The sequence below is a fragment of the Euleptes europaea genome, chromosome 5 (assembly GCF_029931775.1).
Source record: "Euleptes europaea isolate rEulEur1 chromosome 5, rEulEur1.hap1, whole genome shotgun sequence".
In the NCBI taxonomy this organism is placed as follows: domain Eukaryota; kingdom Metazoa; phylum Chordata; class Lepidosauria; order Squamata; family Sphaerodactylidae; genus Euleptes; species Euleptes europaea.
Genome location: NC_079316.1, coordinates 113,400,678 through 113,528,454, shown reverse-complemented (window position 1 = coordinate 113,528,454; position 127,777 = coordinate 113,400,678). Strand labels below are relative to the sequence as shown.

General features: G+C 47.6%; 4 protein-coding genes across 4 annotated transcripts in view; 1 reads left to right on the top strand and 3 right to left on the bottom strand.

Annotated features, from left to right (window-relative positions):
- Nucleotides 1-9,848: 9,848 nt before the first annotated feature.
- COG3 (component of oligomeric golgi complex 3) lies at nucleotides 9,849-49,808 on the bottom strand. The gene is made up of 23 exons (XM_056850550.1): nucleotides 49,299-49,808; nucleotides 46,697-46,843; nucleotides 46,198-46,259; nucleotides 44,854-45,019; nucleotides 43,031-43,105; nucleotides 36,028-36,120; nucleotides 34,996-35,121; nucleotides 33,131-33,211; nucleotides 32,346-32,389; nucleotides 31,743-31,869; nucleotides 31,160-31,251; nucleotides 29,861-30,000; nucleotides 29,320-29,480; nucleotides 27,198-27,303; nucleotides 24,726-24,850; nucleotides 23,685-23,774; nucleotides 22,078-22,198; nucleotides 16,899-16,987; nucleotides 16,668-16,802; nucleotides 13,857-13,932; nucleotides 12,418-12,545; nucleotides 11,116-11,214; nucleotides 9,849-9,908 (listed from the first exon to the last, which is right to left on the bottom strand). Exons 1-23 carry the CDS (start codon nucleotides 49,806-49,808, stop codon nucleotides 9,879-9,881), a joined length of 2,823 nt encoding a protein of 940 aa, XP_056706528.1. The 3' UTR covers nucleotides 9,849-9,878.
- Nucleotides 49,809-65,419: 15,611 nt separating this feature from the next.
- Nucleotides 65,420-66,400, bottom strand: CBY2 (chibby family member 2). Its single transcript, XM_056850549.1, has one exon. The coding sequence runs from the start codon at nucleotides 66,398-66,400 to the stop codon at nucleotides 65,420-65,422; it is 981 nt and encodes a 326-aa protein (XP_056706527.1).
- Nucleotides 66,401-72,241: 5,841 nt separating this feature from the next.
- ERICH6B (glutamate rich 6B) lies at nucleotides 72,242-111,009 on the top strand. The gene is made up of 12 exons (XM_056850548.1): nucleotides 72,242-72,605; nucleotides 73,917-73,959; nucleotides 78,072-78,148; nucleotides 83,876-83,934; nucleotides 86,097-86,204; nucleotides 87,387-87,541; nucleotides 90,355-90,419; nucleotides 91,637-91,761; nucleotides 101,521-101,609; nucleotides 103,676-103,828; nucleotides 106,699-106,927; nucleotides 110,776-111,009. The coding sequence occupies exons 1-12, from the start codon at nucleotides 72,242-72,244 to the stop codon at nucleotides 111,007-111,009; spliced, it is 1,701 nt and encodes a 566-aa protein (XP_056706526.1).
- Nucleotides 111,010-115,786: 4,777 nt separating this feature from the next.
- Nucleotides 115,787-127,777, bottom strand: part of CHUK (component of inhibitor of nuclear factor kappa B kinase complex) — a 34,870-nt gene continuing 22,879 nt past the window's right edge. Inside the window, exons 15-21 of the mRNA XM_056849372.1 lie at nucleotides 125,664-125,773; nucleotides 125,289-125,338; nucleotides 122,913-123,009; nucleotides 121,384-121,531; nucleotides 119,059-119,183; nucleotides 117,620-117,719; nucleotides 115,787-115,845 (exon numbers count right to left, since the gene is read on the bottom strand). Coding sequence (XP_056705350.1) covers nucleotides 115,819-115,845; nucleotides 117,620-117,719; nucleotides 119,059-119,183; nucleotides 121,384-121,531; nucleotides 122,913-123,009; nucleotides 125,289-125,338; nucleotides 125,664-125,773 — 657 coding nt within the window. The 3' untranslated portion in view covers nucleotides 115,787-115,818. The remainder of the gene's footprint in view (nucleotides 115,846-117,619; nucleotides 117,720-119,058; nucleotides 119,184-121,383; nucleotides 121,532-122,912; nucleotides 123,010-125,288; nucleotides 125,339-125,663; nucleotides 125,774-127,777) is intronic.

The window sequence follows — 127,777 nt, the reverse complement described above, 5'->3', positions numbered from 1 at the left end:
CAGTGAAGATATTGTGGCCGTATGGACGGGGAGTGCGGGGAACTTGGCCTCTTAAAATGTCCGGCTGCTCTCGATTCCTTAGTTTGGGTCCCGACAGCCAAACCAGGGCGCTGCAATTGCCGTGGCAACCACAGGTGGCTGCACCAGGCGGCGGGGTGTGTGTGAGCTTGGTTCCAGCGTAGGTGGCCGGGACCACGAGCGCATGTGTCCCTAAGGGTGCAGGTCATTCGCCCCTGCTTTGGGGGTATGCACCTTAACGTAGGTGAGAAGCAAAGAGGTTAGGAAGAGCAGTTCTATACAAAAGGGCATGCTGCTCATTCTCACGTGCATTATCCCTCCCTTTTTCACTCCCTGCACAATTGGCAGTTTGTAGAAGAAGAAGAAAAGTTGATTTTTATACCATGATTTTCTCTACCTTTTAAGGAGAATCAAACCGGCTTACAGTCTCCTTCTCTTCCTCTCCCCACAACAGACACCCGGTGAGGTAGGTGGGGCTGAGAGAGTTTGGAGAGAACTTTGACTGTGTATTCTCTCTCCCCCCCCCCCCAATTCAGTGGAATAGTTACACAGATGTGAGATGTGGTGACTCTTTCCGAGTCTGGCCATCCTTCCTTTTTTAAAGCCAATTTCTAATAAAAAATGTTCAGGTGCCTGGTGAAACCTGCAGCAGCAGCCTTCCGGCAGCGAGCCCCCCCCCTCCTTTTCCTTCAGCCTCCCGTCCTTCTCTCTTCCCCTTTCCCCGCCTCTCCTCCCTGGCCCCTCCCACTCTTCTCTCTCCGTTTCCTTGTTCCCGCTTTCCTTCCCTTCCGATCAGATTAACAATCCAAAAATAAGAGAATACCAGATCTGCGCATTTTATCTAACAGAATCCAATTTTGGCATATGGTCCAGAGCATTCCCAAGATCCACAAAACCAAATTAATGGTCTTAAGATACCCTGTTTCATCTTTGACCAGCAGCAGAATCCCAGTCCGGCTCTCCAGCCTTGCTTTGGCAAAAACAAATGGTTAAAAACGAATATTTCTTTATGGGGGGCGGGAAGGATGGTGTTTCCTTGTGTTTTGACTAGTCCAGAAGACACAGTTGTGACCCTGAGAGCATGCCTTGGGACAGAGGAGCATGGATGAAAACGGGAGTCATGCGTGGGTACTTGTCAACGAGCAAATCTTTGGTGGTATTCGGCTTGATAGTATCCAAGCAGCCCACAGAATATTTGGGTCATACGTGTTGCCAGCGTTTCCTGACTTCTAGCATTGGGTCGTGTTCTGAATAAATACATTTCCACATCTATCTGTGGACATGCTAGGCATTCAGGGCGAAATCCACCCAGCATAACACGTGTGTGGCACACTGCTAAAAGGGATCGCGTGCTTGTGCCCCTTTCTGTGCCGGCTCTCGGCTTTTGTGCCAGCGCTCTTTTCGGCAGGGTTGTGCTTTCTCTTTGTGGGCTCCTGAGTGCAGTGCCGTAGAAAACACCCACCTGCATTTTGAAGGGGAATAGTGGATAGGAGTGCTTCCTTCCCCTCTCATCTGTAACTCTCGCTGGTGGAGCACCTTTTTGCAGGTGTCAAGGACGTCGACGCCATGCCTGGGGCATCCACTGGGCTGCCAAGCTCCAGGTGGGGCCTGGAGATCTCCTGAAATTACAGTTGATCTCCAGACTACAGAGATCAGTTCTCCTGGAGGAAATGACTACTTTAGAGGGTGGGCTGTATGGCATTGGAGTCCTTCCCCTCCCCAAACGCTGCCCTCCTCAGGTTCCATCCTCTAAATCGGCAGGAATTTCCCAACCCGGAGCGGGCAACCCTAGTGACAGGGCTCTGTTTCTTCTGCCCCTCTTTTTCGTGGCACTAATTCCCGCACTTTTGGCTGAGTCTCTGATTGTGCAGCCTGGGCTACACAAAGCCTGCCTCGTCATCCAGTTCTTTGTCGATTTGGATATATACCAGCAAAATATTGCTGAATGACCATTGGGGAAAGGGGGTGGATTTAGTAGTGGCAGTTCTTGATATGTGGTTTGGGGGCTGCCTCCTCAGGTACAACGAACCTGGGTTTCTTGGGCGTGTGTTTTATGCTTTTCCAAAGTGAACTTTCTTTTAAAGTTAGAACCAAGTTCTGTTTTTCCATAATCTCTTTCTGCAAATTTAAGAAACTCCACCTCCTGACACCGCAAAAGTTTAGATTGCAATTTTATCATAAGCTGTATTTAATAATAAGTATAAAATGCCTATTTTTCTGCAGACGCTTTTATACAGTCTATTCACGGTAACGGCGATTAACTCTGTCAGCATGACCGCAATATTTTTTGATATCTCCGCCATGCTCCTGGGTTCCTCGGAAATAGCAGGATTTCTCTTTTGCTGACTCTCTAGCTGGAGATCAGCCAAAGGAACCAATTGTGCTTCAGAAGTATGACTGTAAATATGTATAATTGCCTTTGTACAGACTTACCCATGTACTTAACTTGTAAAAAATAATAATTTAAATTAATTGGAAAGGCAGTAAAGGAGGACTGTTCGCTGTTTATTTAAATGAAGTAATTATACCATGTAGGTTCACATGAAACAAGGGGTTCAGCCCCAGAATATTTATACCATTGCAACTATGCCATAAAGGACTCTTTTGTCAGGGAGGAGAGTTAACGTTTAAAATCATTTCCGGCACCTTCCCGCAGAGAATTGGTTCCACTCCAGCCCCGTTGAAATGATTAACCCTCGGCCATAACTGTCTTTTGATTTTGATGGATATGTGCAGACGGAGTTTTTTTGTGGGATGACATCACAATTTTTTTAATGCTTTTAATTTTGCATTCTTCTTATCTGCAGCAATGTTTAAACCTGGCACTAAAAAGACAGTATTGGCGAATACTACTAACCCTGGGCAGAAATGATTCACGATACTGTGTATAACCAGTTCACATGGATGCCATTTTTAGTTAATGCTTAGGCGTGTTCAAACACACACACACACACACACACACACACACACACACACACACATTTTACAAACAAGAAGTCACTCTTGTGTTTGTTTCTTCATTGCAGTGGATTATTATTTGGCAGTTAATAAATGGAATTAAATGAATTGAAAGGTGTGTTTCTTGTACAAATAAATGTTAGTCCGAGCGGGTGTAGTAGTGTGACAGCTGTACCATTATTGGGTCTGGTTTGTGGAGACTCAACCCTACAGATGAGGGAGGAGAAATCTCACATTTCCTGCTCACTTCCAAGTAGGGTTGCCAGATCCGGGTTGGGAAATACCTGGGGATTTTGGGGGTGCAGCCTGAGGAGGGGTGGGGTTTGGGGAGGGGACTTCAGTGGGGTATAATGCCATAGAGTCCACCTTCCAAAGCGGCCGTTTTCTCCAGGGGAACTGATCTATTGTCGCCTGGAGATCCATTGGAATAGCAAGGGATCTCCAGCCACCACCTGGAGGTTGGCAACCCTACTTCTGAGGCAGATTCCCGGCAGATCACTTTCCCTTATTCTTTCAGCTTCAGTTCTGTGTGCTGGGCAGGAGCGCAGTTCTTTGGGGGGGGGGGAGATGATGTTTACAGCTGTATCATTGTTGGATAAGAATTTGGCTATGTGCCACAGTTAATGATATGGAATGGTTGCCGGAATGAATTGACGGAACCCTCAGCTTGTAACGGGATAATTATCCCACATCCCATTAAAGGTCTGAACCACTTATTTTGTGAGAATTACTCAACAGCCAAGTCGTTTTCAGCTGCTTTGAAAGGATCTACACAGATAAGGGGCAGCTTTATCTGCAGTAGTTCAACTCTAAGTGAGTTCTGTGTTTAACCTTGTGCTAGCAAGCCAAGCAGAAACTCCCAGCGAGTAAATTATATTTGTTGGAAAAAGAAATAACTTTCTATTAGAAGAGATAATTTAAAAAAACAGAGACAAGACCAAGTTAACTTAAGAATAAGGGAAGATTGCGGGCAAGGAAAATAAAGTCTCTTAACATTTCTTGAAAATCAACATTTCTCAAACTGTCAGGTTCTCCAGCCAACCTGGGCAATTCCCTAAAAGCCACTCGCTCAGACAGCCAAGTCAGAAGCAGGTAAACTTTATTGTAGAAGCAACAGGCCAAGCTAAGGCAACTTGCAGGTTCAAGCTGCTAATGACGAACCAGGCTACGAGGCATAACTTAAAAGCATGATTACATCACAGGTGCAGTTTCAAACGGCCTGGGAAATGACTACATAACGGTGCTTGGCGGAAGACGGAGCCTAAACCCGGTGCTGCTCGTTAGCCGCTCAAGGCCAAGGCAAGGGAGGGGGGACGGAACAGGGAGTGTGGAAAGAACAGAGCAAACGTACATCAAAGCACAATGCAAACACTGGCCGAACTCATGTCAACAGCCTGGCCGCTTATACGGGCCAGCCCAAGACAACCAAAAGACAGCCTCTGACCTGACCACCTCAGACACTCTGACACAAACGTAATTGAATAAATGCGCTTTAAAGCTAATCCAGTTTCAAATAACTAGACTGCTTTAGAAAGCTTAGACGTCCCAATGCACACACAAATCTCACCTTCATCTTTTCACTGAAAACCTGAGTAATTTTTCTATGCGACACTTTTTAATAGACAAAGTAACATCTACCTTGGGGGAAAAAAATCATTATAACTTTATTATGTAGATAAGTGACTGGTTCTCAAAATGATTTTATAGGATCATATGCAGGTATGCTAAGATTCTTATAAAGCTTGTTAACTGATTGAGAAAGATTTAAAAGGCTATACTTAGCACTATACTCAAAACTATACTTAAAAAGCAATATATTTTTTAAATCCTGTACTTTTCCTGATCTGCTGGTGAACCTTCTACAACAGCTGAGAAATGCATGAGAACATACATGTTTCGCTTGTATATCATGACAATACCACACCATATAAGATTGCAGACTTCCAGGTGAGGACGAAGGGGGTGTCCGTGGGGAAGAATCTGGACTTCCCAAGGAGAGAGATCCCTACTGAAAGAAATGTAGCTGTCAGGTGCAATTAAGGTGGGTCAGCGCTACAACTTCATTTCCAAATTGCACATGATCCTGGGTGAACAACCGATGCGTAGAAACAGACGAGGGAATCATAGAGAATGGTTCACCCATTCTGTATTACGATACTTCTGCCCCACATGTGGTGGTGGTCAAATAGGAACATGAAATTAGGGTTTTTTATTTAAAGATTTTTATCTTTGCTACGTCTAGGTATTTTTAATTGTCTGGGATCTCCCCCGCCATCCTCTATGCATTTCCTTGCTGGGACTCAGAGCTTTATTGATTTAACCCTTAAAAGTAATTACTTCTTTTTCTTGGAAAGAATAAGAGCGTGCGTGAAGTTACAGGACTTATGCCAAATTTTCACGTAGGAAAACCTTTGTACCTGGTAAAAAATGGCATCAGGGGCAGAAATTCAACAGGTGTGATTTTTTCCCCTCTGCCCATATTTGTCTGATTTCTTCTCATCTAGAGGCAAGACTGCCCTGACCTGGATGGCCCAGGCTACCCTGATCTTGTCAGATCTCAGAAGCTAAGCAGAGTCAGCCCTGGTTAGTATTTGGATGGGAGACCACCAAGGAATACCAGGGTTGCTGTGCAGAGGAAGGCACTGGAAAACCACCTCTGTTAGACTCTTGCCATGAAAACCCCAAAAAGGGGTCGCCAGAAGTCAGCTGCGACTTGAAGGCACTTTACACACACACACACACACACACACACACACACACACACACACACACACAGAGGCAAGACTGCAGACCCCCCCCCCAATACAGTTTCTTGCTCACTGGGCAGCAGTTTAAATGAAGAGGTTTCTGTCCTTTACTCCATCATTAGGGCTCTTCTTCCCCCAGGTTCCTTTGCTCAGCTGAGCACCTGCCTCAAAAGGAATAGGGAGCCTAAGGAGAGTAATAATCCCAGGTCGTGTTACCACACTCCTAGGATCCTTTTTACCTTTTATCCCTTAGAAGCTCCTTGATCCATTGATCTTGAGCATCATATATCTAATGTTTGAGGGATATAAGGACTGAAACAAATCTTGCCACTGACAATGTAGCCTTGGGATCCCTGTCACTTAGTAAAAAAGGCATTATGTCAGACACAGAGGCATTCGATTTATATGTTAAAAGGGGAGAGATATAACATGATCGAAGTTCCTCATAAAAGTGGCATTCCAAGAGGGAATGAGCTAATAAATCGATAGAGCCAGAAGAGCAAGGACAGGTCCTGTCTGGATATGGTATATTCAAAATTCTGCCCTGCATAACCATAGAGGGGTTAGCATTCAGTCTAGCTAAACAGAAGGCTCTAGAAAGATGAGTTCTCAAATAATAAGTATAAGCAGGCAAACCAAGTGGTGGTGGTATTCCGAAGAAATAGGATGAACAAATGCGGCGAGCACGAAAAGGATCAGCCCAGATTAGTACTTGGATGGGAGACCGCCAAGGAAGTCCAGGGTCATTACACAGAGGCAGGCAATGGCAAACCATCTCTGTTACTCTCTTGCCTGGACCTGGATGGCCTTGACTAGCCTAATCTCATCAGAACTCGGATGCTAAGCAGGGTTGGCCCAGGTTAGTACTTGGATGGGAGACCACCAAGGAAGTCCAGGGTCGCTATGCAGAGGCAGAATGGTAAACCACCTCTGTATGTCTCTTGCCTTGACCTGGATGGCCCAGGATAGCCCGATGGTCAGTTCTCAGAAGATAAGCAGGGTTGGCTGTAGTTAGTACTTGGATGGGAGACCACCAAAGGAGGATGGGATTGCTATGTAGAGGCAATGATAAACCACCTCTGTATGTCTCTTGTCTTGACCTGGATCGCCTAGGCCAACCTCATCAGATCTCATCAGATGCTAAGCAGGGTTGGCCCTGGTTAGTACTTGGATGGGAGACCACCAAGGAAGTCCAGGGTCACTACACAGAGACAGGCAATGGCAAACCACCTCTGTTTGCCTTTTGCCTTCAAAACCCCATGAGGTGTTGCCGTAAGTTGGCTGCGACTTGACAGCACTTTTTGCCACCAGGATGAAGCGCACAGAAAGACCTGCACAAAGTGTCGAGAATTCCCAGCGTTGTTTTCAATTGTTGATGGAAGGCTCGTTTCTTAGCCTTCATAGGTTTGGGTTTTCCCTCATTTAGAGCATCCTGGACTTTTTCAAGATTGCAAATGGAGTCAGGATGTGAAATATTAGAACTTTTCCTATTGCAGCTGAAAAGAGTTGAGCTCCATCTGACACTACTAGAAGAAGAGTTGGGTTTTTATATCCCACTTTTCTCTACCTTTAAGGAGTCTCAAAGTGGCTTACAATCGCCTTCCCCTCCCCATAAGAGACACCTTGTGAGGTAGGTGAGGCTGAAAGAGTTCAGAGAGAACTGTGACTAGCCCAAGGTCACCCAGCAGGCTGTGTGTGGAAAAATGGGGAAACCAACCTGGTTCTCCAGATTAGAGTCCACAGCTCTCAACCACCCCCCATGCTGGCTCTCATTTATGCCTCTGCCCTTATCTGAGGATGTACCACCACAAAATATCAGGCCCTCCTGTAGACTCCCTCTCTTGGCAATAGATTACTAGTCCAACAAGCATTAAAAGACAGCCAGGCCAGAGTAAGAAACCAAAGCTTTTATTTGAAAAAGAAAAAAAACCACATTAAAAACAGGACTCTAGTCAATAATATAAAGATCTTAAATTAATCTGTTTTAAATTATGTACACTGTTTGTATAGGTAAATATCTGAAACTGTACAATCTTAAATAAGCCAGCCTTTAAGCAAGGGCGCTGTACAAAGATCACCCAGGTAATCTTTTCTTTTTAGCAATTCTAATTTTGAACCGAAAGGATTCAGTCACCAGATTTCCAACCCTCACATAACGTCTGATTAAAACACATCGTAACTTCATACAAGAATCATGTATGTAAACCCTATAAAATTGCCCAATGTACATACATATATACTACAGGACATTTTACAACTTAAACCGGTTTGTTTCGCAGTTGCAGCTCCTCTGTTCACTTGAAAAGTTATTCACGGCTCTGTAGGCACCAGACAGTCACGCCCCAGGTCAGGCTGTGTGTGCGTGGGGGGGGGGGGGCAGGATTTGGAAGTGGCTTATTAAGCCATAAAAGCAAAATCCAAAGGACGCTTCCAACACGCCCAGCATCTTGCTAACTGCAGCTTCCCCTGTTAAATTTTCATTCCATTGAAGGGAACTTTGCTCTCAAAAGCCCTGGCTGTATCCACGCATCAGCAGGAGATCGCTTTTACTGCTGTCATTTCATTGGGCACCCAGACTCCTGCCCATCCTACTTTATTGGTGCATTGTTGAGCTTTAAAAGCTTGCTAAATTAGCATCCTATCAGGTGAGCTTCAGAGCACAAGTGTTTAAGTAACCCCAAAAGTGGATTCCCACAATCAAGGAAGCTCAGTCAAGCTGAGAAAAGATCACCCCCCTGCCCAAAGCAACCCATTCCAACCCACGACAGAATGCAACGCACCATTCCGACAATTTCTGGACAGTAACGATTCTGATTCTTGGCTACTGGCATAATGTTCCAATCATTCACCCCATCAGAAAGACATCCACCACACTCTGCCGATCACCCTGGGTGCCCCTGGAACAACAGGAAAGGTTTCTTTTTTCTAACCAAAAGAAGTTTAGAAGAGCTTCATGTCCTCAAGAACTCCATACCTCGTCATAGCACTTCCACGCAGGAACGTGCAAGGATTCCAATCTGTTGGCTGCAGTGTGAAATAGTCTCACTCTTGTGTAAGCCACTATGGGTGTTCGCGAATAGGGAAGTTACCGCTCCCCAGGCCACACGGCTGTACCAATGCGCAGGCTTGTGCTGTGATTTACAGGTGGGTAACAGACAAATTCCTGCATGAGAAACTCAGGCCGTTTCACTCCCTTAATGGCGGCCTGCCCTCCCACGCTGGATTTCCCCACTGGCTTGGCTCTGCCACCAAGCCCTGCAGACCGGCAGTCTGACTGTCCTACTCGGTCGAACCCTGGAAACCCCCCTTCCCCTTTTTAGGACCTGCACTTTCCCCATTCAGCCATGCCCGGCTGCTGTAATTCAAGTGTGCTCGCGTGGCCTTTTCTTTCCTCGTCAAATGGCACCATTTCCTCCGCACATCTTTGCACACACCAAACCAGAGAGAGAATCTCTGCAGTTATAAAGAACTGGCAAGTGGCAGCATTCACCAGGACAGGACACGGTGTGAAACACTGTGGAAGACTTGCAGATACCCGAAGAAAACAGTGCACTTTCACCAGCAACTGTGCTAGGTGTTGATTCACACATGCATCTCAACACTGCTGGTGCATTTTCATCCAGTGAAATGCAGAGAGGGGGGGGGGGAGCAGCCTCTGTTATAAAGTATTGTGTCGGAGAAAAAGCTTCCCCTTGTGATGTCCGATGTGGGGGCACACATGCAGATGCCACCCCCTTCAGCGCTCGCATGTGTAAGCTTACTCTTACGCAAATTACTAACACACAGGTTTGTGCTTCGGAGCGCCGGATCAGACATTCACTAATGACACACTCTTTTCATAAGGCCCCTGCCTGTTCAATTTAGGGTCTCTAATTTATTTTCAACACAACTCCCTGAAAAAAAAAAAGCCAGTATGCGACAGATGCAGAATAAATGCGAGGGGGGGGGGGTAGCAAGAACCTTTAAGACACCTAACGCTTTAGAGGGCAGGTGACGGCCTGAGAGGTTGAAGCCCACGGAGGGTCTTCAGCAGCGGCTCACACCCCAGCAACCCAGATCCTCTTCCTGTGCAAATGGATGGAAGCCCAGAGGGCCCAGTGCGTCTTCCCTCCTCGCTGCTTGACGCGGAAGCCGGACAGGTTCTGCAGAGCACGCCTACTTGGCCATGGACAGAAGGAGGTTCACCTGCAAGAGAGAGGAAGAGCTTTACTGCTGAGGAGACCGGCAGGCAGCTCTGCTCTTCAGCTCCTGGAGGTTCAGAGAAAACAGATCAACCGGGTTCCACAGGCTGAACAATCCCGAAGCTTGTTGGCTGCTCCATGCCAAATTGGGAGGAGCAGCAAACACACCGGAAGAGACAGAATTCGATGACAGCTGGACAAACTGGAAAAGTGGGCGGGCATGAACAGGACTGCAATTCAACAAGGGTAAGTGCCAAGTTCTACATCTGGGTAACAGAAATGAGGGACATGCATACTGGATGGGGGATACACTTCTGGGCAGCAGTGTGTATGAACAAGAGCTTGGGGTATGGGTGGACCGTAAGCTAAACATGAGCAATAAGTGTGAGGCAGCCGCAAAAAGGCTAATGAGGTCTTGGGGTGTATTAACAGAGACAGAACATCCAAGCTGCAAGATGTCAAGAGTTCCGCTGTACACAGCATTGGTCAGGCTGCACCCAGAGTACTGTGTGCAATTCTGGAGGCCTCTCTTCAAAAAGGATGTGGACAGAATGGAGCGGGTGCAGAGGAGAGCGATGAGGATGTTCAGGGGCCTGGAGACCAAGCCCTGCGAGGAAAGGCTGAGGGACCTGGGAATGTTTAGTCTGGAGAAGAGGAGGTTGAGGGGGGGATTGCTCTGTTTAAGAATTTGAAAGGCTGTCACTTAGAGGAAGGCAAGGAGCAGTTCCTGTTGGCAGCATAGAACAGGACTCTCAATAATGGGTTTAAATTGTGGGAGGAAAGGTACCGGCTGGATATTAGGGGGGGGGGGAATTTACAGGAAGAGTAGTTCAGCAGTGGAATGGGCTTCCTAGGGAGGTGGTGAGCTCCCCCTCTCTGGCATTCTTCAAGCAGAGGCTGGATGAACACTGGTCAAGGATGCTCTTGGATGATCCTGCATTGAGCAGGTGGTTGGCCTGAGTGGCCTCTATGATTCTATATTAACGTTAGCTGTTCCTGTGCCGGAACAAGTACCTGCTTCTGGCCTTATCCTGAAACACACACAGGCAGTTGAAGAGAGAGACGGGGGTGGGGAGACCATTTCTTGGGTCTAGCAGTTTGAGCTCTCCTCACATCTCTTTCCACACTGATAACACTTCTGTGCCTTTCTTTTTGGCACATGTGAAGGCCCATTGGATTTTAAAAACAAAGTTAAGACTTTTATTACATACCTGCTCCATTGAAGGGCATGCGACAATCTGGAGGTCTTCGTTACTAAATTCTTCTTTCAGCAGGCTCTGCAGCTTCTGAAACACTTGCTGAATATTGTTCTTATAAAGAAAAAGAAATTTGAATTTCTGTCATCATAAAATCAACATGAACACAAGCTAAGCACCGCTCTTACGTGTGGGGGGCCATGAAGGAGCTTCGCTGGCACCTCTGGAACTCGGGACAGGGGCACGGGGATTCCCTGGGACTTGGGAGCTTCCAAGGCATGCTGAGATGCAACGCAGGGCAGATCTCCAACCGTGTAGAGCTCTTGGGCAGGTCAAGGCAGTGGCCAGAAAGGAATCCTTGGCCTTACCTGAACTACCGTTACCCCTCGTTCTCTCTTAAGTTATAAGGCGCCTCGAGTTTCTCTCAATTAAAACCATAAAACCCCAAATGAAATGCAGCCACGCACTGCCCACAAGAGAGCCACAGCAAAAATCAGAACTGCACAAGTACTAATAGGGTTAAGAGCAAAACAACAACAACAACAACAAAAACACTCCGTAAGATCAGAGCAATAAGCAAGCAAGCAGCAATCAGACCCAGCCCCCCCCCCCCGTACAAATCCCTGGGGAAAGAAACAAATTGGCCCCCATGCTAACAAACCATCCTAGATTCTAACCACAACACTATAATGGACCCAGCAGAGGGATTCCATCAATGAGAGAGGGAGAGAGTTTTGTCAATTTCTCTCCTGCAACTGGCCCCCACAAAGTATCCCTGCACGCAAAGAGGAGCATTCAGGGAGGGGGGGTTGAATTGCAAGGAAGGAAGGGGATGGGAAAGTCTTGCTCCACTGATAGTAATCCAGAAATTACCACTGGATCCAAGACCAAGTAGCCAATAAAAGAGAGAGTTAGCAGAAGAGGAAGAAGAGAGTTCGTTTTTATATGCCGACTTTCTCTATCACTTAAGGAAGAATCAAACCGGCTTACAATCACCTTCCCTTCCCCTCCTCACAACAGACACCCTGTGAGGTGGGTGAGGCTGAGAGAGCTCTGAAAGCTGTGACTAGCCAAGGTCACCCAGCAGGCTTCATGTGCAGGAGTGGGGAAACCAACCCAGTTCTCCAGATTAGCCTCCGCCGCTCAAGTGGAGGAATGGGGAATCAAACCTGGTTCTCCAGATCAGAGTCCACCGCTCCAAACCACTGCTCTTAACCACTACACCACACTGGCTCTCACCAGAAATCCTAAACATTCCCTGAATTCAGATTCCCAAATATATTGGGGGGGGAGTCATAGTACCACTGACTCACTCACCCTAACTGGCTTGAACAAAATGAATTCCGTGTCCTTATTGGACAGATACAGCGACATACTCCGTAACGTCGACGGCAGCTTCGTTTTTATCGTCCGGTAGGTTGCAGACACCAAGTCGCCGACCTTTGCTGGAAATGAAATTCAGAGAAACAAAAGTTGACGAGATTGCCTTCCCTGCCTCTTTGTCCAGCAGTACTTCTGCAGAGGGGAGAGATTTTGCCCACTACCCCCTTCTTTATTTCAACACCCATACTGCAGGGATCCACCCACATCACCCTTTCAGGGGCTGCCACATGACGGGGAAGATGGGGAAGATTCACTCCACCTTCATTTTCCCTCGTAGGGGCCCAGGATCCAACCCAAGATTTCTAATGACTCTTCCCTTTCTGCTAAGCTCTTGGCATGAAGCCACCACGGTCTCCTCAACATTAATTTCCTCTCCTCCAAAAGATTGCGGAGCATAGGTTGCGTCCCACCTCTTATCCGCTCGTTCTGGATAAGCATCAAAGACGTTCTAACATAAAGCTGAATAGCACAAAACCCTTTTGATTTGGATGCTATGGAGTTAAAGCAAGGGTTCACAAATGGAAGACTCCATTCAAACCCCAAGACACAGCCTTCCATGTAGTGCACCAACCCCATGTATTTTGTCTCTAGTATCAGAGGAGCATGCCTATTATTTTGGGTGGGGTGGAACACAGGCAGGATGGTGCTGCTGCACTTGTCTTGTTTGTGGCTTCCTAGAGGCACCTGGTTGGCCACTGTGTGAACAGACTGCTGGACGTAATGCGCCTTGGTCTGATCCAGCAGGGCCTTTCTTATGTCTCCCCAAAACCAGGGTGATCTAGGATGAACATCAGAAAAGCCCGGCTGGATCAGACCAAGGCTCATCAAGTCCAGCCCATCTGTTCCCACAGGGGCCAACCAGGGGCTTCTAGGAAGCCCACAAGCAAGGCGACTACAGCAGCATTCTCCTGCCTGTGTTCCAAAGCACCTAATATAATAGGCATGTTCCTCTGAGACTGGAGAGAATAGGGATGCATCATGACTAGCATCCATTTTTACTACTAGCCATGGATAGCCCTCTCCTCCCTGAACATGTCCACTCCCTTCTTCAAGCCTTCCAAGTTGGCAGCCATCACCACATCCTGGGGCAAGGAGTTCCACAATTTAACTCTTTGTTGTGTGAAGAAATACTTCCTTTTGTCTGTTTAGAGTCTCTCACCCTCCCGCTTCAACAGATGTTCTAGTATTATGAGAGAGGGAGAAAAGCTTCTCCCTGTCCACTCTCTCCACACCATGCATAATTTAATAGACCTCTATCATGTCTCCCCTTCACTGCCTTTCTTTCCAAGCTAAATAGCCCTAAGCGTTTCAACCGCTCCTCGCAGGGCCGTTGCTCTAGTGACAGGATCTCGGTGGCAAGCAAAGAAGGTCACCTGGCTGTGCCCACGGCTGCTGCAAGAGGTTGTACGTCGGGCCCCCTTCTTTAGCCATCGTCTTCAGAGCAGAAACCTAAAACAGGGGAAGATAATTTCTTATTTATTTGAGTTATTTACAGTCTGCCTTCCTCACGGGCACTCAAGGCAGATTACACAGAATAAATCAATAGGTTGGGACATCCAATAGGCAACGCAGCAGGATTTGACTTGTAGAGATCTGCAAACCAATCAGAGGTGAAGCACACCGTAAATATCAAGATGGCATGTTAAGAACATAAGAACATCAGAAAAGCCCTGCTGGATCAAACCCAGGCCCCTCAAGTCCAGCAGTCTGCTCACACAGTGGCCAACCAGGTGCCTCCAGGAAGCCCACAAGCAAGACGGCTGCAGCAGCATCGTCCTGCCTGTGTTCCACAGCACCTAATAGCTCCTCTGATCCTGGGTCCATGTTACATGAAAGCCAAAATTGCACAGTGGGAATGCTGGGTGCAGAGTGATGTACAGCGAACAAAGCACTTCACAGACACACGGAGACCCCTACACCCACCCTGTTTGGTAGGTCGCTATGATCTCCATACTGCAGATGGTGACACAGAGGTCAGAGAGAATGGCATCATGCCCAAAGACAAGTTCTGTGAAAGAGGCAAGATTTAAGCCAGAGACCTCCTAGCTCACGCGGGGCTGTTACAAAATGGTCCCTTGTTGCGGCAAAATTAGTGCCAAGATGACCTTCACTGTTTAATACCAATTAATAATTATATTATACAATTTACTTGTGCCTTTGATTACATACAACTTTATTTGGCTATTAATGGTGAATGAAATAAGAAATAGCACATAACTGGCCATACTCCTGGACACATGAGATCATATTTACTCGAAAGGAAGAGAACGCCCTTAAAAAAAGGTTATACACAAAAAAGAAATTATGCAAATGTAAACACAATCCCCCCTTTTAGACAACATATCTGGAAAAAAATTCCAGTCTGGCCTTTGAACAAATACTGTAATTACAATCATAAAGCTGGAAGGCAGGGTCATCTAGTTCAACCCCCTGCACAATGCAGGAAATTCACAACTATCTCCCCCCCCACCCCCCCACACACACCCAGTGACCCCCACTCCATGCCCAGAAGATAGCAAAAAAAAAAAAAAGCCTTCAGATCCCTGGCCAATCTGGCGTGGAGGAAAATTGCTTCCTGACCCCAAAGTGGCAATCGGCATTTCCACACTCTGGGACATGTAATAATTAGCCATATTCCGGGGCATGTAATTCCACATGTAAAGTTTAGAAGTATGCTAGTGGAAGGCATCAAGAGTAAGTTTCTATCATTAGCATAATGCAAATGCTGGACCCCACCTTACATGCTGAAAAAAATTCCTATAGAATTAGGATTCCAGATCATCTCCCTAAAATTAAACATAAGAGTTTGAGATATCTCATTCATTCATCTGATGGACTCAGCTGACTCTCAGAAGTTTATGCTGTAGGAGATTTTGTTTGTCTCCTAAGAGACACGGGGGATTCCTGTTTTATTCAGGAGGTCCACTGGTTGGTAATCCATTGCATAGAAAAGGAACAGAAGATCCCCAACTTAAAGGCTTTTTTACTGGGACTCTTTTGCTACACCCATATAAATGAATGATTTTAAGAACTTTGCTGCTACCAAAGGTACTTGAATGGATCTTTAGACTCTTAGGGGGACCCAAGTTCAAATCCAGATGTGGGTGGGTTTTCTTTAAAGTACATATGAACACATGAAGCTGGCTTATACTGAATCAGACCCTTGGTCCATCCAAGTGAGTATTGCCTACTCAGACTGGCAGCGGCTCTCCAGGGTCTCAGTCAGAAGTCTTTCCCATCACCTACCTAACTACTCCCTTTAACTGGAGATGCCAGGGATTGAACCTGGGACCTTCTGAATGCTTTGCCATTGAGCCACAGCCCCATAGCAGAATCTTTATGAGGCTTAAATGCAAGTCGGTTATGGTGCTTTGTATCAGGTAGTATTTTTTGTTTTAGTAAAGATGACATTTTTATGAACTGGGGCTTAGCTCTGCTCCATGCCCACTCCTTGGGTGCATGCTCAGTTCACCACCACCCTAGCTGCCACCGCAACACTGCAGACCAAACGCAAGCACCGAAGAAAGACTTTCAGGCGCAGATAGTTAGGACATGGGCAGAATGAAGAGCGACAGCCCAGTTTCCCAGCATAACTAATGTGAACAGAAAGAAATCACACCATTTCAAGTAAGCCTAGCTTGCTGGCAGAGGACAACAGCAGCATGATGTGAAGAGGAGTTGGTTTTTTTACCCCACTTCCAAAAGGAGTCTCAAACTAGTTTACAATCTCCTTCCCTTCCTCTTTCCACAACAGACACCTTGGGAGGTAGGTGAGGCTGAGAGAGTTCTCAGAGAACTGTGACTGGCCCAAGGTCACCCAGCAGGCTTCATGTGGAGGAACGGGGAATCGAACCTGGTTCTTCAGATTAGAGTCCGTCGCTCTTAACCACAACCCCACGCTGGCTCTCTCAGATGCAGAAGGTTCTGGGTCATTCCCTAGCACGTCCAGTAAAAAGATCTCAGTCCCTTCTCTGCCAGAGATCCTGGACCACTGCTACCAGTCACAGTACAAGGTGCTGGGTGAGATGAACTAAATGGTCAGACTCAATTTCAGGCAGTTTCATGCCTCCCGATTGGCTTCATTTAAGGTGTCTCTCTTGTTCTCATTATACGCCACTTCTGTCTGAGGACAAACTACCCTGCAGTTTAAGAAACCCACAGTGAATCTACAAATGTCCCAGTACCTTTGCCAGGAATTCCTCCAGTGGATCTACAAACTGCTTTGTCTGTTGCTGAATGAACTGCTCACAGGCGGACTTCAGGTGCCGATCCACGTCCTTCTTAGAGTCAATATAATGTTCCCTGATCTCCGGCGTGCCCTTGAACAAAGAGACAAAGAGTTCTCCCCCTTTCTGACACCCGTGGAAATTGCCACGTTTCGAACACAAGTCTTCCCGGCCCGCAGCTCATATTACCTCCAACAAGAACTGTATCAGCGCGTTGCTGCTACTTAGTCTAAAGAAGTGTGGCACCGTCAGGGGATTCAGGATTTTAAATGCCGCATCTGTGAAAACAAAGCCACCTATTTAAAGATCAGACCACGTTATTATTTCCACATGTGTTTCTCTTCCCCCCCCCTCCAACAAATAGTCATCTGAGAAGAGAGTAAGGCACAAAAGAGGTACTCCCTTGAAGCAGGTTCTGTTTTGAGTCTTTTGCCAGGCAAAAGAGAGAACAGAGCAACGTCTAATACTGTCTCAGACAGCGCCAATCTTTTAGGCCTTTTCCCATGACTGGTAGTAGCTTTTCAAGCAGAGAGGGCCCTACTATCAGAGATCCTTTCCACTAGAAATGCAAGGGCCTGAACCCGGGATCTTCGGTATGAACCATGACCCCTCCCTCCAAGAAAAAGAAAGCCAAAGGCGATTATCCCTCAGAAAAATTCCCAACAGATGTATACCTCCTCAGTTCTGGTCTTCACCATCTAAGCGCTCACATGCCATTAATTTGGCCAGACAAATGAACATTAACTATATTTGATTTTCTTAGAGAAGGGCCTGGATCAAATGTTTTAGCATGTCCAAAGCCAGTAATGTCCCAGCTGTTGACTTCTGAAGAACCCAGAGTTTAGATTCTCTGCCTAGATAAGGTATCGCAGAAGCCAGGTGGCCATGAAGAGAGCCAAAGTGTCAACTGACACCCCGTAAGAACTTCGGAAAAGCCCTGCTGGATCAGACCCAGGCCCATCAAGTCCAGTAGTCTGTTCACACAGTGGCCAACCAGGGGCCTCTAGGAAGCCCACAAGCAAGATGTCTGCAGCAGCATTCTCCTGCCTGTGTTCCACAGCACCCAGTATAATAGACCTGCTCCTCTGGTACTGGAGAGAATAGGTATGCATCATGACTAGTATCCATTTTTACTAGTAGCCACAAATAGCCCTCTCCTCCATGAACATGTCCACTCCCCTCTTTAAGCCTTCCAAGTTGGCAGCCATCACCACATTCTAGGGCAGGGAGTTCCACAATTTAACTATGCAATTTAGCCCCAGAAGTACTTCAAACTGTTTTAACAGCTTGCATAGGAACTGGGGTAATCCTTACCATCATCCTGCCAGGGAGACGAGTCTTCCAAAGGGAGAAAGGAGAGGGAGCAGCTACTCTTGGGTCCCTGAATTCGGGGTTTCCTGGTTCATCGTTCCTATCAACTGCCGAAAGAACTCTAGTCCCTTGGGAGAAACACAACGGCCACCCTGCCCCAACCATGGCACCCAACAATTCACAGCCCATAAGACTCCTAGTAATGATGAACAGGGCTCATCTGTCCTTCAGGTGCTGCACTGGGGCCATCACCTAGCAGCCCTGTTACTTCCACCATGTATGATCAGTACACTAGGAGTTCTGGATCCTACACAATGTACTATATTCTCTACAGCAGGGGTGGGGAACGTCAGGCCCGGGGGCCGTTTAAGGCCTGCAAAATCATTTGTTTTGGCCCTTTGTGGATCCTGGCAGATCTCTAGCTCAGAAGGATCTAAGACTGGTGATCCGCCCCCTCCCACGGACAGGAATAGCCTCTATTCAAGGCAGATGTGAGTTTGTTTTGCCAAGAAAAGGAACCTTTTTCTCCCCTTGCAGAAGAGTTGTTAGCTATGGAGCTGCTAGGATTACCCAAGAAATTGTGTTAACCCTTTTCCACCCGGGCCATGGAGAAACGTATTCCCTCTGTACTACAAGAGGGCTGGGGGCAGAAGTGGTGACAATGGAGGGGTTAAAGGAGGCAGGACCAGAATGAGTGGGAGGGGGGAGTTCTTAGCCAGTGTGTCCTCATTTCACCCCTGCAGGCAGAGGTAGCAGGAGCCAGCTGTAGAATCTGCCCCAACCTTGCAGAGCAGGAGGAACTCCGGCGTGCGGCTGGACGGCTACGCCTGGCTGGTGCAACAGACCATCCTGTGCCACCAGGTGGGTGAGTGCGCCATCGGTTGGATGCCTGCCTGCTTGCCTGTGCTGGGGGGGGGGTCATCTGGGGCAGCTGCCTGCTTGAGACTTGGTCGGCTAAGTTGATAATTTTTAAGTTGATAATTTTTAATGGCCTGCTAATGATGTGATAAATATCCAAATGGCCCTTGGTGGAAAAAAGGTTCCCCACCCCTGCTCTACAGATTGATTTTCACCCATAAGCGATGGTGAATTCACTGGATCTGGGGCTCTCAGAATTCCCTTCTTTCTTCTGCCAGAGTTACTTTTGACCTTCTCCTTAAGAACTTTCTTTTTAGCCACTATGAGAAAGCAAGCAAAAAAATTCTGGAGAGCATCTACCTAATTCTCAACGTGGCCAGATGTGTGGAAATCCAGAAATTGAAGCCATGAACAGACAAGACAGATCTTTCTACAAATCTGAAAAATACCCAAGGTTTGCAGAAAAACCTAAAATTGAAAAAATACAAAGACGAGGGTACCCCTCCCCCAAAGTAATAGAGCAGCATATGCAACCTTTGTTTATTTATATTATTTATAGCCCACCTTTCTCACTGAGGCTCAAGGCAGATTACACAGCCTTAAGAAATGAAAGCACACAGTGGCCACCGCTAGGCAACCACAACAGTATTGCCAGCCTTCAAGCCTTGGCTTGTCACCAAAAAAACTGGGGGGAGGTGGTAGGATTGAGTTTTGAATCCCCACTTTGCCATGGAAGCTCGCAGGGTGACCTTGGGCCAGTCACATGATTTCGGCCGAACCTTCCCACAGGGTGGTCGTGAGGGTGAAATGGTGGAGAGGAGAAGGATGTAAGGTGCTTTGGGTCCCCACTGCAGAGAAAGGTGGGGTATAAATGAAGTAAATAAATAATAAATATAGCTAAAGATGGAGGGGCAGATAGAAGGTAGGCTGGGTAGTGGGTGGGGATGAAAGAAGCAATGAAATAAAAGTGATGGTAAGGAGGCCACCAGGAGGGGAAAGAAGAAATGGTTTGAGGAAGGGGATACAGGGGAAAATGAGGTCACCCCAACAAACACTTGCAGGTTCCTTCTCAGGCAGACATTGCCTAGCAGAGGGAAGGAGGAAAGATGGGGGGCAGGGGAGAGAGATAAAAGTAGGTTGGCTGGTAGGTGAGAAGGAAGCAGGAAAAGGGGAGAGGCTGTGGGGGCTTTCAGGGAAGGGAAAGAGGAAATAGTGAGGGAGGGAAAAAAGATTCCCTCTGCAAGTCCCTCACTTGTTTTTATAATTAGGATGTAAAAAAATCTGCAAAAAGAGTCCCTTGCAAGATTTTTTGGAGTGTGGCATGGTGCCTTGTGCAGCTGTCAATTTACACATTTACTCTGAAGTTTCAGTGAAAATTGTGCCACAATCTTTTTCCTGCGGTCAGGCAAGCCTTCCTATAAATCTCTCTTATACTCCTGGAGACCTAAGCTTTGAGAACTGAGTATACATCTCTTTACATTTTGGTTACTTACCTTTTCACTGAATAACTGGCTGCCGTAAACATTTATTCATTTGGAAAAAGAGCAGAACAAAGTTTTACGTCAGCCAGAACTGGACACCAGTAGGACATATTTACCCTTCAACCTCTTGCTAACTAGAAACTGTTTAACACGGATCGAGTCTCATCCATGTTCAGCTGCATCCAGCGCAAGTATTAGTAAGAGATGTGAGGTTGCTCAGAGTAAAAATGTTAGCATACGAGGCGGCAGGCACAGCAGAATACAGAGACAGAAGAGAGATCACTGCTAACCTGCAGTCACTGACCTTGGCAAATAAAGTTCTCATGCGCCCCCCACCCCGACATCACGTGTATTTTGAAACCCACGTCAAGATGAACGGATGGATGCCTCTGGGCCGCCACCTCCAATTACAGGCAAATCACACAACTTAATTTAGATTTTGACTGAGTGTGCGACAGAAGCAGTTTTGCAAAGTCAAAGTTTGTACTCTGCTTTAGGAAAGCTCTCCGTGTGAGTGCTCAGATTCAGTTATTAAGCAGAAGAAACCGATGCTCTGTTAGGCAGGCAGGCAGGCATTTGAGAGAAGCAGCTCACTGCCCTAGATCCTAACCACATCTTCCCCAGGAGAGGACTTCCAGCAATCCCGCTGCTCTCACAGCAAACCTTCCCCGCATTGCTCCCCAGGATGTTTCCAGTGGTCTCTGGACCCTCAGGAACATGATTCCAGGCAGCACAACTGGCTGCGGCAGGAGGCGGAGCCCAGAAAAGTTGTCGCTGTAATTCACACTACGTACAACCCATGCCATTCATTTTTGTTGTTGTTACCTTCAAGAAGAGATGGTTTTTATATGCCGACTTTCTCTACCTTTTAAGGAGAATCAAACCGGCCTCCAATCTCCTTCCCTTCCTCTCCCCTCGACAGGCAACTAGTGAGGTAGGTGGGGCTGAGAGAGTTCTAAGAGAGCTGTGACTAGCCCAAGGTCACCCAGCTGGCTTCATGTGGAGGAGTGCGGATCAAACCCGGTTCTCCTGACTAGAGTCCGCCACTCATGTGGAGGAGTGGGGAATCAAATACAACTAGATACAGATACAGCTAGCTGTATCTGAAGAAGTGAGCTATGACTGAGGAAAGCTCCTACCCTGCCAGAAATTTTGTTAGACTTTCAAGGTGCTACTGGACTCTGGCTCTTTTGTACAGTTACTGTTGGAGTTATGCACAACCTCTCTCTGTGATATTCTGCAGTTGGCTCCACCTCCTGCGGCAGAATTCCAAAGGTGCCCACAGGCTCGAAAGGACAGGGGACCCCTGGCTTAGGTAAAGTGGTGCTAGCTCCAAAGAACAGCCCCTTCCCCTTTCTGCCCCAACGGGCTTCTCGCTCTCCCTAATTTGCCACCCAGCTCCTAGAGACCAATGCTCACATGAGATACATTGTCAGGACAGAGGGTAAGGGCATCCAGTTATATTTCTTTATAGAAACTTAGAAGTTAAGCAGTTTTTAGCAGGAAAACCAGTGCCGATGAAAGGAAAGCAAGATTAATGTCTGCTGAAAACACTGGTCAAGCCCCGTCCAGCGATACAAAACTGGATTCCAAAGAATGAGTTTGTGTACGGAAGCATGCAAGGGACTGCAGGTGAACATAAACTCAACCCAGTGGCTGACTTGTCAAGAGGAGGGGGCGAACTCCCCTACCCCCAGTGACCAGTCAGCAGACAGTACCTCTAGTTCTCTTAAGGTCCAGGGAAATTTCCTTAATGGTGAATTCCGTGTGGAAAGGAGCAATTTGCTCACGAAGGATCAAAAGATGTTTTATTAAGAAAAGCTGCCCATCCACCTGGCCCTAAATTACAACAGAAACAAAAAGTATTAATGCCAGAAGAAATATCACCAGGAGGAAGGAGGGAGAAGAATGTTCACATAAAACATATCATTTCATTTGCTTGGTACTCATAAGAACCTAAGAAAAGCCCTGCTGGATCAGACCCAGGCTCATCAAGCCCAGCAGTCTGTTCACACAGGGGCCAACCAGGGGCCTCCAGGAAGGCCACAAACAAGATGACTGCAGCAGCAGCATCCTGCCTGTGTACCACAGCACCGAATACAATAGGCATGCTCGTCTGATCCTGGAGAGCATGGGTATTCATCATGACTAGTATTCATAGTGACTAGTAGCCATGGATAGCCCTCTCTTCCATGAACATGTCCACTCTCCTTCTTAAAGCCTTCCAAGTTGGCAGCCATCATCACCATATGCTGGGGCAGGGAGTTCCATGATTTAACTATGCATTGTGTGAAGAAATACTCCCTTTTATCTGTTTTGAATCTCTCACCCTCCAGGCCTGGAATGGCCTGGCTGGATGTTCCCCTTCCTGTTCAGGCACTTTGCTTCTCTGAAGTATCTGCACGCCTCTTGCCCAGGTGCTCACAGCCAGCCAGCAAACAAATAAGCACAGCTGACACAGCTGTACAAGAGAAGATGTTCATGCCGGCAGCCCCCCCCCCCGATACTCACCTGTCAGACATTTAGAGCTCTTTGCCATTAGAGCATCTTGTTTTTGAAGTGTTAACGTCAAGTGTCAACACATGCTCTAGTTGCACATTTTCCCCCAGTGCAATCCCATGAACTGTTTCCTGGGAGTAAGTCCCACGGAGCAGGCTTCCGGAAGATTCTGAGTAGCACTTGCTGGAACTGTGCTGCCAAAAATCAGCAGAGCTTACTCTCTAGAAGAGCTCTGCATGGAAGCACACAGCGTCACCCTGCACGGAAACAACTTTTGCTCTCTGACATCCCGTTCTTGATGCTGCATTTTCCCACAGTGTCTCTTGCCAGACTTCCTGCACACGCCCCCACTCCCCCCGAGAGATAGCGGGGTCAGTCTCTTTAGAGTCTTTACTGCCCTGGCCCCTTCAGGATAAACAGGGGCTAGGGCCAGGAACCCTTTCCTACTGATGCAGAACAGAAAAGAGGGGTGCATCCTTCAGACACCACCATTAGAAGAGGAGTTGGTTTTTATATGCCGACTTTCTCTACCACGTAAGGAGAATCAAACCGGTTTACAATCGCCTTCCCTTCCTCTCCCCACAACAGACACCTTGTGAGGTAGGTGGGGCTGAGAGAGTTTGGAGAAAAGTGTGACTAACCCAAGGTCACCCAGCAGGCTTCATGTGGAGGAGTGGGGAAACCATATTAGAGTCCAACGCTCCTAACCACTACACCATGCTGGCTCTATTGGGGAAATGTTCCAGCTCCTTTGCCCTACTAACCTTTTGTAAAAAGTTGTAAACAACTGTGCCCCATCCCTTCCGTACCAGGAAATATTACTGACCTTGTTTTTAGCGATGGAATCTGAAGCCCCCAGCAGTGACTGTATGCAGGCGGATAAGGCTTCCTGGGACAGCCCCTGGAAGACGGCCCTCTAAAGCAGGGGAAAGAGAACCCTCCATAAAACAATGGCCCTAATCTGGATAGTTCTCCTCCCACAGAGAAGTCCCATAGATTACAGCTGTCAGCTCTCAATTTGCAAGCTTAAGTGCAAGTCAATAAAACCTTACGCCTGCCATCCCCCCCCCCAAAAAAAAATTTCTCAGTTTTGGAAGAGGATACGTACATTAGCAGTAATTTACAGAAAACAACACTGTCCCTGAAATGGATGCCTGAACACACAACTGTTGTATCTGTGGGATCGTCTCTCCCAGTACGCCCTCAAGAGAGCATTGTGCCCTGCCCACACCAACTTGCTAAAGGTCCCCAGCCCGAAAAGTGTCCGGTTGTCCTCAACTAGGGGCAGGGCTTTTTCGGCCCTGGCCTGGTGGGACTCCCTCTCTAATGAGGCAGTTCAGCGGGGCCTTGCCAGATCAAGATGTTCCACCAGGCCTACAGCAACGGTTTCCCAACATAGCTGGCCTCCCTTCCAGTTCCCCTCGCTGCTTTCCGCTAGATTCGGAACAGGGGACCCTGACAGCTTTCCGGGCCGGCCTTGGCCCCTGTGTGCTTTGGCCAGGAGAAGGGCGGGACATAAGACTAATGAATAAATAACACAGCTAGGACCCTGCACCTCCCCTGTACTATCAAGTATGTTAGTTCCTGGATAAACTTTATCTACACATTAACCAGGTCTGCCAATTACTCTGTCAACACCCTGGACAAGGACTTCCTACAGGGAACCCAAAAAACTTGCCCAATGCGGTCGCTGGCTTCTTAAGGATTTCCTCCCGCCCCCGCCCCCTCACCCGAAGCTCCCAAATGTAAATCAACAAAAAAATGTGAAAGCAGAAAATTTCAACTCAAACATTTCCCTTTTAGAGATTTTAGGGGGGTTTAAACCTGGAGGCTCAGGACGGATACTACAGGCAACAGGGCCACGTACATCAATGCACCTGTAGAGCTTGGAGAGACACACAAGCGTCCTTCTAACGGTGGGATACCACATTCCGTGGAGGTCGGCGGGCGAAATCGTGGAATGCGTTCTGGGGGGGCAGGATTCTGATGCATCTACAATACAAAACAAGACATCAATTCCTTTGCTAGTAGTTATTCTACTGTCCAAAAGAGAAAGGTTTTTTAGGGTGGCACGCTCCCTGTGACAGCCCCGCCAGCGATACCAGCCCTCTCTTGCAGCCTCGATTTCCGATGCAACAGCAGGAGGCAAAAAGTCAGGGGGGGGGGGTGGAGGGGTGGCAGCAGGATTTCTCCTCTGGCATTTGAGACGCTTTTCAGAGGGACCTGGGTGGTTTCTGTTTGTCAGAAAGAGAACAGAGGGCAGCCCAGAGACCATCCTGAAAACTCAGCGCTCAAGGGAAGCTAACGGCCTCTTTGCACCTCACAGAGGATGCCTGCAGGATCAGCCCTTAACCATCACAGCCTGGAAACCTGCCCTTCTCCCCTTTTGAACTTTTCTAGCATCCAACCAGATTAAGAATTCTTGAAAGCCCGTCCAATATTTTGTGTCAGTTTGGTTTCCTACTAGCAGTTTCAAAATGAAAGCATGGAAGGAAGGCCAATACAGGCACACAACCTACCATCCCGGTGTGAACACACATGAAGCTGCCTTATACTGAACCTGATCATCAGTCCATCAAAGTCAGTACTGTCTACTCAGACCAGCAGTGGCTCTCCAGGGTTTCAGGAAGACGTCTTTCACATCACCTACTTGCCTGGTTCCTTTAACTGGAGATGCCGGGGATTGAACCTGGGACCTTCTGCATGCCAAGCAGAGGCTCTACCACTGAGCCATGGCCCCTCCCTCTGTGTGAGACACAATGCTGGACTAGATGGACCCTCACTGCTCTGATCCAGCAAGGCTCGTTCGGATGTTCTTATCAGGGAAAGGTCTCTACATCTTGTAGAGGACCTGCAGAGGAATTGGTTGGCCCCTGTGTGATCCCAGATGCTGGACTAGATGGACTCTCAACTGGTCCGATCCAGCAGGGCTCTTCTGATGGGGTATAATGCTATCAGGGGAAGGCCTCGGCCTCTATGCCCTGTTGTTGGCCCTGCAGAGGAATTGGTTGGCCACTGTGTGAGACAGGATGCTGGACTAGAGGGACCCTCACTGGTCTGATCCAGCAGGGCTCTGCTTATGTTCTTATGCTAGAGCAGTGGTTCCCAAACCTTTTGGGCCACCGCCCCCTTGGTTCCACAAACTCAACCCCAGCGCCCCCTACCCTAGCCTATAAAAAGCAATCAAAACAGGGGTTTGCCTGACTCACTAAAGAAGATAATAATAATAAAATTTCAACACAGTAACAATTAATTGCACTTCTTCAAAGTCTGGGAGAAAATTCTGATAGTTTCCACCAAATTTGCCAGCAGGGTGCCATAGCTTGATCTATTGTAAATTATTGAACAACACAGGTGAAGGGGCCCACTTCTAGTGCTTCCCTGCCTCTTAGTGCCCCCCTAGGTAATCCCACCGCCCCCCAGAGGGTGGTACTGCCCACTTTGGGAACCACTGTGCTAGAGATTTGTTTCACTCAGTACACATGAAGCTAGGGTTGCCAGCTCTGGGTTGGGAAATACCTGGAGATTTTGGGGATGGAGGGTTAAGAATTTACATCAAACCACACAAAATATTAGGTATTATTTGGCCTCTTATATTCAATTACTTTTAAAAAATATAATAGTTATATGAGTAAAATTATATTTGGCTTTTGTTTTTGTCTCCTTTTTCTTATGGTTTTCTTTTACCAGATAAAAATATTTCATAAGGTTTATTTCCAGATGTGTTTTTTATAATTTTATGTATTTATGACCACTGAGGAAGGCCTAAGGCCAAAACGTGTCTGGTCAACCATAAATATACTTTTATACGTAGCCTGCATTCCAGGCCCTGTGTTTTTAACAATTTTACTGTGTACACCTTGCAATAAATGTAATTATTTTGTGATTTTGGGGGTGGAGCCTGAGGAGGGCAGGGTTTGGGGAGGGGAGGGACTTCAATGGGGTATAATGCCATAGAGTCCACCTTCCAAAGCAGCCATTTTCTCAAGGGAAACGGATCTGTCACCTGGAGATCAGTTGTAATCCCAGGAGATCTCTAGCCACCACCTGGAGGTTGGCAACCCTACATGAAGCTCCTTTCCTCTGAGTCAGGTTACTAGGGCTACCGAGGCCAGTGCTGTCTACTCTGACCGGCAGCAGCTCTCCAGCCGGAGGTCTTTCATGACTCCTGTTGCCTGAACCTTTTTAATGGAGATGCCAGCAATTGAACATGGGACCTTGCGCACGCAAAGCAGAGGCTCTTCCACTAAGCCACAGCCCCGCCAGGCCACAGGCAAATACAACCGTCATCACTACCTTATTGTTACAAGTACAAATTACCTTCTGCAGAAATGCTTACCGGGTTTCCCCGCACCGCAGCTCTCTGGATCTTCCAGCTTCACGTCTGAGAACGAACCAGCTGCCGGCAACTTCCTCTCTTCTTCCTTCAAGCTTTGCGCTATTTGCTGTGGGCGAAAACCAGTTTTACAAAACAACAACAATCATTTTAAAGGTATTTTGTATCAGTTGGCCTGAATGCTGAAATAAGCTTCTCCGGGCACCTTTCGTCCAGAAGAAAGGCAGGGCAGAAAGTGTTTTGATATATTTTTTTAAAAAAAATTGAATTCATCTCCCAGTTACACAAAGCTCAAGAATAAAAGGCAAAGGAAACAGCAAATTTTCTGAAGAAGCAGCCCATTTTCTGAAGAAGTAAATAAACCAACATGCGGTGCAAAATTTCCACTTGCACGAGAGTTTGTAAACTAGTATAAACAAATCTCTTCCACCGGGTAAACTATCTCTCCGCAAAAGCTAGTATAAACGAACTAGTAAACTGGTATAACTAGTAAACTAGTTTACAAACTCTTGTGCAAGTGGAAATTTTGCGCCGCATGTTGGTTTATAGAATTTTAGATGAATTTATGAAGCTTTGTATCCAAAGAGTGGTGTAGTGGTTAAGACCAGTGGTTTGGAGCAGTGGAGTCTGATCTGGAGAACCGGGTTTGATTCCTCACTCCTACACAGGAAGCCAGCTGGGTGACCTTGGGCTAGTCACAGCTCTCTCAGCCTCACCTACCTCACAGGGTGTCTGTTGTGGGGAGGGGAAGGGAAGGTGATTGTAAGCCGGTGTGATTCTTCCTTAAGTGGTAGAGAAAGTCGGCATATAAAAACCAACTCCTCTTCCTCTTCACTGATTTTTTTAATTAAAAAAGAAAATGCCTCAGTCATGTGCTGAGAATGCGGCTTACCACCTCCCGGAAAGCACTTGGAAGTTTTAGCGGCAGGCGCACAGTCAAGATTATGTGCAGAAGTGGGGTTGCTGCTTAAACTGCTCACGTCAGTCGCAGTGATGTCGCAACATAACAGCTGTGTGACTCCATCGCCCTCCGGGTACAACCAATCAACCTCGCAACCCCTCACACTGCAACTAAACCACGGTTAGCCCGTTCCTGAAAGGGGGGGAAATTAGGAAGCAAACGAGAGCAGCCACACCACCGCCACAGCGGCTGCCCGACCGCCAAACAGAATTTCCACTGGTTCTTGTAGGTTATCCGGGCTGTGTAACCGTGTTCTTGGTATTTTCTTTCCTGACGTTTCACCAGTGTTACTCCTCTGAAGATGCCTGCCACAGCTGCTGGCGAAACGTCAGGAAAGAAAATACCAAGACCACGGTTACACAGCCCGGATAACCTACAAGAACCAATGAACTCTGACCGTGAAAGCCTTCGACAGAATTTCCACTATTTAATAAATTTAAAAAGTGGAGAAACCCCCACTGAAACCAAGGGGGCTAGGGCCACCCAAAAAGGTGGCGTCGCCATGCTGCCACAAGAGGGGGAATTCCCGGGTCCAAAGGGGTTAGGAAGCTGCCTAAAGGCAACTCCAATCCCAGGAACACCCTGGGAACGCCCCCCACACCGGCACAGGCTCCCGTTTCCGGGATTTGGCAGAGCCCCATGCAGCAGCATGGCTTCCTGGTGCCGGCATGTTTGCCCCTGCGCCGCCGTAGGTGCCACTGTATTCCGTGATGAGGTAGCACCCATGCCGGTGCGAATTCACCCCGGCTCCTAAGGGGCTTCAGCCCCCCCCCCACTTCAGGATTGCAGCCTTAGTCTCCATGGGGCCCACACCTTTTGGGGCTAGCTTTTGTGGAGAGATAGTTTACCCAGTAGAAGTGTGCACAGAAGAGGGAGGGAGCTGCTCCTCCCATAAAAAGATCACGATGGGTAACCGTGTTCTTCAGATATGTGAAGAAGTGAGCTGTGGCTCACAAAAGTTCACACACCTGTCAGAAATTTTGTTAGTCTAAGGTGCTACTGGACTCTTGGTATCCGAAGAAGTGAGCTGTGACTCACGAAAGCTCATCTCTCTGCCAGAAATGTTGGTCTTTACAGTGCTACTGGACTCTTGCTCTTTTCTGCTTCCCATAAATGCATCTGTTGCTGTCCATGCAACAGCCAGAGGGATGGAGAATGCCTCACCTCCATCATTTCCAGCTTGGCGGGATAAGCCAGATCCCCTGGGGCCGGCTTGTAGCCCGCGATGTCAGTCTGGATGTAGATGTGTGTCCGGTAGACCAGGCGCTCCTGGACATCCTCCAGCATCTGCTCGACCACAGCGGCAAAAGCACCCAGCTGTTCCACTGCCAAGAAAGGGACGCTGCCATTAATGCCCTCTCGCGTGGCATCGCCAAGAGCCTGAGTTGCGTTTACGAAAGGGCCACAGACGTTATCGGCCCCACAAGAACCCATTCAAATTATTTTGATCCTGTTTTAAATTCTATCCTTTACTCCTTTGGTCAAGCAAGTAATAATACTTGTTTACCAGAACTGGGCATTTGTGAGATAAGATATAAGAAGTGCTTTTTAAAAAAACAAAAACACATCCTTCCTCATTTCAAAATTTAAAATATTTAAAACAAAATGTGCAAGTTAAGGCGAGCGCAGATGTCACTGCACCATATTCCATCCTAGCCTGTTTTAAAGGATGTGTCCTTATTCTGATCACTTTTTCCACACTTACCATTGTTTTGCACATGATCTTCAAGCATTTCATTTTTCAGAATCCCACAGAGCTCAGACAACGTTTCTAAGTGAATTACATGGATGATTAATGGCCTCAAGACATCGTATAGGGACAGACATAACTTCTCTAAAAGACCACTGCAAGACAGAAAAAGAGAAAGAGTTCCAACATCAGGAATTCTTTGGGCTATAAAGGCTCCTGGAGTGACCCAGGCCTCCAGGAGCTCATGCCCTGGCCCATCATCACATGCAGCCTGGACCATTTGGGGAACACCACTCACAAAAGAAAAAGGGGAACACACTCAACCAAAAATAAACTGTGAAGCCTAAGAGGTCGAGCTAAAGACACCAAAAATAGAAAACAAAAAGAAAGTATTTGCTCAGTGTGCATTGATTAATGATTAAAAACGAACATTAACATAAGAACAGAAGAAAGGCCCTGCTGGATCAGACCCAGGCCCATCAAGTCCAGCATTCTGTTCACAGAGAGGCCTACCAGGTGCCTCTAGGAAGCCCACAAACAAGACGACTGCAGCAGCATTTATCCTGCCTGTGTTCCACAGCACCTAATATAATAGGCATGCTCCTCTGACACTGGAGAGAATAGGTATGCATCATGACTAGTATTCATTTTGACTAGTAGCCATGGATAGCCCTCTCCTCTGTGAACATGTCCACTCCCCTCTTCAAGCCTTCCAAGTTGGCAGCCATTACACAGACCTGCCAAATTATCTTATAAAACTCACAAAGCCATCTGGCACACGAGCCTTAGAGATCTTTCACTTCTCGATTTCAGAGAATCCCTCTTTGGGTGTTCTGGGTGTTAATTAAGGTTGAATTGGCTTTTGATTGTCTTCCAAACTAAGTTCTGGTCACTTCAATTTATTTACCAAAGTTTTCTGAAGGCTAGAACTGATAAGTAAGAACAACCTTAAGTAGCATTCCATTCTGTATAGAAGGGGGAGGGATGCATCTTCCCAGATGGTGCCATCTGCCCAGAGTTTTTATAAATATTTGCATTAAAGGCAGACTCACTCTCATTTGCTCAGTATTTCATCCGTGCGTCACAGAAAGCAAATTAAATTAAGAAGCCTATTGCAAAGCGGAGAGCCTAAAATGTAAGGGAATCAGAGAGCATGGGGGGGGGGGGGGAGAGCCGCAAGTTGGTAGAACAGGTCATCTGGACAGCTAAGCGACACAGCTAAGATGCCTTCCTCCACCCCTGATACACCTGCATGTCGACAGCACCCCGGTCAAGGAATGTCGCCGTAGAAACACAGTCCAACATGTTACCTACTCCAGTTTCAGGGTCGGTTTGGTGAAGAACTCGTTGTAAAGCTGATGTTCATCCTGGCACACGTGGACCATAAAGGCACAGCCACTTCGGACCTGAAACCAGCAAAAGAGCAGATTTTGCAGATAGGAGAGGGCAGGCAGCTTGCATGCCTTTGAAGATCTTTTTTCATTAGGTGTTTTTTTGGAACAGCCATCAGTAAAAGAGTAGAAATTGTAAACAAGACATTATGGGCTAATTTGATGGGAAGGTATTGAAGAAAAAATGTAGAGTATTGTAAACATAAAGTCATACCCTCTTAGATATATAAAATGTAAAGTAGTAAGCTGGATCTATTAAAGATTGTATCGATAGTAGTGGTTAGATAATGTGAGTTTAGTAGATTAGTTTAACTGAATATAGTAGTAGTAGTTGAACCCAGTTCTCCAGATTAGAGTCCGCCGCTCATGGGGAGAAGTGGGGAAACCAAACCGATTCTCCAGATTAAAGTCCGCCGCTTTTAACCATCACACCATGCTGGCTCTTACTGATCAGTGGTTCCATTCCAAAAGAGAGCAGAATTGGGGAAACACAACAGGGCACTCACCAGAGCACAATGATCTCTGTTGTTCCGACTGGTTAATTCTGTTACAGTACTGGTAATACTAGGCCCCAATAAGTGTTCTCTCTGTTCAAGGTAACATTGATGTATTTCACTTAGCAGTTGCTGGTACCTGGGTGGAGAGAACAATGAGCAATGAGCCACTGGAGGACTGGATTTGAGGGCCAACTACCTACTGCACCTTTAAATACTGACACCCAAGCCCCACCTCATTGAGGTGGCAAACCAGTGGGAAGGAAACAAGCGTGTCCTGGAGCTGAGTTCAAGCCTAGCTTTCTTCCTGACTTCTAGCTGCCGACCGGCAGGGATTCTACACAAGGGAGCAGTCAACCACAAGAAGGAGAGGCAGAGGGCGAAGAGGACAGTGGAGGAGTCTTTTCTGGCAGTCTTCAAGCAGAGGCTGGACAAACACTTGTCAGGGATGCTCTAGGCTGATCCTGCACTGAGCAGGGGGTTGGACCAGATGGCCTCTAGAACCCTTTCCAGCACTATAATTCTACGATTCTTGCCCTCCTCAGGCAGCCGGCTGGCCAGGGCAGGAAGTCAGACCGGACAGACGCAGGCAGCTAACAGATTCGGTATACTCACTCTGGCATTTTCTCAGATCGCTGCTCTATCTGCTCAATAAGTGTCTAAAAGGAAACAGACAAAACAATTAAGAGATTGTATGCCGTCGCTTCCCTGAACAGAATTGCCCCCCAGATACTCAGTATACTGGCTCTGTTTTCTCTTTCTTGCCTAGGAGCTCCGCAACACTATTTAAGCACGACACGCATATTAGATCCACTGCTCTTAGCCACCGGATCGACATTCCCTTGGCTAGCTGCCAGAGCAGCTTCTTAAAAGATTAATCTTGTCAGGACAGAAAGGGTGGAGTAATTCATTTTTCAGAGTTCGTCCCAGTTTCAAGCACAACCCCCCCCCAACAACAAAAACCCAATAAAGAAATAAAGAGGTCACATCGGAGCGGAGCAAGATGCAGGCGCAGTCCATGATGACCCAAAGCCATCTGCCCAAGCCGCGCCCAAGTAAAAGCAAAGAAGGTCTGCTAATGGGGGCCTCCCCCTGCATAGCACTACAATGTACTCCAAGGGTACGCAAATCACTCCAAGATAGGGTTGCCAACCTCCAGGTGGCGCCCGGAGGACACCCCCCCTCCCTGGAATTACAACTGATCGCCAAAGTACAGAGATCTGTTCCCCTGCTTTGGAGGGTGCACTTCCTCAATCTCTCCCCCCACCCCCCCCCCCGGTAACATGCTTCAGCTACAAAGATTTGTACACTGTGCAGAGAAACTGCTAGGAAGGTGGTCAGCCTTCCCCAATCAGGTGAACATGCCTCTGGTATCTACCACGGTTTAACAACTTACTTACTCTGACTTTGGGAGCTGATGCTCGGAACTTCAAATAAAATAACGTGAAGGCGTTGTCTGAATTTGGCACAGCAGAAGGGTCCTTGAAAACAAAGAGGCACAAAGACAGTGTTTCTGTAACAGCTGCTCACAAACACAGCAACTAAGATGTTTCTAACACTAAAAAAAAAAAAAAAGAATTCTTTAATGATGTACATACAAAATAACGGAAAGATCCGAAATCTGGACATTTTGAGCCGACATGCAGATATTAGTCACAGGCCCTCAGCAGTACGTCAAGTTGCTTTTTGATGTTTCAATGTACACAAAATTATTTAAAATATTGTTTAAAATTCAGGCTATGTGTATAAAGTGTATATAAAACATAAATGAATTCCGTGTTTAAACTTGGCTCCCATCCCCAAGATATCCCATTACGTATATGAAAATATCCCAAAATATGGAATGATCCAAAATGCAGAACACTTCTGGTCCCAAGCATGCCAGATAAGAGATACTCAACCTGTATTACCAACATGTTATAGCATATTAATGGGTGCCAAAAGTATTCACATTTAAACAACAAACATATCCTTCAAAACATGTTGCATATCTCTAGGGTAAACATAGGAAATCTTCATACTACACATTCTGAGTGGAGTATAACCTTGTCTTAAAAGGCATCACTCATTCCAAAAGCATGTGAGTATTAAGTGCCGTCAAGTTCCTTCCGACTCACGGCGATCCTCAAATGAATGACCTCCAAAATGTCCTCTCGTTAACAGCCTTGCTCAGGTCTTGGAAACTGAGGGCCGTGGCTTCCTTGATCAAGTCAATCCATCTCAGATTGGGTCCTCTCTTTCCTGATGCCTTCGACTTTTCCTAGCATGATTGTGTTTTCCAGTGACTCGTCTTCTCATAATGTGACCAAAGTACGACAGCCTCAGTTTAGTCACTTTAGCTTCTAGGGGCAGTTTGGGCTTGATTTGATCTAGCATCCCAATGATTTGTCTTTTTGGCGGTCCACTGAGTCCACAAACCTCTCCTCCAAAACCACATTTCAAAGGAATCAACTTTCTTCCTGTCAGCTTTCTTCATTGTCCAACTTTCACCTCCATACATAGTAACAAGGAATATTATATTATGAATTATCTTGATCTTGGTCGCCAGCGACACATCCTTACACTTAAGAACCTTTTCTAGCTCCTTCGTGCCTGCCCTTCCCAGCCTCAATTCATTCATACAAACACAATCCTCACACAGATCGGACCTTTTTGGAGGAGCCAAAAATGCTTCTAAATCAATAGGAGCAAGGCTGTTTAAGACTGAAGACACATACATCGAAACAGGAAATTTAGCCAGCACCTTGTCTTTTGTTCTGTGCCCTTCTTCATTTTGTAAACTTTTGTATAGAGTTACCACATTGTATTTGAAACTGATATTTGTACTGAAATTGTCTTTTGCTGAATTGTGAGTATGCTGTGGTGCAATCTTGGATTTCTGTAAATCACAATAATAATTCTTTGTAATTTCAATATATTTTGTAATTTTTGAAGTATACACACTTTTGGTAATTTTTGTTTTTTTCTAGAATTACTTTTTAGGGTACTCTGTACCCTTTGTTTCTGTGGTTCAGAGGTTGCCTTCTCCTTTTTTGTTTTCTTTCTGCATATTGATTAAACAGATAGAGAAGTCTAACACTCTCAGATAACCCAAAGACTGACGAAGACAATATGATCCAGGAGAACAGAATATTGACTAATTAAACGGAAGAATTAGCCTGCTGAAACCTGTATGAACTTACAGAATCCTGGAAGGAGAGATTTTTGGGGATGGGGTAGCATTTCTAAACTCCCCTTTCCTACAGATTTCTCCTTTATTACTTACCCTTTTAATCAGCTGGTTTGTGAGGTTCTGCAGTGTGTTCACAGTGTACATTTTCATGAGGTGCATGGCTTTAGAAAGGCATTGCTGGAACTTGGTTGAATATACAGGATAATCTCTGAAGTTTGGCTGAAAGAGAAGAATAAGCGTTTTAAAGCAAGAGTTACGGAAAGGACAGAAGGATTCGGAAGGGACATTCAGAGCTTCATGCTTTGAACGATACAAGAACCAGCACCCAGGCAAAACTCACTAAGCCCACCCCCCAAAAAAAAATTCAAATGCACGATTTTATTAAAAGCATGAAGAGATGATGACGCATCAGCCATAACCTTTTTAACCCCATCCAAGTAGCAATGCTTTAAAATAACCAGAGTGCTGTCTTTAAAAAAAAAAGATGGACTATTCTCCAGAATGCAAAATGCTAAGAGGGATGATCTCTTGAAATGAGGAGAAATTGAAAAATGAATGAACGCAGTGGGCGGATGAGAAAGCCCTTCCTTCTAAGGATGGCTCACAGAGAGGTACACAGAAGTTAATCAACCCAAATTCTTTGTCAAGAAAGCCAATCCGACCCTCACAAGCTGTGTGTCATGCTGCCTTGTATCTTTTTTCTCAATGCTTCAGTTTATTTTTCTGGTATAATATTGACTTTCAACCAATAACAAAACCCTGTCCACCCTGGGAACACGCCATTTTGAAGGCGTACAGTTACACCTGCAAAATGGGTGGCCGTAGCCCCCCCCCCGCCGTGAAGCGCAATGGAGGAGTTTCATGGGGGGGGGGGTTAATTCATTTTTAATTTTTCCCCCATCCACTAACTACCCCCCTTCAGGAATGGGCTGCCCATCAAGACACTAAAGTGAGATTCTGTAGACCCACCAATAAGGAGTTAAATATAGTTAACAAGGCCAGGGATTGGTGTGGGTTGTCTTACCCTTTCTTGCCACCAGATTCTCAAAAAAATTGATGAAATGCAAGACTGTGTATTGTAAAGCAATCTTAATGCAAATAGTGAGAAAACAGAACACAACTTACATGTGAGGAAATATACGCAATACAATCGTCAAGTTTAGCCAGCATAGGGATAAAGCCTTCGGTGTTAACAGACAACGTCGGGGAATTCAGTTTCTTGGAGAAAGAAAAGAAAAGCAGAAACCTGAATGTTACAGAAGCAGAGATCGAGATGCAAGAGAAGAAATTTCCAGGCTGTACTATATTGCTGGTACTTACCAACAGGGGAAAAAAAACCCTGTTACATAACATATCTTCTATTTATTAAAACAACTTGGGAAACCAAGAAGTAAAACATTTTAAGTGCAGTGGGTACTTAGTGTCTGTGGAAGTTAAACGTTTTGGACCACTTCAGGACTGTTGTGAATTTAAGTTACAACACTTTTCTAATTAAGCTGGAAGGGCAGTATAAATGCAATTGGGGCCACTTATGTTAAGAACTCTTGCACACTCTAAAATGCTTAAATATGTGCAGTCCTACAGGCAACATATGAACATATGAAGCTGCCTTCTACTGAATCAGACCCATGGTCCATCAAGGTCAGTATTGTCTACTCTGACTGGCAGCGGCTCTCCAGGGTCTCAGGCAGAGGTCTTTCACATCACCTACTTGCCTGGTCCCTTTAACTGGAGATACCGGGGATTGAACCTGGGACCTTCCGCATGCCAAGCAAAGGCTCTACCACTGAGCCACAGTCCCTCCCCATGTATTTACAGGCACACAGGTCTGTAAATACAGGTATTTAAGGTCACACAGCAAAGCTCCATAGCAGAAGAGGGATTTGAACCTGGGTCTCCCAGATCCTTGTCTGACCTTTTAATCAGGGGTGTCAACCTCATTTGTTACGAGGGCCGGATATGACATAAATGTCACTTGGTTGGGGCAGGCCATGGGTACCATAAAATTTAATGCCAGGTACTGGAGATACATACTTTATACAAGACACATTGACACCTTGGGACCTGGGGGGCGGTGTCAGATTCTTGGACTCCGTTGCCTCTCAGGAATCATCAACTTTACTCCAGACGTTAGCAGAGAGTTAAAGTAGAATTTATTTGAAAGGAAGGGTACAGTAATCTATGAAACACAACGTTACAATGGCGCCAAATCATTTGGAGGGTATTCTTATAGAGTACACACGCTAGCATGTTTACAAGTAACATCTTTGAAATGCAAAACATCAGAGGTTCCCCAATACCAAGAGAGAGAATTCACACCTTAAGATCAGAGCAGGATTACAATCAGGAAGTCACTTTGAAGTGGAGATCTCTCGAGCCTTTTGGCTGTTGCCTCTTCCTTCCCACGGGAAGGAGAGATGAAACGAAAGTCACCTCGCTATCCCGGGTCCGATTGCATGCCCTCGCTGACACTCCGCCTCCCCAAAGGCCCCCCCTCCAGATTTCCTGGTTTGTCCGGGTAATGGCGATGGAAATCCGCTACAAGGGTTGGAGCCTGTACGTGAACAGCGGACACCCACTCATCGTGACTGGAATTTAAATGTTTCCAACGCACAAGATATTCCAGTCGGCCCCTGCGCCTCCGAGAATCGAGCACCCTGGAGATTTCAAAGTGCCGTTCGCCCTGTACCATGATGGGAGTTGCCGCTTCGGGTTCGGGGTGCCATTCTGGTGCTTGTAGAAAGGGTTTTAGTAGACTCACGTGAAACACCGGGTGCACCCCTTGTAAGGATTTGGGTAGCTCCAGCTCTACCGTAACCTCATTGATAACTCTGGAGATAGAAAATGGGCCCACAAACCGTTGGCTCAATTTTTTACACGGGCGTAAAGACCTGAGGTTCTTAGTGGAAAGATACACCTTTTCTCCGACCCTCAATTCCCACTGAGGTGTTCTGTGTTTGTCTGCTTGTAGTTTGTACCTATCTTTAGCCTGTTCCAGGTTTTTTACAAGCCAGGGCCAAGTGTTCCTCACTGTGTGAGCCCATTTAGACACCTCGGGGGGATCGCCTTCTGGCGGGGTGGGTACAGCCCCTAATGGTCCAAAATCCATTCCATAAACTGCTTTGAATGGGCTCACCCCGGTTGCAGAGTGCACCGAGTTATTGTAGGCATATTCTGCCAGTGGCAGCAGATCAACCCAATTGTCTTGGTGATAATTAACAAAACAACGCAAATAACATTCCATCACCGCATTAACCCTTTCGGTCTGCCCATCCGTCTGGGGGTGATAGGCAGATGACAAACCCAACTGCACACCTACAATTCCTAAAAACGCTTTCCAGAACTTGGACACAAACACGGAGCCCCTGTCACTCAGGACCTTCCGTGGAAATCCGTGCAATTTGAATATGCAGTGCACAAACAAGCGAGCCAGTTTATGTGCAGATGGCATCCCTTCACACGGCACGAGATGAACTTGCTTAGAGAAAAGATCCGTGATAACCCACAGGACAGTCTTCCCCTGACTGGATGGGAGGTCTGTTATGAAATCCATCCCAATCACTCGCCAGGGTGCCTCGGGAGTTTCTAGGGGCTTTAATAATCCCGGGGGTTTTCCCATCAAACGTTTACTAGTTGCGCACACAGGGCAGGATTTGATAAACACTTCGATGTCTTGGCGCATCCCAGGCCACCAAAACTGTCTTCTTATTAGATGTAAGGATTTAGCAAACCCAAAATGTCCCCCTATTGTTGAACTGTGGCTCCGTTCCAATATCTCCCGCCTCAGTTCCCTGGGCACGTAATGTTTGTTCTTACAGATACCGTTTTTGTCCGTCATCTGGGACGGGATAGATTCTTCCTCCCGCTCTCGCTGAAGGGCCTCCCCCCACCTCGTCCTGACTATCTCTGGGAGGCTTTCTGGAACTGCCCAGAGGCGGGGAATGGCAGCATCCGACCCCGGCAAGGGGGTGGGTACCGGCCCTTCAGCCTGGTCCCTTCGCTCTATTTGGGAGATTCCCCCCCCCTCCCCAGCGGTAGTGATTGAGAGTTCTCCGGGGACTGCTGGGGATGAGAAGGTGGGAGCGACCACTTCACGAGGGGAACTCGAACTCGAGTCCTGTGCCGCCGCGCGGCTTTGCGCTCTGGTCAGAACTCCTGCACTATTCCCCTCTGCAGTCAAACCCAGGTGTTCCCGTGTGAAAAGAGAACCCACCGGCCGCTCAACCTGACACTCATATTGCGGCATGCGAGACAGTCCGTCTGCTAAGCAGTTTTCTTTCCCAGGCATGTGTTTGATGGTAAAATTAAACTTAGAGAAAAAGGTAGACCAACGCACTTGTTTGGCTGACAGCTTCCGCTGACCCAAAATAGATTCGAGGTTGCGGTGATCAGTACATACCACAAAGGGCTCGGCAGCCCCCTCCAGGAACTGTCGCCAAACCGTGAGTGCATGTTTAATCGCCATTGCCTCTTTTTCCCCAATTGGCCAGTTGAGTTCAGGGCCAGAGAACTTCTTAGAAAAATATGCGCAGGGTCTAAGTCTCCCTTGATCATCCCTCTGAAGGAGCGCGCCTCCCATCGCCTTGTCAGAGGCATCTACCTGTAAGGTGAATGGCCTGGAGCAATCTGGGTGCGCCAGAATGGGTTCAGAGGTAAAGCGCTCCTTAAGAATTTCGAAAGCCGCCTGACACCTGGCGGTCCAAGGTACCTGGTATTGTGCAAAGGTAGCCTCTTGCCCCTTCCCCTTGGTTTTAAGCAAATCAGTAATAGGCAAGGCTATTTGAGCGAAATCCTGAATAAAATTTCTATAAAAGTTCGCAAACCCCAGAAACTGCTGAACTTGTTTGCGAGTTCTGGGAGGTTCCCATTCTAACACTGCCTGCACTTTCTCCGGATCCATGCTTAACCCTTGGGGAGATATCACATAACCCAAAAACGACAATTGGTCTTGGTTGAATGCACATTTTGATAACTTAGCATACAAATGATTGTCCCTTAGACGACTCAACACCTCCCGCACCAACTCTCTGTGCTCTGCGGGATCCTTGGAGTAAATTAATAAATCGTCGAGAAATACTATTACACCTTTAAATAGGAGGTCGTGTAGGATCTCATTAATTAATTGCATGAAGCACGAGGGCCCCCCAGACAGACCGAATGGCATGACTAAAAATTCAAACAAACCATAGCAACAAGAAAAGGCTGTTTTAGCTTCATCCCCCTCCTTGATCCGGACCCTGTAGTAGGCTTCCGCCAGGTCAATTTTCGAAAAAACACAACCCTCCTGTAACGCACTCAGGAGATCCGGGATTAAGGGAAGGGGGTAGGCATTAGTTTCAGTAATCGCGTTAAGCCCCCTGTAGTCTACACACAGTCTGAGATCAGATGTACCTTTCTTCCTCACAAAGAAGCAGGGAGAAGAAAATGCAGCCTTGGACGGCCGTATGAAACCCCGCTTCAAGTTCTTGTCCAGAAATTCTCGCAGCACTGTTTTCTCGTGAGGACTCATGGCATAAACTCGAGCCTTGGACGGTTTTACATCCTTAATCAGTTCGATGGCACAGTCCGTTGTGCGATGAGGAGGCAATAAATCACAATCCGTCCCTTCAAATACATCGGAAAAGTCACTATACTCTGGGGGTAACGTGGGCGTCTCCAAAGCAGCGGCGTCTCCCCCTTCCCCTCCAGGTAAATCATCCCGGCTGTGTCTCTCGCACTGGGGAGCTCCAAATACCACCTGCCTTTGTTCCCAATCAATGCTCGGGTTATGCCCCACCAACCAATTGATGCCGAGCACCACCGGGTAGGAAATTTTAGGAACTACCGTGAAGTGGATCTGTTCCCAGTGATTTCCCACCCCCAACCACATCTTGCGAGTGCGCAAATGAACCGGCCCCCCCCCGCAGGTCACTCCCATCCATTTGATGGAAGTGTAGGGACTGGTCCAGTTCTCGAGTCCCAATTTTCAGACGCTCTACCACCGCCTGATCAATTAGGGTCCGGGAGCACCCGGAATCCACTATAGCCACAACAGCCACAGGTTCCCCCCCTTGGGGGTTTCGTAACACCACAGGTATCAGTAATGTCTCTCCCTGATCACTCACCCTACATGGAGCCGGTTTGGTTTCTTCCGCGGGTGCCCTCTGTGCCGGTTCCCTCACAGAAGGCCGTCCTCGTTTTTTGCCGGTGAGGGGCTTCGGAAACTATCTCGGGTACAACGGTTGTGGAGATCCGATGAGGTTTCAGCTTGCAGGGCCGCCGCCCCACGGCGACCGTTCATCCCCTCCGCTCTCCTGTGCTCCAGATTCCGAGGTGGTGTCGCCTCCCGCTCTTGTGTCGCCCTGTTGCTCGTCCCTTCTGACGGCGTGTTGGTACATTTTGCTGCAAAATGGCCCATCTTCCCACACTGAAGGCAAGCTCCCTCCCTGAACCGACGCGCCCTGTCGAGACTGTAGACTCCTCGATGTCTTCCCTCTCGCCGGGGGCCTACTGCGTTGTCCCCTCTCGCGGGCGGGATAGGGGTTGTCTTCGAAGGACGATCCCTGGAGAACTGGAGGGTAAGCTTGCGATTCTCTACCAGAGCTGCCAAACTTATCCACTCCTCCACCGATTCTGGATCTCCCAAAGTCAAACAGCCATCCAGCACTTCCCACCGCAACCCTTCGCGGAAATGCTGGACCTTTGTGGCCTCGCTCCACTCCCGTATCTTGCACGACAAAGATAAAAAGTCTTGTGCATACTCACTTACTGAGCGGGTTCCCTGCTTCAAACGACGCAGGGCAACCTTTGCCTTTTCCCCCCGGTGGGGGTCTTCGAACCTGCGTCGCAGAGCGGACAAGAACTCATCCAGGGATGCCAAAACCCTAGGCATAGTCTCTGCCGCCGTCACTGCCCACTCCACCGCTTCCTTCTCCAGCAGGCTGATCACATACCTGACCCGAGCCTCTTCCGAGGCAAAGGTCTCCCCCTGGTCCTTCATGAAGCCGGAAATTTGGAGTAAGAAGTGAGGCAACTGTGAGCTGGATCCGTCGAAAGATACCTTCAGGTCTCTGGCCGTAGGGCGTCTGGGCGTGGGAGCCTCCCCAACAACGAGCGGTCCAGTAGTCGGCCGCGAATCCGTTTGGGGTGGTTGCACGGGCTGTCCAAGCCCCCTCACTGCCCCTAGAACAGCTGCGAGATCCCGCTGCAAGGTGTCTAGCTGAGTTTGCAGGTCCCGATTCTGCAGAACGAGCATCTGATTCTGTCTGCGTATCAGAGTGGCCGCTTCTGCCGTGAGGGTAGGGGTGTGAGCGAGCGTGGGGTCCTTCCACCCTTCCCCCTCTCCATACCAAGCGGCCAGCGGTCCCCGGTAGAAGTCGCCTCCTGGTTCTGACGCTGCTCTCTGCCGCTGCCCGGCCCCCGAGAGTCGGGGGGTCCACGTCAGCCTTCCAGGGACATCGGTAGGCCCGGGTGGGCGCTGCTCCGGGGTCGCTTCTCCTTGGCCAACCTCAATATCAGCGGGAGTCTGCCGACTTTCCTCTCCCGCGTTGAGCGGCCCCGAGGGTGGTACAGACATCCTAATACTACTTCTGACCCGAAAACAAAAAAGGTTGAGATTGTAACGTACTGTCAGATTCTTGGACTCCGTTGCCTCTCAGGAATCATCAACTTTACTCCAGACGTTAGCAGAGAGTTAAAGTAGAATTTATTTGAAAGGAAGGGTACAGTAATCTATGAAACACAACGTTACAATGGCGCCAAATCATTTGGAGGGTATTCTTATAGAGTACACACGCTAGCATGTTTACAAGTAACATCTTTGAAATGCAAAACATCAGAGGTTCCCCAATACCAAGAGAGAGAATTCACACCTTAAGATCAGAGCAGGATTACAATCAGGAAGTCACTTTGAAGTGGAGATCTCTCGAGCCTTTTGGCTGTTGCCTCTTCCTTCCCACGGGAAGGAGAGATGAAACGAAAGTCACCTCGCTATCCCGGGTCCGATTGCATGCCCTCGCTGACAGGCGGCTGACTCGGCTGGCTTGCGGGCTGGGTAACAGCTTTCAAGGGGCCAGATCTGGCCCGCGGGCTTGACACCCCTGTTCTAACCATTACCCCAAGTTCTTGAGGTTTCAAAACAATAACTTACCGTGTTGATATTTTCAAGCTCGTTAAAATACGACAGCTTCTGTTGGATATTTTCTGCCAGTTCCACGAGTTCTGCCTATTCAAGAAGAAAGTAAAGATGGTTAGCAGAGAACTGGAACCGCACGACACTCCCCATGGTCTGGAACGGGAAGAACGGACTTTCGCTCCATTGAGTGCTGCACCCCGAATCAGAAGCGTGTCTGGCCCTTCTGTGTTCCTCGGCCTTGTGCAGCCGCTCCCAGACCTGAGCAGTCACCGCATCCATTGTTGCAACTGCATTAAACAGGGGCAGGAAGTCCAGGGGGATGGGAAGTAAGGTGCATGCATGCACGTGTGAGAAACTCGCCTTTCCTACATGCAGCCTCTCCTCATGGCCAGATTCACTGTGGCTTTCCTCTCCCAGATGGAGGACCTGATGGGTGCTGGAAGGTGCTGGCCTGGTGATGCGGGGGGCCCTAGCCAATTTTTCTCCTGCTTGAAAGGGAACGGGGTCTTCAACCAGGAGGCTGCTGGCGGAAGCCAACTCCCAGCTCTTTTAAGGAACCAAGTGGTGATGGTCCCTCTCCCAAACTCCACACCAAACTATCCCCAGGGAGAGCCGTATTCTGTGACAGCCACTGAGCCAAAGGGTTGCCTGCTTGGCTCCTTGGGCTTTTCTGCCCCTGCCTGAAGGAGGGTGGTGTGGGGAGGAGGCCAGGAGAATGCAAGCATGTGGACGGCAGCTGCCAGACCCCTACTCAGTTTCCACTCCAGAACCATCAACCACAGCCCCCCTCCATCTGACCAGTCCTGTGAAAGTACAGGTGAGAAAAGAGAAGATGGCACCTCATGGCCCAAACAGTGTGAGGGAACAGCCCTGGAACCTGGAAAGCAAACCCAAAATGACCCCGGGGAGGGTTTTTCACTCCAGGCGCAGCTTTGTGTTTATTTGGACCTGGAGGACAAATTAACCCCTTTACTACCTGCCGTCCTATCCTGCTGATGGGGTTGGCAACTGCCTGCAGGAAAAGACACCCATGCCCCTTTACAGAAGCTTGATACAGGTTGAGTATCCCTCATCCGAAATGCTTGGGACCAGAAGTGTTCCGTATGTAGGATCTTTCCATATCTTGGATATTTGCATATACATAATGAGATATTTTGGGGATGAGACCCAAGTCAGAAGGCGAAAGAGAAGAAGAGTTGTTTTTTATATGGTCTGAGTTTGTATAAGACGTCTGTGTTCTGGAGAGGAAGCACACAGCCTCCAAAACCTAGTGACTATTAGTTTGTGACACTTCGTTTTTAATTTGCAAAGGTTAGGCTTCTTGCCCACTCCTATGCTTCCATGGAACACGGAGCGTGCACTCACCCTCTAAGAAAAAGGTATACAACGAAGAAGAAAAAGAAGAGTTGGTTTTTATATGCCGATTTTCTCTACTTTTAAGGAGAATCAAACCGGCTTACAATCACTTTCCCTTCCTCTCCACACAACAGGCACCTTGTGAGGTAGGTGAGGCTAAGAGAATTCGGAAAGAACTGTGTCTGGCCCAAGGTCACCCAGCTGGCTTCATGTGGAGTGGGGAACTGAACCCGGTTCTCCAGATTAGAGTCCAAGCAAGCAATGAAACAATCAAGAACCCCCGGTTTGCTTGGGATGTTTGAGTTAAGAAAGATCCCCCTGAGGAAGCGTATGCAAAACACGTAGGGGCAATTATATTATTAAATACTTTCCCCTTACACCAATTGCTATTTTTTTTGGCTTCGTCTAGGTGAGCATGGAACCAAAACCTTTGGCTCAGATGCTTACGAAGGACACATTTGTCCAACCTGGTCTGAAATTACCTGCTCCTTCAACAGCTGTTCACAGGCTTCGTGCAGAGTTCCTGTTTTGGTCGACACAAAGAGATATTGCTTTTGCAACGAGGCCAAGTGCTGAAGAGCGCTGTTCACATCGCTCAGGATGGCATCACACTGCTCTTCAAATCCCGACAAATAAGCCCTCATCTGTCTAGAGGAAAAGAAGTTAAAATGCAGACAGGTCCTCCCCTTGGTGCAAAAAAAGGCTGCAACAGATTAATGCAGAATGAAAGCCAGCAAGGAAACTTTCCTCAGGAAGAATCCACATTCTTTTCCCCAGGTCATTACGTCTCTGATTAGCCAGGCTCTCACGGACCTAAGGTTGAAATCTCTTCCTTGAAGGTTTCAAGAAGAGCTTTCGGATATGCTTTAGGGCCAAGCCATCTTTCAGGAGGGGCAGAGGATAGAACAATAGGCTTCTATGAACCCATCTGTTGAATTCAACATTTAACTTAATGAACACCAAGCTCTTTTGCAAACTTGGCTGGTGTACTTAAAAGCAACTAGGAACAGCACTGAAGAAAGCTGATAGGAAGAAAGTAGATTCCTTTGAAATGTGGTGTTGGAGGAGAGTGTTGCAGATACTGTGGACTGCCAAAAAAACAAATCAGTGGGTTCTAGATCAAATCAAGCCTGAATTGCCCCTAGAAGCTAAAATGACTAAACTGAGGCTGTCGTATTTTGGTCACATTATGAGAAGACAAGAGTCACTGGAAAAGACAATCATGCTAGGAAAAGTTGAGAGAAGCAGGAAAAAAGGAAGACCCAACAAGAGATTGGGTCTATAAAGGAAGCCACAGCCCTCAGTTTGCAAGATCTGAGCAAGGCTGTCAAAGACAGGACATTTTGGAGGACTGATTCATAGGGTCACCATGAGTTGGAAATGACTTGATGGCGCTTTTAACACACACACACACACACACACACACACACACACACACACACACACACACAGAGGAACAGCATCTGCATGGTAGCCAAGCCAGTTGAAGAGCTCATTTCATTTCCTTACTTCATATTACTGCACGAGGGTGACTTTGAAGACCCCTTCCCCCTGCCAAAGTGCTGCAGAAGTTTCTCTTTTAGATTTGTAGTCTACCCAAATACTAAAAAATAGATTGCTGGCACTCTAATAATAAGCATGGAGATGTTCAGCCCTCCTCTATAATAAAAAACCCAAACCAGTTAACAGGACGAGATTCCAAGTGAACAAACAAACAGCACAATAATACAGATATAGATGAAGGTTCACAAAGGATGCTTAGTAGGTCATTCATTAGGATGGCAACATTCTCACGAAACCAAGGAAGGGGAAAAAAACCCACGTACCCGTACTTGGCTCCTTCATCTTCTTCCATCTGGGTCTGGAGCTGAGCAAACCATGAGAAAAACTAAAGAAAGGAAAAGAGAGCTCAGTTTATGATAACGACATCTACAAATGCAGCAAATCACATTTTTTCCAAACTTTAGTACAACTATCAGGTAGAAAAGTACGCTGTCAGGAGTCACCCCCACCCACAAGATAGAAAAATCAGGAGCACAAGATACAGACAGGCGGCTAAGGAAAAGCCAACCCAGGTGTGAAGTGGGGAATGGGCAGTGTGGAGAGGAAGGGCGATTTCAGCAATTGACCGGGGGGGGGGGGAGTTGGCCACTTATTAGAAGTAGGCTCATTTCATGCACTAGAAGCGGCCCACTCACTAAGGACCGCTTTGAAGTGATGTAGTGTGTGTGGGGGGGGGTAGTTGTGAATTTCCTGCATTGTGCAGGGGTGGGTTGGACTAGATGGCCCTGGAGGTCCCTTCCAACCCTATGATTCTGTTATTACCTGCTGTGCCGTTTCAATCCTTTCACTTTCCATTCCCAAAGTGGAGAAGCCTTTCGCAAGGGTGTCTTCTGTGGATTCCGGCCCTGCAGCTGTCAGTCTTATGGTTAACGACAGTTGCCCCAGGCTGCTCAAATCTTCAATGGGAAGCTGTTTACAAGGAGATCAATAATTTAGTTGATGTACCGACTATTTTACAACTATTTTAACAACAACAAAAGACAGGCTTTTGGTACATTTCCCACATTTACTGGAATTATCCAACTATAAGATAATGCATGCATTTATTCAGTCTCAGTTCTCAAACAGCGCTGGTAGTCAGTAATTAATAATAACCATTAGAAACGCAAGAAAACCATCCAGCCATGACAGATGTACTGCTCAGCTTTGCTACAAATGCTATACAACCATTCTGTTTCAACACACCGTAGTGCAAACCAAAATGACACACAATGCACTGGATTCAGAAGTCATTCTCCATATTTAACATGCCTTGGTAAGCCAGAAGAGTAACTTGGTATTAGTTATTAATGTGAGGAAGGGACAATTAGGAGCAGAAATCTGGCGATAGAATAGGCACACGGCACCATCCATTAGGAGAGGATCCCCGTGCCAATAACCTTGGCAGGCTGTACAAGGTACAGAATGCAACACACATGCCTTTCTGGTTCTCTAACACAGATACGCAGCAACTATCAAATGCACAAACAAACCCTCAGAATTCTGGCCATCTGAAGGTGCAAATGGACGATTCCTATTTTAGCATTTCAGTCACAGCCTTAATAACTAGTAACTGCTTCAAACACCAGAAGGTTAAGGACCGACTCAGACATGACATCAAGCCATGCTTCAGCACTACATGGGTGAGCCTGGCTTTTGCATGTTCCCCTCCTTCCCCCACCAAAGCATAAAGCAACATTTTTCAGAAGACAAGAGCCATCAAGTCGAAGACAACTTATGTCAACCCCACAGGGTTTTCAAGGCTGGAGACATTTGCCGTTGCCTGCCTCTGCCTCGCGACCCTGGACTTCCTTGGAGGTCGCCCACCCAAATGCTAACCAGGGCTGACCCTGCTTATTCTCCCAGATCTGATGAGATCAAGCTAGCTTGGGCCTTCCAATGCATCAGGAAGTAACATTACAATATTCAACACCCGGGTCAATAAAAAAAAAAGTTTCAGTGTTATCAGTCCATAAAACACCCTTTGTTCTGCAGTTCCTGTTACAACAGAGATATCAGCCAACAGCTAAACGCCAGACTGAAAAGCTTGTGAAGATCTGTTCTGAGCCAAAAGGGCAGCTGCTTTGCATTCTCCCTGCATACATTCAGAGGCTAGCAATGTGATCCAGCGATCTTCATCTATAGCACACCGGCTGAGCAAACTTTCCCCACATCCAAGGCTTTAAAGCAGCAATCCTCAAACTTTCTGAACCTTTTCTAAGCATCCTGCGCTTTTCAGAGCCCGCTTTCAAAAGTATCTCTACTCTACTTTCCTTCGCCCCGACATAAAACACAAGAATCTGGATATTAGGAGGGGATTTTTTTACAGCAAGAGTTGTTCGGCAGTGGAATGGGCTGCCTAGGGAGGTGTTGAGCTCCCCCTCACTGGCAGTCTTCAAGCAGAGGCTGGACAAACACTTGTCAGGGACTCTCTAGGCTCAGCCTGCATTGAGCAGGGGTTTGGACTAGATGGCCTCTATGGCCCGTTCCAACTCCATGACTCTATCAGTTAACAGCGAAGGGCAGATGGCACTGAGAGACGGGGCCACTCGGCAAAAGCCATGCAAGCTGCCTGCAACATGAAGACGGATTACGTCTTGAATTCAGAACATAACGGCATGAGCTGGCAGCTGCAGTGGTGCACAGAGAAGAGTCCGGGCTTTCTGTCTGCCATCCTGTTAAGGCTGCCAACTCCGAGATGGGAAATTCCTGGTGGTCTGGGAGGGGGGGGGGGCAGAGCCCGGGGAAGGTGGGCTTTCAGTAAGGGAGGGAGCTCAACAGGGATGCGATGCCATTAGGGTAGCCAGCTCCAGGTTGGGAAATATATGGAGATTTTGGGGGCAGAGCCTGAGGAGGGCGGGGTTTGGAGAGGGGAGGCGCTTCAATGCCATAGGGTCCAATGGCCAAAGCGGCCATTCTTTCCAGGGGAACTGATCTCTGTCGCCACCTGGAGGTTGGTCCCTTACTAACAAAGCCTTTGATGTATCTTTGATTCCCACCTTCCTCCCAAGAGGGTCAGCAGCTGGCTGAATTTGATGGGCAGGTACATGGGGAAGCGCCCCGCAACTGACCCTTTGGGGCTTTAGAAGGGCCATCAGCGGGACTTTGAAACTGTCCCATGAAGTGACCCGCCGACAGAGACCAGCTCCCCTGGAGAAAAGGGCCACTTTGGCAATGGGATTCTACGGCCTTATGCCCCACTGAAGTCCCCCCCCTGGAGGTTGGCAACCCGGCCCCGCATTCACTCCGCCCCCGAGGGGGTTTTGCGGCGCCGCCATAGAAACGCGCCCCCCATCCCTCCCCGCCGCCGCCGCCACGGCGCGTCTCGGCGGAGCAGGATTCGAACCCGGCGCTCCCTCCCCTCCCCCCCCCTCCCGGGCCTCACCTCCGGCGGGGCGGGCGGGCAGAGGAAGGCCTGGCGCAGCTCCACCACCGAGTCGCTCTGCCGCTCGCTGAGAGGCGCCAGGGGCCGCGCGGGCCGCTCCCACAGGCCCAGCCGCTCCCGGGCCTCCGCCGGCGCCTCCGCCATCCTCGGCCGCCGGGGGATGGGGACGGGGAACGAGCGCGCACCGCCGCGGGGGAGCGTCACTTCCGGTCCCGGACGGAAGTGGCTGGCACGGGGAAGCGGCCGCGGGAGCATAGAGTTGAGAGGGGCCCAGTGATGCGCGGCTTCCGGTGCCCCGTCAGCTGTTCCTGGGAGGCGGGGCGGAAGCGCCCCCAACGGCTGCATTCTATTGGGCGTTGGTTTTCGCTGGTGGGCGGGGCTTAACTGAACGGGTGCGGGAGAGCTAGATTCGGTCCAGCTGGCCGGAAAAAGAATGTATTGACCGGAAGTGAGGCCGGCCTGACCCTCGTTGCCTGTTTGCTGGGTCCTGTGGCAGTTAAGGGAACTCATGGGCTCCTCCAGCAGGCCAAACAGTGGGGACGGGGAGTCCCCATTAGGGAGGGTTGCCAACCTCCAGGCGGTGGCTGGAGATCTCCTGAGGTTGCAACTGATCTCCAGCTGGGGTTGGGAAATACTTGGAGGATTTGGGGGCGGAGCCTGAGGAGGGCGGAGTTTGGGGAGGGGAGGGACTTCAATGCCATAGAGTCCAATTGCCAAAGCGGCCATTTTCTCCAGGGGAACTGATCTCTATCGGCTGGAGATCAGTTGTAATAGCAGGAGATCTCCAGCTAGTACCTGGAGGTTGGCAACCCTATCTCCAAATCCAGAACAGTGACAAGTGAGAGAATGATGGGTTCATCAGATGGCAAAATCATTTTTACTTTTGCACAACCGGCAACCTGTTTTTCACTGAGGCAAGTCTCTGTTTAGGTTGTACTACTGATGTGACCCCTCATTTACATAGAGTCCAATGGAGTAAATGAAGACGAGGTTGGGTTGAGCTTCACGGCTTTCTTTATTGGCCAAGGAAGAACAAAACGGGTGATCTCAGACGCAGACTTGATGAGCTCTGCTATCTCGTCACACAGAGGGGGGGCAATGCAAGAGGTTATATAGACAATTGACATTCCAATCAACATCCGATATAGCTTGTCACTGCTACGTCATAGTTTCTACCCCGCCTGTGTGACCATTGCTGCATTTGGTCAATAGACTTCTGTTGTTCCCTAGCAGGCTGAAGCGAAAGTATCAGAAAAGGGGGAATAGGTGGGAGGGAGGCTGTTCCTCCTTATGTGAGAGGGAACATCCCAGCCTTTGCAATGTTTGTGTGTAAGCCTGCTTGTTTGATGCTAAAGAGGGGGGTTAAAGAGGCCTCTGACAAGTGGCTTCTTGGCTGTTCATGTAGCTTGGGTGTCTGAACGTGGTTACTCAATCACAACACTACTTTAGATCACAGGTACAGGTTTTATGATGGAATGCTTAGACATACGTATATATGTGGGGGGTGCTTTCACACATACTGAATAATGCACTTTCAATCCACTTTCAATGCACTTTAACGATAGTTTGCAAGTAGATTTTGGTATTTCACCCAAAGTGCATTGAAAGAGGATTGAAGGTGCATTATTCGGCATGTGTGAAAGCGCCCTCAGAAAGAGAAAGAGAAATGATTGACAGAGAGTTAGATAATGTGTGTGTGTGTGTCCTAGACATCGAAAACTATCGTGTCAGGGAGAAGGTGAATAAAAAACAAATGTGTTATTAGTTTTAGGGTTGTGAGCCTCCAGGTATGGCCCAGAGTTCTCCCAGTATTTTGACTGGTCTCCAGACCACAAAGATCAGATCCCCTGGAGAAAATGGCTGCTTCAGGGAGGTAGACTCTGTGATGTCACATCCCCACTGAAGTCCCTCCCCAAACTCCACCCTCCCCAGGCTCCACCTCCTAATCTCCAGGAGTTTCCCAAGCCAGAGCTGGCAACCCTAGACTGTAAACAGAACTGTGCTGAATGAGGGACAATTCAATTGTGCTACCACCCTTTTGCAATCCCAGATGGTTCACCCCGAGGTTAGCTTTACCACTACATTGTGTGCCTTGTCAGTGGTATTCACATAAGGGCCTTTAGAGTCGCCAGCCAACCAGCATCACACCAAAGATGGTGTCGGCTGCTTTGGGAAACAGTCTACGCATAAAAGCTAGTGACAATTTACTTCCTGTTGTGAGCAATGACTTCAGCATGAGCGAATTGTGTTTCACCCCTCACCATTTTTTCTAGCCTTCCTTTGTTTTTGAGAACCATCATTTCTTGTCTTCTGGTTTGCACACCAGGCCCGGATGTTCCAGGCTAGCCTGATCTCACTAAATCTTGGAAGCTAAGTGGATAGGGTTGCCAGGTCCCTCTTTTCCACCGGCGAAAGATTTTGGGGGTAGAGCCTGAGGAGGGCGGGGTTTGGGGAGGGGAGGGACTTCAATGCCATAGAGTTCAATTGCCAAAGCGGCCATTTTTCTCCAGGTGATCTGATCTCTACCAGCTGGAGATCAGTTGAATTAGCAGGAGATCTCCTGCTACTACCTGGCAGTTGGCAACCCTATAAGTGGATCAACCCTGGTTAGTACTTGGATGGGAGACCGCCAAGGAAGTCCAGGGTTGCTATGCAGAACCAGGCAATGGCAAACCACCTTTTGTCTCAAAAACCTTATGGGTAGGGTTGCCTTGGGGTTGCCAGGTCCCTCTTTGCTATTGGGGCGGAGTCTGAGAAGGGCGGGGCTTGGGAGGGGAGGGACTTCAATGCCATAGAGTTCAATTGCCAAAGCAGCCATTTTCTCCAGGTGAACTGATCTCTATCAGCTGGAGATCAGTAGACTTAGCAGGAGATCTTCTGCTATTACCTGGCAGTTGGTGGTGGTATGAACTACTCACTCAAACTGCATAGTTAAGCTGCAAAAATAAACAGTAGTTGGCTCTGCAAACTGTGATATATTGTAATAAAACATCAAACAATCATTTGAACAATGTAACAGGACACAGTGAAAAAGTCACTGACGATAACAATGTTGTATACAAAAATGGGCCAAAACAAGCAACAAGTACAAAACAAGTGAAGATGGCGCAAGCAAACAAACGCAACAGCGAAGAGTCGCAATAATTTCAAAATGCTCATGATAGGGAACAATGTCTAATAAAGTCAGGTAGGCTCTTGGCTGGGTGCTTGCGCAGTCAGGCAACTCGGAGAAAACGCCTTTCCGGATATATAGCTTACAGCTTCAAATTTCTCTGCTCCCAAACGGGGCTGCTAACTCATTCTGGTTTGACCATTACAAGATCAAACCAGAATGAGTTTGCAGCAGGAGGCTGAAGTTGGTTCCTTATTCCCAGTTCGTTCCCTATTCCCAGTTCCTTATTCACATTTCCTAGTTCCTGAATGATTTTGCGGACATTACAAAAGCTCTACACCCCAAGATATGGATTGGACCACCACATATGATACACCCCCACATTCAGGGGACCGTGCCCTTCGAGATGGCACATGCTGGGTCCTGGTCCAAAGTTCGGTTCTTGTGCCAGCGGCTCCCAAGTGGGGTGCCCCCAGGACAGATGCCCATACAGGCACTGCACCCCAAAATAATCTTTGGACCACCCCAAATGACACATCCCCACACTCCAGAGACTGTCCCCTCCAAGAAGACATGCAGCGGTGCCCGGTCCAAACACTGGTTCTGGTGCCATTGGCTTCTTTTTGGGTTCCCCCCCCAGAAACCTGTATTGCAAAGAGGTTTTGAATAAGGAACTGGAGCTCTGCACCCCAAAATATGAATTGGACCACCACATATCATACACCCCCACATTCAGGGGACTGTGCCCTTCGAGATGACATATGCTGGGTCCTGGTCCAAAGTCCGGTTCTTGTGCCAGCGGCTCCCAAGTGAGGTGCCCCCAGGGCCAAGGCACATGCAGACCCTGCACCCCAAAATAATCTCTGGACCACCCCAAATGACACATCCCCACACTCCAGAGACTGTCCCCTCCAAGAAGACATACAGCGGTGCCCGGTCCAAACACTGGTTCTGGTGCCATTGGCTTCTTTTTGGGTCCCCCCCCAGAAACCTGTATTGCAAAGAGGTTTTGAATAAGGAACTGGAGCTCTGCACCCCAAAATATGGATTGGACCACCACATATCATACACCCCCACATTCAGGGGACCGTGCCCTTCGAGATGGCGCATGCTGGGTCCTGGTCCAAAGTTCGGTTCTTGTGCCAGCGGCTCCCAAGTGGGGTGCCCCCAGGACAGATGCCCATACAGGCACTGCACCCCAAAATAATCTTTGGACCACCCCAAATGACACATCCCCACACTCCAGAGACTGTCCCCTCCAAGAAGACATACAGAGGTGCCCGGTCCAAACACTGGTTCTGGTGCCATTGGCTTGTTTTTGGGTCCCCCCCCCCAGAAACCTGTATTGCAAAGAGGTTTTGAATAAGGAACTGGAGCTCTGCACCCCAAAATATGGATTGGACCACCACATATCATACACCCCCACATTCAGGGGACCGTGCCCTTCCAGATGGCGCATGCTGGGTCCTGGTCCAAAGTTCGGTTCTTGTGCCAGCGGCTCCCAAGTGGGGTGCCCCCAGGACAGATGCCCATACAGGCACTGCACCCCAAAATAATCTTTGGACCACCCCAAATGACACATCCCCACACTCCAGAGACTGTCCCCTCCAAGAAGACATACAGCGGTGCCCGGTCCAAACACTGGTTCTGGTGCCATTGGCTTGTTTTTGGGTCCCCCCCCAGAAACCTGTATTGCAAAGAGGTTTTGAATAAGGAACTGGAGCTCTGCACCCCAAAATATGGATTGGACCACCACATATCATACACCCCCACATTCAGGGGACCGTGCCCTTCGAGATGGCGCATGCTGAGTCCTGGTCCAAAGTTCGGTTCTTGTGCCAGCGGCTCCCAAGTGGGGTGCCCCCAGGACAGATGCCCATACAGGCACTGCACCCCAAAATAATCTTTGGACCACCCCAAATGACACATCCCCACACTCCAGAGACTGTCCCCTCCAAGAAGACATACAGAGGTGCCCGGTCCAAACACTGGTTCTGGTGCCATTGGCTTGTTTTTGGGTCCCCCCCCCCAGAAACCTGTATTGCAAAGAGGTTTTGAATAAGGAACTGGAGCTCTGCACCCCAAAATATGGATTGGACCACCACATATCATACACCCCCACATTCAGGGGACCGTGCCCTTCGAGATGGCGCATGCTGGGTCCTGGTCCAAAGTTCGGTTCTTGTGCCAGCGGCTCCCAAGTGGGGTGCCCCCAGGACAGATGCCCATACAGGCACTGCACCCCAAAATAATCTTTGGACCACCCCAAATGACACATCCCCACACTCCAGAGACTGTCCCCTCCAAGAAGACATACAGAGGTGCCCGGTCCAAACACTGGTTCTGGTGCCATTGGCTTGTTTTTGGGGGGCCCCCCCCAGAAACCTGTATTGCAAAGAGGTTTTGAATAAGGAACTGGAGCTCTGCACCCCAAAATATGGATTGGACCACCACATATCATACACCCCCACATTCAGGGGACCGTGCCCTTCGAGATGGCGCATGCTGGGTCCTGGTCCAAAGTTCGGTTCTTGTGCCAGCGGCTCCCAAGTGGGGTGCCCCCAGGACAGATGCCCATACAGGCACTGCACCCCAAAATAATCTTTGGACCACCCCAAATGACACATCCCCACACTCCAGAGACTGTCCCCTCCAAGAAGACATGCAGCGGTGCCCGGTCCAAACACTGGTTCTGGTGCCATTGGCTTCTTTTTGGGTTCCCCCCCCACAAACATGTATTGCAAAGAGGTTTTGAATAAGGAACTGGAGCTCTGCACCCCAAAATATGAATTGGACCACCACATATCATACACCCCCACATTCAGGGGACTGTGCCCTTCGAGATGACATATGCTGGGTTCTGGTCCAAATTTCGGTTCTTGTGCCAGCGGCTCCCAAGTGGGGTGCCCCCAGGACAGATGCCCATACAGGCACTGCACCCCAAAATAATCTTTGGACCACCCCAAATGACACATCCCCACACTCCAGAGACTGTCCCCTCCAAGAAGACATACAGCGGTGCCCGGTCCAAACACTGGTTCTGGTGCCATTGGCTTGTTTTTGGGTCCCCCCCCAGAAACCTGTATTGCAAAGAGGTTTTGAATAAGGAACTGGAGCTCTGCACCCCAAAATATGGATTGGACCACCACATATCATACACCCCCACATTCAGGGGACCGTGCCCTTCGAGATGGCGCATGCTGAGTCCTGGTCCAAAGTTCGGTTCTTGTGCCAGCGGCTCCCAAGTGGGGTGCCCCCAGGACAGATGCCCATACAGGCACTGCACCCCAAAATAATCTTTGGACCACCCCAAATGACACATCCCCACACTCCAGAGACTGTCCCCTCCAAGAAGACATACAGCGGTGCCCGGTCCAAACACTGGTTCTGGTGCCATTGGCTTGTTTTTGGGTCCCCCCCCCCAGAAACCTGTATTGCAAAGAGGTTTTGAATAAGGAACTGGAGCTCTGCACCCCAAAATATGGATTGGACCACCCCATATCATACACCCCCACATTCAGGGGACTGTGCCCTTCGAGATGGCGCATACTGGGTCCTGGTCCAAAGTTCAGTTCTTGTGCCAGCGGCTCCCAAGTGGGGTGCCCCCAGGACAGATGCCCATACAGGCACTGCACCCCAAAATAATCTTTGGACCACCCCAAATGATACATCACCACACTCCAGAGACTGTCCCCTCCAAGAAGACATACAGCGGTGCCTGGTCCAAACACCGGTTCTGGTGCTATTGACTTCTTTTTGGGTGCCCCCCCCCCGAATCCTGTGTTGCAAAGAAGTTTTGTACAGGGAACTACTGTCCCCTGCAAAAGGACATACAGTGTTGCTTGGTCCACACACTGGTTCTGGTATCACCTGTTTCTATTTGTGGTGGCCCCTGAAAATCCTGTATTGTGAAGAAATGTTTGTGACATTTGTGAGCCTTCTGCACCCCAAAATTAAGTTTTGAGCACCACATATCATACACCACACATCATACATTCAGGGTACTGTGCTCTTCAAGGGGGTTTGTGCTGGGTCCTGGTTCAAAGGCCATTTGTTCTGCCATCTGCTCCTAAGTGTGGTGGCTCCAGGACAAATGAGTAGTTATCAGCTCCCTTAGCATTTGTGTTAAAGGCCCACTTGCAGGTCACTTTATAACTGACAGCCGTTACCTAAGTAATTAAAATTCTATTCAGGGATCTTGGAATCATTCCTTCTTCCTGGGAAAACTCTCCCCAAAACCATTTCACTCATCTGGAAATGTATAGCGAATACTTAACAGTACTTTTTCCGAATAATCTGGGTATTGTGCCTCTCTATTTCTATCACCTTTCCTTTCTAACTAAATGTTCAAAGGTAATATAAAAGCAATCAGTTCATTGTCCCAAGGTTGTGTTAGAACATTTACAAACAGGTGTATGTATGTGTGTGTGTGTGTGTGTGTATATATATATATTGCTGATTCCCCCAAATTAAGAGGAGACCCATCTAACTGGTGTAACACTGTCATTGTCTGCGGTTTGTTAAAATGCCTTGGAAATCCAGACACAATGATCCTGCCTTTGAGGACAAAATCATAAATGCATTCTTGGAAGAGTATCCTTTGCTACAGAGACAAGGCTATCGAAAGAACACTTCCATCTGGGGAAGGATAGCAAGTAAGTTACATTCAAATACTATACAATTCAGGAAATGGCTGTATAATTTTTGGCATGAAGACAGAAGGGGACTAAGAACTAAAACCATTCTAAAGATTCAAGAGGCGGAAACATCTCGTTTTTTAAAGAAGCCTGAAGTTTCACACTCTTCTGTGCAGTGTGATAAATGCAAAGACTGGTTTCCTACAATTAACAGAAGCCATGAATCTATAGTTAATGTTGCACAGCAAAAACCATGGCTTTGTCCCATCTGTGAGGACACCAAAAACAGTATACTTAGCAATGATAACCTATCTGAAGATAATACTGTTGACCTTCATGATGATCAGCTATCTATTTCTGGAGACAATGAGATGAGTCTCAGCAATGGAGAGGTGGTGGTTAGAAATTCTACCTTGCAGCAGATGCTTTCTACAGAGCTACCTGTTTCCACTTCTGGGGAATTTAGAGCTTCATGCTTACCAACCTTTGCAATCACTTTGTGTATAAGTGAATGGAGGAAGATATACTTCAACACATCACAATCTGGATTACAGGCTGGTTGGGCAACTGTGTTGGGGAGGAAAATTCAGGAGTACAATAAATTTTGTGTGTTCACTTTCACATACAACCGCATTAAAAGCAAGAATTCTAGGAAAATAAATGCTCCATTTTGGTATGGCAAAGCAAAATGTAAATTTAACGGGTGCATTATGCTATACATGAGTATTAAGAATAGGCCTCAAAAGGAAGCAAATTCTGTTAGAATCAATATCAATGTGAAAGGAGAAATCTGTCACAAAATTGGCCACGAATACAAAAGACACACACGGCTTCCAGAAAGAATTAAACTAAGAAAAGAACTTAAAGGAGATACTCCAAGTCAGCTGAGGATTAGGCTCATCAATCGTTGTGATCCTAATGCATTAATTGCAGGCAACCACAATGAAATAAGGACTTCTTGAGTACTCCAAAAAATTTCTAGTGAAGGTAATCTTGATGGGCGGACAGACTGCAACATTTTCCAAGACTGCATTAACATACAAGGGAAACAGGATGCTGCTGAACATTTTGTTTATAAAACGGGTCATTCATATGTTCAGTACATTGCTGTATCACCTTTTGCATTACACATGTATATGGAAGTGCAACTTCACCTGCTGTCAGATCTTCAGAGAGTAGGTTTATGTGAGCTATACCTTGATGCCACAGGATCTGTTGTAAAGAGGCAACCTGCAATTAAACACCAAATTTTATACTATGCCTTGTGCACCAGAGTACCCTCAGACTCATCATGTATACTTCCAGTAGCGGAGATGCTTACCTCAGACCAGAGCACTCCTACTATTTCTCACTGGCTGGCATTACTTTCACGTGATGCATTTCGAATCACGGGACGCCATCTGAAGCCTCAGAAAATAGAATGTGACCATAGCTGGGCTTTAATACATGCTGTCACAGAGGTTTTCAATCATGTGACACCACTTCAGTACCTCTTCATGTGTTATGAAGTCTGTGTTAATGATAGAACAATCAATTTCACAGTAGTACATATCTGTGCAGCGCATATGATAAAACTTATAGTTGGACATGTTAGTAAGTTAAAGCTTTCAAGAGATGTGAGGAATGTTTTCCTATACTCATTTGCACTGCTTCAAAATGGAACAACCATACAAGAATGTGGTGAACTTATTAAATGCCTCGCCATTATTTTTGGTACTAAATACATTACAGAGGCTTGTAGGGTGGCAGTCAGCACTGTAAAAGAGGCTTTGAAAAACCAAACAATATCAGTAAGTGATCAAGACTCCCATTTGAAAGATGATATCATGGAGACACCGTTGGACTCTATATATCAGGCATCACCATTTGCCAAATTAATTCCACAAGATAACTTTGAAGATGAGGTGCTGAACAGTGCTTTACAGCCCAACGTCTACTACAATACTGAACTTAAGAAACTGCTCTCTAAATACACTCGGACACTGCCATTATGGAGTGGAATTATGCTGCAGGCTAAACAGTGCCCCCAAACCAGAGACAGTAATTCTACTGCTGAAAATTGGTTCAGAATTGTTAAGAATCAAGTTCTGAATGCCAAGCTTCATCGAAGACCAGCAGAATTTGTTGAGATCATGAAAGATACTATCCAGGGAAAACTACGTGTGGCTGCAATAGGCATCTTCAAGGAAAGCAATCAAAAGAAGCAATTTAAAAAAGGAAGGCCCTCAAAGAACACAGAAAAAATCAAAGATATTCCACATCCATTGACTCTGGAAGAAACTTGGAGCAAACGCCCACAATCAACAGCCAAGAAAGTTCCAAAATACTACAGAGCTCCACCGGTGTCCCTGCACAAAGAAAAAAATGGAGATTCTGACTGTCCTCCTTGGAATGGAACAGCTCGATTACAGAGGAGAAAGATAGTCCTCACAAACACTTGCACCATTGACAATCTTCTGTACATCATTCATATGAGCATGGAACAATACCCACAACTGAAAAAAGAGATCCAGGCATTGCAGAACACTGTGGAAACAGCCAACATTCTTCTCAGAGTAAATGATGCCTTTCAGGAAAAGAAATGGAGTACAGGGAAAATTGAATGGCTGTTGCAATTCGAGAGGTTCAAGGGAAAGAGTTTATGGGACTGCTATGGAACTGAAGAAGAGATGGTGATCTCACAGCTTTCCTACTTCTTGCTTACCATTCAGTACTCCACCTGTGACAACAAAGATTGCTCAAAAAAGGAACATCATGTTACGTCTGCAGAGATGGTTGTGTGGTGAGTATGCATTGCTCGAACGTCAACCAATCTATGAAGTTATGTATGTGATGTCTTGTATCATCATTATTGGTCAGTAAAGTTCTTTTATTGGTTTTATTATTGTGAACATAGTTTGAATGATGCCAAGGAAGTCCAGGAGGCACTAAATTTATTTGATGAACCATCTTCTTTGCCATGTCCCATGCACTTTGTTGTGAAAAAAATGACCATCAATGAACAGAATGCTTGGCTCACATGTCCCCAAGGTAGCAGGTAAGTGTTATATTGTCTATGATGTATTTGTGATTTGACTAATTCAGTCAGATCTTACAGCACATGTGGAAGTCACACAAATATAGATGACAGCACATTGTTCAATCTTTCATCCCTATGGAGGGCAGGTTTTGCAATTTAAATTGGGTTGCAAACCAAACAGAAAAAATGGATTTTCTAGATGTTGGTATGTAACCAGGCCAATTATTTCATTTGTCTATGTAATGTTTTTTCTTGAGATGGGGGAGGGGGGGCTACGTGACAAGGCCAAGTAATCCCCATTTCCCAAACTTGAAATTAGGGTGTGTGTGTGTGCAGCAGTAGGTCTGATCAAGAGTTAAAATGTAGAAAGTGACTTTAAAAATGAAGGATTTATTTTGTCAACTTTATGTTATGAAACTGTGATAAGGACATCATCTGATGACTGAAATCATTCTGATATACTCAAAGCACCCTTTCAATGTCCATTTCAGAATCACTATAAAAAGCACACGCCAATTGGGCTCTCGTTTATTTGCCAATGGACCACCATGTATGCTGCTTATTACTGTTGCAGTCAAAACTCCATACAGAAATACAGACCAATTTGACCCACGGAACTTCCCAGCTGAGATCTCAGTGCTTAGCATTATGTATGTCGCAAGCTCAATTTTCAACTTTCAACACATTATTATGCTTCATTGTAATTGAATATCTATGAAGTAAAAAACCTGATGTCTTCTTTAAATTGTAAGGTAGTCCCCTGTGCAAGCACCGGGTCATTACTAACCCATGGGGTGATGTCACATCCCAGCATTTACTAGGCAGACTTTGTAAATGGGGTGGTATGCCATAGCCTTCACCAGTCATGTACACTTCACCACCAGCAAACTGGGTACTCATTTTGCCCACCTCAGAAGGTTGTACTGCTGAGTCAAACCTGGGTCGGCTACCTGGACCCGACTTCTGTCAGGATCAAACTCAGGTAGTGAGCAGAGCTAGGACTGCAGTACTGCAGCTTACCACTCTGCACCACAGGGCTCCTGATGTGCTTTCTACTTGCTCATAAAGTCAACAGGAAAAAAATTAGACTGCATTCCTCCCATCTCCCCACCCCAACAGTGCAACACATTAACAACTGTATATAATAAACAATTATGTTTTCTCTTGTCCAGATACAAAGTTGTTGGCATAACTTATAACACAGGACAACATTTTGTTTGCTTCCATAAATTTGGAATGAAGGGCCACTGGCATCTATATGATGGACTGAAGGAACTACAGAGCTCAGGACATGGCAACATAGAGGCTACAGAAGCTGTCTTCAGCAATTTTCTCAAACGACATCCATTTCCCAACCACATTGTTGCTGTACGTCAGTCGTGCACCTAATGTTCCTTGCCTCACCTGGAGAATAGACTCACATTTCCAGGGAGAGTCAATAAAAAGCATCTGAAACAAGTATGCAGTTCCATTTTTGTATGATTTATAATTTCATGGTCCATATACACTAGGATCACAGTTAGCTGTATTGTCAACTTCCTTGGCATCAGGGCCATCAGTGGCCAAGGGCATGTAAATATATTTTCTTGTTCCTTAAACATAAGGGTGTAGCCTCCTTGGTGCATTCAAAGTTAGCTCCCAAGAAAAGTCCCTTACAGTTTCTTATTCAGATTTTCCATGGCTTTGGACAAGGACAAAGCATATGCCCTCTCGGATGCCAGAAGCGGTGTTTGGACCGGGCACCGCTGTATGTCTTCTTGGAGGGGACAGTCTCTGGAGTGTGGGGATGTGTCATTTGGGGTGGTCCAAAGATTATTTTGGGGTGCAGGGTCTGCATGTGCCTTGGTCCTGGGGGCACCTCACTTGGGAGCCGCTGGCACAAGAACCGGACTTTCGACCAGGACCCAGCATGTGCCATCTCGAAGGGCACAGTCCCCTGAATGTGGGGGTGTATGATATGGGGTGGTCCAATCCATATTCTGGGGTGCAGAGCTCCAGTTCCTCATTCAAAACCTCTTTGCAATGCAGGTTTCTGGGGGGGGGACCCAAAAACAAGCTAATGGCACCAGAACCAGTATTTGGACCGGGCACCTCTGTATGTCTTCTTGGAGGGGACAGTCTCTGGAGTGTGGGGATGTGTCATTTGGGGTGGTCCAAAGATTATTTTGGGGTGCAGTGCCTGTATGGGCATCTGTCCTGGGGGCACCCCACTTGGGAGCCGCTGGCACAAGAACCGAACTTTGGACCAGGACCCAGCATGCGCCATCTCGAAGGGCACAGTCCCCTGAATGTGGGGGTGTATGATATGTGGTGGTCCAATTCATATTTTGGGGTGCAGAGCTCCAGTTCCTTATTCAAAACCTCTTTGCAATACAGGTTTGTGGGGGGGGAACCCAAAAAGAAGCCAATGGCACCAGAACCAGTGTTTGGACCGGGCACCGCTGCATGTCTTCTTGGAGGGGACAGTCTCTGGAGTGTGGGGATGTGTCATTTGGGGTGGTCCAAAGATTATTTTGGGGTGCAGTGCCTGTATGGGCATCTGTCCTGGGGGCACCCCACTTGGGAGCCGCTGGCACAAGAACCGAACTTTGGACCAGGACCCAGCATGCGCCATCTCGAAGGGCACGGTCCCCTGAATGTGGGGGTGTATGATATGTGGTGGTCCAATCCATATTTTGGGGTGCAGAGCTCCAGTTCCTTATTCAAAACCTCTTTGCAATACAGGTTTCTGGGGGGGGGGCCCAAAAACAAGCCAATGGCACCAGAACCAGTGTTTGGACCGGGCACCTCTGTATGTCTTCTTGGAGGGGACAGTCTCTGGAGTGTGGGGATGTGTCATTTGGGGTGGTCCAAAGATTATTTTGGGGTGCAGTGCCTGTATGGGCATCTGTCCTGGGGGCACCCCACTTGGGAGCCGCTGGCACAAGAACCGAACTTTGGACCAGGACCCAGCATGCGCCATCTCGAAGGGCACGGTCCCCTGAATGTGGGGGTGTATGATATGTGGTGGTCCAATCCATATTTTGGGGTGCAGAGCTCCAGTTCCTTATTCAAAACCTCTTTGCAATACAGGTTTCTGGGGGGGGGACCCAAAAACAAGCCAATGGCACCAGAACCAGTGTTTGGACCGGGCACCTCTGTATGTCTTCTTGGAGGGGACAGTCTCTGGAGTGTGGGGATGTGTCATTTGGGGTGGTCCAAAGATTATTTTGGGGTGCAGTGCCTGTATGGGCATCTGTCCTGGGGGCACCCCACTTGGGAGCCGCTGGCACAAGAACCGAACTTTGGACCAGGACTCAGCATGCGCCATCTCGAAGGGCACGGTCCCCTGAATGTGGGGGTGTATGATATGTGGTGGTCCAATCCATATTTTGGGGTGCAGAGCTCCAGTTCCTTATTCAAAACCTCTTTGCAATACAGGTTTCTGGGGGGGGACCCAAAAACAAGCCAATGGCACCAGAACCAGTGTTTGGACCGGGCACCTCTGTATGTCTTCTTGGAGGGGACAGTCTCTGGAGTGTGGGGATGTGTCATTTGGGGTGGTCCAAAGATTATTTTGGGGTGCAGTGCCTGTATGGGCATCTGTCCTGGGGGCACCCCACTTGGGAGCCGCTGGCACAAGAACCGAACTTTGGACCAGGACCCAGCATGCGCCATCTCGAAGGGCACGGTCCCCTGAATGTGGGGGTGTATGATATGTGGTGGTCCAATCCATATTTTGGGGTGCAGAGCTCCAGTTCCTTATTCAAAACCTCTTTGCAATACAGGTTTCTGGGGGGGGACCCAAAAAGAAGCCAATGGCACCAGAACCAGTGTTTGGACCGGGCACCGCTGTATGTCTTCTTGGAGGGGACAGTCTCTGGAGTGTGGGGATGTGTCATTTGGGGTGGTCCAGAGATTATTTTGGGGTGCAGGGTCTGCATGTGCCTTGGCCCTGGGGGCACCTCACTTGGGAGCCGCTGGCACAAGAACCGGACTTTGGACCAGGACCCAGCATATGTCATCTCGAAGGGCACAGTCCCCTGAATGTGGGGGTGTATGATATGTGGTGGTCCAATTCATATTTTGGGGTGCAGAGCTCCAGTTCCTTATTCAAAACCTCTTTGCAATACAGGTTTCTGGGGGGGGAACCCAAAAAGAAGCCAATGGCACCAGAACCAGTGTTTGGACCGGGCACCGCTGCATGTCTTCTTGGAGGGGACAGTCTCTGGAGTGTGGGGATGTGTCATTTGGGGTGGTCCAAAGATTATTTTGGGGTGCAGTGCCTGTATGGGCATCTGTCCTGGGGGCACCCCACTTGGGAGCCGCTGGCACAAGAACCGAACTTTGGACCAGGACCCAGCATGTGCCATCTCGAAGGGCACGGTCCCCTGAATGTGGGGGTGTATCATATGTGGTGGTCCAATCCATATCTTGGGGTGTAGAGCTTTTGTAATGTCCGCAAAATCATTCAGGAACTAGGAAATGTGAATAAGGAACTGGGAATAGGGAACGAACTGGGAATAAGGAACCAACTTCAGCCTCCTGTTAGCAGCCCTGTTTGGGAGCAGAGAAATTTGAAGCTGTAAGCTACATTGCATATCCAAAGGCTGAAGAAGTCACTTTTGGTGACGAAAGCTGTAAGCTATATATCCGGAAAGGCGTTTCTTCCGAGTTGCCTGACTGTGCAAGCACCCAGCCAAGAGCCTAGCTGACTTTATTGGACATTGTTCCTTATCATGAGCATTTTGAAATTATTGTGACTCTTCGCTGTTGCGTTTGTTTGCTTGCGCCATCTTCACTTGTTTTGTACTTGTTGCTTGTTTTGGCCCATTTTTGTATACAACGTTGTTATCATCAGTCACTTTTTCACTGTTTCACTGTGTCCTGTTACATTGTTCAAATGATTTTTGATGTTTTATTACCTGGCAGTTGGCAACCCTAGGTTGCCGGCTCCGGGTTGGGAAGTACCTGGAGGTTTTGGGGGTGGAGCCTGAGGAGGGCAGGGTTTGAGGAGGGAAGGGACTTAAATGCCGTAGAGTGCAATTGCCAAAGTGGCCATTTTCTCCAGGGGGGCTGATCTCTGTTGCCTGGAGATCAGTTGTAATAGCAGGAGATCTCCAGCTACTACCTGGAGGTTGGCAACCCTACCTATGGGTTTGCCGTTAGTCAGCACTTCCCACCACCACTAGTTTGCATGCGCGTTGTTACATAAATGTCACCATTGTCTTTTGAAAACTCATCACAATTCTCTTGAATGACAACAGAACTTTACTAGTTGTTATGTCCAGTAGAGAGAACGCTTTGCAAATGTGCACAGCGACGGGGCTGTATCCTGCCTGGGCTCTCCTCCCTCCCTGCCACTCTTCCCTTTTCAGCAACTCTCTGGCTTCTGTGCCTCGCTCTCCGCCTCGGGTGGGAAGGCAAAGGCGTTCAGCTCCTGCTGCAGGATTTCTAGCTGAGCCACAATCTTGTGGATGGCCACTTTGATGGCGCCGTGCTGCAGCTTCAGTTTATTGTTCTCTTCCCAGAGCATTTTGTTCCCTCCCTGGAGGCTGTGGAGGGCCTGTTTCTCCTCCAGGAGGGCCTGGTTCTCTCTCAGCAGGGACAGCACAACTTGGTTCAGCTTCTGGACTGTCAGGACAGCCTCGTTCTCCTCTGGCAGGGTCAGGGGAGTTTTGGTCCTTTCCAGGACTGGCAAAGCTCTGCTTTCCTCCTGAATTTCTGGGACAGCTTTAACCACCTGGGACAGGGTAGCTTTGGCGCTGATTTCTTGGGCCGCAGCAACAACCTTGCTGGTTTCGGCGACGGCAGGCTCTTCCTTCCCTAATATCTGGACAGTGAGTTTTTCCTTCTGGAGGACTGGGATAGGTTTCTTCTTGTCGGGGAAGATGTTTTCCGGGAAGAACGTCAAAGCGACATTGTTTTCCCGAAAGACCTGGAGGGCTTTGTTCTCGTCTCGGAGAACTTGAAGGGCTTTGTTTTCTTTGGCGTTCTGGAGCCCTAATGTTGGAAGGCTTTCAACTAGAGGCTTATTCTCTTGCTTCAGCACTTGCTGGAGGCTCTCATCATAGATGACCTGGATGCCCTTGTTCTCCATCCGCAAGCACTGCAGAGCCTTATTCTCTTCCCGGAGGGCCCGATTCTCCACCCGCAGGGCTTTGTTCTCTTCCCAGAGGGCTTTGTTCTCCTCCCAGAGAGTCCAGTCGCTACGGATCTTCTTGCCAGCGTGTTTCTGGAGACTTTCCGGAGAGGGAGAGAACGCCGATTGAATGTAGGTTTCGTTCACCCACTTACCATCCAGGAAGACAAAGGTGTCGTCACTCAGCTTGACCCGGGGCGGGATGTAATCCATCTTCTTCACCTTCCGGCAGCTTTCTTGAAAAGATGGAAGACAGGGTGAGGGTCTTGGACTACTGCATGAAATAGAGAGAGTCGCATAAAACAATTTTGCTTGGGAAGTCAGCAAGAAAGTATTCGTTGTATGACTCTGGAATAGAACAATAGACCAGGGACCAAAATAGACTGGATTAGCTTCAGACTAGAACCCACTGCACACAACGCATAGTTAAATTGTGGAACTCCCTGCCCCAGGATGTGGAGATGGCTGCCAACTTGGAAGGCTTTAAGAGGGGAGTGGGCATGTTCATGGAGGAGAGGGGTATTCATGGCTTCTAGTCAAAATAGATACTGGTCATGATGAGTACCCATTCTCTCCAGTATCAGAGGAGCATGCCTGTTATATTGGGTGCTTTGGAACACAGGCAAGATAAATGCTGCTGCAGTCGTCTTGCTTGTGGGCTTCCTAGAGGTACCTGGTTGGCCACTGTGTGAACAGACTGGTGGACTTGATGGGCCTGGGTCTGATCCAGCAGGGCTTTTCTTATGTTCTTAAACTTCAGAGAAGAAATCACTTACATTAAGCAAAGGAACAAAGCAGTAAAACCTATTCCTGAACTAGTGCAAGAAACATGTTTTCCATCTTGTTTGCCAACTCCTGGTTACAACATTTCAGCAGATGTAAATTGGACTCTTCTGTATTGCATGCTGTATTGGAAAAGTCTTGACAGTAATGTATCTCAGCATTCCAGGTTCATTTTGATGCTGTATTCTTAATATCAGCAAGTCAGTGTCCTCTCTGTAATTTTTCTTTCCAATATCTCTGATTTCATTTATCTCTCTTGTACAGGGGTGCATGACTGATCTCTTTAAGTATTTGAAGGGCTTAGAGGAGTGCAGGGAGCTGTTGCCGTTGGCAGCAGAGGAGAGGACTCACAATAATGGGTTTAAATTGTGGGAGGAAAGGTACCGGATGGATATTAGGGAAAAATTTTTTACAGGAAGAGTAGTTCAGCAGTGGAATGGGCTACCTGGGGAGGTGGTGAGCTCTCCCTCCCCGGCAGTCTTTAAGCAGAGGCTGGACAAACACTTGTCAGAGATGATCTAGGCTGATCCTGCATTGAGCAGGGTGTTGGACTATATGACCCTGGTGGCCCCTTCCAACTCTATGATTCTATGACATATGGTTTGAGATTGCATGTGGGTCACCAATCCCCCATCCAGTATGGTCACTCAGCAGGCATTGCTGGACTTCACTGATCTTGGTTGTCTGGAGATCAACTGCAATAGCGGGAGATCTCCAGGTGCTGCCTGGTGGTTGGCAAGCCTCCCTGAAATTCGTAAGGTCGAGGGGTGGGGCCTAGTAAAGGTGTATTTTCACAATGTGGCCTACTTAGTTCCAATCAAAGTCAATTCTGGCCCAGGCAACTGTTTGAGCTGCGTGCCCCTTCTCTGTGGTTATCTGTTGCTAGTCCATTTCACTTCACTCCTTTTTGCCTTGCAGTCTCCCATCCTGCTTTTTCATATTTTCTGTGGTTCTCACCATCATTTACAAAATAACATAATTAATGCTAAGAAACATGTAGAGTCAAGCATTTAGAAGAAAAGTAGGCTTTTATATGCCGACTTTCTCTACCACTTAAGGGAGATTCAAACCGGCTAAAAATCACCTTCCCTTCCCCTCCCCACAACAGACACCCTGTGAGAAAGGTGGGGCTGAGAGAGTGTGACTAGTCCAAGGTCACCCAGCTGGCTTCATGTGGAGGAGTGGGGAAACAAACCCAGTTCACCAGATTAGCCTCCACTGCTCACATGGAGGAGTGGGGAATCGAACCTGGTTCTCCAGATCAGACTCCACCGCTCCAAACCACCGCTCTTAACCCCTACACCACTCTGGCTCCCAGCTGTGGATTGATAACAGTATTCCTAGTAATCTAGTTTCCATTTACAGGGTTGATCTACATTTTTCAACGTGTGTTGGCCATGATGATGAGACATGCGTAGAAAATATACTTGAATAAAACTAATCTAGAATGCATTTGCCGGACTCTTGCCTGTACCTGGATCGTGTCCGGCTGCCCCCTTCCTTTTTAGTGAGAGTGAGTGTCTGGGGGGACGGGCGTATGAAGAACATCAGAAGAGCCCTGCTGGATCAGAAAAGTCCGGCATCCTGTCTGACAGAGCGGCTAACCAGTTCCTCTGCATGGCCAACAACAGGGCATAAAGGCCAAGGCCTTCCCCTGAGGTTGCCTCCTGGCTCTGGCATTCAGAGACAGACTGCCTCTGAATGTGGAAACTCTCTTCAGCCACCATGGCTAGTAGCCTCTGATAGACCTCTCCTCCACGAATCTGTCTAATCCCCTCTTAAAGCCATCTATGCCTTTGGCCATCACCACATTTTCTGGTAGTGAATTCCACGTTTTAATTATTTGCTGTGTAAAGAAGTATTTCCTTTTGTCCGTCCTAAATTTCCTTCCCAACAGGTTCATTGGATGCCCTCGAGTTCTAGCATGTTGGGAGAGGGAGAAAACATTCATTTTGTCAACTCTCTCCACCCCGTGCATAACTTTATAAATTTGTATCCTGTTTCCCCTTAGTTGTCTCTATTCAAAACTGAAAAGTCCCATATTGCACGTTAGGGTTGCCCGTCTCCAGTAGGTATTCAACAGTGAGCAATCACTATGGCTATAATTCCTTCAATCACACAAAATAAACCAATAATATCCAAGACAGTATAAATGCAATACTGTATTAGTGGCTGATGATGTCCTGGGGTTACAACTGATCTCCAGGCGACAGAGATCAGTTCACCTGGAGAAAGTGGATGGTTTGAATGGTGGACTCTATGGCACTGTGCCCTGCTGAAGTTCCTCCCCTCCCCAAACTCCGCCCTCCTCAGGCTCCGCCCCCAAAATCTCCAGGTATTTCCCAGCCTGAAGCTAGCAACCCTATTAAAAGTCCTTATTCCAAACCTCATCCGACTAGGGTTGCCAACTCTGGGTTGGGAAATACCTGGAGATATTGGGGTGGAGCCTGAGGAGGGTGGGGCTTGGAGAGGGGAGGGGCTTCAATCCCATAGAGTCCAATTGCCAAGGCGGCCATTTTCTCCAGGGGAACTGATCTCTGTTGCCTGGAGATCAGTTGTAATAGCAGGAGGTCTCCAGCCACCACCCGGAGGCTGGCAATCCTTCATCCGACCCAAGCTTTATTGGTGGATCTCCTCCATCCTGGCACAGACTGGCTGCGGCTCAGTGAACGCTGCCCACGTTGCTCCTCCTGACCCAGATTGACCCCTGGCATTTCAGCACTCTTAGAGCCGCGAGGGGCTCCTCTTCAGATGAGACTAGTGAACTATGCCAGAAGGGCACTGTTAAATAGGGCCAAGATAAGGGTACTCACTTATTTTTTGTCGTGAAACTGTCCTTAGTGGTTTCCTGTCCTCCGTACACTTTCCAAACACTGTTGGCTTTACGTCTGAGGCATAGCCAGGACCACGAACGCGAAGTCCCTGAATGTAGGCCTCCACCTCTCCCTCCTTTCCACAACTGCCTGCTTGTGCGCAATCAGCACACTCCTCCCAGAGACGTGCAACAAAAGGCATGCGGGTCAGCGCCATTGTGATGCCTGGCCAGTGTCCCAGCAGGGCCACGACACAATCGGGGGGGAGGGAGGAGGGAGGTAAGTGGGATGCAGATTTGGGAACTTCCCAACCAGGTTGGCATCAAAAGGATCTTCTGCGGATACGTCCGGTCTGGGATGACACCTCTGTTGGCAGCCACTGTCTCTCCGGCTGATCGTGGGCAACCAGTGGTCATTCAGCTCCCCGCTGTAAACAGGACTTAGCGAGGCCTACTTAACAGGGGGGTTGTGAGGACAAAAGGAATTTATCGTCGGGGAAAAGTTGAGGTGCATCTTGTGTCTCTGTGCCCTTTTTAAATGGGCCTTACAGGTGCAGGCAATGTCAGAACTAGTCTTTTGGAGTATGAAAGGCAACATGGAGTAGTAAAAGTGTCACTTAACCTTGGAAGAGCTGGGTTTAAATTCCCACTTAGCCATGCACGATCTGGGCCGGCCCTGCTTTCTCACAATCGCTAGCCTCATAGAATGGTTGCAGTGATGAGAAGGAACCAACCCCACCTGCTCTCCCCTGACCTGGGGAGAATAAATGGTGCCATAAGGAAGAACTGCAGCTAATAAATGTCTTAACTAAATAAATAAGATGTCCAAGAACTTCTCATGGAAATTGGAAAACTCCTAAAAGTTATTTCTGACCAGCCTCGTGAATTAGAAGTCAGGGGGGCGGGGGGTGGAGAGCCAGTGTGGTGTAGTGGTTAAGAGCGGTGGTTTGGAGCGGTGGAGTTTGATCTGGAGAACCGGGTTTGATTCCCCACTCCTCCACATGAGCAGGGAACTCTGATCTAGTGAACCGGGTTGGTTTCCCCACTCATCCACATGAAGCCAGCTGGGTGACCTTCGACTAGTCACAGATCTCTCAGCCCCACCTACTTCACAGGGTGTCTGTTGTGGGGAGAGGAAGGGAAGGTGATTGTAAGCCCGTTTGATTCTTCCTTAAGTGGTAAAGAAAGTCGGCATATAAAAACCAACTCTTCTTCTTTCTGTATCCTACCCTTTCATGGCTGAAAGCCCAGACTCATTCCTGGGAACGCTGGCTGTTGCACCTTTGTGAGTGTGAACTACCGACACGACCAGCTCCTAACTGTTCTCTATGTTTTGCTAGGCACAGGAGAGTAGCCTGCCCCATGGGATACGTAGTCCCTTCCAGCACAAACTGTAGGTTTACAGCTTTGAGACTTACCTTCGGGAGGGTTCAGAGTCACGCGGCGGGGTGCCTCTTTATTTATGAAGAGCTTTTTTTCCTGCAGGTTTCCAGAGGGACCTCACTTTATCTCATGGACGTTTAAAGGCAGCTATTCCTACACTAATACTGTCCGGATTTTCCATGTTGCTGTCACTGATGGTGTAAATGGAGAGTCATTAACCACTTTCACAGCAGAGGGAAAAGATTCGAGTCCTGCAGCCCCTTAAAGACCAACAAGATTTCCAGGGTAGCTTTCAAAGTCGAAGCCACCTTCACCAAATGACAAAGGGTGCTTTGACTCTCGAAAGCTCATACCCCCCAAAATCTTCTTGGTTTTGAAAGTGCTCTTGGACTTGAATCTTGCTCTTCTACTGCAGATGCGCACTAGGGTTGACAGCTCTGTGTTGGGAAATACCTGGAGGTTTTTGGAGTGGAGCCTGAGGAGGGCAAGGTTTGGGGAGGGGAGGGGCTTCAATGGGGTATAATGCCATAGAGTCCACCTTCCAAAGTGGTCATTTTCTCCAGGTGAACTGATCTCTGTCACCTGGAGATCAATTGCAATAGTGGGAGATCTCCAGCCACCACCTGGAGGTTGGCAACCCTAATCCACATGCTACCCACCTGAAACTGTCTTCAATAGAGGGTCATTTGGCGCCTCGCATGATTTTACAAAATGGACCCTGGTTCCTTCAGACAGTCAGTGCAGGTAGAAAGGTAGTCCTTGATAGGGTTGCCAGCTCCTGTTTGGGAAATACCTGGAGGTTTTTGGGGTGGAGCCTGAGGAGGGTGGAGTTTGGGGAGGGGAGGGACTTCAATGCTACAGAGTCGACCTTCCAAAGCGGCCATTTTCTCCAGGTGAACTGATCTCTATCGGCTGGAGATCACTTGTAACAGTGAAAGATCTCCAGCCACCTTCTGGAGGTTGGCAACCCTAGTCCCTGAAATAATTCTCCCCCCCCTTCTCTTCTCTTCTTCAGGAGCCAGATGGAATTCTCTGCCAGTGGATGATGCCCTCGTTTTCCTTTGCGTGCCGACAAGATGTCAAAAGAGCAGAACGTCTCTGAGTCGGGTAGAGAGGGCAATTCCCAGCCAGAAATACCCTCTGCTCCTTCAGGGGAGCAGTCAGTGGGTCCCGGGCTTTCCACCTCATGTCTCACCATAGAAAATGTGAAGAAGCTACAAGAGGACTACCCTGCGGCTAAATCTTCCCTGGCAAGACAGTCAGTAGAAGCCTATCTTCAGCAGAGTCATTTGCTTGGCACGGAGCATGAGCACAGTCGGGAGGGGAGAACAGAGCCACGTTTGCCCGAGGAGAAAGAATCCCAGGACAGGTCATTCAGCCCTTTGGGAGAAGAAAGAGCTGAGATTGACACGGAGATCTTGGAAAAGATTTCAAGCCCAGGTATTGGCTACGGGTTGTAGGGTCGGTTCTGAAGATTGGTCCTTGAGGAAACCAAGCACACGTCTATCCTGCTTAACATAAGAGCTTCAGAGTTGCACATTGTGTGCTCAGGAAATGTTATGCATGCAAACCAAGCAAACCTATACATGCTTATTTCCCCCTGAATTCCTTGGCCATTTATGCATGGCTGTTTCCTCGCTGTCACCCCTCCGACTACGTCGGGGCTTTGCTTTGATTATACTTGCATTGTCTGACCTTCAGAGGTCACCTTGCTCTCCCGCTCGTTTTGACCATGTTTTTTTGGATTTGTGTTTAGCCAGCATCCAGAAAACGTGCGGAGTGTGATGCCACGTTCACCTTCCAAAGCTGCTATTTTTTTCCAGGGGAACTGATTTCTGTCGCCTGGAGATCAGTTGTAATAGCGGGAGATCTCCAGCCAGCACCTGGAGGGTGGCAACCCTGCCTTGGGCCAATCACACACTCTCAGCCCTGACCCTGGCTGGTATTTGGATGGGAGGCCTTCAAGGAATACCAGGGTTGTGATGCGGAGGCAGGCAATGGCAAACCACCTCCCGATGTCTTCTTGCCTTGAAAACCCTATGGGGTCGCCACAAGTCAGCTATAACTGAAGTGTGCCTGTGTCATTGTATCAACTCCCAATGACAATAACACAGTAGGAGGTTGAGATTTCAAAGCAGTCTGTTTATTAGGCCCAATATACATACCGGTTGAGAACTGCCCCAAATGCGCAGGACACTTCACACACCCGAACAAAGGATTGCAACAACGTTTATAACCTCTGGTCAGGGGTGTTACAGTATACGTAGGTTCACTGTACTTTGGTTGTATACTCCAATATCTCATTAGAATAGCCTACAGAGATTGCCCGAGGCTGTCTCGAAGCAAGCACTAGGTCTTGTGATCTTTGGAAGTAGGAAAACCCATTCCTTAAGAGGAAGGTAAATCTGAGCTGTCTATTGGTGAACGGCTGTATCAGGCAAGCCATGTAATCTGTTGGCCTCTTATAGTTGTGGATGCCAACGTTCCCAAAGCTTCCATGTATGTGCAGCATACATATGTGGCTGATGCTATTCTCTTATACCTGAGCATAGCACCTCATCAACCTATGATTGTTCATACACGTGAAAGAATATATGTTTTCCCATATATATGAAGTTTATAGGCACTTCATAACTTGATGGCCACCCCTCCCCCCCCCACATAAAGCCAGTAAATAGCCAGTGGGGGTGGGAGTTTGCTTCTGTTTTAGTGTTATTGAGTTTAAAAGCAATCCTTCTCTCCCTCTTACAGATTTCCAGACAAGATCTCTGACCTCTTCAGCTCCTGAGACAAAGTAAGGAGAAGTCTGTTCAGTCTAGTAGCATCATAAAGACCAGTTCATTACCAGCATGGTGTCGTGGCTGCAGGGCCAGACGAGGACCTGGGAGACCCTGGTTCAGACCCCTGTTCTGCCATGGACTAGGGTTGCCAGGTCCCTCTTCACCACTGGCGGGAGGTTTTTGGGGGCGGAGCCTGAGGAGGGCGGGGTTTGGGAGGGGAGGGACTTCAATGCCATAGAGTCCAATTGCCAAAGCGTCCATTTTCTCCAGGGGAACCGATCTCTATCGGCTGGAGATCAGTTGTAATTAGCAGGAGATCTCCAGCTCCTACCTGGAGGTTGGTAACCCTACCATGGACGCTTGCTGGGTGACCTTGGGCCAGTCACACGCTTTCCATCTAACCTACCCCCACAGGGTTGTTGTGAGGATAAAATGGAGGCAAGGAGTACATAAGCCACTTTGGGGGCAAAGGCAGGGCATAAATGAAGCAAAATAAGTTTTTAAAAGGTTTGTTGTGGCAGAAGCTTTTGTGACTCATCAAATATCAGAGGAATGAAACACAATACACAGACACATCTCCTTCCTGCCCTCGTAAGGGCCACTAGGGCAAATTAAAAACATACATAATAAGGTGGTGATCGGCATTTCCCTGGGCATGTAAGAAAGAGCCATGAGAGCCAAGCGCTGGCGCAACTCTTCCTGCCCTCCCTCTCATGATCTGCCAAAGTTCACAGAATCAGCCTTGCTGACAGATGGCCATCTAGCCTCTGCTTACCACCTCCCGAGGAAGCCTCTTCCACCGAGGAACCGCTCTGTCAGGAAGTTCTTCATAATGTTTAGCCAGAAACTCTTTTGATTTAATTTCAACCTGTTGTTTCTGGTCTGACCTTCTGGGGCAACAGAAAACAACTCCGCACCATGTCCTTGCCCAGAAGATGATGAGAAAAAACCCTCCAGGATCCCTGATTAATCTGGCCTGGAGGAAAATTACTTCCTGCCCCCAAAGTGGCGATCGGCATTTCCCTGGGTATTAGGGTTGCCAACCTCCAGGTAATAAGCAAATGTAGACACTTCAGTGTACAATATAGTTACAACCAAAAAACCACAGAGTCAAATTTGAACATTAACCCTAATATTCTAGATAACATACATATTAATACAATTTCCACATAAGTAGAACAAAAACACCAACAATTGTAAAGGACTCCTGTTTCCTATTACAGGTAAGTACTGTATCACTTGCCCTGACCTGGATGGCCCAGGCTAGCCTGATCTCGTCAGATCTCAGAAGCTAAGCAGGGTCAGCCCTGGTTAGTATTTGGATGGGAGACCTCCAAGGAATACCAGGGTTGCTGTGCACAGGAAGGCGCTGGCAAACCACCTCTGTTAGTCTCTTGCCGTGAAAACCCCAGAAAGGGGTCGCCATACGTCGGCTGCGACTTGACGGCACTTTACACACACACTGTATCACTTATCAGGTAAGTAGTACAATATCAATTTCATGTAATTCTTAACAAAGATATGTTATTCAATATGTCTTTTGCTTTCTTTCAGATGTCAGGCAGAAGAGGAAGACTATAGTTTCTGTTCTTCTTCAGTTCCTCCTCTGACACCTATCATAAATAACAACATTATCTCCCATCTGCCTATTAAATTCACATGAACACATGAAGCTACCTTATACTGAATCAGACCCTTGGTCCATCGAGGTCAGTATTGTCTACTCAGACCGACAGCGGTTCTCCAGGGTCTCAGGCGGAGATCTCTCACATCACCTGGTCCTTTTAACTGGAAATGCCAGGGATTGAACCTGGGGCCTTCCGCGTAAGGAAGGACAGAACTTAAACAGGTTTATTAACATTCAAGGACTGCAGTTTTCCCGTATATAAAAACAAAATCATGATTGTATTTTATACTTGCTGCACAAATGTAAGACCCAATACTAGGCGTAGAATTCAGAATCCCAAGAACCTTGGAATTTAAGGGATTCTGTTTTATTTTCTTTCAGTCTGGAGTATTTTAATGATGCACAGGTAAGCCTGAATAAAAGATCCCATATTATATATGCAATATCTTTATTTTAAACCTGTCAATAAAAAATACCTTGCATCTCCAGTTGGTATTATTTCTTTATAATCTATTTTTCATGAACTCCCCATGGGTAGTATCAGTTACCTATAATATAAAAATTATTATTATACAATTACTAATGCCTGTATTTATGCCACTAGCAAAAATAGTTCTATTGAAAATAAAACATCTTATCTGCCATCCAAAGGCTAGTCAGACTTCATGAGACTTTAAGGTTCCCCTTAGGGATACTTGCTTTTCCTATTCAAGTAGTTAGGTTTATGAAGCTGCTCCTAATTATCGTCAGGTGTACAAATTACCTCCTCTGGACCGTTCAGCGTTTAAAGTCATACTAACCCAAATCGCTACTTAATTACCTATGTAACAAGAGAGATCATTTCCCATATTTAGCCCCTGAGGTGTGACTGTCTGGAAGAGATGGATAAAAAAAGCCTCCTTCTGTTTAAGGATTCTTTCACCATTAATCCTATCAAATACTTTAGTACGAAGGTGCCAAATCACAAAATACCAGAGATCATTTTCCGAGTGCTTGTAGTTCCCAAAATGCTCCACTGGGGGGGGCCTCCAATATTTTTGCCCTAATCCTTGATCTGTGTTCTAATATTCGGCTTTTAAGCACGCTGGTCCCGATATAAATTTTATTGCAAGGGCATAAGATTCCATAAACAATTCTACGTGTGTTACAATTCGTGAAATTCTTCAATTTAAATGTGAAATAAGAATCAGCCTCATTAAATTCCTTTACTTCTAAGCATAGGGAGAAAAAGCGGCACAGCTGTTGCACCGGAAGGAGTCCGACAGCTTTATTGTCCGGTGGTCTCATTCTACAATATGGGATTTAATAGGCAGATGGGAGAGAATGTTATTTATGATAGGTGTGTCAGGCCTAGCCTGTGCAGTGTACAGAGTATGCCAGGTATGGTCTGTCAGGAGATGTTGTGCTTTCTCCAGGTGCTGGCCAAGGTCAGCTCTACTGCCAACGATTTGTTTTGACTCTGGACTCTGTGGGAATCTTACCTCAGTGGGAGGGGGGTTGCCATGGCATCCTGAACTGTGCTATGCTCTCTGATATAGGCCCTGCACCATGCTTATAGTTTTCATTAGTGCCAACTTGACTCTTAGCTGCTGTAAACCTGTAGATCTTCCAATAAATCAACTCTCTTTTGGACTACTTGTCTATGGATGTTTGTTTATGGGATTATCATGGGACAAGTGCTCACATTGTGTCAGAGGAGGAACTGAAGAAGAACAGAAACGATCGTCTTCCTCTTCTTCCTGACATCTGAAAGAAAGCAAAAGACATATCGAATAACATATATTTGTTAAGAATTACATGAAATGGATATTGTACTACTTACCTGATAAGTGATACAGTACTTACCTGTAATAGGAAACAGGAGTCCTTTACAATTGTTGGTGTTTTTGTTCTACTTATGTGGAAATTGTATTAATATGTATGTTATCTAGAATAATAGGGTTAATGTTCAAATTTGACTCTGGTTGTTTTTTTTGTAACCTCCAGGTAATAGCAGAAGATCTCCTGCTATTACAACTGATCTCCAGCTGATAGAGATCAGTTCAGCTGGAGAAAATGGACGTTTTGGCAATTGGACTCTATGGCATTGAAGTCCCTCCCCTCCCAAAACCACGCCCTCCTCAGGCTCCGCCCCAGAAACCTCCTGCTGATGGTGAAGAGGGACCTGGCAACACTACTGGGCATGAGAAAGGGCCACAAGAGCCAAACACTGACGCAACCCTTCCTGCCCTCCCTCTCATCACCTGCCCAAGTTCACAGAATCAGCCTTGCTGACAGATGGCCATCTAGCCTCTGCTTCAAAACCTCTTGTGTCTCCTCCTGATGATACATAGTGATGGTACATTTGTCTCCCTGCAGTAAGGCGCCCTTCTCCACAGCCTCCATTCTGTTTATTTATTTACAAAATTTGTGTCCCTCTGAAAATGCTAACCAACGCTTACCAGGGGCATGCCACTTGGGCAGGATCTTTGTTACAGACACTTTTCTTTTCTGTGACAGGAAACGTGAATTTGCAGATTTGGAGACGCAGACGGAATGGAGTTACTCCTCCATATCTCTGGATTTGTGTGAGCAAGGTAAGCTTTCAGGACTGGATCACATCAACCAGTTTTTTTCTGCAGGGATGCATCCACCCTGGAAACTGACTTTGCTGATTTTGTACACTTTGGGCTGCATTTTAAATGTTGTTACTTGAGGATACGTTTGCCTGATAGCAGACATCTGTTTTTCTACATTTTTTTCTACTGAATCAGACTCCTGGTCTAGCAAGGTCAGGATTGTCTACTCTCTTGAGTGGCAGCGACTCTCCAGGATCTCAGGTGGACCACTTTCATGTCATCTACTCTATGATCCTTTCAGCCGGAGATGCCAGGGATTGAGCCAGGCTATGGCAGAATAAATTATGGTACCATGAATTAGATTTATTAGAGTCAACATTCAGCCTTGTCTGTGACTAAATGTTTTATTATACTGTATTTTAATTATGTTGACAGCCACCCTGAGCCTGGCATTGCCAGGGAGGGCAGAATATGAATAAAAGCTTATCATCACCATCATCATTGTCATCATTGTCATAAGTTATTGTCTTATTCCCTGTTGTTGGACGTCCAGTGGAACTGGTCAGCCACTGTGTGATCCAGGATGCTGAACTGGATGGACCCTCACTGGTCTGATCCATCTGGGCTCTTCTGAGGTTCTTATCAGGGGAAGGCCTCGGCCTCTGTGCCCTGTTGTGGGACAACCTCCAGAGGAACTGGTTGGCCCCTGTGTGAGACAGGATGCTGGACTGGATGGACCCTCACTGATCTGATCCAGCAGGACTCTCATGTTCTTATGCAGGCCTCGGCCTCCATGTATCCTGGTACGCACACCTTGTATGGAAGGTTAATACAGCCCAGAACAGAACAAGTAGAATGCATTCCATGACAGTGGACTCTGTAATCTTATAGAATACACTGGGCACAGAGTCAAATTAGAATGCATCCCTATACACATACCTGGCTTGTTATAATACTGTTTTAATATTATCATACCTGTTGCATTATGTATATGTGTGCGTAATAAGTGATTTTATTAGACCACTGATGAAGGCCAGGGGACCAAAATGCGCTTCAGTCAATCAACCTGTATAAGTTGTCATTTGTGCTTTCTTTTAATGTATATATAATTGACTTCTTTTCCACCCAACCTTTGGGTACCCAGTACGAATATGAGCAACCCACAAAACTAGCTGAGGAACCAGGAAACCCAGCCAATCATAGTGCTCCTTCGCACCAACGCTAGTGTGCATGCATAAAAACAAAAAGAAGGGGGAGGCGGGGGAGCATCCCCAACGTATACATGATGCGGCACTCCCCCGTGCTCCTCCCCTCAACTTTTCGCACTAACTTGGGAGGTGCAAACTGAAAATAAAACATCTTGGGAGCTATCAATACTCTGACGAAATAGGCACGGTGCGATCAAGAATTATTGAATACGCATCCAAAACTCACAGACTGAACGCGATGATGATAATATGCTGTAAGTTGTTGGTGCGGTAACAGCCCTGAGCAAGGCTGTTAATGATAGGCCACAGCATCATAGAATCATAAAATCATAGAGTTGGAAGGGACCAGCAGGGTCATCTAGTCCAACCCCGTGCACAATGCAGGAAATTCACAACTACCTCCCCCCCACACACCCAGTGACCCCCTACTCCATGCCCAGAAGATGGCCAAGACGCCCTCCCTCTCATGATCTGCCTAAGGTCATAGAATCAGCATTGCTGACAGATGGCCATCTAGCCTCTGCTTAAAAGCCTCCAGGGAAGGAGAGCTTACCACCTCCCGAGGAAGCCTGTTCCACTGAGGAACCGCTCTAACTGTTAGAAAATTCTTCCTATAGACAGAAACTCTTTTGGTTTAATTTCAACCTGTTGGTTCTGGTCCAACCTTTTGGGGCAACAGAAAACAACTCAGCACCATCCTCTATATGACAGCCCTTCAAGTACTTGAAGATAGTGGTCATTCATTCGTAGGGACACCATAAATCGGAAGCAACCTGACAGCACATGATAACACACATAGAGGAAGGCAATGCGATATCAAAAGTTATAGAAAAGAGGACCCCAGTTGGGTTCAAGCCATGCCTAAGTCCCATTGAAAGTTAGTTGTTGCATTGGCTTCAGTGTGTGTGCGGGTGGGGTGCGGGGGAGGTCAGAAGTCCTTTTAGCTGGACTGGTGTGGTGAGTTCGAGTAAGCAGCGGTTGCCATGTTGGGAGCGATGAAACCAGAGGATTGTGTTCTGCCATTGAATCTAAAGGGGGTGAGGGGAGAACATTATTGCAACCCAGATTGAAATAGTAACATTTACCAATGTTTCTCACATAGTGAGAAGAAAGACACTGGTCCAAGGTGATCAGGAGAAAGAGGCGGAAGGTGCGGAAATCAAAGGTGAGTTGTAAGAAATGGTAAGCAGGGCAAGCTTTGCTCACTGTTTATTTATTCGTTTGTTTGTTCAATTTCTACCCCGCCCTCAATCCCCGGCTGAGGCTGGGCTCAGAGGGGGTAATAGAAGAATTTACATTAAAATTCTAAAAATGCCACTGAGTTACTAAATATTTCAGTAGAAAAGAGTAGGAGTCCAGTAGCACCTTAAAGACTAACAAAATTTCTGGCAGGGTAGGAGCTTCCGTGAGCCACAGGCTCCCTTCTTCAGATACAGCTAGAATTTGGGTCCTTCTATCCTTAAGTAGAGAAGAGTGAATTCAGACACCCAATGGCAATGTAAATAATAGCAGGTAAATGACATTAGCAGGCGTGATTGAATTAGGTGTGATGTGCAGAGGGGTAGTAGGTGTGGAGAAATCAGCATGGGTAATGAGACAGGAATCTCAGATCCCTATTCAGGAAAATGCATTGTCTTGAGCTTCATTATTAGTTGTAATTCAGCAGTCTCTCTTTCTAATCTCCCTTTGAAATCCCTTTGTCAGAGAACTGCTGCTCTTAAATCAGCAACTGAAGATCCTGGAAGGTTAAAATGCCCCCCCCCCCCCCGGCGCTGGTTTCTGAATGTTGTGGTTTCTGATGTCAGACTTATGTCCGTTCAGTCTTTGTCGCAGGGACTGGCCTGTATGCCCAATAAATATATCAAATACAACACACAACAAAATGGCACTCATTCAGAGCTTATCGGATCCTGAAGACTGATGGAGCAGACAGCATCAGCCACATAATCCTATTCCAAAGAAGTAGGGGACCAACTGATAATGTTAGTGCAGCGGGGACTAAGCCAAAATGCCAGGTGAAAATTTGGTATACTCAGGAAGAAAGTAAAGGCGCTCAGCTCTGCTACAGAGCCGCAGCTCGTGTGACGCCTTCTTGTGTGAGTGTGCCTGTCTTGAGCACACTTTACTAAAGCCATTCAGCTAAGGGCCAAATGACATGTTATCATGGAGATCCATAAATGGGTCATAGAGGGTGTCAATCACCACTTTGGTTCAGGAAGCAATTTTGGACATGGGGTGGGGTCACTGGGTGTGTGGGCGGGGGGGGGAGGCAGTTGTGAATTTCCTGCATTGTGCAGGGGGTTGGACTAGATGACCCTGGCTGTACCTTCGATGATTCTATGAGGGTGAGAGACCTGTGATAAGGTGTCGGTGAGGTAAATGTGTAAAAACTCCCAGAATTGTAGACATGATGATGTCTTTTGTCAGGCGCAGCTTTCTAAGGATGGAAACTGATGGTGGAAGTTCATTCTTTGCTTTGGAGAGCTTGTGGCATTCTGTTACCAGAATCTGATTGACTAACTCTCACCCCAGCTGTGTGTGTGTGTGTGTGTGTGTGTGCTGTAGCTCAGGGGCAGAGCATCTTGGCATGCAGATGGTCCCAGGTTCAATCCCTGGCATCTCCAGTTAAAGGGACTAGGCAGGTAGGTGATGCGAAAGACCCCTGCCTGGAGAGCAGTTGCCAGTCTGGGTAGACAATACTGACTTTGATGGACCGAGGGTCTGATTCAGTATAAGGCAGCTTCATGTGTTCATGTGGGGTGGGGGTCTGAGGGAACATCTGCCTCAGCTCTCTCTCCTCCCCAGACCCCACTCTCCAGACCTAAAATCTCCAGACCTAAAATCTCCAGGAGTTCCCCAACCTGCAGTTTGCACCCCAATGCATCTCTGTTTTGCATAGTAAACTGTGAAGAGCCAGCTCGGCTCTGTCCACATGCAGAGTGAAGCATGATGCTAAGGCAGAGTTGGGGTGGGTCCGGTCCCTTTCCCTTTAGAGCAATGGTGAACGCTGCCTGGACTCTTTTGAGGGAGGTTCTCTGTGGATGTATCTGACCTTACCCTGTTGTCTACTTTCTAGCCCTGCTGCAGGGGGAAAGAATGGATTCTCCGAAGCTGCACTAGAAACAGCGTAAACATGTGTGGAGGACCGAGTAAATGTAGAGTTTTATCGAGGCCCAATGGATCGTGATTGTGGTTAGAGAGAATCAGGTCAAGCACACAATAAAACAGAGTCAAAGACTTTTCTCTTAATCAAACAAAAATCCTTTACTTTCCTAAAAATAGGGAGGGTTATATGGAGTAAAAACAAGTAACAATCTTTCTATCTAGTTCCCTATAAATCTTGCTAGGAATGCTAGCAGGTACTAAGGCTTAAATCCCTTTTGTCTGTGTCCCAGCTCAGGAGAGCTAAGAACAGGCATCTTGCTTCGGTGAGATTCAAAAGTAACTAACGCAAAGTTTTCACACCTTTAACAAAGGAACAGGGTAATAAACAATTCTGACTCCGTGCCTTTCTGCACGTTTGCAATGGCGATTCCCTAGCCAATAGAATACTTACACCTGTCATTTCATCATCACCTTGAAACTATCTAAACTGTTGATATAAACAAGTTAACTCTTTAACTGCCCTGACAGAAATGGAACTTGCATTGAATCCCTAATAGTAAACCCCGAAGATTTAAAGCGGGGGTGTCACACTCAATTGTTACGAGGGCCGGATATGACATAAATGTCACTTAGGCCATGCTGTGGGATAGGGGGGAGGCATCTGCCCCGGCTGGCTCGTGGGCCGGAAAGCTGCTCTCAGGGGGCCGCATCTTGCCTCTTGGGCCATTTGTTTGACCCCCCTTTTATTTAAAGGGCTGCACTCAACAGAAATAACTAGTGGGGAAAAGGTCTTGGGAATAAGTCTGGCTGATTGATTTAAGGAAGGCTGAATTCCGTGGCAGTCTTTTTGGAGATGATACCCTTTCCTGCTGTTTTGATCTGCAGGTAGAATCACGGGGACCGCTGGGGTAGAAAGAAGAGGCACGATTGACATGAGGAGCATAGGTATGCCACACCATCTGGACAGCTCTTGAGACACCCCATAATACCCTGATCCTGAAACGGCTGCAGGTGGCCATCGAGTCAAACCCCTGCTCCAATCCCACCGCAGCACCCACCCATAACAAAATTACAGCTTTGTCTCTTGTCTGCTCCTTTGGAGTGGTGCAGATCCAGTGGACCAGGGGTCCCCAACCTTTTTGAGCCTGTGGGCACCTTTTGGATTCTGCTACAGGGTGGTGCGATGTCAAGCACAGCGCTGCAACTGGCTCTGGTCTTCCTCGTCCCCTTCTGTTTTAAACGGGCTTCAGAGCGGACCTGTAATTTTCCTTTGTGGTCGAAAGGCCGGCTTCCGGGGATCAGATCCGCTCAGTTGGTCTGGTTTTGGGTGGGGCAGAGATAGAGGAAATATTTTCTAGAGGACTCATTTTATTTTCGTCTCTCTCTTTCTCTCCTAAAACATTTTAAATGCGCTTGCTTGGAAATGTCAAAGTGGACTCTTCGGAGGAAGGCATGGCTGAGATGGTGCTGGAAGCTTACCTCAAGGCCGAAGTGAGCACCCAAAGTTGGGACCAAAGACCCATTCTCTGTCCCCAAGGCTGGGTGACCAAGATAGGCTTGGGTTGGGAAATTCCAAGTGATCTTGGGAGGGGGTGGTGGCAGAGCCACGGGAAGGTGGGGTTTGGGAAGGAGAAGGGCCTCAGCACGCTGCACTTTCACACATGCCAAATAATGCACTTCCAGTACACTTCCAGTACACTTTAATGATCGTTTGCAAGTGGATTTTGCCAGTTCACACAGTAAAATCCAGCTGCAAAGTGGATTGAAAGTGCATTATTCGGCATGTGGGAAAGTGCCCTATTATATATAGGCCATTTATGCATGGCTGTTTCCCTGCAGTCACCCCCACTGACAGCTCCGATGCTTCATTCTGATTATGCATGCCTTTCCTGACTGTCAGAGGTCACCTCGCTCTCCCCATGCGCTTCCCTGTGTTTCCCCTGTGTTTTCTGGATTTTCACACCCCCAATTCCCCCTCCCCCAGTTCCCCTTCCCCTCAACACAGGCTGTATCCCCAAATCTCCAGGAATTTCCCAGGACAAAACTGACAACCCTGGGGGCTTTACTTCTATTGCAAGCCACCTTTTGACCAATTTCCACAAGTTTGTGCTTCAGACATACCAGATATGTAGGATTGCCAGGTCCCTTTTCTCCAGGGGAACTAACCTCTATCGGCTGGAGATCAGTTGTAATAGCAGGAGATCTCCAGCTAGTACCTGGAGGTTGGCAATCCTACAGGCATGTGCAGTTGTCGGCCAGTGATTCTTGAGGTGCCAGAGAGGCTTGCCAACACCAGATGGGGAAATTCCTGGAGATTTGGGGGAAGAGCCTGGGAAGGGTGGAGTTTGGGGAGCGGGAGGGACCTTGGTGGGGTATCGTGCCATCGAGTCCCCTCCCCCCCAAAGCTGCCATTTTTTGCAGGGGAACTGATCTCCAGACTACAGTGATCAGTGATCTCCTGGAATTACAAGTGATTTCCAGGAGACCTCCAGGCCCCACCTGGAGATTGGTAACCCAGGTTGAGAGGGATTCTAGAGGGGCTGTGTCTCCCCAACCTGGAACTGAATTCCTGGTCATTGCCACCAGCAGCATAACTCCAACTTTCCCCTCTGTTCCGGGGTTCCTTCCGGTTCTCCCACCTCCCTTTTGTAACCGGTGTGGAAATACCCACCCACCCCCGGTCACTTGTCATGCCCGAATTCAGTCACTGAGGCAACAGTTTATTAAAACTTCCAGGGACTTTGGTATAAAATTGCTCTTATAAGACCAATCTTTTTATATCTTACAAAAAATGTATTTAATTAATTATCTGTTCTAAATCCATTGTGAATATTTCCACTGTACACTAGCAAGATATTTATCGGATCCATACTTATAACTGTTCATTTCCCTAATTTATAGAAATGATCAATTTATATTGTTATCTGTCTGTCATTTCTATTTTATTTATGCTTTGTTCGTTGTCTCCACTTACTACTCCATGCTAGTCTATTTTATGTATCCATTTAGTCTACTACCTATATGTGACTATTCTACTAGACAATAATATTTCCCATCATCTTTACTAGATTATAGTTTCAAATTTTCATAGTGATAATAAGGTGCCCAATGGAGTATGTTTCAGTGCCCATTTATGGGCACTACCAAGGACTTTCTTTGCACCATTCCCAGCAAATGGGAGCTTTAATTGCAGCCTAGCAGAATGTCTGACTGCGCATGGCAATGTTGGGGGGCAACGTGTGTGCACGTCCTGGGTAGGGTTACCACCTCCAGGTTGGGAAATACCTGGAGATTTCTGGGGCGGAGCCTGAGGAGGGCAGGGTTTGGCGAGGGGAAGGACTTCAATGCCATAGAGTCCAATTGCCAAAGCGGCTGTTTTCTCCAGGGGAACTGATATCTGTCGGCTGGATAATCAACACAAAGACCCAAAGTTGTCGGAGGGGTGATTGCAAGGGAAACAGCCATGCATAAAAGGCCGCAGTAAAATCCAGCTGCAAAGTGCATTGAAAGTGGATTGAAAGTGCATTATTCGGCATGTGTGAAAGTGCCCTCAGACAGATTGCAGTCAGGGATACTTGGGTTTTTTTGTTTTTCAAGAATGTCTTGAGAAAGCCTTTTAAACCCATTTTGGTTTCTCCCCCCTCCCCTTTGAGGATCATTACATCACCCACCACTGCAGATTCTGTGAATTTTGCACGGCTGCCCTAAAGCCCTTTCCGACGCCAGAAGAACTGGAAGAGAAGCCTGAAAGAATGGAGTCTGTGGGTATTATTAGCCTCATTACTTTTCGGACAAATATTCTAGTCTCAGACGCAATGCAAGGGCGGTTTTGCTCGAGACCGATTGTGCGCTGTCCGCCAAAAGGACCTTGCGGGCTCGCTGTGAGGTTTGCTGATGTTGTAGATAGAGGGGTGGGATAGCATCCTGGGCGACCTGGACTTGAATCCCCACTTCTACTAAGGAAGCTCAATGGGTTGCCCAGCTCTCAGCCTGGCCTACCTCACAGGGTTGTTGTGAGTGAGAGCAGGAGGGGTGACCGATGCTCTAAAAGCCGTCTGAGTACCAACTGGGGGAGAAAAGGGGGATATAAATAAATAAATTCACACAGGTGCAAATTACTTTGGCTGCCACGGAGGAAAGAGTGCAGGTGAGCAATGCCCCTTCCCAGGCGTCTCACAAAGGATGTTCAAGATGCTCACTCCCACTGAGCCAGGGAAGGAGCACAGAAAACTTTCCCAGACATAAGAACATAAGAAAGGTCCTGCTGGATCAGACCCAGGCCCATCAAGTCCAGCAGTCTGTTCACACAGTGGCCAACCAGGTGTCTCTAGGACAACAGCAGCAGCATTGTCCTGCCTGTCTTCCACAGCCCCTAATATAATAATAGGCATGCTCCTCAATACTGGAGAGAATGGGTTTGCATCATGACTAGTAGCCATTCTGACTAGTAGCCATGGATAGCCCTCTCCTCCATGAACATGTCCACTCCCCTCTTCAAGCCTTCCAAGTTGGCAGCCATCACCACATCCTGGGGCAGGGAGTTCCACAATTTCACTATGCGTTGTGTGAGGAAATACTTCCTTTTATCTGTTTTGAATCTCTCACCCTCCAGCTTTGGCAGACAACCCCATGTTCTGGTATTATGAGAGAGGGAGAAAAGCTTCTCCCTGACCACTCTCTCCACACCATGCATAATTTTATAGACTTCTATCATGTCTCCCCTTAGCCACTGTCTCTCCAAGCTAAACAGCCCTAAGCATTTTAACTGCTCATAGGGCAGTTTAGGACATAGGACAAGGAAGACTCTTCTTTCCCAGACACAGAGTGTTAGAATGACTGCCGTCCTTTATGGAGGGGGGCTGCATCGCCAGCCTGAAAAACCACATCCCTGCAGGTAGGCTGGGCAGAGGCTCTCTGCCATCTCGGGCTTCTGTCTCCTGCAGGTTCCCTGTTGCAGGACCTACAAGGACATTTTGCAGTCCGTGATACAGGATCTCATGGAAGCGCAGTACGTGGAAGGAGGAATCGACATCACTCCTCATCGCCACCTCTCGCAAAGCTTGGTGAACAGCAGGACCAAAAACCACCTCTTGGAAGAGTAAGTGGTGGCAACTCAGAATCCTTTGTGGCTCAGTAGGGTTGCTATCCTCCAGGTGGGGATCTGGAGATCTCCCAGAATTACAACTGATCTCAAGACAACAGAGATCTCCAGACTTCCCCTGGAGAAAATGGCTGCTTTGGAGGGTGGACTCCATGGTGTTATACCTCACTGAAGTCCCTCCCCTCCCCAAGCCTCCCCAGGCTCCACCCCTGAATCTCCAGGAACTTCTCAATCTGGCAACCCTATCGTTCAGCTTTCAGGGACTCTTCTGAAACTACTCTGCCAGGGTCACCGATGTTAATGTTTAGGGTTGCCAGCTCCGGGTTAGGAAATATCTGCAGATTTTGGGGGCAGAGCCTGAGAAGGGCAGGGTTTGGGGAGGGGAGGGACTTCAATGCCATAGAGTTCAATGGCCAAAGCGGCCATTTTCTCCAGGGGGATGGATCTCTGTCGGCTGGAGATCAGTGGTAACAGTGGGAGATCTCCAGCCACCACCTGGAGGTTAAGCAATCAAAAATCAACACCTCTGCACCATTACCCAAGGTTAGAAAATTAGTACAGAAACAGGCTGATAACAATATGTAATGACAAAAGTATATTGAATGTAACAATGTGCTACCAAGCCAATTGCATATATACAACAAAGTATTTCTCAGTTCTGGGTGTATAACAATGTGCTAACAAGCCAATTGTATATGTACAACAAAGTATTTCTCAGTCCTGGTACAGTAACAATCAATCCGAGGTCGATGTCTTCAAGTGAAGAAGGGTAGAAAGGGATATGATCATTTCAATTCTTCCTCAGTCCCATTTATATATTGATTTCAAAATGTACTCATTTCAATATAAGCTTCTGTAGCTTCAAAATTCTCATAGACTTTTAAGCATCATCCTTTTAGGGACAAAATAGCAACCATGTGCATTTTTTAGCTTATCTATTCCAACATCAGGATATCCACTGAAACAAGGTTGCACGGACAAATTTACAGTTTCCACGTTCCCAAATGGGATACAAATGGTTTCTAATTACCTGGAGGTTGGCAACTTCTAGAGCTTTTTGTTTAGCTAGATTGAATGCTAACTCCCCTATGGTTATGCAGGGCAGAATTTTGAATATACCATATTCAGACAGGACCTGTCCTTGCTCTTCTGGCTCTATCGATTCACGAGCTCATGCCCTTTTGGAATTCCGCTTTTACGAGGAACTTCGATCACATTATATTTCCCCCCTTTTAACTTACAAATCTAATGCCTCTGTGTCTGATATAATGCCTTTTCTACTAAGCGATAGGGATCCCAAGGCTACATTGTCAGTGGCAAGATTTGTTTCAGTCCTTATATCCCTCCAACACTAGTTATATGCTGCTCAAGATCAATGGCTCAAGGAGCTTCTAAGGCCGTGTTGGCGAACCTATGGCACGGGTGCCACTTCCGGCACGCGTAGCCCTTTCTGCCGGCACGCACGGTTCCTCCAAGCCACTGGTCTTTCCGGCTCTGCCCCACCCCGGATGGGGGAGGCTGTAGCCCAGGGGTGGGGAACCTCCGACATGATTGGCGGTGGCCCCCGGACTCTCCCACAGAAGCTGCCACCATTGCCGCCGCTGGAGCGTCTGCGGCCAGCCAGGCGGGTGGGAGAGCGGGGAACAGAAGCCGAGCACTCACACTTGGCATGGCCGGCGGCTTCTCCGGCGCCCTCTGGGCCTGTGCGGGCGGAGGGGCATGGCTGGTCGGTGGGTGCGAAGGAGGCGCCCTCTGCCCCACCCTGCTCGCCTCTCACAAGCCTGCTGCCGCGCCCCACCGAGTGGCAAATCCAAGGCAAAACCTCCCATGCATAAATGGCCTCTTTCTTTTTCTGTCTCCCTCTGTCCTTTTCTTTCTCTCCCTTGCTCCATTTCTTTCTCCCTTTCTCTCTCTTTTTCTTTCTTTCTCTCCCTCCCTTCCTTCCCTTTCCCCCTCCCTTCCCTTCTTTCCTTCCTTCCTTCCTTCTTTCCCTCCAGCGGCTTCTCCGGCACCCTCTGGGTCTGTGCGGGCGGAGGGGCGTGCAGTCCTATTCCACCTTTGAAGTGCCCACAAGCTATCCTCCAAACACCTTTCCATTTGTCTTGATATGTAGAGAGAAAACACTAAGGAACTAGTTGCCAATCTCCAGGTACTAGCTGGAGATCTGCTATTACAGGTGATCTCCAACCAATAGAGATCAGTTCCCCTGGAAAAAATTGCCACTTTGGCAATTGGACTCTATGGCACTGAAGTCCTTCCCCAAACCCCGCCCTCCTCAGGCGCCACCCCAAAAACCTCCCACTCATGGCGAAGAGGAACTTAGCAACCCTAGCCTCTCCCTCTGGGCCCCCTCTGGGGGTGGTATTCAGGTTAAATTGCCGCATTGGCACTCGGCGATAAATAAGTGGGTTTTTGGTTGCAGTTTGGGCACTCGGTCTCTAAAAGGTTCGCCATCACTGTTCTAAGGGATAAAAGGAAGGAGGTTGGCAGCCCTGAGGCAGAGCCAGCTACAAAACGGCTGGCACAGCAAAGATCCTTGTGTTGGGGTGGCAGCTGCTGCCAAAGCAATGTTTTTATAAATCTGCCCAGGCAATCAAATCTCCAGTGACCCATCAGAAGCCCTGCTGGGCAAAAGCCCCACCTGGCTCTGCCCACTTTCTAAAAACACAGGGTGGGCACCAGAGAAGGTGTCGGCAGGCACCCCAGTACCCGCGGGCACCATGCTGGGGATCCCTGCCCTAGACTTTGTATGTAACAGTTGGTGACCCATGCCAAGTATTATATTGAAGTCTGCAATGCTTTTCTCCTAGGCTTGAAGGGTATGGGATTGAGAACTACAAGGAAGTCTTTGAGCAATATATCATGCTTGGCCCATGTGAGTACAAGCCCGTCATCATTTTCAGACTCACGGTTTCCCCAAAACGCGTTGCACCCTCGTAGGGGGGTTGCCAAATTACCGGAGGTGCCTGGAGATCTCCCGGAAGTGCAACTGATCTCCAGCTGCCAAAGATCAGTTTCCCTGGATGAAAGGGCCACTTTGGAGGGTGGGGGCTCTTCGGCATCACCTCCCTGCCAAGATCCCTTCCATCCTCAAACTCCGCCTTCCTCAGGCTCGACCCCCAGGTCTCCAGGAATTTCCTAACCCAGAGTTGGCAATCCTGACCTTCTTCACCTTGAAACAATTCCCTGCCATATTTTCCCTGAGGAGAGCCCGGCCAGCTCAACAGCTTCCAATTCCTAATCAAGGCAGTGGGGCAGCATTGCCAGCTCCGGGTTGGGAAATACCTGGAGATTTTGGGGGTGGAGCCTGAGGAGGGCAGGGTTTGGGGAGGGACTTCAATGCCATAGAGTCCAATTGCCAAAGCAGCCATTTTCTCCAGGGGAACTGATCTCTGTCGGCCGGAGATCAGTTGTAATAGCAGGAGATCTCCAGCTAAAACCTGGAGGTTGGCAACCATACATTGGGGGAAAAGAGGATAAAACTTCTCTTCCATTGCAGCCATGGGGTGGGGTGGGGGAGCAAATAGGAGAGTGACCCTGGAGTAAGAAGGTCCCAAGAGATCCTGGCCTGATTTGAAGGGGGAAAGAGGCTGATTCCAGCTTCCCATCCATTTGCAATAAGGTGTCTTATTATAGAGGATGGTGCCGAGTGGTTTTCTGTTGCCCCAGAAGGTCAGACCAGAGCCAATGGGTTGAAATTAAATCAAAAGAGTTTCCGTCTAGACATTAAGAAGAATTTTCTTACAGTCAGAGCGATTCCTCAGTGGAACAGGCTTCCTCAGGAGATGGTGGGCTCTCCTTCCCTGGAGGTTTTTCAGCAGAGGCTAGATGGCCATCTGTCAGCAACGCTGATTCTATAACCTTAGGCAGATGATGAGAGGGAGGGCATCTTCTGGGCATGTAGTGGGGGTCACTGGGGGTGTGCTGGGGAGGGTAGTTGTAAATTCCCTGCATTATGCAGGGGGTTGGACTAGATGACCCTGGTGGTCCCTTCCAACTCTATGATTCTATGATTCTAACACGGCTCTCCCAAGAGGGTGATCCGCGGAGAAGCCCAAGTGATTGACTTGTGTCATCCTGAAACGATTCCAGGTGTCAAAATCGGATACAAATTGTCCAACCACGCACCCAAACCTCGCCCCGTTCGTGTTAAGAAACGTCCAAAAGTCAAAGAATTACTGAAATTAGACATGGACTTCAAGCCGGAGCAAGCAAAGGTGGGTAGATGGTGAGGGGTTACATGTTGGAGCCCCACCCGGCTGTGCCCCCCCGCCCCAGGTTAGATGGGACTGGGGCGGCTGTAGGGGAGAACTCATTCCCAAGATGGGCTGGCTTCAGCTGCATCTCCGTCACCATCTAAACACAAAGGGCAGGTGAGCTCTGCGGATTACCCCTCCCATGTGTAGGTTTGCAGGGTCCCTCTTTGCCACCTGCGGGAGGTTTTTGGGGTGGAGCCTGAGGAGGGTGGGGTTTGGGGAGGAATATCAATGCCATAGAGTCCAGTTGCCAAAGCGGCCATTTTCTCCAGGGGGACTAAATGCCAGGTTCTCCAGCCAACCTGGGCAATTCCCAAAAAGTCACTCGCTCAGACAGCCAAGTCAGAAGCAGGTAAACTTTATTGTAGAAGCATCAGGTCAAGCTAAGGCAACTTGCAGTTTCAAAGCTGCTAATGACGGGCAAGGCTACAAGGCATAACTTAAAGCATGGTTACATGATTACATCACAGCCGCAGGTTCAAACGGCCTGGGAAACAGATAGATAATGGGGCATGGGAGGAAGGAGGGAAACAGGAGCCTAAACACGGCATTGCTCGTTAGCTATCCAAGGTCGGAGCAAAGGGAGGGGGAAGGAACAAGGAGTGGGAATCTCAAAGTAAATGAACATCAAAGTAAACATGCGAACACTGGCCTAACTCATGTCAGAAGCCTGACCGCTTGTACGGGCCAGCCCAAGCATGGCTAGGCAAGGACAGAAGACATTCAGTGAAGAACCAAAGGCATCGAAAGGGAACCTCTGACATTCTGCCCCCCTTACGACCCCCCTCCTCCATCCGAGCTTGGTTGGGGCTTTAGAGGGTAAGCACTGTGAAACTCACGAACCAGCCGAGGGGCCACCACATGTGGAGTGGCTACCCACTCATCATGGGCCGGTCCCAGATGTTTCCACCAAACCAGATAAAACAGCTTTCCCCTTTTCAGTTTGGAATCCAGAATTTTAGACACTTCCAAAATGTACCTCCCCCCCCCCCCACGGTAGGCACTTCAGGTTCAGGCTCAGGGTGAAAGTGGGGGGCTGCCGTATAGGGTTTGAGAAGACTGATGTGAAACACTGGGTGGATCCCTCTGAGTGTTTTAGGAAGTGCTAATTCCACCGTGACCTCGTTGATCACCCTGGTAATGGGATAGGGACCTACATACTTCTCACTGAGTTTCTTACTAGGACGTAAAGACCGTAGGTTTTTCGTGGACAGATACACTTGATCCCCCACCTTCAGATCCCAACCAGGTGAACGATGTTTATCCGCTTGCTCCTTGTACTTGTTTTTAGCTCGTTCCAAATTTTTCTGGAGCCAAGGCCAGGTGGTTTGTACAATGTGTACCCACTCTTTGATATCTCCTGTACCTTCCACCTCTGGGGTAAGGGTCGTGTTCCCGAAAGGCCCAAACTCTCTACCATGCACCACCTGGAAAGGGCTGAACCCCGTAGACGAATGGGGAGCATTATTGTAAGCATATTCAGCAAAGGGTAACAATTCGACCCAATCATCCTGATGGTAATTCACATAACAGCGTAAATAACATTCAATTACAGCATTGACTCTTTCAGTTTGTCCATCTGGTTGAGGATGGTAAGGTGAAGACAAACCTTGTTCCACCCCCATCAGTTTCAGGAAGGCTCTCCAAAATTGTGCTACAAATTGAGGCCCCCTGTCAGAAATTACCTTGCCTGGTAACCCATGATATTTCATCACGTGTGTAACGAACATACGTGCTAGCTTTTGGGCAGAAGGCACACCTGAACAGGGAACAAAATGTACTTGCTTGGAAAATAAGTGTCACCACCCACAACACTGTTTTCGCCCGACTGGGAGGAAGGTCCGTAATAAAGTCCATGGCAATGACTTCCCAAGGAACAGACGGGACTTCCAGAGGTTTCAGGAGTCCAGGGGGCTTTCCCATAAGTTTTTTCGAGGTTGCACAGGTGGGACAACTGCGCACAAACAGATCCACATCCGCCCTCATTCCCGGCCACCAAAACTGACGCCGCAGCAAATGCAAAGGCTTGACGAACCCAAAATGTCCGGCTGTTTTCGCCCCATGAACCAACTCCAAAACTTCCCTCCTAACAGTTTCAGGCACATAAAGCTGTTCTCCATGAAACCACAGGTCCCCCCAATGGGTGAGGGCCTGGGGGAGGACCTGGCTTCCCTCCTCCTGAAGCGTGGCTTCATTCAATTTTACCCGGAAAGCCTCCGGGAGTCCGCTGGCCATGGTGGAGTCCTTCGCCCGGCTTTGAGCCCGGGTGGTCACGGCCAAACCCGAAACCTCCCCCCCGCTGCTCTGGGGTGAAGAGGGAATCAACGGGACGATCAATTTGACCATGGTACTGGGGAAGCTGGGACAACGCATCAGCCAACGAATTGTCCTTTCCTGGCACATGTTTTAATACGAACCAAAACTTGGCAAAGAACTGTGCCCAACGAACCTGCTTTGCGGATAGCTTTCTAGAGCCTTTAAGTGCCTCTAGGTTCTTGTGGTTGGTCCAGACCTCAAAGGGCACCTCAACCCCCTCCAGAAAATTCCTCCAGATCGTGAGGGCATGTTTCACAGCGGCCTCCTTTCCCCAAATAGCTCAGTTAATTTCGGCCTGTGAAAACTTCTTTGAAAAGTAAGCGCATGGCTTTAAATGTCCATTCTTATCCTTTTGTAACAGGGCTCCCCCCATAGCAACCTCAGAAGCGTCCACCTACACAATAAAAGGCCTTTCACAATCTGGATGTTGTAGCACAGGTTCTGACATGAACAACTGTTTGAGCGTATTAAACGCTAGTTGGCATTCAGAAGACCATTGAAGCCGAGCGGATGGCAAAGCGGCTTCAGGTCCCTTTCCTTTCGTCCCTAATAGGGAGGTGAGAGGCAAAGCAACTTGGGCAAAATCAGGAATGAAATTCCAATAGAAATTCACAAACCCGAGAAATTGCTGCAACTGTTTGCGAGTAGAGAGGGGTCCCACTCCACCACGGCCCGAACCTTTTCGGGATCCATCTCAAGCCCCTGGTGCGACACAATATAACCCAGAAAAGTTATAGAAGGCTGATGGAAGTCACACTTGGACACCTTCGCATACAGTTTATGAGTGCGCAGCCATTTTAAAACTTCTTTGACCAGGGTCACATGTTCGTCCATAGTTTTCATGTAAATTAAAATGTCATCTAAATAAACAATCACTCCTCTGAAGAGCAAGTCGTGTAACACCTCATTAATCATTTGCATAAACACACTAGGAGCTCCCGTTAATCCGAACAGCATTACTAAGCAGTCAAACATCCCAAAGCAACTAGAGAAAGCTGTTTTATGTTCGTCCCCTTCCCTAATCCTGATACGATGGTAAGCTTCCACCAAGTCCAGCTTAGTAAAAATCCGGCCTTCTTTCAATTGAGCGAGCAGGTCTGGAATGAGAGGAAGGGGGTAAGCATTAGACTGTGTGACCGCATTGAGTCTGCGAAAATCAATACAGAGTCGTAGATCACCAGTCTTTTTCTTCACAAAGAAAGCGGGCGCTGAATAAGGCGCTTTGGAAGGACGGATGAACCCCCTCGCCAAATTAGTATCCAAATACTCCCGTAACACTGCCTTTTCTTTAGGACTCATAGGGTAGATTTTCCCTTTTGACAGGTTGCCGTCCCCCACCACTTCAATTGCGCAGTCAGTGTCCCAATGGGGGGCAATTCATCACATTCGCGAACGTCAAACACATCGCAAACTGAGCATATTATTTAGGGAGCTGAGGCGGTGGAGTTTTCACCAACGGCTGTTCTAACAACGCAGCCGCTTACTCTCTGAAAACCAACTCCCGTCTATGTCGGTCACACTGAGCTTGTGAGAACGTCAGCGTGTGTTCTTTCCAGTCTATAACGGGACTGTGCCCCTGCAACCAGTTCATTCCCAAGACAATAGGGGCCTGTATGGGAGCTATGGTGAAATGAAGCTGTTCCCAATGCTCCCCCACCCCCAAGGCGACTCGGGCCATTCTATGAGTGACCGGTCCACCTCTAAAGTCACACCCGTCCATCTGGGCAAACCTAACGGGCTCAGGCAACTTGATCCATTTTACTTTCAATTCACGGGCTGTCTCTTCATTTATTAAAGTCTGAGCACAGCCCGAATCAACGAGAGCTGCCACTCGCAACATGGGTCCCCCTTTGGGTAACGCAAGGGCGACCTCAACATAAACATTGTCCTCCTGTTCGCTTACCATAACTGGAGCTCCCTGCTCACAGTCTAGAGCGGTCTGCTGAGGAGCTCCCTTTACAGCAGACCGGCAGCATTTTTTGCCAGCCGGCTCCACTCCTCCCCATCACTGGAGGAGGGGGAATCAGAATTTGTAATCCACGGCTCCGATGAGCCAGACGCTGGATTTGTAATCCGTGACCCCAATGGGCTGGTAGCTTTCGGCAGGTCCTGGTCGGGTTGTGCGTGAAGCGCAGAGGGAGTATTCCTCTTCCCAGGCAAGCCGCTCCGGCGGCGGGACTGTCCCTCGGTGCGCTCTCATTCGGTTTCTCTGAGCGGTGGCTGAGCAGGTCCCGGCCTCTTAGCGCGGGAAGGACAACGAGCGGCAAAGAGTCCCAAACCTCTGCAAACGAGACAAGCCCCACTCTCGAAGCGTTTGCGGCATTCTGCCACAGACTGCCGCCCTCCCTGGAAGGGCCTAAGGTCTTTGAAGGTACCTGGCTTGTCTCCACGGGGTTTGGCCTCTCGCACTGTCCGCTGCTTGGAGATTTGAAGTAACTGTCTACGGTTTTCAATGTCAGCCGCATGCAGTACCCATCCCTCCACGTCTGGAGGGTTCCCCTGCATAAAGGCCCAGTGCTGCAAGTTGGGGTTCAGTCCCTCACGAAAGTACTGCACCAGGGTGGCCTCACTCCAGTCCAGGATTTTACTCGAAAGTAGTTGAAACTCGCTTGCATATTGCACCACCGATTTAGTCCCTTGGCTCAGTTGCAGCAGAGCTGTCTTGGCCCGCTCCCCCCCTTGTGCGGGTCTTCGAACCGGTTCCGGAGAGCAATCATAAAGTCATCCAGACTCCGCAAAACACGGGAGCGTAGTTCATACTGCTGCACCATCCACGCTGCGGCCTCTCCTTGCAGCAGCGAAGCAACGTACTGGACCTGGCTTTCGTCGGAAGTAAAAGTGTCCCCTTGCTCCCGCATAAAAACATCCACTTGGATCAGAAAATAAGACAACAGGTCGCTCGACCCATCGAAAGTCACCTTCAGTTCCCGCAGGTGTGGTGGGACTGGAGCTGGCTGATCCCTCGGTGGGGGAGAGGTACAGCGGGCTAACCTGCCCCCATGGGCTGTCCAGCCCCCACGGGTTGCTGTGGTTGCGGCGGTCTCTGCCGCAAGTCGTCCAATTCCCGTGCCATGTCCTGCATCAAGTTATACATGGTGTCCATCCGTTCTGCCATCTCCTGGCGCTCAAACTGCAGGTGCCGATGTTCCTCTTCCCGCTCATGCCGTAAGCGGGTTTCTCGTCAGGACGCATCTCCATCATACTCCTCCAAACCGGAGACCACTGGCTTCCACCGTGTGGTGTTAACTCCCGAAGGGACCCAGGCGCGGGGGGAGTCCAGCCAAGTACTGAGACGGGATACTCACGGCTTGACTCCCACGCCCGCCCTGTCCTGCTTCTCTCCCGCCGGCTTGTCTGTCTTGGAGTCAGGATCGGGCTCACCCGGCACCGTCTTGTCCTCCTCTTTCTTGTCATCACTGTCCCCCACAATAGCCACCCGAGCGTGAGGATGGGAGCGGAGACCGGAGCAAAGAGATTAGCATCTTAATGTCAGGTTCTTCAGCCAACCTGGGCAATTCCCAAAAAGTCACTCGCTCAGACAGCCAAGTCAGAAGCAGGTAAACTTTATTGTAGAAGCATCAGGTCAAGCTAAGGCAACTTGCAGTTTCAAAGCTGCTAATGACGGGCAAGGCTACAAGGCATAACTTAAAACATGGTTACATGATTACATCACAGCTGCAGGTTCAAACGGCCTGGGAAACAGATAGATAACGGGGCATGGGAGGAAGGAGGGAAACAGGAGCCTAAACACGGCATTGCTCATTAGCTATCCAAGGTCGGAGCAAAGGGAGGGGGAAGGAACAAGGAGTGGGAATCTCAAAGTAAATGAACATCAAAGTAAACATGCGAACACTGGCCTAACTCATGTCAGGAGCCTGACCGCTTATACAGGCCAGCCCAAGCATGGCTTGGCAAGGACTCAGAAAACATTCAGTGAAGAACCAAAGCCATCGAAAGGCAACCTCTGACACTAATCTCTATCGGCTGGAAGTCAGTTGTAATAGCAGGAGATCTCCAGCTAGTACCTGGAGGTTGATGTGATGTCCCATTAACATAGAGTCCAATGGAGTCAATGAGGACAAGGAGGCTGGTGTGAGCTTCACGGTTTGCTTTATTGGCCAAGAATTCAAAACCGGGTGATTCCAAGACACAGACAATGAGTTCTGCCTTCTTGTCACACAGGGGGAGGGACAATGCAATAGGTGACTAACAAGTCACAGGGACCAGACGGTATTCATCCTAGAGTTCTTCAAGAACTCAAATGGAAATTGCTGAACTTCTAACAAAGATATGTAATATGTCCCTTCGATCAGCCTCTGTACCAGAGGACTGGAGAATGGCCAATGTAACACCCATTTATAAAAAAGGTTCCAGGGGGGACCCAGGAAATTACAGGCCAGTTAGCTTAACGTCTGTTCCGGGTAAATTAGCGGAAAGCATTATTAAAGATAGAATTGTCAAGCATATAGAAGGGCAAGGTCTGCTGGGCAAAACCCAACATGGCTTCTGTAAGGGTAGGTCCTGTCTCACTAACCTCTTAGTTTTTTTTTGAAAGCATCAATAAGCATGTGGACAGGAATGAGCCTGTGGATATTGTGTATTTGGATTTCCAAAAAGCTTTTGACAAAGTCCCCCACCAAAGACTGCTAAGCAAACTTCATAGTCATGGGATAAGAGGACAAGTCCTCTTATGGATTGAGAGCTGGCTGAAAAATAGGAAGCAGAGAGTAGGAATCAATGGTCAGTTCTCACAATGGCGGGATGTGAGCAGTGGGGTGCCTCAGGGATCTGTGTTGGGACTGATGCTTTTCAACCTGTTCATCAATGACCTGGAGTTGGGGTAAACAGTAAAGTAGCCAAGTTTGCAGATGACACCAAATTATTTAGGGTGGTTAAAACAAAATCAGACTGTGAAGAGCTCCAGAAGGATCTCTGCATACTGGAAGAATGGGCATTAAAATGGCAAATGAGATTCAATGTGAGCAAGTGTAAAGTGATGCATATTGGGACAAAAAATCCCAACTTCACATATACACTGATGGGATCTGTGCTGGCAGCAACAGACCGAGAAAGGGATCTTGGGGTGGTAGTGGATAGCTCAATGAAGATGTCAACCCAGTGTACGGCTGCTGTAAAAAAGGTAAATTCCATGCTGGCCATAATTAGACGAGGAATAGAGAATAAAACTGATGGAGAGAGTGGACAGGGAAACGTTTTTCTCCCTCTCCCATAATACTAGAACACGGGGTCATCTGCTAAAGCTGGAGAGCGAGAGATTCAAAATAGATAAAAGGAAGTATTTTTTCACACAACGCATAGTTAAATAGTGGAACTCCCTGCCCCAGGATGTGGTGATGGCTGCCAGCTTGGAGGGCTTTAAGAGGGGAGTGGACATATTCATGGAGGAGAGGGGTATTCATGGCTGTTAATTAGAATGGATACTAGTCATGCTGCATACCTATTCTCTCTAGTATCAGAGGAGCATGCCTATTATTTTGGGTGCGGTGGAACACAGGCAGGATGCTGCTGCTGCACTCTTCGTTAGTGGCTTCCTAGAGGCACCTGGTTGGCCACTGTGTGAACAGACTGCTGGACCTGATGGGCCTTGGTCTGATCCAGCAGGGCCTTTCTTATGTTCTTATGTTCTATAGACATTTCACATTCCAATAACATTCGATTGCAGCTTGTCGATGCAACGTCATTTGTGCCTACAGCGCGTGAGCGAGCATTGCTACAATAAACAATGGGACTCTATTTCTCCCTTGCACGGAGAAACGAAAGTATCAGAAAGGGAGGAACAGGTGGAAGGGAGACTGTTGGAGCGTTCCCTTATCACACATTGGAATGTGAATGTGCCTGCTTGGTGCTAAAGGAAAGGGGGAGGCCACTGACAAGTGGCTTCTGTGGGTATGCGTGTAGCCTGCGTGTCTGAACAAGGTTACTCGATCACAACAAGGTTGGCAACCCTACCCAAGTGCCTCCTTCCTTGGGGCCATGACTCAGCTCCTTGCGTCTTCAAACACTAAGATCTTCAAACATATCAAGGCCCATCAAGTCCAGCAGCCTGTTCCCACAGTGGCCAACCAGGTGCCTTTAGGAAGCCCACAAGCAAGACGACTGCTGCAGAGTATCCTGCCTGTGTTCCACGGCACCTGATATAACAGGCATGCCATTGCCTTCATCCACATAGCAATCCCAGACTTCCTTAGAGGTCTCCTATCTAAGTACTGGTTATGGCTGACCCTCCCAAGCTCCAGTGTGCTCAAGTTAAGCCCAGCTATCCAGCCTTCTGTTCTGAAACCCACTAACAAAGAAACATTCCCTCAACGATTGTGGTTTCATATAATGTGGGTGGCATGCAGGACAAGATCCTTCCCCACTTAGGCCTTTTATGCGTGGCTGTTTCACTCGCTGTCACCCCTCTGATGACTTCGGGTCTTCGTGTTGATTGTGCATGCTGTTTTCGACCGTCAGCGGTCGCCTCTCTCTCCCCCTGTGTTTCCCTGCATCCCGAAGTCGCTGGAGGGGTGACGGCAAGTTAAACAGCCATGCATAAAAGGCCTTAAATATAATATTTATTTGTTTTACAAAAAAGGAATACAAAAATAGAAATACAGACAATGAATGAAACAAGATAAAGCAAATACTACAGAACAGGATGGGACCATCACTAGACATTAAAATGTCTGGCAAATTCATATCAAAGACCAAGTTATATAGAATAAAATAACCGTACTTATAAAAGTATTCAGCCTTCTTTCTGAAACCCACTAACAAAGAAACATTCGGTCAGCGATCCTGGTTTTCTGTAATGAGGGTGGCGTGCGGGACAAGATCCTTCCCCACTTAATTAGTACCTGTTGGGAACCGAGTAACCGTTGATGAATCTGGGAGTAGAGGGAGGGAAGCTCACAGTCATTCAAAACCTTCTCGCGCACACAGCCCCTTGGGTTACTATCCATTTTGTGCCAATACCCATAGTTTCTTGAATTAACAATGCAGTTCTATGCAGAGTGAGTTTCTCCAGTCTAAGCCCACTGAAATGAATGGGCTTAGACTGGAGTAACTCTCCCTAGGATTGTACTGTAAATCTCCTCTCCCCCGCCTTTTGCCTTGCGTCTCCATGCCCAGGGAAATGCCGATTGCCACTTTGGGGTCAGGAAGGAATTTTCCTCCAGGCCCGATTGGCCAGGGATCCTGAAGGTTTTTTTTTTTTTTTTTTTTACATATTTTATTTGGGCATGGAGTAGGAGCCACTGGGTGTGTGTGTGTAGTTATGAAGGAGGCAGTTATGCATTTCCTGCATTGTACGGGGAGGTTGGACTAGATGACCCTGATGGTCCCTTCCAACTCTATGATTCTATCCCCCCCTGTGCCCACTTCCTTCTTATGCTGTTTCCTCAGATTTGCCACCCTGTCAATCCTGTGAAAAGATACTACCCCGATGGAAAGATATTCTACCTTCTCCTGCCAGATGGAACTGGCCAGGTTTAGTATCCAGCATTGGAGGCCTGTTGGACAAAGAAGGAGGAATCATTTGGACGTGTTTCCGTTACTGCATTCTCTTTCTCGGTGGAGAACACCCCTACCCCTGGTTCTTGACACATTGCAGTTTTCACCAATGGAAGTCCAGTTTAAAGAGGCAGGAAGAACTTCCCCCACCCAATGTTGGCTTGCATCCAGCCATGACACGTGTGGTGTTAACATGTTGGAGACCCATAGCCTGGGCAGTGCGGCATGGGTGCGTTCACGTTACGCAGGCGGCAGCCCAGTTTCAAAGAGATGTCAGGCACCGGTCTCCGTCAGAGGCCGAGAGACAGGTCGTTTATGCATGAGAGTTTTACCTGAGGTCCGTTGCTTGCTGGACCCACACTTTCCTGTTGGGCATCTCTGCACCAGCAGTCTCCAAGCTCAAATCAAGTCAAAGTAATTGGCTTACTTTGTAGAACTTACTGTGAGAGGAAATTCGTCCCCCCCAAAAAACCCAATTGCTGCATAAAAATGCATTTTAAGAACAAAAAAAAGAGCAATCTGAAAGGTGGGGGGGAGAAATCCAAGCCTCGGTTTTAAAAAGCCTTTCTTTCGCTCAGAAAGAGCTCCGAGGAAGCAGGAAGCATTTGAATCCCCGCCTCTTCACATACTGCTTTGTAGTTGGCTGTGAGAGAAACCAAGCTTCCATGTCCCATACTTTGCCTTATGCACAGGGATTTCACCCAGGCTGATGGAAAACTCATGCATAACTCCAAGGTAGAACCAAGACAGACTGGGGGCTGGTGTGAGTGAAAGTACCCATGCATAAACGACCAGAGAGACCGAGGGGGCTGTGGCTCAGTGGTAGAGCACATGTTCTGCATGCCAAAGGTCCCAACCAGGTCATGCTCCAGCACCAAGGGTCTCACAGAGCTAGACGCCCTAGTAGGTCTGTCTTGGTAATACAGGTTGAGTATCCCTTATCCAGACTGTTTGGGACCAGAAGTGGTCCATATTTTGGATCTTTCCGTATTTTGGAATATTTTGGAATTTTTGCATATACATCATGAGATATCTTGGAGGTGGGACCCAAGTCTAAACACGAAACTCATTTATGTATATGTATATGTATGTATGTATGTGTGTGTGTGTGTGTGTGTGTATACACACACACACACACATATATATACACATATACATATATATACATATACATTGAACCATCAGTGGCACTGCTGAGAGCAAGGCCTGCATGCCGGCGGCTCAAAAGGTCTGGTTTTCGGATCAGTCCAGATATCGGAACTCCGAGTAAGGGATACTCAACCTGTACAGTATGTTGAAAGGAACCTGGAAGCTAATATTCTGAGCTGCCAATTTTCTCTGAATATACAAGGGAATATTATATTTCCCCCCCTTCTGTTTTGTTTTGCCGTCAAGTCACAGCCCACTTATGGCAACCCCATAGGGTTTTCAAGGCAAGAGGCGTTCGGAGGTGGTTTGCCGTTGCCTGCCTCCACGTCACAACCCTGGTATTCCTTGGTGGTCTCCCATCCAAATACTAACCATGGCCGACCCTGCTTAGTTTCTAAGATTTAACGAGATCGGGCTATCCTGATCAGGACAATATTATTTACTTACACCCTATTAGAGAGAATACAAGATTAAACAGTTTTTCCTGGTCAATTGTAATGTTTGTGCTCTAAGTTAAATTCCCTTTTTGTGGGGAGGGGATTTTTTATCAATAAGGTTGCCCGCCTCCAGGTGGTGGCTGGAGATCTCCCGCTATTACAACCTGGAGCTGGCAGCCCTGTTTATCAAAAGACATCTCAATACAACCATTCACATCTTAGCGATCTAACTCACAAAGACGTACATGGGGCAGAATTAAATGGCATTTCAAGATTGAGCTAGCCCCCCCCCCGGTGACGTCACCCCCCCCCCACAGTTGAGAAAATGGGAGGGAAGGGGTGTGCTTCTTCTGTTAAGCACCAGCCCCCCCAAAGAGCAAAGTGTAGCCCCCTCACTTTTAAGGTTTCCTTGGTTTCCCAGTAAAAGTGTCAAGACTCTTTTTTCCTTAGTTCTTAATCAGTTACCCATCGGGAAATATTGCTATCCTCATTACCTATTTAAAGGATGTTCAGTTCACATACATCGTTCTAGCGGACAGACCTAACAGCCGCCTTATAGCGTTCTTCAGCAACCAGGGATACGTCGGGTGTTACCACCTCAACGAAAAGCTCAGGTAAGCAGAACGATCGCTGTTAGTCGCCTCCGTTTTTTGTACCATTACTCCTCTCTTATATACCAACTTGGCCAATAATGTTTGTGTAGCTTTTCACACACCTTTTAAAAAATAAGGCGGTTCAGCACCTGGCTCATTGGAAAGCAGCACTGGAATGAATAAACCACCACCGTTCTTATCCGCGTTTGGCTTTGGTCTCCTTAGAGTTAGGGTTTCGAACTCTGGGTTGGGAAATTCCTGGAGATTTGGGGGCAGAGTTTGGGGAGGGAGGAGTTTGAGGAGTGGAGGGACCTCTGCAGTGTATAAGAGACAGTGTGGTATAGTGGTTACAGTGTCATATCAGGATCTGGGAGAACCAGGTTCGAATCCCCGCTCTACCATGGAAACTTGCTGGGTAACCTTGGGCCAGTCACACATTCTCATCCTAAATTATCTCACAGGGTTGTTGTTGTGAGTAGGGCTGGGCAATATATATATATATTTATCGGTATTTTTCAGGTTCGGATTTATCAAACCTGGAAATTTTCAGAAAATCTGGAAAACCCGGATTAAAAAAAAATTGGGTTAATAAACCAGAACCAGAAAAATACCAAAAATAAACCCAATCCCGAAAAATGAATTTTACGCCACCCTCTCTGGAGGCCAAACTTTGGCATTATTCGGGAACCATTTATTCAGCTCCCTTTACTTATTTATTGTTATTTTTTAAATTAAAATTTATTGGATAATAGCAATAATAATAAACAATAACAGCAACTGAAAAAAGCAGGGAGGGGAAAGAAAAAAAGACAATCTTCATGATATTCAGCTCCCTTTATTGAAGCCTTTTTTCATACCAGTTAAAAAAAGCTGCTAAAAATACCAAAAAGGTATTTCAGGGTGTTTTTTACTTTAGTAAATCGATATGCACATCCCTAGTTGTGTGAGGGTAAAATGGAGGAGAGGAGAATTATGCAAGCCACCTTGCGTCCCCATTGAGGAGAAAGGTTGGGAATAGAGAATGTGAATGAACAAATGAATGAATAAATAAAGCCCTAGAGGCCACCCTCTAAAGTAGCCATTGTCTCCCAGGGAACTGATCTCTGTAGATTGGAGATCTTTATGAAAAATTCAGGCAAACAAATACAGAAGCATATACAGAAAATGATTTCCAACCGCCTAAACAAATTAAAAATACAATAAGACAAGAGTGACTCTTCAACAATACTACACAAATAGATCCTTCCAACACTTGCTATAAAAATCAGTTTTTAGTCTATCGTAAAGTTATTTGCAGCAACTTTACCCAACAAATTTTGCAGGATATTAATAGCGGCGGCACAAAACCTAGCAGTGTCAACAGAGACCCCAGGGTTTTCATCTGCAAGCAGCTGTTTAGCCCACTGCTCATCCATTCAGCCTGGAAGCTTATTAAGCCAGGGCAGAATAAATTTAGAAGAAGCAGAGGAAGAGTTGGTTTTTATATGCCAACTTTCTCTGCCACTTAAGGAAGAATCAAACCAGCTTACAATCGCCTTCCCTTCCCCTCCCCACAACAGACACACCCTGTGCAGTAGGTGGGGCTGAGAGAGCTGTGACTAGCCCAAGGTCACCCAGCTGGCTTTGTGCTGAGGAGTGGGGAAATAAATCCAGTTCACCAGATTAGCCTCCGCCGCTAATGGAAGAGTGGGGAATGAAACCCGGTTCTCCAGATCAGACTCCACAGCTCCAAACCGCTGCTCTTAACCACTACACCACGCTGGCTCTCACAAATCTCCTTATAAAATGGACAACGAATAAGAACATGCTCCAAAGTTTCCACTCCCCACCCCCAAACCACATGAGCATGAGATAGGTAGACTGGAGATCAGGCGTAATTCCGGGAGATCTCCAGGCCTTACCTGGAGATTGGCAAGCCTAGTCAGAACACTTCCAGGAGTCATCTTCTTCTTCGCTCCTGAACCCCTCACAGGCTTGACTCAGGCTTCTTCGCAGCCCTTCTTGAGGGTTTCAGAGGACTGGAATTGCCACCTGCAGTGCAATTGAGCTTGAGCTAGGGTTGCCAACTCAGGGTTGGGAAATACCTGGAGATTTTGGGGGTGGAGCCTGAGGAGGGCGGGGTTTGGGGAGGGGAGAGACTTCAATGCCATAGAGTCCAATTGCCAAAATGACCATGTTCTCCAGGGGAACTGATCTCTATTGCCTGGAGATAATTGGTAATAGCGGGAGATTTCCAGCCACCACCTGAACATAAGAACACAAGAAAGGCCCTGCTGGATCAGACTCAGGCCCATCAAGTCCAGCAGTCTGTTCACACAGGGGCTAACCAGGAGCCTCTAGGAAGCCCACAAACAAGACGGCTGTAGCAGCATTCTCCTGCCTGCGTTCCACAGCACCTAATAGAATAGGCATGCTCCTCTGATAGTAGAGAGAATAGGTATGCATTATGACTAGCATTAAGAACATAAGAAAGGCCCTGATGGATCAGACCAAGGGCCATCAAGTCCAGCAGTCTGTTCACACAGTGGCCAACCAGGGGCCTCTAGGAAGCCCACAAACAAGACGGCTGTAGCAGCATTCTCCTGCCTGCGTTCCACAGCACCTAAGATAATAACAGGCCTGCTCCTCTGATTCTGAAGAAAACAGGTATGCATCATGACTAGCATCCATTTTCACTAATAGCCATGGATTGTCTTCTCCTCCATGAACATGTCCATACCCCATTTAAAGCCTCCCAAGTTGGCAGCCATCATCACTTCCTGGGGCAGGGAGTTCCACATCTTAACTAACCTGGAGGTTCACAACCCCTAGCTTGAGCAGGCTCTTTCCCTATCAGAGATGAAGCCCCTTTTCCCCGTGTGGATTTTTTCCCCTCTGATCTCTTCCCACAGGCTCCACATGGACCTTTGCTGGGGCCACTCCTTTGATGACAAGGGGCTTCAACAGAAACGCTGGAACTGGTGGGACGCCACGCGCCACGTTCACGCCCCTCCGTTCCAGCCCATCGTGATCCCATTCAATGTGTATGTCCAGGTGAAGGTCGACGCCCAGGACCAGATTTTCCTAACGTTCACTAAGCTCCATAACTGCATCCGCCTGAATGTGGGCGCCCGGCTAAAAGTAAGGGCTTGCGGTCTTCTTGGTTCCCTACTTGGATCTGGGCCACATTCCCAGTCTTGGGTAGGGCATGGAAGGGGGCCGGTCATTCATTCACATCTGATAAACTCAAAAGTTGCCCATAAACAAAAAGCTGGTGAATCAGAGGCCTGGAAGTGATATGAGGTTGGTTTGCAGCCTCATCTCCTCTCATTCATATACTGACGTCCTACATAGCTAGGTAAGATTGCCAGGTCCCTCTTCGCAACCGGCGGGAGGTTTTGGGGGCGGAGCCTGAGGAGGGCGGGGTTTGGGGAGGGGAGGGATTTCAATGCCATAGAGTCCAATTGCCAAAGTGGCCATTTTCTCCAGGGGAACTGAACTATTTTGGCAGGAGATCAGTTGTAATAGCAGGAGATCTCCAGCTAGTACCTGGAGGTTTTGTGTTATAGCAAAAACAACCTATTATCTGCGCACGTTCCACCAGTAAGGAAAGAAAAAAGCTCTGGGCAAACTGGGAGTAAAACTCGAGCTTACATTAAGAATCCATGTGCATCTTCTGAGGAAGAAATCTTCGAAACAGGAACAACCAACCGGTAACCTGTAAAGAAAAGAACATGGACAAGTCTGGAAAGAACAATAGTAGACATGAACACTTACCTTGAGAAGTTATAGTGATATGTTTCATGGACTTCACTTGTCACATACGGAGACTGTACCCTCTGACCTTGAGATTTTGTATGATGACTGATCTATTATGTGGTATTTGTATTGCATGTATGTGGGAGATTTTGTATGTATAATATTGAGTTGGTTTATGTTTAGCATTATAGTTGTAGTAAGTATACATAGCGTAGAAATATCATCATTAAATGTGCAACTTTGATATGAAAACCTGGTAAAAATTACAACAGGTTGTTTTTGTTAAAATACAAGCCCTGGAGGTTGGCAACCACTGATTTTCAGTCTAGAGAAGCCCTTGAGATTGGCAAACATTTTTTTCTCTAGGTCATTCCTGGAGGGTGGCAACAGAGGATTTTTTTCTCCAGGCCAGCCCTGGAGGTTGGGAACTCAATTTTTTCCTCCTTCGGTTTGTCCAGGAGGGTAATAACAACAGAACTTATAACTTAGATTTGGCAACTTGATATACATTATAATAGGGCTGTCAATTCGGTTCGGCCCGAACTGAAAATCAGCCGAATTTCCCTTGATTCGGCGGTTTTTAGTTCGGACGGATCCGAACTCAAAACTGGCGGGCAACCGGGGGGGGGGGGCCGAATTCAGTGAGTTCGGGAGTTCGGCGAATAAATTCGGCCAATTCGGCCGTCAGTAAGCAGCATAACCGTCAGTAAGCAGCATTCTCCTCCCCCGGCCAATCGGTGGCCAAGCTGGGTCTTCTTCTGGCCAATCAGTCAGGATTGAGTGCTGGAGGAATCAGCTGATGTGCGGCCTGGCCAGGGAGAGAGAGAGAGAGAGGGAAATCCTCATGTGTGTGTGAGGGGGTGCTTGTGCACATTCACTCCTTTCCGTGGCTGCAGGGGGCGCATTTTTTGGGGTACCGACCCCAAACTTTCAGGGGATATTCAGACAGGTTTTTTTAAGAGACCACCCAAGTTTTGTAAACATTGGGTCAGGGGGTCCCGAGATATGGGCTCCCCCCCTTTTTTCTTTCCATGGCTGCAGAGGGCGCATTTTTGGGTGTGCCGACCCCAAACTTTCAGCGGAGCATCAGACTAGGCTTCTTAAGATACCCCCCAAGTTTTGTAAACATTGGGTCAGGGCCCCCCGAGATATGGGCTCCACCCCTTTTTCCTCTCCCCCCTTTTCCATTTTCGTGGCTGCAGGGGGCGCTTTTTTTGGGGTTCAGCCCCCAAACTTTTGTCATAGCTTCAGAGAATCCCTCTTAAGAGACCACCCAAGTTTTGTAAAGATGGGTTCAGTGGGGGCTGAAATATTGGCTCCCCCCCCTTTTCTCTTTCCATGGCTGCAGGGGGCGCATTTTTGGGTGTGCCGATCCCAGACTTTCGGCGGAGCTTCAGTCAAGGCTTTTTAAGAGACCACCCAAGTTTTGTAAACATTGGGTCAGGGCCCCCCGAGATATGGGCTTTCCCCTTTCCCCTATTGGGATGAATGGATCACCCTCGAGAGATGCATACATATGGATCTTATATTGGATACAAATGGAATCATATTGGATTACCCAGCCTCCCAGCCCCTCCTGCTGGAACAGAAGACAGCCACAGTAAGACCCCTTTGGGGGCTTTAATCTATATTTTTTCTTTTCTGTGTGTGTGTGGGGGGGAAAGCAGAGTCTCTGTGTGTGTGTGGGGAGGGAGCAGTTTCTGTGGGTGGGGGGGGGGAGCCAAAGGGGGCTTTTGCCGGTTCTGCCTGGGGTGTGTGTTCCCCCTCCAGTCTCTCTCTCCCTGGTTTGAGGGGGGGCTTCATTTTTATTCTTCAGGTTTTTCCTCATTCATAAGATCAGTTAGGTTATTGATGCTTGCTCAAAACTGGTTTTCAAATGGTGACTTAAAGAATGCATCTGCCTGGTCCCAAGTCCAATGCAAAAGGAGACATTCCACCCCCTCCTGCTCATTATGCATAGCTAGCTGCCTCTGTCCCTTTCCATGGTATGCAAACTCCCAGGTGTCAGGTGTTGCTATGCACTGTTGCAAAGGTTTTGCATTGCGTGCTTGTGTTGCTTTGCAGTTGTATTGTTTTGCAAAATTCTTCACACCTGCCCCGCCCTTTGCATATTTGCAAAGGGGTTGCTCTGCAGTTGTGTTGCTTTGCAAAGTTCTTAGCACCTGCCCCGCCCTTGCTCTCATCAGCTGTTTGTCGGGCCGGGAGCTTTGTGCGGCAAGCTCTGCGGAGAGATCCACATTAAGGGTGGGGGGACCCCTTTCAGGGCCCATATCTCAGCCCCCCCTGACCCAATCTTTACAAAACTTGGGGAGTCTTTCAATATACGTCCTTTGAAGCTCTGCTGAAAGTTTGGGACCTCTAAGCCCAAAAATGCCCCCCCCAGAGCCGCGGAAAGGCGCGGTTGTGTTTTTAATGGCTTTATTCGGCCGAATTTTTTTCCCGAACTTTGAATTCCCGCCGAATTGAACGGATCCGAAGTGGGGGAGTTCGGACTTCGGCACGTACCGAACCCACAAGGGCCAAATTCGGCCGAATCCGAACTGTACCGAATTTTTTTTTTTTGACAGCCCTACATTATAATAGGTTGTTTTTGCTATAACACTATCATTCTAACAACGTAGGTTCTTCTTTTTGAGGTGCATACCTGGAGGTTGGCATCCCTATAACTAGAGTTGCCAGCTCCTGGTTGAGAAATACCTGGAGATTGGGGGGGGGGGTGGAGCCTGAAGAAGAGGTGGTTTGGGGAGGGATTTCAGTGGGGTAAAATTTGGGTTGCCAACATCCAGGTGGCAGCTGGAGACCTCCCGCTATTACAACTGATCTCCAGGCGACTGAGATCAGTTTCCCTGGAGAAAATGGCCGCTTTGGAAGGCGGACTCTACGTCATTATACCCCATTGAAGTCCCTCCCCTCCCTAACCCCGCCCTCCTCAGGCTCCCTTGAGATGGCCCTCTTCCGCCTGTCGACCAGCTGAAGGTCCGCAGGCAGCCAGGTTAGTTGGCAAGCCTGTGCATATGGGCACCAGGTTAAAGTGTAGCTTAAAGTGTAGCTTACTTAGAGTGTAGCGTGCTTACTTAAAATGTAGCTTGCTTAGTTTGTGCATAAATCCGGCTCCATCCAGGAGTGCCTGCAGGTGAAAATACAGCCCTGGGAGTTGTCACGGGAATATCCACGGCAACAGCCCGTTTTGCAACGAAACTAATTTTCTCCCCCCAATGCGGCTTTTGCAGTTGAAAGACCCTGCCATGCTGCCCTTCCTCATGTCGTCGGGAATCCAGAAGCCGCCCATCAGCCAAGCCAAGGCCCTGCAGATCAAAATGCTCTTAGCGAAACTGCGCAAAGGACTGAACCCGACGTGCGATGACGCTCCACCTGAGCAGAAGGTGCACATAGATACCGTGGCCTTGATGATCAATCGCTTACAGCGCTGGAGGCAGAAAAAGTTATTCGAGCAAAATAAATGACCCGGGGCACCCTTCGAGTCAGGGAGAGCTGCAGTGCCCACTCAACACGGGCACAATTACAACTTCTTTTTGAGTCATGCATGTGTTTGTACAGTTCTGTCTAGCTGGGTACTTCATTTGGGCTGAATTCTGTGCGCAACTGGGTTCTACCCACTTGCTTCTTCCCCCAGTGGAAGGCCTGCCAGCTCCCGGTTGGGAAATACCTGGAGATTGTGGGGGCAGAACCTGGAGAGTATGGGGCTTGGAAAGGGGAGGGGCTTCAATGACATAGAACCCAATTGCCAAAGCAGCCATTTTTCTCCAGCTGAACTGATCTCTATCACCTGGAGATCAGTTGTAATAGTGGCAGATCTCCAGTCACCACCTGGAGGTTGGCCATCCTCTCTCTAGCGAATAGAAAAGAGCAGATTCACACAGTCAAATTACAAAGAATCCTTCAATACCTTTGCTTTTCTAACCTCCAGGTGCTAGCCAGCATGGTGTAGTGGTTAAGAGCGGCGGGCTCTAATCTGGAGAACCGGGCTCAATGCCCTACTCCTCCACATGAAACCTGCTGGGTGACCTTGGGCCACTCACAGTTCTCTCCGAACTCTCTCAGCCCCACCTGCCTCACAAAGTGCCTGTTGTGGGGAGAGGAAGGCGATTATAAGCCAGTTTGAAACTCCTTCAAGGTAGAGAAAATTGGGGTATAAAAACCAACTCTTCTTCAGCAGGGTATAATGCCATAGAATCCACCTTCCAAAGTGGCCGTTTTCTCCAGGGGAACTGATCTCTGTTGCCTGGAGATCAGTTGTAATCCCAGATCTCCAGCTACTACCAGGAGATTGGCAAGCCTACTCAGCAGCCTTTTGCAATTCCCGAAAATTCAACACTGGGAAGGGTGGCAGACACAAGCACCCACAGACAAGGAGCCTGAGCTCTCCAGGGGCTGCAGTGAGGAGGGAGAACTGGGCAAAATTGCCCCTGCTCAGCACATGAACACCTGAAGCTGCCTTATACTGCATCTGACCATCAAGGTCCATCAAAGTCAGTATTGTCTACTCAGATCCAAAGCAGCTCTCCAGGGTCTCAGGCAGAGGTCTTTCACATCACCTACCTGCCTGCTCCCTTTAACTGGAGGTGCCGGGTATTGAACCTGGGACCCTCTGCATGCCAAGCAGAGGCTCTGCCACTGAGCGACGGACCCTCACCAATATTGTTCTAGCTGTTCCACACTTCTTCTGTCAAGCTTCCTGTTGGTGAGTGAGGTGGTTTGCCCTGCAGGCCCTACTTTCTGGAAGATTTTGTTTCAGAGGGTTCCATAATACCCTCACATGAAAAATTGATGCCACAATAAACTTGTCTTTATAGTGGAACGAAGCTTTTTGATTTTGCTGCAACCAACTATGGCTATCCCCCCCATTCATTTTGTTTTATTTACTTCCACGTATGCCCTGCCTTTCTCTCCAACCAGGGTTGCCGGAGATCTCCTGCTATTACAACTGATCTCCAGGTGACAAGAGATCAATTCCCCTGGAGAAAATGGCCGCTTTGGCAACTGGACTCTATTGTGGGATGTGTAAGATTTTAATTAATTTAATTCTAGCATATTGGAAAAATGTTATTTTTCTATTATATTTGTAAGCTGTGGTTATTTATATAAGTCAGTAGAAAATAGTCCTGTCTAACTTAAACTGAACAAAGCAGGTGATTTTTCGTATCTGGTACAGGATATCACCAAATAACAGATGAGATCATATACATGTGACCACAAAAATGAGATCAGAGTTAGGGTGGATTTGAGAGGAGGAGATATTCAAATCCTCTTAGAACAAAGAACTCTGGAGAAGTATAAATATGAGGACTAGGCGGAGTCTGTTAGGAGACTTTCACTTTTGAACCCGAAAAGGGCTGAAATGTCTTCCTCTTTTGCCTGGCAAAATAAAAAAAGCTTTTTTCTCCCTTTGCTTCTTAAACCTGGCGTCGTCTCTACTTTGTGATAATAAATCTGGTCACAGAGGAGAGTGTATATTTACATCCAACACTATGGCATTGAAGAAGAGTTGGCTTTTATATGCTGACTTTCTCTACCACTTAAAGGAGACTCAAACCAGCTTGCAATCACCTTCCCTTCCCTTCCCCACAACAGACACCCTGTGAGGCAAGTGGGGCTGAGCGACCTGTGACTAGCCCAAGGTCACCCAGTGGGCTTCATGTGGAGGAGCAAGGAAACAAATCCAGTCCATCAGATTAGCCTCCACCTCTCATGTGGAGGAGTGGGAAATCAAACCTGGTTCTCCAGATCAGAGTCCACTGCTTTAAACCACTGCTCTTAACCACTACACTACACCACGCCCTTCCCTCTCCAAACCCCACCATCCTCAGGGTCCGTCCCCAAAATCTCCAGGTATTTCCTAACCCGGAGCTGGCAACCCTGTCCCCAACAGAGACCTATACGGCATACATAATTTTCCTTTCTTCCATTTTATCATTGTTAACAGCCCTGTGAGGGTAGGTTAGGCTGAGAGTGTGTGGCTGCCCCCCAGGGCATCCAGCGAGCTGCCATGGCAGAATGGGAATTCGAACCTGGGTCTCCCAGATACAAGTGGGGCACTTTTAACCACCACATCACACTGTCTCTAGAATTTGCCTCCAAATTTACTCGATTTGTGCCAAGATTTTTATCAGGGCTTTTCAACACTAAGGAGTCCTGGAGGAAAGTACCCAAAGTGATCCCTTCTGTCCTGAATGCCAGCAGACCTGAAGGCCAGAAGCAGGTAGCATATTCAGGTGGCAGTCCGAGGGTCAATACCGCGTTGTTCGAGATCTGGATCCAAAGCATCAGTATTTATTTTATGTATTCTTCAAATTTATAACCCGCCCTCCCCAGCTGAGGCCAGACTCAGGGCGGGTAACAACATTATAACAATAAAATACATTAAAACCATAAAATATCATTTCAAATTTCAATACCTTTATTGGCATACCATCAAGCAGTCGATCAAATAAAACCAACCCTCTAAACATCATTTAACCTAAAATATAATTTCTACAATTATTAACACAAGGCACCGTATAACAGGGTGCCCGCTAGAGCAAGGTGCCAACACCAAGGGGTGACTGTCAACCTGGGTTGGCAAACCCTCCCCCCCCCCATAATTCAGTACTAGTTGTAAATGAAGGGGGTGGAGGGAATAGGGAGGCCAGCATTGATATTACCCGCAGCTGTCCTCAATGCCAAGTCAAAGTCCGTTCCCATGTCAAGGCCACGAGAGTGTCAAGGACCAAGGGAACACAGGGTAGTAGTAACAAGTTGTTCCCAGGTCTGCCTGGATGCAAGCATCTGCTTAAATAAGCCCAAGAGGAACCAGTTGTTGCTGGTTCCTCTGACTGAGCACTCTCTGCTGGAGGGAGTTTATTATTCTCATCGCTGTCAGCCGGCAGTGCTCTGCGTAGCGCTTTTAGCCTAGCACTCCTTCTATGCTCGAGTAGGGATGTTCTGCGTCTTCAGCGCCACTGCTCTAGTGGCTGTGGAGGGCTGCTGTTGGACACAGGTGAGTCCCCTGCCCTGGGTGGTTGTAGGCACAGGGGACATTCATCCGTCAGTGCCTGCTCAGCTTGCTGCTGTTCCTCTCTTCCACTGCATGCCGCTTCAAGGTCCTCTTCGTCTGAAGAAGCCTCTGCAGGCTGCCCCATGGCACCTTCCCTCGTCACGAAAAAATTCCCATGTCCTGCCTCCCCATACACACCAGCCTGCTCCACAGAAGAGAGGCTCCGCCTCTGGGAAAAGCAGGATTTGTCAAATATAAGGCTGAACCGACAGTACTTTTCCTTTTAAAAAAAAAGGGAAAAAACCCACCCACATCTGATTTCCTCTGCTCCCCCCCCCGTTTTGCCAGCTTCTAGCCACTTTAAAAAGATATATTAAAAAAAAAAAAACTTTACCAAAACAGTGGAAGAGAGTAATTTTGGTGCTTGTAAAATGTTGATTATAGAATCATTGTTACTATAAATAATCATTAATTTAGATTTTTATCTCGCCCTTTCCCGGCCGCTACGAAAAAGGCATTACAAGTCCAGTGCTGATGGACATTTTATTAACTTTGTCGTTTCTAACCCAGCCTCTTTCAGGCGGAGTCACGTAATCATTTTAGAAATACACAAAAATTAGCATGGCCAATATACAAGAAAATATACCCTGTGATGCTTCAAAGGAATACAAGCACCAGTCGTTTCTAGAGGAACTAGAGAAGAAAAGGCACTGATTCGCAAAGCAGAAGCTAAAATATTTACAAAGGAGGTTCTTTTTGCACGTCTTTCGTTGACATCTTAGTAACTTCAGTGATCTGTTACCATGCAATATGCTTCCAGTGTGCTCCATCCTGGGCTCTAAGGCAGGAGACACCCAATGTGGACTTTGCAATCTCAGTGCAAAAGGAGACGGGCCAGCCATGTTCCAAGATGTGCAGCAGATCACCAGGGGACCTGACAGATACACCATCTCGACCTCTGACAAAGGTTCTTTCAAATGCAAGGGACAGTAGTGTCCTTTTATCTTGATCTTGCCAATGGAGGTGGGGAGAGAGACTGCGGCTGGCATTACAACAGCCGTTAAACTCTGGTCTTAAGAGAGCAGTGACCACTCAAATGTGGATGCAGAAGAATGGCTTCCACAGCCACAAATAACTCCGGCAGCTGCAGCGGCCTTTCAGGTTTGGTGGTCGATTCGGGACGGAAGAGATGCGCATGAGCCCATAGTCTCTGCAGAGCAGTGGCAACGATTCTCTGCCGCTTGCACGCGGGTCTTGGCATTCTGCTTGCCATGCTCCACTATTTTAGCCAACTCCAATCAAGGCTCTGGAAGAAAAGAAGGCAACAGTCAGTTGCGTTCAGCACATTGCTACAGAAAAGCGCACATGATCAAGAAGTGAGCAAGAAGAAAGAAAGATGCCTGGCGCCAGAAGATGCAAGACGTTTATATAACAAACTGTAGCTACTACGAGAACATGCAAAATAGTTGTAACAAAAGTTAAAAGAAATTAATGGAAGAATAACTCGGCAGAATATGCTGTCATGGTAAAACTAACTAATTTAATAAACAAAAGACCCAGAGAAGAATTGTTTCTAAATTGGAGGCTTTATTATGCTTATGTAAAAACAGCATGTTATGAGGAGCTCAATATGGATGTTAAAATGTGTTTTTAAAGGTATTTTTGTTTAGAATGTTAGAGGCTAAATTGGGATAAAAGGCATATTCCCACCCAGTGTATATACTTTTTCTTCTATATAATTGAACAGTAGATATAATATTTTTGATGCATTATTGTAATCCCCTATTTCCCCCCTATCCCTTTTCTTTTATGTTCACTGCTTTATTCTTTTGAAAATAACATAATAATAACTAAAACAAAAACAAAAGTTCAAAGACATTGTGAGACATGTATTGCAGCACTGATAATATTACACAAAACCGCAAGTTTGGATCACAGCTCCAAATCCCAAGGTTACAGCCCGAAGAAGAGCTATCGAAATGGGACATTAGCCAGCATACCATCACTGTGGTGGTTTTGTGTTATATTATCAACGCTTTCTGTTTTTGCTCGTTATATGTGTACTGCAACACACGTCTCACAATTTCTTTGAACTTTTGTTACAACTATTTTGTACTCATAGTAGCTACAATTTGTTATATAAGCGTTTGGCAGCCTCTGGCGCTGGGCACCTTTTCTTCTTCTTCTTCTATCAGAGGTTTCTCCCTCTTCTTTTTCCCCAAGAAGTGAGCAAGCTAATGGTGTAAGATCTGCACAGCAATTCCTTCCCATCATTGTTGACCTGGAAGAAGGGGGTCACAAAATATCTGTGCCTTCCTCCTCCAAGCTGAGAGGCTCGGCACAAAAAATGTAAGACTGCTGTGTGACCAACATGTCTTTCCTTAAACAAGTACTTTTGTTTTAGAGAGTTTAAAAAAAACACACACCTTGTGATAAAATGGCAACAGGTATATGATCAAAAAATCAATGGTGCAGCGTACTATCGAGTCACTAAGAATCATGTGTGTGTAAATTGCTGTCAAGTTGAAGAAGAGGAGTTGGTTTTTATATGCCGACTTTCTCTATCACTTAAGGAAGAATCAAACCAACTTAAAATCACCTTTTCATCTTCTCCCCACAACAGACACCTTGTGAGGTAGGTGGGACTGAGAGCTCTAAGAGAACTGTGACTAGCCCATGGTCACCCATATGGAGGAGTGGGGAATCCAACGCGGTTCTCCAGATCAGAGTCCACCACTCCAAACAGAGCCGACTTATGACGACCCCATATGCCCTCTTACTCCCACTCATGCGGTCCCAATGACATGTATGTTAAGGAGGATAATCAGGATGAAATGGGAAAAACACATTCAAAATATTCTCATATAAAACAGAAACAGCCATTTCAATACAGTGAAAACCAGAGGGAAATGGAAGTATTTGTGAAGAGCTGTCCCTACCCTCCGGCAGCAGGAAGAGAAAGCAGATCCTTGCATTTGGACCTCAAGCAACCCCTTTGTTTTTAAACTTAAGTTACAAAAAAAAAGAAAAAAAAGAATCCAGTTCATGCTTCCATTCATGCCTGGGATCCCCAGCCTTACCATCACGCTGTTGTTCCGGTCACTCGTCGCATCTTGTATAATTGAGCTAAAACTGCTGAGATAGTTGAGATTTTCTTCAATCATATGTGAAAAGGGAGCCCTGACAATAATAATAATAAAAAAACAGAGAAGAGCAGCTTTAAATTCCAGAGAACTCTTTCAGGCAGAGCAAAAGCAAAAAACCAAAATGCTTACAATCACTCCTGAAGAAAAGGTTCCTCTTTTAATATGTATATTGTTCAGGTGCTCCAGTTTATTTACATGGTTACATGGTTATTTACATGATTGACTCGTCAATCACCAGTGGAAAGACTGCTGACATAATTTCGGGAATATCCATACATTCCAGTTTCTAACATTCACATGGCGACAATACAAAGGGTTTAAAGAGAAAAGGAGAGTATTTCTGGTTGCATTTGTCCATTTTTGGACAGGTTTATACTACGTTCTCTTGCCCAAAACATTTTTTTTAGTTTGCAAAGTAATTCTCAGTACTCGCCTTATGTGAACTACAGGCTGATACTAGGAAGTAGGTATAATTAAAGACAAAGAAAGAACAACCAGGACTAACATCCATTTAGCAAGATGGCCCTTATTCATCAAGTTTTAGGAAAAAGAAATTCAGTAACCAACTATCCTAGCTCGCACAAAGTAAAGGTTGAGTTGATGTGCACATTTTGTGTATGTGTGTGTGTGTAAAGTGCCGTCAAGTCGCAGCCGACTTATGGCAACCCCTTTTGGGGGTATTCATGGCAAGAGACTAACAGAGGTGGTTTGCCAGTGCCTTCCTCTGCACAGGAACCCTAGACTTCCTTGGTGGTCTCCCATCCAAATACTAACCAGGGCTGACCCTGCTTAGCTTCTGAGATCTGACGAGATCAGGCTAGCCTGGGCCATCCAGGTCAGGGCACATTTTGTGTATAATCGACAGTAAAAAGCAAATTAAAAAGAATTATCTCAATTGACAGGGAGGAGTCCTTTAGGACCTTCTGGTAAACGCTGCGTTAGAGAAGTTCCTCATATGAGATGTTCTGAGCAGGAAGTCAACTCTCTCCTCATTCTGGTAAAGGTAAAGGTGACGGTCCCCTGTCCAAGCATCAGGTGACGTCACATCCCGACGTTTACTAGGCAGGCTATATTTTACGGGGTGGTTTGCCAGTGCTTTCCCCAGTTGTCTTCCCTTTAACCCCAGCAAGCTGAGCGCTCATTTGACCGACCTCGGAAGGATGGAAGGCTGAGTCAACCTTGAGCCGGCTGCCTGAAACCGACTTCCGTTGGGATCGAATTCCGGTCGCGGGCAGAGCTTCTGACTGCAGGACTACAGCTTAACACTCTGCGCCACATTGGGGCTCTCTCCTCATTCTGGTAGGAGCGTAAATTACCCAAAGTTTAAGGGTGTTTACAAAAGGGAACCGGCTGTCACATTCCCTTAGGCTTACTCGTTTCTGGAGGCCGCCATAGAAGAAAGAGGCTGAAGCGCATTTCCTGGAGACGTTTGTGAGAGCCACGTGGATGCCGGAGACGCATCGACGCTGGAACTGGCAGATTTAGCAGAGCTCTGAGTCTGCAAAGGGGAAAAAGAGAAGCTGGTGGAAAAGAATCCCGTGAGATCGCTTCCATGCTTGGCTGGCTTTTGGCAAACTATTTCCATCATAAAAATGAACAGCAGGAACATACGGCTACCACAGCTATAAGATGGCCGCCCACCACAGTAGCCTGTCAAACCCTAAATCTGGGGTCCCCAACTGTTTTGAGCCTGTGCGTACCTTTGGATTTCTGACACAGCACGGTGGGCACAGCAATGAAATGGCTACCTCAAAATGGCCGCTGCAGGAGAGCCAGCCACAAAATGGCTGTCGCAGCTTACCTTCAGCCACTCGGCGAAGACCCTCGTTCTGTGGTGGCAGCTACTGCTAAAGCAACACTTAAAAAAAACCCTGAACAGCCAATCAAATCTCCAGGGCCAATCAGAAGCCTTGCTGGGCAAAATCCCCACCTGGTCCCACCCTCTTTCCAAAAACGCTTGGCAGGCACCAGGGAAGATTCTGGAGGTCACCGAGCACAATCACCACACTGGGAACTCCTGCCCTAAATCGTCCTGAAACCGTTTGTCCAAGGCCCCAAGAGCTTTGTTATCAGTGGCAGTGAAAGTCCACCCACACACCCTGCTTTTCACTACATGTTTCTATATCCAAAGAAGCCTTTCATTTCCCTACAAAGCTACAACACTGTGACATTTTCCCCACAGATTTGGGGTGGATGTCAGGATCACACAGATGTATGCATCTGTTTCTGGCATTTGGTTTAAGAACTAGCTTGGAAAGAAGGCAGTTGAGGGGAGACATAGAGGTCTACAAAATAATGCATGGTGTGGACAGAGTGGACAGGGAGAAGTTTTCCTCTACGCAGGGTCATCTGCTAAAGCTGGAGGGTGAGAGACTCTAAACAGACAAAAGGAAGTATTTCTTCACACAGCGCATAGTTAAATTGTGGAACTCCCTGCCCCAGGATGTGGTGATGGCTGCCAACATGGAAGGCTTGAAGAGGGGAGTGGACATGTTCATGGAGGAGAGGGCTATCCATGACTACTAGTCAAAATGGATACTAGTCATGATGCATACCCATTCTCTGTAGTAACAGAGAATAACCTATTGTGTTAGGTGCTGTGGAACATAGGCAGGATAATGCTGCAGTCGTCTTGTTTGTGGGGTTCCTAGAGGCACCTGGTTGGTCACTGTGTGAACAGACTGCTGGACTTGATGGGCCTTGGTCTGATCCAGCAGGGCTTTCCTTATGTTCTTATGGAGAGTACAAATATTGCTACCCAAGCAAGCCAACAACAATTGCCTCTTCCTATAACGCTTAGTCCTGGAGACTCACATCTCATTTTCTTTGATGGAACTACCCTTTAATTTTGTGGATGTCAGCATCACACAGAGACAGCAGGGCACCCGTCCCATGGGGAGGGGGCTTTTCAATTATTTCAGAAGAAACAAAAAAAAGTAGCTTCATGCTCCGTATATTAATTCAAGGTAACCCCTTTGTCACCAGAAACTGTGAAACCTTACATAAAAGAAGGGCTTGCCGCAGGGTGGATAAAAATCAATACCTTTAAAAAAATATTTTAAATCAGATTTTAAAAATTTACATCAGTTGTTTTTGATAAAATGCTTTTTGAGGAAAAATCTATCTAATGATAGTTTTCTATTTAAGATACATTATAGTCCAATCATGAAATAAGGATTAGTTTGTAATTATGTAGGCTGCATATTCATGCAATTTTTTTTGGTTAAATAAATTCCATTAATCCATTCACAATGTCATGCACTTCCAGAGGTTTCTGTAATATTATTTGGGGCAGTTTTTCTAGCCAGAAGATATTCTCACAGATGCTTGGGGTTTTGCAGTTCTCAAAACTGTGAATTTGTGTCTACAGACATAACATGCCTCTTCTTCCCAGCAAAAAATGTTATAAAATAAACATGCAGAGAAAAAGACCTTAATCCCATTGTTCCTTTGCAAATCTATGCACACAAGATCAACCCCTTACCTCTAAAGTGCTAAGTTTGAAGAAGTTCAATGAACAGAAGATTGTTTGGAGTGGAATAGATCTGCACAAGGAGCCAAGTGTGAGGAGGGAGAAAACCACGATTTATATCTAGTCTTACTGACTAGTGATTTAAATTGTGATTTAAATTGATTTTATTTAAATCAAATTCACCCTGGTTTGCCGTCACTTCTGGAGTGAGAGGAGGAACACTTACGCAAGCTATTTTTAGCAAATGCCAGATTTCCCGCTGCCTCTTCCCTTGCATCTGCATCACAGAACTGTCGGCCTCCTTGATATTATTCAGAGCCACTTCGATCTTTGGCAGCAGATCGATAATCTTCTGCTTACAACCTAACAGCTTGCTGGGAGACAGAAAGAAAATCAAGTCACCCACCGGGCGCCAGCTGGCTCCTGACTGAAAAGCGGAACTGAAACAGAGGAGACTTCCGGGATTTGGTTGCCAAAAGAACACTAAAGCGAAGTGAGACCTTGTGTATTTCAGTCCTGCGAGAATCCCGGTTCAGAGCTGTGGATGCAGTTTGTGCTCACAGCATCCAGAAGACTGAATTAGCGACTAGAACCTGGAAACAGCAAAGACCACACACTGGTTTGTTATCCATGGCTGTTTCCTTCGCGGTCACCCCTCCGATGACTTCGGGTCTTTGTGTTGATTATGCACGCCGTTTCCGACTGTCAGAGGTCACTTCGCTCTCCCCCTCCATTTCCCCACATTTTGTGGGACTTGTTTTATCTTGAATTTGAAAATGCGGGGAAAGACAAGGGGAGAGCGAGCTGACCTCTGACAGTTAGTATTCCTAGCCCACCCCTCCGGACGGTATTACCTTCCTGACACCACCTCTCCTCGGTCTCTGCTTTCCTCAGCACTGTTCTTCCTCTGCTCCTTTCACTCAGGCCGCTGGTTCCCTCACCTCTTGCCCTCGAATCCTTCTATTTCATCCCTGGACTCTGCTTCTTCTTCTCGTGCCGGTCATTGGCCCTTACCCACCACAGCCAAGAGGCTGCTGTTCGTCTGCTCGAGTTGGCCTTTTGTAAGGTCTTTTCCCCACTCAAACCAGATTCCTCACTTCCATCAAGGGAGAGATGTCTACCGCCCCCCTCCCCCCCAAAAAAACAGGGCCTTTGATAGTTTCACAATAGATTCACTTTAGACTCATAGAGTTGGAAGGGACCACCAGAGCCATCTAGTCCATCCTCTTGCATAATATAAAAAATTCACAACTATCTCCCACCCACCCCACACACACCCACAGTGTCCCCTACTCCATGGTCAGAAGATGGGGGGAACTCCTCCAGGATCCCTGGTTAATCTGACCTGGAGGAAAATTGCTTCCTGACCCCAAACTGGCGATTGGCATTACCCTGGGCATGCAAGAAATGGCCACAAGAGCCAAACACTGACACAACCCTTCCTTCCCTTCCTCTCCTGCCTAAGTTCACAGAATCTCCAGTACAAGGACGTGACGACTATCCAAACCTATGGCTTCTGAATGAACCCTACAATTAATGAAAGGGGGTACTTCACAGATCCAGCAAAGCCTTCCAGCACCCCATGGCTTGACATGGTTTTAGGCACAATTTGAGTTGAGGCCTAAGCGGTCCCCCCACCCCGCTCGAAAGACTGGCCGTGCTCCACTGCTGGAGTACGTGGAAGGATGGACAGACAGCATACATTTAGAGGCCGAAGTGGAATTCCGATGGGTGGAAAGAGGATGTCAGCCCTACCTAAGATGTCTGTAGAGTTCCTTGAGCACCCAGTCCTGGCTTTGAACTGTCTGGACGATGATCCTCACCATATCTGTGCTGTCGCTGTAGGAGTGATCTGAAAGGAATCCCTGTCATGTTATTCATCAGTATTAACAAGCGACAACCCACGCATATATGCTAGCTAGATTTAACATGCTACCATCTGCATGGAGGACAGGAAGATACAAAAACATTCCACCTAATGGTACATTGCGTCCCTGCTCTGATAACTGGATTGAATAATCTGTTCATGCATTATTCCACTGTAGATTTTTTTGTACAGGCACGCTTGGATTTATTGGAACCTGTGTCGGCTCAGCTGACCCAAAAAAACTGCTCTCTGAGCAGAAGATTCTCAAAAATTAATTGGCAGGGATCGAACAAAGAACTGCTGTATCTGTAGCTAAGTTGCTGTTCTCTGCATTGAAAATACTGGCCAAGATAACATCTGGTATATAATTTACTCAGGTTCTAACCTTTACACTGTTAGATATTCTAGAAGAAGAAGAGTTGGTTTTTATACCCCGATTTTCTCAAAGGAGTCTCAAACTGGCTTAGAATCCCCTTCCTATTCCCACAAAAGACACCTTGTGAGGTAGGTGGGGCTGAGGGAGTTCAGAGAGAACTGTGACTGGCCCAAGGTCACCCAGCAGGCTTCATGAGGAGGAGTGGGGAATCGAACCCGGTTCTCCAGATTAGAGTCTGCTGCTCATGTGGAGGCGTGGGGGGAAACAAACCTGGTTCACCAGATTAGAATCCACTGCTCCTAACCAGGACTCACAATAATAGGCTGAATGAAGTATGCTGAGATTTTATGTAGGTATTTAAATCTGCAGCAGTGTTTTTTTTCCTGCTTCTGCATGGCTTGGGGGCAGTAGCAACAACTGACTGACTGACAAAATCTATTATGTGATCAAGTCAAGTCAAGCTTATTAATACGGTCGACTGACCAATCACATGCCAACACATCAAAATTTCTAGGCACAATAGTTTTGCACCGCAGAAACACAGACTGCCCATACATATAAAGGTGTAAGGTCAATAAAAGCAACCCCTGGTTAAAATTATCAAATTAAAATTGATAAAATTGTAAAATATTCTAACAATCATTCTCTAATAGAGCTCTGTGTATTTTAATAGCAGCAGCGCAGAATTTAGCGGTTTGGAGCGTAAGCTGAGGGTCTTCTCCTAATAGGAGCTTCTTTGCCAAAAGCTCAATTGACTCATCAGAGAATTTACCAAGTAGGGGGGAAATAAGCTTTGATCTTTGTGGTAGAATGGGCAACATATCAGTGTGTGTTCGATGGTTTCAATGTCCCCTGTCCCACACGAACAAAACCACTCTGATCTAGGGATCTTCTTATATTTCCCTTCTAAAACAGCCGGTGGTAGGGCCTGGCATCTGGCAAGGGTAAAGGTCTTCCTATAGTTAATAGACTCAAGATGATGAAAATAAGCTGCAGGTGAGACCAAGTATCTGGATTTATCAGGTACTAGGAAAAGTGATGATTTTCCAAGGTCTGTCTGGCGTTGAATGTCTCCCACCTATCATGTGGAAGAGTGGGGAAACCAACTCGGTTCTCCAGATTAGAGTCTGCTGCTCATGTGGAGGAGTGGGGGAAACAAACCTGGTTCACCAGATTAGAGTCCACTGCTCCTAACCAGGACTTGCAATAATAGGCTGAATGAAGTATGCTGAGATTTTATGTAGGTATTTAAATCCTGTAGCAGTGTGGGGGTTTTCTGCTTCTGCATGGCTTGGGGGAAGTAGCAACAATTGACTGACTGACAAAATCTATCACGTGATCAGAACAGTGCTGCTCTTAAAAGTCACTGGCCACCAGAATTTGTTGTTTAAGAAAGGTTGTTTTTTTAAAAAAAACAAACTTTAAAGCATTTACCTGTACTACTAGCGGCGTCCGCTCTCCTCCACAATCTCATTATTGCTTCCGGCCTCCCTAGTAGTGGGGGGTGTTTTATAGAATATGCAAAACACCCTTATCAAGGAATATAAACAATGAAGAATTTAAACTACAGGCCAGGATGGAAATTCAAGACTGAAATAGTAGTGCCGCTATACCCGTAGGGATCCAAGAGAATATATACCTGGTGCAAAAATTTTAGCTAGAAAGGCCGTTTCACTTAGGAACCTCAGGGAAAAATACGTGAGACCATCAGACCCTGGCTTGGTACAGGGCCCTGCTAATTCTGCCTGCTTGCTAGAGCTAAGCCTGCCAGTTATGTCACTCACAAGAGTCACAGTCCACGTGTCCACTGTCCTTTGCAAAAATTTCCCTGTAAACATAAATGGCATCCCAGATCTTACACAGTTCAGAGAAGGAATCTGTTCCCTACCTGGTGCCCTGGGTTTTAATTGCTTGTAGAGTTCTATAGCTCTTTGTTCACTGAAAAGAGAGAAGATTATAAATGCAATAAGACTTTCTCTCTCCAATTATTGTTATCCAATCTGTTATGAAGACAATTCTTTGCTTCTGTCTGCTATTTTTTCTGGTAAACTGTGGACAGCATGTTGGTTCCAAAACATAAGACATTTTAAAAGAAGTAATATAATCTGGCCAAACTGACAGTGTGGGAGTATTCAGCTAGGAGGCTTGGGGGATCAAACCTGGTTCTCCAGATTAGAGTCCACTGCTCCTAATCACTATACCACGCTGGCACTGGGCAATATATCAAATCTGTTACACAGCAAAAAATGAGTCCTGTTCTTACAGATTTTCCATGATGTCGCCTTGACGTCGTGCGTGGGGGCTCCTCTGCAGTTCTACAATCTCTGTATGGAGAGCCATGATTTGGTCGTCCAGGTAGCCAATATCTCCAGCCTGAAAAGGACAGAGAATGCTATACATTCCGATCTACAAACAGCGAAAGCATTCACAACTGCCAGTTTATCCAGACCAGATCGAGCATTGTTACTAGTTGTAACAATACACTCTATAAAATGCAAAGTGCAACGATATCCATTCTACACCGATAACAAAAACCAGCATTAAATCTAACATAGGGTCGTGGAAAGTGTTGACAAGTTAACTGACTTATTAGGAAAACATTTTTTACAGTGGGAGTAGTTCAGCAGTGGAATAGGCTGCCTAGGGAGGTGGTGAGCTCTCCCTCACCGGCAGCCTTTAAGCCATGGATAGGGAACGTCAGGCCCGGGGGCCGTTTAAGGCCCACAAAATCATTTGGTCTGACTCTTTGTGGGTCCTGGCAGATCTCTAGCTCAGAAGGATCTAAGACTGGTGATCCACCCCCTCCTGCGGACAGGAATAGCCTCTATTCAAGGCAGATGTGAGTTTGTTTTGCCGGAAAAAAGGAACCTTTTTCCTCCTTGCAGAAGAGTCATTAGCTATGGAGCTGCTAGGACCGCCCAAGAAACTGTGTTAAGCCTTTCCCACCTGGGCCATGGAGAAACGTATTCCTTCTGTACTACAAGAGGGCTGGGGGCAGAAGTGGCAACAATGGAGGGGTTAAAGGGGGCAGGGCCAGAATGCATGCGGGGGGGGGGGGAGTTCTTAGCCAATGTGTCCTCAATTCACCCCTGCAGGCAGAGGTAGCAGGAGCCGGCTGTAGAATCCGCCACAACCATGCGGAGCGGGAGCAACTCCAGCGTGTGGCTGGACGGCTACGCCCGGCTGGTGCAACAGACCATCCTGTGCCACCAGGTGGGCGAGTGCGCCACCGGTTGGATGCCTGCCTGCTTGCCCGCTTGTGTGTGTGTCATCTGGGGCAGCTGCCTGCTTGGGGCTTGGTTGGCTAATTTTTAAGTTGATAATTTTGTATGGCCAGCGAATGATGTTATAAATATCCAAATGGCCCTTGGTGGAAAAAAGGTTCCCCACCCCTGCTTTAAGCAGCTGGACAAGCTCTTGTCAGGGATGCTCTAGGCCAGGGGTGGGGAACCTTTTTTCAGCCAGGGGATCACCAGTCTTAGATCCTTCTGAGCTAGAGATTTGCCAGGACTCACAAAGGGCCTGCTCTAGGCTGATCCTGCATTGAGCAGGGGCTTAGACTAGATGGACTTTATGGCCCCTTCCAACTCTATGATTTTTGTCGTCTGTGTTTGGGAGAAGGCCATAACATTTCGACCTGTAAAGCATGCCAAAAGTTCACTCCCAAGACCATCTTGGGACACATCAACAGAGGCAGAACATCCAGATCACAAGATGTCACAGTTCCGCTGCTGTACACTGTGTTAGTCAGGCTTAACCCAGAGTACTGTGTGCAGTTCTGGAGGCCTCCCTTCAAAAAGGATGTGGACAGAATGGAGGCAGGTGCAGAGGAGAGCGGCGAGGATGATCAGGGGCCTGGAGACCCTACGAGGAAAGGCTGAGGGAGTTGGCAATGTTCAGTCTGAAGAGGAGGTTGAGGGGGACAGGATCGCTCTCTTGAAGTATCTGAAGGGCTGTCACTGAGAGGTGGGAAGGGAGCTGTTCCTATTGGCAGAAGAGGATAGGACTCACAATAATGGGTTTAAGTTAAAGACAGGAAGGTACTGGCTGGATATTAGGAAAAAGTTGTTTTTACAGTAAGTTCAACAGAGGGTTCGGCTACCTAGGGAGGTGGGGAGCTCCCCCTCACTGGCATTCTTCAAGCAGCGGCTGGACGAACACTTCTCAGGGATGCTCTAGGCTGATCCTGCATTGAGCAGGCGGGCTGGACTAGATGGCCTCTATGGTCCCTTCCAATTCTCTGATTCTAAGCCCTGGGCCATACCGGGGTACAGCCAATGCTGCCGGTTCTCCTCATACAGCCATCCCTCCCCTTGGGCACTGGGCAGTGTGGGCATGGGGAGCGGCAGTGCCAGCAGCCTTCTCACACTTGCTCAA

What these genes read in the sequence shown, in the direction of transcription:
- COG3 (XM_056850550.1), bottom strand. Translation starts at nt 49,808, where the DNA reads ATGAGTTCCCTTAACTGCCACAGGACCCAGCAAACAGGCAACGAGGGT. An exon ending in CGATCTGAGAAAATGCCAGA is followed by an intron (nt 31,870 to 32,345) that starts GTGAGTATACCG and finishes CTCTCCACCCAG; the next exon opens with GTACCAGCAACTGCTAAGTG. An exon ending in ACAGAGATCATTGTGCTCTG is followed by an intron (nt 31,252 to 31,742) that starts GTGAGTGCCCTG and finishes TGCTGGTTTCAG; the next exon opens with GTCCGAAGTGGCTGTGCCTT.
- CBY2 (XM_056850549.1), bottom strand. Translation starts at nt 66,400, where the DNA reads ATGGATTACATCCCGCCCCGGGTCAAGCTGAGTGACGACACCTTTGTC.
- ERICH6B (XM_056850548.1), top strand. Translation starts at nt 72,242, where the DNA reads ATGTCAAAAGAGCAGAACGTCTCTGAGTCGGGTAGAGAGGGCAATTCC. An exon ending in GGAAAAGATTTCAAGCCCAG is followed by an intron (nt 72,606 to 73,916) that starts GTATTGGCTACG and finishes TCCCTCTTACAG; the next exon opens with ATTTCCAGACAAGATCTCTG. An exon ending in TCTGGATTTGTGTGAGCAAG is followed by an intron (nt 78,149 to 83,875) that starts GTAAGCTTTCAG and finishes GAAATGTCAAAG; the next exon opens with TGGACTCTTCGGAGGAAGGC.